The sequence below is a fragment of the Populus nigra genome, chromosome 14 (assembly GCF_951802175.1).
Source record: "Populus nigra chromosome 14, ddPopNigr1.1, whole genome shotgun sequence".
Taxonomy (NCBI): domain Eukaryota; kingdom Viridiplantae; phylum Streptophyta; class Magnoliopsida; order Malpighiales; family Salicaceae; genus Populus; species Populus nigra.
The window spans coordinates 1717573-1861108 of record NC_084865.1 but is presented as its reverse complement, the minus strand read 5'-3'; the positions used below and the strand labels follow the sequence as shown (position 1 = coordinate 1861108).

Below are 143536 nucleotides of genomic sequence, written 5' to 3'. Positions count from 1 at the left end.
GTTAAAATTATCGAAGTTGAATGCCATCTCAAGTTACGTATATTTACATATATTTCTAAACTGAAACAGTAGATACAAAGATTGGAGTTACAGTTTGGATTAAAAAACTTGATTTTGGATCTTTTCAAGAAGATAAAATTTTACTTTTCGATCGTTTTCCTGGTAACAGATTATAGTTCTTATGGCTTGATCAATTTGTTTGTTTTTGATGTTTGACTCTTAGGTGGAACTTGATTTGATATGGTGTTTGAATTTTTTTTTTACCTCGGGTTATTAATAATTATAACTGGTAATTGTTATTAATAATCTTGAATTAATCTGGTAATCTAGCGTCTAAGTTCTTAATTATATCTTGATGACCATGCCATTTCTCAATGTTACCCATCTAATTTTCAAAATATTCCATTTTTACTTATGTTTATTAAATATTTAACTATTTTAATTTGATTCTTGAGTTTTTTTTTTTAAAAAGTTATTTAGTGGTTTTTATGGGAAATTATAATATGTAGGGGGATTTAAGAGGAAAAGAAAGGAGAAAAAAAGTAAATAAAACAAAAATATGAAAAAGATCAACTTTTTGTTGGTTATTTAGTAGTAAAAGGCAAAATTGAAACATTTTAAAAACTCTAGCTAGAGATAGCATTGAGAGGTTTAAACTATGTTGAGGGAAATGGAACATTGATGAATTTATAGGGACCAAAATATAGTTTACCCTCTTTGTTTCTCCTTGAAGAGCCCAAGATTTTGTCTTGTGTCTTCTGTGCTTTATGCCATTTGATGAAGTGACAAGAGTTGAGACTCAGGTATCACATTCCTCATCTTGTCTTGCCACATCCAATTAGCTGTACATCTGGGGCTTGGAGGTGACTGGTCACTCAAACGTAGGTAAAGTGTTCCTCTTTGTTTCCCGATATTTGAGCCATGCATTCCCTTTGGCTTCATTAGAATTCTTTCAAGAACCTTGATTTGCAACCCTAAATTGACTGTAACTATTGGCGTTCTAAGTTGTAGCATGCAAGGAAATATATATCAAGTTGAAAAATGCTTTTCATTTTTTGAAAATTAAAATCCACTTGGTGAGATAAGTGTAGTATGAATTAGCAAAAAACTAACTAGTGTGCAATGGAATGGTTTGCAAACTTGAATATTATGATGATTTGAGTTGAAGCTCATTAACGAGCAACAATAAATTGCAATTAAGTAGAACATTGTTTGAGTTTTATGATTCCCATAATAGATACCATCTTTCAACCATGATTGCGTGTAGATAGAGTGCTTAGCTTAGAAAACTAAGAGTATATAAACATTAAGGCTTCCCACCTTCTCCATATCAAAATTGAAAATGTTCGTTCAGGAGATATTTAACTAGAATTAGACAATATTAGTTTCTTAGCTAACACTGTGTTACGGGTTGGATCAAAGTAATGTTATTAAATCCGATCTAAAAAGTTAATTTTAAAAATTCTCGATTCAACTTCTTATCTAGTATGAATTTCAAATTAAATGGTGTAAGAGTTGTTTTGATATGACTCAAAAGACTTGACAAGTCCAAAATAACTTGGATGATAGATAAAAAGAGTTGTTTGACATTAAAAAAATATCGAGATGATATATTTTTTTTCATATTGAAAAAATGACATATTAAATCGAACCAAATTTTAAAATTAACTCACCAAACTTGTAACCTGAATTATAAATTCCATTGAGTTTAATAACTTTGTTTTTTTAAACTATATTCCACTTAATGATATGATAACAAAAATATATGCTAGCAAAATTAACCACCAACTAAATATTAAGATGTTTGTTTGAGACAACAATAATCCCATAAAAAACAAATCAAAATAAGTTATGAATATCAATTCAAAATTAACTAAAAGTTGAAGGATAAAATTGATTAAAAAAAAGCCAAAAAGGACTCAATTGAAAGAAGAAAAATTAGAAGATAGAATTAAAAAGAAAAAAAGATATCAAGGACAAATAACAGCAATGTTGATTAAGAAAGGGCTAGGTATGCTAGCAAGTTATTTTCAAACCTCTTTAAACACAAGGATGGGAAAACAAAGTGACAGAGGATTTTGTCTGATGCAAAGACAAAATGTACATTTCTCTCTTTGCTTTTCCATGTGCTCATGCCCAGAGAGAAAATACATAGGTAAACATGAGGTCATTCTCAAAATACTGCCGATGCATGCCCTACTTGTCTTGGGCCCATAGGTAGCCTCTTGACAAAGAGGGAAAGCAATTCTCTTTGTCATTGCATGATCTTCATCTGGACCTTCTTAGAGGAAGAAAATTAAATTAACCAACCCCGTCACCATCTTGCCCCAGATTATGTAGCCGCTTATGCCACATTGTTTTGACATTTTATCGTCAAGTAATCCAGACCCATTTAATCCTGTAAACCATTTGGAACCCAAGCTGTGGAAAAAACTGAGTTGTGGCCCTTCCATGTGAGCACCAGCATATGATCTTCTTCTCTTTTCATGCCCCACCCACTAGCATGCTCTTCTAGCAAGGATCTAACTTCACCAATTGTGTCTTCACAGAATGGAACGCTTGAAAACCCTGCATTTTTCATCCTTTGTGCTAATTTAATCCCAGATTCTAATCTCTCTATCCTTTGAGCCCCTTCAAAACTGATAATATTTTCGATTTTATGACCAATATCAGACTCATATTCCATCCTTTGGCTACTATCTTTAAGTAAGAAAGTTTCCAAAGCATCGAATGGTATCCATAGAAAATTGAAGCAAGTAGGGATCCTGGAAGAGAGGCTTGGTGCACTTAAATCAGAATCTTCATCGACAACAACTACAATACAAGGATTGAAACCTTTTACTGTACAAAGGAAAGCGTCTCTTAAGGAAGAATTTTGAACACTATTTCCCTTTTCCTCATCAGACAAGTATCTTAACCAGTTTTGGCAATTTATCACCAAGGCCTCATCGTCTCTAAGGTCTAGCATTGTAGGAGTCAAGTGATTCAACAATGACTCGAAATGAAAGTCACGAGAAGATTCCTGGGACATAATTTCACTTGAAGCAAAAGAAGATGGGTCATGATCAAACACATTGAATTCAAAAGGAACATCCCTATATTTGGCGAAATTGCTCAAACGGAGACCAACTTCTTGACATGATACATTAAGAAAAGGAGGGACTGGTGGTCTACAAGAGGGAACTGTAATCCTAAGTGAAGGAGGACCTTCGGGCCTTATAGCTAAAGCATCTATAAGAGTAGGCCACTGCATACAATGAGTGATGCTAAAATCTAAGATATGAACTTTAGAGTAACCTTCAATTGCCTTCAAAATAGCACTGTTTGACGCACAAAATCCAAACCTGTGCCAAGGGATAAGATCAACGTACACGGCAAGCTCGGTGACAGGCATGTTCCTCCTCCGAATTGTGCTGCTACCATCAAAATTCATCGCGGTAGGACAAACCTTGGATGCCCTGGAGATAAGTGCCCTAAGAAACCAAGAAGTGAGCCTTTGGTTAGGGTCACCAACCAAAGAAGCAACATTGTTGAGCACCCACATCACTTGTTGAGCCAAAGTCCCATCATTGTGTTCTAAGGCACTAGCACAATGAAGTAGAAGCTTCTCTATACAGGCTCCATCAAGGCTACCAAGACACCCTTTAAGTGCACCGGAGAGAGAGCTTTGAGGGTTGTTGAAGAGACTAGGATTTTGTAGAGAAATGGAGGTATTACTGTTTCCTCTCAGTTCAGTTTTCATGGCTAACAAAAGGAGATCTAATAAAGAAGAAGTGTTAGGGTTTTTGTTGATTTTAATTAACGTGCATGGAAGGTGTGGTAGCTTCAAAAGAAAACTAAGAGGATGCTAGAGAGGAAAGCCCTTTGGATTTGTTCATTTTTTACACTTGTCTGATGAATATTGGTAGTTGGGATTGAAGAGCTAGGTTTTATCTATTTGTGGATCCAAAGTTCTTCAAGAAAGATGAGGTCTGTGTTTAGCAAATCCATCTATAGCTAACTTTAGTGCTATAAACATGTTGGGATTTGCAGAGAGACAGAGAGAGGGGGGAGTTAAGAGCTAGTTTATCTGCTACTTGAACCATATATATATAGCATGGAGCCGAAAAATCACACATAAATGAACCTTGAGTCATTAAAATGACAACAGATAGCCAGGGTTAAGTAGAATGCAGACAAACACAGCACTTTCACTTTCTTTAAGTTTTTACTAGCTTTTCCCTACTGAAATCAAAGACATGGCTGAAAATGAAAGGTGAAAGGTATCCATGAGGGCATAAGCACACATGCATAATTTTTACCATCAATTTATGTAGAGTACTGGTCTAAACCCTTGTTCCATTCATCATGCGCAGACAAACACTGCACTTTCACTTTCACTTTCTTTTAGTTTTTACTATCTTTTCCTTACTGAAATGAGGGCATAAACACACATGCATAATTTTTACCATCAATTTATGTAGAGTACTGGTCTAAACCCTTGTTCCATTCATCATAAAGGATATCTGCATGTGCTATATACATGTAGCTGAGATCAAGCTAAACTAGCTAACAAAGAAGAGATAAATTAATCATCTATGCCGGGTCAAGGACACCTAGGATTATCTATATTTTGCCTCATGTGGGTTACTTAACGTTTGTTAAACTCCCATTAAGAAGGATATATAATTATATACGGTCTAATTTGGATTGATATTGCAGCTTATATAAGCTATTTTGGCCTATTGCTAATTATCCTCCCCACTCATTTTCTCTAATCTAGTGATTGTTGTGATTTCTTACTACATAGGCAGAGCATAGGTTAAGAAAGTTGTCTTAGCCGGCCACTCTTTTGTCGAATTTAAGGCAATGGAATGCCAATTAAGACAAAATCCGATGACTAATTAATAGGTTTAATTAATGTTTTTTTGTTTTTTTGGCCATTGAGTTTAGTGATTGATGGCTACCTTTCATTTCCATTCTTTCAGGTATACAATGATGCATATGAGATAAACTTTGTTTCTTGTACCGTGTAATGCCACAACTAAAGACAAACTAGACCTCTTCCCACAAGAATGAATTTAGGGTGTTATAAAACGTGACTCCATAGTCCATGCCCATCACCATAAAACTTTCCCACGAGCTTTTCAGATATGAGATTCAGGTTGTGCCAAAAATTAACCCTCATCACTAGGGATTAGAGTATAGGAAGATGCGTGTGGAACGATACATATGGTGTTGGAAAAAGAGAAATTTTAACAAAAACTAAATGAGGATGCATTAAACTTTACCATGAACCTTTTTTTTTGGTTTATTTTTTTAAATTATTTTAATTTATTTTTTATAAAGTTTTTCGATCTCATGATTAGAGTTACATATTTTAAATAAATAATATTTTAAAAAATAATAATTACTGCACCATTAATTAAAGACGGGAAAATCCCACTGAGTGGCGTTTATAAATATGAATTGATGTATACACACCAAAAAAGAAAATTGCTTGGACTTCTCGTGCTTTATTTGGTCTATCATTTGGAACAAATTTCAAGAAATTAATTCTTGTCCGTATGACCCAGGCCAACAAAGTTGTACCAAAGACAGTTTATGATTTGACAAAGCTGAGAAATTATGGCGGTTTTTGGATGTCACAGAATATGATCAAATGATTTGATTATTCTGTTTGATGGATTCAATTTCTGGCCTCCTCCTCTCTCTCATCATGTCTTAGCTCTTACGTGAGCTTTCTTTCTGCACATCGTTTTGGAAAGCTCGAAGTTTTTTCTTGTAATCGAGTGCGTCTTTCGAATAAAGCAAGAAATAATTTCCTGCGTAACTTGGTGCAAATCAAACATGACAACAAGCTGTACTTCGTAATTGCTGTATGAACATTTCTAGCTTTCATGACATAACCTGACCAGTCATAACTTCTGCTGTAATTTTAAGGGGGATGAAGATAACTAGTTGATTAAAATGTTAATTTATTTTTGTATTGTTATATTAAAAATATAAAACTGAAAGAAATTTTAAAAACATGATTAGACTGGAGAGAGAGAGAGAGAGAGAGAGAAATATAGATAGATGCAATGATTCTGATTTGAAATTACATAACTTGTCTCGTTAACATTTCGAACGAATTATCTGTTTCAGCAAAGCTGTAGTGCTTTGCCACACATGAGGATACGTCTTTGTCACTTTTACAAGAAAATCCAGTAAGAATCCTTTGATTTCGATGGAGCTTTCCATCACTGGCAAAGGGTAGCTTTTGCTTTGTTTGTTCTACAGTCATGTCTCCGATTTTCCTTTGATAAAATTACTAATTAGTCTTGTCTCCGTGATTAACAGTGCATGAACAGATATTTTTTTAAGCATCAAAATCGATCAAAACAATAAAATGATGGAGCTCAATTTCAATAGCAACGCCATAAAGTTTGATGAGTAGGAGCTGTAGCAGCTAAATTTGTGGATTACGGTAATTGCTGTTTTGTTTTTTTATTTTTAAAAGTATATTAGTATTGAAAAAATATTAAATTGATGTTTTATTTTAGTTATTTTTTATAATTTTAATATATTGATGTAAAAAATAATGAAAAATAATTTTAATATTTTTTTAAATAAAAAAATAGTTTTTTAAAAAACTCTTATACCATGATATCAAACACTGTATAATAAAGCATACATGCCCATTATTAATTAACAATGATGGATAATCAAGTAGCCAAAATTACATAATTAGTATGATTAGCATTTAAGATTTTATTCAAGTAGTTTTAGTTACCTAAAGGTGGAACCAATTCGGATAACTAATATAAAACTTTTTTGAGACATGGGATCTTCATATTCATGAAATAATTTGGATAATACTAAAAAAAATCCGAGTACCCAAATCATATATCTTTTTATATAAATTTTCAAACGGCTTTTAGCTTTTCTTAGACCAAAATTTGGTTGGTCAAAACTTTTCTTGGGCGTAATTGGGACTGGTTAATTTTAATTTTGTTTAGTATTTTCCATAAATTTAATGGGATAATATAGGTAAAAAAAAATCAGGTTATCTAAATCATCCTAATTCCTTGATCAGGTAAAACAAATGCAGGTAAGGAAAAAAGAAATATGATAATTCAAGTAATTATAAAAATATCAATTTTTCACTTTCTCACTCTTGATTCAGAACATGTTTATTTTTACATTTCAAAAATATTTTTGAAAAAAATTAAATTATTTATTATTTTCTTTGCTTTAATTTTTTTTATTTTTTAAAATTGTTTTGATGTACTATTATTAAAAATAAATTTAAAAATATTAAAAATATTATTTCTATATATTTTAAAATGAAAAATATTTTAAAAAATTATTATTATAATAATACCAAATAGACTCTCGAACTCAGCCTATTTAAAATTTTAAATCATCCCAATCTCATGGTCACATGACTCCTTTTCAGTATAAGAGAGAGACTCGAATCTAAAATATCTGGAAGAAAGGAGGCCTCACATAAGTGCTAGTTGAAATTGAAATATAAACTCACTAACGTAAAATCACATGAACGTAGACAGATAGAGCTCCTAGCTAGTTTCTTGGCCAAGTTTAAATTTAAGATTATTAAATTATTAAAATAAAAAAAATTAATTATTTTTTAAAATATTTTCAAAATATAAAAAAAAACAGATTCTAAAACCCTATTTAATATTATAGTAGCAGTTGCTTTTTAAAATATTTTTAGTTTGAAAATACATTAAAATAATATATTTTTTATTTTTTAAAATTTATTTTTAATATCAACATATCAAAATAATATATATATATATATAATTTAAAATAAAAAAAATTAAAATTATTTCAAAAACATTTTTACACCCAAAAACAAACTAATTGTCACTAAAGGTTTTAAACTGGACAGCTCTTCAATTAATGCTTAACAGATCATTGCAATTAATAAACGATCGAGCATGTCCTCGCTATTTCCAGACATATGGGAACTCGGAAAGAACAAAACCAAAAACCTTGAACTCTATTTTGTTCTTTATCAAAGGTGTGGTCAAAGGAGGTTTTTTTTTTTTTTTCCAGAATGTGCTCCAAGGAATTATGCATGAATAACTAGTGCATTACTTGAAGGATTTGCCTAAAAAAAAAAAATTCAATCGGACAATGAAAGCACCTATTCCACTTGATAGAAGAGTACTTTTTTGGAATATTGTCATAAGCTGACTTGAATCGAAAATATAAAACTGGCAAGAACATAGTGATTTCCACCCAAACTTTAATTACTTCCAAGAATTTATCATTCCATATGCTTTGTCATTACATATAATTGGAAACCAATTGTACAGAAAGTGTATGTATATATATATATATATATATATATATATATATATATAGAGAGAGAGAGAGAGAGAGAGAGGCTTGCTATTTTCAGAATTTGAATTTCTTGAGTCAAATGCCGTACTTCTCATATTGGGATTTACAATGATATAACTTGTAATGGTTGTCTTAAGCGTAAGGGCTTCATGATCAAATTGATTTTTTTTTAATGGAGGTATTAACTTTTAGTGATTGACGACTTGATGCTCTTAATTATGCTTTGACAACTTCCAAATTAATTTACATGTCTTTAGCTAGTGACATGGACGACACCTTAATCATGCATGCACGCTTTAATTTGAGGTATTATTTATATATATAGTTCTGTCAAATGCTGTATAAAAGTTTAAATCATGCTGATATTTATTGATGTGGAAAATATTTGTATGTATATTCCTTTGTTCTGGTGGAACTAATACAATTATTTTTATAATGGTAGCACTAATTAATTACAAATTACACGATTTGATTTATTTAATTCGGATCTTAAATCCATTTTTGTGTTAACTCTTGTCCTTGAATTAATCATCTTTCGCACCAGTTTGCTGGTGCTGTTTGAAATGGAGGGATTATTGTGTACAGTAATAAAGAATTCTCTTATCGAGAAAATTTGATGAACTTCTTCAGGCTCAATATATTTATGACAGCATTGGAAAGCTAACTTAATGGAAAACAATTTTTATGTTTAATTATCACTTCGTCTAGGTCAGCTTTCATCAAAGAAACAATTAGATCATAAGCCCATAACCTAACTTAATCAACTCATAACTCTTCAAATAAATGAGTCCATTTATAAATTAAATCGAATAAGCTCAGATATCCATAATTTAATTGATTTAATTAAATTATGATGAGATCTGATTTAGTTAATTTTAAAAAAAATTATTTTTAATTTTTATTTAATATGCATTAATTTAAATGGTAAGTTAATTTATGAATTAAACCGGATAAACTTGGATAACTTGATTGATTTACCCACGATTTAATTGACCTAACTAAACCATAATAAAATCTGTTTTGGTCAACTTGAAAAAAATTATTTTTAATTTTTGTTTAGCATGCATTTGTTTTTTAAAAAAATTTATTTTTTTATACAAACAATGTAGTTTTATTTAAAAATAAATTCAAATCGACACCAATTTTTTAACATATTCAAGTTAGCCCGTGAGTTTACCCTACCAATTCACCATACAAGTTTTAGGTCAAATCAAATCTTGATACAGGTGTGATGACTATGAAAATAACCAAATCTGTCGAATATTCTACTAATCAATGGCTTCGCTAAATTGTCTGAATGTGCAAGTATGATCCCTCTCAAGCCCAACAAATATAAATGGAGTGAAAGCAACCAGACAACAGAGAGTTTTCGTCGACGTCCATTGTTTTGCCACACATTTCGAGATGGACTTGCTGTCATCTTCTAGTTTGTGAGAATGCATTCTCTGGATTCTTCGTGGGCCAATGCCATTGGTATTTTGCTCGCCTAGCTGGGAGAGCAAGTTTTCCCTCTGGCTTTGATTGTCGGAAAGAATTCTGTGGACAAGATATTGAAGCCACAAATTCCATATTTCGATTGTAGCGCAAAATTGACAAGTAAATAGATATTCCATCAGTACAGTTCTGGCAACTCAAATGCACAGATATTTGCCTCTGCAACAATCCTTGCACATTCTTCCTCAATGTTTGGACTGAATTTATGTCCCATAGTAATAAATGGACCCATGAAATACTAATTTGAGGACGGTAAGGAAATGCAAAAACATCTGTTAAAATTTTATTTTTAAAGAACATGGATAATAGGTATATTTGAGCTCAAAGATTCGACTCAAGCAGCTGTCTTTCTTTCGTTCGGTTTCCATTGATCCTAACCATAATGGTTTGAGAGCTCGTACAGGGATTTCAATTGAATCCAAGAGATCTTACGTTCTCGGTGTGGAAAGAGAAGGATTTTAACATAAAACATTGATTTGTTTAAAATAAATTATGAAATAATAAAAAATTAATCTAAAAAAGCTTTTAATTTGAATATTTTATAAATTCAAAAACCTTTCATAAAATACAAGATTTTCTTTTTTATATATATATATATATATATATATATATATATATATTGTTTTTTTTAAGGAAGAGCATTTAAGTTAAGTGGGTTTTGATCAATTTTTTATGTTTGTATTTTGACTGTAAAATAATTTTTAGACCTATAAAGTTTTGAAACAACAACATCCCTCTCGATCCGTTTATTTATTTATTTATTTTAAAGTATGGTTTTAAGGTAAAAAAAACTAGTAGGTTTTAATTTTTTTTACAGGGATATTAATAATTAAGATAAAAGAATTATAGTAAGAGTATTCTCAAGTTAGCTTTTCCATGTCAAAATTAAATCAAATTATATATAAATAAATTGTAGTACCAATAAATAAGTATGTTCTTACCTATCTTTCATGAAATTCAAATCATCCATCCATAATAATAATGTGGGAATGAAATTCATTGATCACAGGACACAATTGATTCCACCGAATTCAGGGCATATGAAGGCTCCACCACATGATGTAAAGCCAAGTGACAAAACCACCACAAGAAGAAGGCATGTACATCTCTTTCCCTTTCATCTCCGGCAGGCCATATATTTCCCTCTTCAATACGCCACATATATATACATATATCAGCTGGTACGTACCCCCATACATCAATATGGTCTCTATCAACATTTTAAAACCAAATAGCCAGCATGGAAGTGATATTCTGTCATGTATCATCATGATCTTTCCTCCACAAAAAAATTAAAAAAAATTAAAAGAAAGATTCTATTCAAGTCATGAATCACATGGTATGATTTGATGAATTTACATAATGGTTTTAGCATACTGCTTTGAAAGTTTTTTTAAGTTAGAAAATATATTAAAATAATATATATTTTTATTTTTTAAAATCTATTTTTAAGATCATCAAATCAAAATAATTTAAAAACACTAAAAATAACTAATTTAAAACTAAAATTTTTTAAATTTTAATAAAAAAACAGGTTTAATTTTAATTCCAAACCACTAATTAAGTAAATGAATAAACATTAGAGAAATTTTTTAATTAATTAAACGATAAAGAGCAGATAATAAAGGGTTTCTTATATATATATCTTACAATAAATAAAATAAGATTTTGTAATCTAGTGGTCACATTGTTTATTCATTAATTAATTTATTTATTTTTATAATTAGTTTACTCGTTAGATCATTTTCCCCAAACATTGAAGAAATAATTTTCACATGTAAGCTTCCTTTACATTTCAATAATAATATGCTATCAAAATCTTTTTATCGCTAGAAAAATTGGGCTCATGTCTTTTGGATTTAGATGCTTGTAAATATTATACAAGCTTATAATAAACAATTTGTTTTTTATGATCCTCAAATTGTAATTACCGGATATTTACAATATTGAAAAGTTTTAGGCACCGTTTGGGAACGTGGCTACGGCTGCGTTCCCAAAAAATTTGAAATTTTTTTTTTACTAAAATTTAATATGGTTTGTATGTTTTGGATCGTTTTGATGTGCTGATGTCAAAAATAATTTTTAAAAAATGAAAAAACATCGTTGGCATGCATTTTGGCACAAAAAGTTATTTGAAAAGCACCCGCAACTACACTGCCAAACACACTCTTAATATATTTTCTTAAAAGCAAATCCACATAGTATAAATTGATCCAATAACATGTATTCACACACACTAACAAATATAATAATTATAGCACGAGCCTTGTGGCCCAGTAATTTTGACAAGGTTTTTTTATCTTTGCATTCTGGATTCGAGTTTTAGCGTGCATGCTTGTCATTCCCGCGGTGTCTTACCTAGTTAGTGGGCTTGCAGGGTGTTTAGTGGATTCGAGGATTAGTCGTGGTGCGCGTCAGCTGGCTGGAACACCCTGGTTATCAAATATATATATATATATATATATATATATATATATATATATATATATATATATATATATATATATATATATTAACATGGGTTGTAAGAAAGAAAGAAAAAGAATGCGTAAAGCGTTGGTTGATGAAAGGAACAGCACCGATGAAATTTATTGCTCCTATAAAACGAAAGGGAAGGACAAGCACTGCTCTCCTACACATCCTGCCTATAAATTGTAGTAGTTGAGCACCATTATAGACGTCTCCAAGCTCATCTCTTGCAAGAAACCAACATACGATAGAAACCATGAAGTTCTTAGCACGCTTGGGTTCATGTTGCTTCTCAACCACGGCAATAGCAGCAGCTCCTGAGGTGGAGGGTGTGGATGTGGTGGAGCAGGCAGCAGCAGCAGCTACCACCGTGATTAATGGTGATGTTACACTGCTAGCGCCGGGGAGTGGAAGGAGAAGCAAATCAAGAGGACGTGGATCATGGCGTCCGGCCCTCTCAGCTATATCGGAAGACGGGAGGATCTCATTTAGACGGAGAAAACCAGCTGAGACTACTGAGAAGAAAACAGTCAAAGCACTGGCTAGCAAAGTGATGAAAAAACCAGAGGCTCAAAATCTTACTGCGCAGATGTCATTTTCCGGGTTCTCTCCGACACCGTTTATGTTTTGATCAAGTTTTTTATTAGTTTCGTGTTGCAGTTATCGTGGGAAAAGTTGCATCATCCATGGATAATTGTATATTATTGAAGAGGCAACATGGTTAGATGTTCTTGCACGCTGGAAATTTCTTTTTTTTAAAAAAAAAAACAAAACAAACTCTAGCGCAGCATAGCATTAAACCCGGTCTGATCCGATAAATAACCTGAATAACTCAGGTTTAGAGCTTGACCCAAACTAAACTAAGTTTTTTTCCTCCAGGCCTTTTCTCGAGTGAGTTTTCGTAAAAAAGAAAGAGTGCATAATCCAAACTCAGTATGGGCCTGTTTGTTTCTGCGTTTCAAAAGCACTTTTAATAAAATTTAAATTTTTTTTATTTTTTTAATTAACTTCAAATTAATATGTTTTTAGTGTTTTCAAATCATTTTGATGTGCTGATGTCAAAAATAATTTTTTAAAAATAAAAAAATATCATTAACATGCATTTTAGCACGAAAAGCTATTTGAAAAGTAACCACAACCACACTGCCAAACAAACCCTACGTGGTTAAGCAATCTCAGGATCAGATTCACCCATTTTTCCCTCTTGATATCCAGAAAATGTTTCAAGGTCTTGGATGTTTAGTTACATAAGGGAGAAATGGGAAAAGGAAGCAGTGAAATAAAAATAAATTAAAGAGAAAACTAAAAATTGGATGCAATTTAATCATATGCTAATATAGGCAGCATTAATATTGTCACTCAACAATTGATAATATTACAGGGGCGTTGTGCTCCTGGTATATAGTCTGTCAAGCTCACTTGAAAGCCCTTCAAATGAAAACGATGCCACGACCAGGCGACTGATTCAGTGCCCCAATTGTTTGGAACCAACCCAATAACCGAAATCTAATCTCTGTCATTCAGTAACCATTTATCCAATGTCGTGTGGTTGGCTCTGTGGTTGGTGCTGGGTGATGCTCACGGGTGTCTGTCAGTCGTGAAAAGGGCTGATCATTACCTGCAGGCGCGCCTCTTTGAGAAGAAGGTATATTCTGACTCTTTGGATCAGAGGCTGACTTTGAGAAAGCCTGAGCTAGCTCCAAGGCAGATGATACTTTACCAGGGCGGTTTCCTGCGGCGTCAGATGAAGTTGTTTTTGGTTCTTCATTAGGTTTGCGCCAGGTTTCAGGTTCAGGTCGCTGGTCTTTGGCATCCTTGCTGCTTTTCCATTTATCATTCCTCCAGTTCTTCCTTTCCATATCAGTTTTCTCATGGTCCATCTGTTGATCTTTCTTCTCAGAATCCCTCCCGTTTCTTCGGCTGGTAGCCCCACGGTTGTCATTTTTCTGACTCTGATGAGCGGTTGCAGCCACATGTTCTGATGTGATTTCATTCTTGGGAGAATTCACCCTTCATGCACAAGAATTCAACCATCATTAGCAATTACTTATCTTTAGATCTATTTTCAGTCACGCCTACATATGCAGATATTAATAGACATCACGAGTAAGAGATACTCGATTAAAATGCATGAGGAATGGTGCCATTACATGGAATGAAAGACATCGATAATAAAAACGAACTAGACATAAAATCAGTTCATGAAACTCAATTAATGACACCAGATAATCAATAATTGGAAGTAGAAATGCATCCAATATAAAAGAAAAGCAAGCTTGACCAAGCAAAATAGCAATGTCTCTGAAACTGTGGAGAGAATGACCACCTGTTGGGCGAAAGATTCATGTCAAGGTTATTAATTGCTATGTCATCTACACCTCGTTCCTTGAGAACCTGAGAGAAATATGCAAGGTTATTTCGTGAACTTAATACATATTACTGAACAACACCATCTAAAAGGGTAAAATACATGGGACCCATTTAGAGAACCAAGCTGTTAATGAAGATGAATAAAAATCTATAAGCTCATCTTAAAAAGATAAATGAAAATAATGGGAGGGGAGCATCAGTGCGAATATGAAAAACATAAAAATTGAAAAAGAATGGTATAAATGCATAAAAAAATTCATGAAAAACAAATATTCATAACTCTGGAATAATCATATGATAAATAACAGAATTCATACCAATTCCCGTGGACGAGCACCGCCAAACAATGAACTCCTGCATCAGTCAAAGAAGACGTCAGATGTATAATGATACTTGACAGATAACTACCCAACACCTACCCAGCAAAAGGGCAGAGTTGGTGTATATTGCAATATGCGAAAGAAACATGGCAGAAAGTGCCTGATACAAGACGCTGAAGTGCACTTAGCAACGTACAAACCCTAAAACAGTACGTACAGCTAACACAAAAGGCTGATTTGATGATGAAAGTCAAATTACTGATCAAACATAAGGCTGGCATCTCAGACCAGAACAGCTAGCACAGTTACAGAAATACAAGGCATCAGGCCTCTGTTTGAAGAAAGCATGGTTTAGTTATCTTTTCAATACAACTGAGGCAGCTATATAGATCCATGGGCGTCAAGAGGAAAAACACTTGAGGGCTGCCTGCAGCTTTTGGGAGACTGTAGTCAACTAACAAACGATCCACCAACCTGCCAATTCCAACCAATCTTCCAATCCCCTCACTTTAGTATGAAAATAACTTTTCCCGAAGTAAAAATAAAATAAAATGAAGCTACATAACCGATCCCTTTGTCTCTTAGAAAATAAAGCATGCATGTATTATCCCACCACACTAGGGGAGGCGTGATATATTTGGAGTGGTAAAACATAAACATAAATTACTGTTTCTGTCAGGATAAGGGTAAAAACAGTCCATATTAAGCACAATGCCAACCACAGCCATGCACCACTTCCTCCCTATGGCAGTGAGGACCAGGGCCACCGTGCTTCAAAAAGTTCCAAATACCCCTTTGGTTCAATACCCACAGACCCTCTCTCTACATTAATCAAACAACCTTTATCCCCTTTTCTTTGCCTTGCCCATTCTTGGAAAAAATCCTAGCTCTGCCACCGCTTCCTCAGGAACTTATAACTAGGTTAGCAATAAAAGTTGATCATTGAACAGAATCAACAGACTGAAAGCAGACACAACAATAACAAGCAAAGTTGACCACAGTTAAGGATGGCACTCCATTCAGGCAAGCTGGATAAGGGCGGCTAAGGCCATAACATGGGCTATTAGAGTTAGGGAGGATTATAAATTCAGACAATCCACTCATGTTTTAACAAAGTTTAAAAAAAAATAGAAAATTTATAAGTCTAGCAACTACTAAAAGTGAGTGAAGTTTTCGAGCCACATTTATCTTTTTGAAATTTGACTACGGATCAATAGCAAGTATCTCACCTTCTATAAGGATAACTTAATTTCACATAAAAAAGGAGGAATTAATCAGGCATCAACCAAAATTAGGCCACATCTTTAAAACAAATGTATTCACGAAGAGAAGGTAGACCAGCTGCTAAAACTCATATAGGTGATCTTTTGGACATCAACTTCTGAGCAACGAGAAGAATATATATCAGCCATGAAAAGAACAAAGATAAGCATAACAAGTTGAACAAATCGTTGTCAACAAGCTTCCAAGACATTTACTTATTAGACTAGCTATTTGACACAACAAGGGATGCATGAATACTGTGGAGACTGGAGCATGAAAATAATTTGTCACGGGAACAGACCAGGAAAAAAGAAAGAAAAATACATGTATTAATTAGTACTATATGCTCAAAAATCTCATTTCAGTCTAAATATATTCCAAGTTCTCATCTTGAACTAAGACAAGGACCAACGCCCAGGCGCTAATCCTCAGCTAGGTGCAGTTACTTAGCAAAAGTCAGAAGCTTGCTTAGAAATTAGTTTGTTTTGTGAAAATACATTTTCCTTCAAACCAAGCATCATGCTATTTTCAGTAATGACTTTGTACTCGACAAAAGAATAAGAAAATTCCAATGTAAAATATATCAAGAAATAAGAAACATGCATCTACATCTGATTAAAAAGAAAAAACAAATCCCACAAACCTTTCTCTTTCAAGGCTTCCATCAGATTGTTCAACAGGTTGTGAGCGAGGCTTCAAATTCAATTTGGGACGTTCAAGTGGTCTCTCAGCTGGCTGACTACCACTCTTGGTATCAGCCAACCCTGGCTTTGAAGGATTTCCATTTCCATACAATTCACGGGCAATTTCAATCTTCCCAGATACTACAGGTTGCTGGTACCCCTATATTAACAAATAAAAAAAATAGAGACACCATGATAATCAACAAACAATCAACTTGAAGAAAGCATTAAAACATCTCCTGAAAAACAATGTTATACCTGTCTGAAGTCATTTTCTGGTCTCTCTAATGCTTTAGTTCTTGCAAGAACATTCAGCTTAGGTCGTTCTGATACTTCTGGGGGCATTGCTGGTCGAGTTTGCGAGCTGACAATACCTCCACTATGAAACTCTTCTGAGTGCATTTGAGGTTGATCCCTCCTATGATTCGGCAATGTCCTCCCCCCAACCTGATTCCTATCTCCTGCGACCCTACCACTTTCAGCTTGACCTCCCCTTGAATTATCATAATCACCCCTCTCCCTACCCACATCCACACTATGACTTGCATTACTCTCCTGTGAATAAATCAAATGTGGTAAAAGTTCACCAGGACTCTTTGACTGCCACATTCCTGAAGATACCTTTTCAAGCGCACTTGCTTGAGCAAACTTTGACACCGGATTCGACCCCGGCGACACAGATGAAACCCTCGAGGCATTAACACCCATCACATCCCTCCTCATCCCCCAAGCATTCGGAGGATTATTATTCACACCCTGACCATTACCACCACTTGTTATCGCTGAATTACCCCCCCAACCACCCGAATTCTGCGAACTAACTACAACCGAACCTCCTCCCGGTCTCAACGGAGACAAACTCGCTCCCAAACTCATAGACTGTGGTACCGGACTTGTCACCGGTCTATCCGGCACCCTAACAGACGAACCAGAAACATACTCCGGCTTCAACTCTTGAGGAACCAAAGCCGAAGCACGAACATTTTCATCACTAATAGTACGACGAGGAGCAGATGAACCATCTAACGGCTTACGCTCATCCTCATCAAAGTTTCTACCTATAGGCGCCTGGTGAGATAAAAACGAAGCTTTCTCATCAAAACCACGAGCAGCTCCTGACGACTTCGGCCGCATCAAATTATTTCCCCAATTTGCGGACGCATTTCGGTCCGAACCAGGCTTCATCATACTGACAAACCAAACAAACAAACAAATCTAATTAGCTTAAGAATTTACGATCTAAAATTTGAAAATTAATTAAGTAAAATACAAATAATTTAGATCAAAATCACAAACAAGCAAGCAAAAAAGAAAGAAAAAAGAAAGAAATGAAGAGAGCGAGAGATTACACGCCAGGAGCTGAAGGTAGAGGGAGATCAGAAGGAATAGAGCCGCCATGAAAGTCCTTCAACGACATGGTCGACGCCGTTTTCTTCTTCGACATCTCTCACGATCGATCGATCAATCAAAGCTTTAATTAATTCCTCTGTCGATCCAAGTGATTCTTTTTTACAGAAAGAGGAGCGCGGAAGTGAAGAACGGCGTCGTAAGAGGTGAGAGGACAAAAGTTTTAGCGGTGCGATGAGATCCGTGGCTGGCTGTGGGAGATCTACTATTATCCTTTTTCAGTTTTTTGCACGCTTGTTAAGTGAATTAATCTCTCGCCATCATTAGCAAGATTTTGGATGTAATTTATTCAACTTTAGACGTTAATAGCCTATTTAAAACTTGATTATAAATTATTATTTTATATATATATATATATATATACACATGTAAAAATTAATTTGAAAATTGTAACCGTGAATAGTTAATACACAACACACACTCTCCCACATGCACGTAAAGTTGTATCAACTATTAGCTATGTTTTTTTAATTCCATTTCTTTTTTTTTTAACCGATGGGTTAATCATGTCCCTACAAAATCCACTAGGTCCACCATATTACATCAAATCAAGCTTGAAATCCTAGATATTTCTAATCAACCTACAAACCCAAGCCTCCTCTAACAAATATGCTTCTCTTTTAAAATTATTTTAATATATTTTAATTAAAAATTACTTTTAAGAATATCTCCCATGCACAAACATTATTTAAAATTACATTCCAAATAGTATTTTATAAAAAATTATTTTTTATTTTATTTTTTTAAGATTGCTGTGTTGGTATTAAAATTAATTTTTTAAATAAAAAAATTATTTTAATATATTTTTAAATAAAAAAATATTTTAAAAACAATAGTTATTATGCTCTCAAACACCTTTTTAGTGTTCATATTTTTTATTTTATTTTTTTAAGATTGCTGTGTTGATATTAAAATTAATTTTTTAAATAAAAAAATTATTTTAATAAATTTTTAAACAAAAAATATTTTAAAAACAATAGTTATTATGCTCTCAAACACCTTTTTAGTGTTCATTTAGGGTTGCGCCAGTTTTTTATGAAAATTTTAATTTTTTACTGTGAATTAATTTTTTAATATTTTTTTTATCATTTAGATATATTAAAAATAAAAAAATTATTTAATATATTTTAAAATAAAAAATATTTTAAAAAATAATTATTACATCACCCCAAACATCCTATTAAACACACGGGGGTGACGTCACTTATATGCAGAGAAGAAGAAACTCATTTTTTTTAATTCTTAAACCATGGAATAGGATTAGCCCGTGAAACTACAAAGACTATATAGGAGCAAGCAAATAGAACCCAGAGAAAAAGGTAAGCCATGCTTTCCTTCCTGTCTCGAAGTCCACAACTCACATGGATCATCATCATTCTTTTGGCAATTCTCCTCGGCTTTTCTTCCTTCGGCCCACAATTGAGAGTAGACCAAACTCAAAGCAAAACAGATCAGGTGAGGTGAAAGCGGACTCCAGGAAACACAGATTCCTCCTCCACCCAAAACTAACTCCTGTCAAAAATAAAAAGAAGTTAAAATTATGATTTAATTTTTTAAATAATTTTTACTTGAATATATATATATATTAAAAAATTCTTGTATCTTTTAACAGGGATGATTATTTTTTCTTCAGTTTTTATAAAAAAATAATAATCAAACCGGTTTTTTTTTTAAAAAACCGAAACTGATTCAAACCGACCAGTTTCGATTCGGTTATTTTAGAATAAAAATTAATTTTTTCTGTTTGTCTCGGTTTTTTTCCAGTTTAACTAAGTTTTTTACGGTTTAACTCGGTTTTTTTTTTGTTTTCCGATTTGACTTGGTTTTTTCAATTTGGCTAGGTTTTTTTTTCAGTTTTTTTGTATTTGGTTAAGTTCGGTTTTTTCAGTTTCAGACTTATAAAATCAAAACTGAACCGGTCAGTATTTAAAAATTTTAATCGGTTTAATTAGTTTTTTTACGATTTAATTTTTTTAATTATTTTTCTTTTAATTTTCTTGATTTAATTGATTATTTAGTTTTTTTACTCCCTCAAACCTTTCATATCAGTATAAGGTTTTGTCGTGGGCTAGAGTACATGATAGCCCAGCCGAATCCACTTTAAGCCTGAACCCTCTGTCAAATTCCAAAACTTCGGGTAAAGTTATTGTATTTTAATCACAACAACTTGGAAAATGGAAATCCCTCCCTTCCACCTCTCTTGAAAGATTTCTCTTACTCGTTGAGCGCCAAAACCTGTATTTTACCAAACTCTCCCTGCCCTGTCAAATTGACAAAAAAGCCCTCATTTTATTTCTTTTATTTTATTTTACATTCTCTTTTCTTATATATATAATTATTAAACGTGGATATAAAATTCAAATTACCTAGTTTAATTATTTTTTAAAATCAAAACTATATTATTTTATAAATCAAATTAAATATTAATTAGATTGCGAGTTGACTTATCATTTGATTAAGCTAATTCTATGTTGATTTTTTTACAAATTAGCCACATCTCGTATAAACTTACCAAATGAAAAATATTTTTTTTTATGAATTAATACTTAAAAAAACAATTTAGAAAAATCAGTGCTTCCTTGTTCATGTATAAATCACTTTAACTCAATTATCAATTGAATGTGAATGCATAGATCATGTTCATTTTGTCACAATCAAATCATGAATTAGTATATGCTTCATCCATTATAAGTGAAAAGAAAAAACTTTATACAAACTTCTATACTATTAAAGTTCCATACAAATATCATTCTTTTTACCTTATTTTTTTAATATAATTACACATTAATTAAGATTTGTTGAATTTAATTTATTTAAATCAAATCGAGAAAAATTAATCAATTAACCTAAAACCTATTTACAAAAGCTACAACTTTTATGATGCCGATATGATACTTACCTTCCCCAGCGATTCAAGCAATGAAAGGGAAAGTCAAAAGGAGAAAAAGAAGGCGAGGGAGTGAGTTGCAAAAGCCAGCTAACCCTAGATGGTACCGAGTTAGAGCCAGTCAAGGGCTCAAAAAGCCGAGTCAAAGACATCGGCACTACGACGGGTCATGTTTCGTTCGTATAACTACAGGATCCGCAAGGACATATTTGTCATTTCAAATTCAAGTCATCTCCTCCTTAATACCCAGCCTGATAAAAATAATAATAATAAAAAAAAAAAACACGAAGGCTTCGTTTCTCAGACCAAAAACACCAGCCAGCGAGCCAGAGAGAACGAAAAAAGATTTTATTTCTCTTCAAGGACTTCTTCTTCTTCTTTTTATTATTAATTTCTCTCTTTTGTTCTCCATTTTCGATCTGCAAAATCAACGACAATCTTCGATCTGTCCTTTTCCGTTCCTGAATTTTCTCCCGGTAAGTCTCTCTTTATTCTCTCCGTTAACTCTCCGTTATTTACAAACCCTAGGTTTTTGTAGAGGGTACTGATTGTAGTTGCTTTTTGTTCATTTGATTTAATTTAACCCTACATTGATGAACTAATGGTTTTGTGTTTGTGGATTTGTGGAAATTAGGGTTTGGAATTGAAGCGAAGGAGAAGAACAAAATTGGTTGAAGTATGAGCATCGATAGCCCTGGGAAAGGGGAGAATTAGGGTTTTCGAGCTTTGAAGATTTCAGGTTTTGAATTCCATGGGTGATGGAGGTGTCGCATGTATGCCTTTGCAGCACAGTAGTAATAATATCATCATGGAAGAAAGATTTCCTGTTCAAGAAAAGAATACAACAACAACAGTAACAGCAGCAGTTCCATCAACAACAACGACGAAAGTGGAAACTGTAAACAACAACAGTAACAGTGGTAGTGGTGGTGGTAGTAGTAATAATAATAATAATAATAATGTCAGTAGTGGTGACAAGAAGGATAACGGAAAAAGTAATAGCAGCAACAATGGGGTGACCGGGAAGGTGAAGAAGGTGAAGAGGATAGTTAAGGTGAAAAAGGTGGTGAGGAAAGTAGTGGTGGGGGAGAAGAAAGGAGTGGGATTGGTGAGAGAAGTTAAGAGTGCTTGTGGGAGTGGTAGTAAGGAAGTAGTGGTGTTGGAGAAGAAAGAATCAGGATTGAAGAAGGAAGAAAAGAGCAAGGAAGTGACAGCTGAGAAGAAAGAATCAGGATGGAAGAAGGAATTGGCAGCGGAGAAGAAAGAATCAGGTTTGAAGATTAGTAGTGGTAGCAAGACAGTTGAAAATGGTGATGGTTTGGGTTCTGGGGATACTAAGTTGCAGAGTGGTAGTAATAATATTAAAGAGGAAGTTGAAGAGGGGGAATTAGGGACATTGAAGTGGCCGCCTAAAGGGGAAATTGAGAATGGCGAATTTGTTCCTATACCAGAGAAGCCAAGGAGAAGTGAGATTGAGAGAGGAGAGATTGGTAGTGAGAAATGGAAGAAAGGGGATATAGAGAAAGGGGAGATTGTTTCTGGTAATAAATGGCAGAGAGGGGAAGTTGTTCGAGATGAAATGGAGAAAGGTGAGTTCATTCCGGACAGGTGGAATGGTAAAGATGAGTATGGCTACATTAGGTCTCGTGGCAGGTATGACATGAGTAGGGAGCGGACGCCACCTTCCGGGAAGTATTCTTGTGAGGATGTTAACCGAAGGAAAGAGTTGACTAGAAGTGGGGGTAGTCTGCACAGTAAAAGTTCTATGAGGTGGGAGAGTGGCCAGGAAAGGAGTACGAGGATCAGCTCAAAGATTGTTGATGAAGAAGGTTCGTATAAGAGTGAGTACAGCAATGGTAAGAACCCTGGAAGGGAGTATTCTTCTGGTAACAGATTGAAACGTCATGGTACCGATTCTGATAGCACCGAGCGCAAACATTATGGGGATTACTCTAGTTCTAAAAGCAGGAGACTCTCTGAGGATGGTTCCCGCTATGCTTACTCAGAGCACTATTCACGTCACTCTGTGGAGAGGTTCTATAAAAACTCCTCTTCTTCCTCCAGAGTATCTTTATCAGACAAGTACTCATCCAGGCATCATGAGTCCACTTTGCCCTCTAAGGTTGTTTATGACAGGCATGTTCATTCCGACTGGTCCCCACATGAGAGGCCCCGATACAATGATCACAGGGACCGAAGTCCAATCCGTCATGAGAAATCTCCCTATGGCCGAGAAAGGACACCATATGGACTGGAGAGATCTCCATATGGGCGAGAAAGATCACCATATGGACGTGAGAGGTCACCATATTGGCGAGACAGATCCCCATATGGACATGATAGATCCCCCTATGGACGTGAGAAATCCCCATACGGACGAGAGAGATCCCCATATGGACTTGAGAAATCACCTTATGACCGAAGCCGCCATTACGAGCATAGAAAAAGGAGTCCTTCTTATGTGGAAAGGTCCCCACAGGATCGTGCCCGGCACCATGACCGCAGCGATCGGACACCAAATTACTTGGAGCGATCCCCACATGATCGGGCTAAGCCCAATAATTATAGAGAAGCAAGTCGAAAGGGGGGAGCCACTGAGAAGCGGAACTCTCAGTATGGTAATAAACAGCAGGAGGATAAGATCAGCCAAAAGGATCCTGATGCAAGGGACACAGAACCCTCAGCTAAGGAATCTCAAGATAAAAGTAGCGTGCTTAATCTTGATGGTTTGGATGAAAAGAATGCCAGCAGTGAAACTCGCATAGAAGAGAAGTCCGAGAGCCCAAGGATAAATGTTAAAGAACCTCCTCAAGTTGATGGACCTCCTCCTGAAGAACTGCAATCTATGGAGGAAGATATGGATATATGTGATACGCCACCACATGTCCCTGCTGTGGCTGATACATCAACTGGTAAATGGTTTTACCTAGATCATTTTGGTGTGGAATGTGGCCCTTCAAAGTTATGCGAGCTTAAAGCGCTTGTTGATGAAGGAAGTCTTATGTCTGATCACTTTATCAAGCACTTGCATAGTGATAGGTGGTTAACAATCGAAAATGCACTTTCACCATTTGTGCCAGTGAATTTCCCATCTGTTGTGCCAGATGCTATAACTCAACTAGTAAGCCCTCCAGAGGCTCCTGGTAATTTATTGGCAGATACTGGAGATATCGGGCAATCTTGTTCTCAGATTGGCGAGGGAGTGTCAGGGAATTTTCTGAAACCACCAGTCTGCCCTGATCACAGTGAAACTGCTTCTGAGTCTTTAGAAGATCTACAGATTGATGAAAGAGTTGGAGCTCTATTGGAGGGTTTTTCTGTTGTTCCTGGCAGTGAGCTAGAGACTGTTGGAGGTATTTTTTAAATTTTCTTTCCTTTACTTTTCATTTTATAGCATTAAATAATTTTCTGGTTATTTAATGCTAATGTTTATTTTTTGTCTGTTTGGATATTTCTTACATTCTTTCTTCTTCTTTATCATCCTGCAGAAGCTCTGCAAATGACATTTGAACATGTGCAATGGGAGGGATGTATAAAAGCAGAAGGTATATAAATGAATGCCAATATCAATCCTGTAATTAATTTATTTTCTCGTTTTCTTGGGTCATCTCCACCTCAAGTGTCGCACATCTTCAGACAGTCTCTCCCCATTATTCACAAAACAAGTCAGTTGCCATAACAGATCTTCCAGAAATACTGACCAGTGTCTTCATGAATGAACAGGTTTTACCTGGCAGCGAGCTACCACTTCTGAACAACAGGATGAAAACAGTGATGAATTACTAAGACATTCTGATGTGAAAACAAACGTAGCTGTAGAAGCATGGCCAGCTACTCTTGCTGACAAGGATGATGGCTTTGCCTCTTCTGTTGATTCCACTGACTGGTTTTCTGGCCGATGGTCTTGCAAGGGTGGAGACTGGAAGAGGAATGAGGACTCTGTCCAGGACAGATTTACTCGAAGGAAACTTGTTCTCAATGATGGATTCCCAGTGTGCCACATGCCAAAGTCTGGGTGTGAGGACCCACGGTGGCATATAAAAGATGATTTGTATAATCCTTCTCAAAGCAGGAAGCTTGACCTCCCTCCTTGGGCTTTCTCCAGCTCAGATGATAGAAACGATACTGGTGGTGTCAGTAGATCAACCCTCAATAAACCTCCAATAACAAGGGGAGTGAAAGGAACCGTGCTACCAGTGGTCAGGATAAATGCATGTGTGGTTCAGGACCACGTTGTTTCTGAGACCCGCACTAAAGTTCGAGGGAAAGACAGATATCATTCAAGATCTGCTCGAGCTCATTCTGCAACTAATGATGTGAAGAGTTCATCAGTGGAGTGCGATTCACAATCCAGAGTTGTCAATGATCAAGACTCACATGGATGTTGGAAGTCGACTGCATCACTTAACACTCCCAAAGACCGACTTTGTACAGCAGATGACTTACAATTGAATTTGGGTGACTGGTATTACTTAGATGGTTCTGGCCATGAACGAGGTCCATTATCATTTTCAGAGCTTCAGAACTTGGCGGATAAAGGTACCATCCAAAAGTATAGCAGCGTTTTCAGGAAATTTGATAGAGTGTGGGTTCCGGTTGCATCAGCCACAGAGACTTCTGAAGCCGCTGTCAGAATTCAACAGTCAAATGTTGAGCTGTCTGTTGGTTCTTCAGGAACTCTTTTGAAGTCCCAGACTGCTGCTAATATTGAGAGTAACAAAGATTCTAGTTCATTTCACAGCCTTCATCCACAGTTCATCGGTTTTACCCGGGGGAAGCTACATGAATTGGTAATGAAATCGTACAAGAACCGGGAGTTTGCTGTAGCCATAAATGAGGCCTTGGATCCATGGATCGTTGCAAAACAGCCTCAGAAAGAGCTCGATAAACATATGTACCTCAAATCAGGTATGGATGAGTTGATCTTCCAGGTTTCCTTTTGTATCTACAACTGAGTAATATTAATTGCATGATCAAGTATTAGATGATCTTCTTGCTGCTCTCACTTTGCACACGTGCCCTGCTGAGAGATGAAGCATTAACAGTTCTCCTCCTGCTTCCTTCAAATTTCTCTTCTTTTGAATGCATCATTATTCCATGTCCCATGCCTTTGTTCGTCACAAATGATTGATCTTTGCTGCGTTGCTGGAAATATTTAGATGGTATTTATTTATGTGTTCTCCTTAAGGTTCTCCGCAGATGGTACTGTCTGAAACTTTTGGTTTGGGCCATAATTTTCTGTGCTGTGTTTTCTTGTGGTTGATCAACGTCCCTATTTTCCCACTGAAATCCTTGTATTTGATTGTTTGTCGTTATAGGTGTGAAACTAGCACACACTTTTCCTCCATTACCTTGTTTTTTCTTTACATATGCTTTAGGTTTGTTTTCTTGTGTCCACTATTGTCATCTCTTTCAAATTCTGCCTCTCGTTCTCCAGGCTTTGGCAATTTTTGCTTCCTTCCTTTTCATTTGTTTCTTTCTGTATGTTTTTCTTCAACTTTTGCTCTTTTCTGTGCATTTTTCTGGATCATATGTTGTCGATATATTAAAAGGTCGATCAAACACATATTGCTAAAAGCTATTGTTATGGTTGCGCTAAATGAATCTTGTCTGTTACATCTGTAGCAATCATATATCTTTGTTCATTGCGTTGACCTGTGCTCTATTTAGCTCCAGTTTCTGAACATATGTTTGCATATGTTTTCTATAACTTCCATGTTGTACTCAATCTGAGGCTCTTTTTCTGGGGCTGGTGAGTTGCAGAAATAGATGTACGTGTTGGAAAAAGAGCCTGGATGCAGCCTGACCAAATTGTTAAGGATAATGAAATGGAGGAAGACACATTGCACAAGGTTGAAACCACTTTTGAGCAACTATGTGGTGATACCAATTTCCACAGAGAAGAGAGCATGTGTTCAGAGATTGAGGCAGGAAGCTGGGGTTTATTGGATGGTCATATGCTGGCACGAATCTTTCATTTTCTGAGATCTGACTTGAAATCCCTAGTCTTTGCTTCCTTGACTTGTAAACACTGGAGAGCTGCTGTTAGTTTTTACAAGGGCATATCAATACAGGTTGATCTTTCATCTGTGGGTCTCAACTGTACTGACTTGATGGTGAGGAGTATCATGGTAAGTTTTATATATGTTTGGCATTACAGGCTATAGTCAAGTCTTTACCTTTCTGGGGGTAATATGATTTACATGTTTGCAGAATGGTTATAACAAAGAAAAGATTAATGCAATGGTGCTGACGGGTTGTACAAATGTCACTTCTGGCATGCTTGAAGAAATTCTCCGCTCTCTCCCATGTTTATCTTCTATAGATATTAGAGGCTGCACCCAGTTCATGGAGTTGGCCCATCAATTTCCACGTGTTAGTTGGCTCAAGAGCCGCACAAGGATCCCTGAGGAGTCAAATTCTAAACTAAGGAGTCTTAAACAAATCAGTGGGAGAGATGATTTTGGGGAGCTGAAGGAGTATTTTGATAGTGTGAATAAGAGAGACTCAGCAAATCAATTATTTCGTCGAAGTTTGTACAAACGCTCAAAAGTGTTTGATGCTAGAAAGTCATCATCCATTCTATCCAGGGATGCTCGTATGAGGCGATGGGCAGTCAAGAAATCTGAAAATAGCTATACAAGGATGGAGGGGTTTCTTGCTGCAGGTTTAAAGGACATAATGAAGGAGAATATCTTTGATTTTTTTGTGCCTAAGGTACCTATACTTGTTTTGTACTGATATGAGTTGTGCTGGCTTGAGTTCTTATTCCTTTTTTTGTATATTAATCAGGTGGCAGAAATTGAGGATAGGATGAAGAATGGCTATTATGTTGGGCATGGATTGAGGTCGGTCAAGGAGGATATTAGTCGAATGTGCAGGGATGCTATTAAGTAAGTTTATCTATAATTGCTATTTTATACCCGTTTGTATATCTAGGCATGTCTGTATCTGCATTTGTTTGGTGCTGTGGTCTTGAAACATTGTATAACCCAAGATTGCTTAAACAGCAAAACCATTTTTCCTTCCTTTTAATGAATCAAAAGCTTCAAGATTGCTTATATATGTACATCTATAATTGCAGAGTAAAGAATCGGGGTGCTGGAGACATGAATCACATCATTACATTGTTTTTTCAACTAGCCTCTCGTTTGGAAGAGAGTTCTAAGTTTTCTTATGAAAGAGATGAGCTCATGAAGTCATGGAAAGATGATTTATCTGCAGCGTTGGATTCTGCTCCAATGAAACATAAGAAGAAAGCTACTGGAAAGAAGTACATGAATAGGAGCAACGGCACTATCCCTGCAAATGGTAGTTTTGATTATGGAGAATATGCATCTGATCAGGAAATTAAGAAGCGAATATCCAAACTCAACAGAAAATCCATGGATTCAGGAAGTGAAACTTCTGATGACCGGTCTTCTGAAGATGGCAGGAGTGGTAGTGATAGTACTGCCTCAGATACAGAAAGTGACTTGGATTTCCGATCAGAAGGCCGAACTGGGGAGTCAAGAGGAGATCGATACTGTATGACAGATGAGGATGAACGTGAATGGGGTGCTCGCATGACAAAAGTGAGTCTGGTTCCTCCTGTTACTAGGAAGTATGAAGTCATAGACCAGTATCTTATTGTAGCAGATGAGGAGGATGTCCAGCGAAAGATGTCTGTATCTTTGCCAGATGACTATGCTGAGAAGCTTGATGCACAGAAAAATGGCACTGAGGAATTAGATATGGAACTTCCTGAAGTCAAGGATTACAAACCTAGGAAACAGCTTGGAGATGAAGTTATAGAACAAGAAGTCTATGGAATTGATCCCTATACCCACAATCTTTTACTTGATTCCATGCCTGAAGAAGTGGACTGGCCTTTGATGCAAAAACATATGTTTATTGAAGATGTGCTACTCTGTACCCTGAATAAGCAAGTCAGGCACTTTACTGGCGCTGGGAACACTCCGATGACATATGCTATACAGCCTGTTGTTGAAGAAATTGAACAAGCTGCTATGGAGGATTGTGATATACGAAAAATGAAAATCTGTCGGGGTATCTTGAGAGCCATAGATAGTCGACCTGATGACAAATATGTTGCTTACCGGAAGGTATAGCACTTGAACTTGATAGTATCGTTGCCCCCAAAACACACACATGCACCAAAAAAAAACACAAGAAAATTCGTTTTCTATATTTTTCTCCCTTTATGGTTATTTTACACCCCTTCTTTTCATCATCAGGGGCTTGGTGTTGTATGCAACAAAGAAGGTGGTTTTGGAGATGATGACTTTGTTGTGGAGTTTTTGGGAGAGGTATGAATTCTGACTAGTTGAAAAAACTGCATTTAAGGAGCACCTGTCATTATTTGATTGCATAGTAAAATAATGTTTTACAGAACTTTTAGAAGCTGTCATGTGTGGTATCCTTTGGGATGATAGGATATGTAACCACTGATGTGTTGCCAGGACCATCTTCTTTGTACTGGCAGATGCAGTGTGCAACATAGTTCTGTATGATATCTTTGCGTTAGATATTATTGGTCAGAGGTTTCTTTGGTTTTAACATCTCAAATACATCAGTAGAGAAAAGTAAAAAATAAGGCTGTCTTATGGTGCATCTCCTAGTGCTGTTGATAACTTGGCATTCATGTAATTACTTCTAATTATCCATTGCTAACATTGGAAAGTGCATGTGTCTAAAAGTAATAACTATGCATTGGTTTGCTTTCATAATATTTCTGCATTTGATGCTTGGGTGCTGTTCTTTAGAATAAATCTTTGGTGTTACATGGTGGTAAAGCTTTAACCTTTTTATTTTTCTTCACTTTAAACTTAATTTTTGTAGGTATATCCTGCATGGAAATGGTTTGAGAAGCAAGATGGGATTCGATTATTACAGAAAGACAGTAAAGAACCAGCTCCAGAATTTTACAACATTTATCTTGAGAGGCCAAAGGTGTTGTGTTACTTGAACTTCTGTAAATGGGTTTGTCATATCTTGTCTCCTCTTGCTTTATTGAATTTCCTGATATTTTGTTGCTATTCTGCAGGGTGATGCTGATGGTTATGATTTGGTTGTCGTTGATGCCATGCATAAGGCGAACTACGCAAGTCGAATCTGTCACTCATGCAAACCTAATTGTGAAGCAAAGTGAGTATTGCTCCCCTTTTATTCGCTGTTTTTGATTAATGTGCAGATGTATAAAGCATTATTCTGGTAAGCTTTGCTAGTTATAGAATATCAAGTAAATGGTGGTTCAGTGACATTATTTTACATCCATGCATTTCTTTTTGCTCTCTTGTTGTAAGATATGAATATTACAATCTTAGGAAGGTAGATAATCGAATTAGATGTTTAAAGCTAGAAACATCCCATGAATGACAATCCGTGAAAGGCAAAGCTCCAGATCTTAGAATTAGTTTCTGGGTGGATGGTGTTATATGCATGCATGCTGGATGTGTTTTTCTTTGATTTTTTTTTGTTTTCCATGATGACTTTTGTGGGAATCAAAATGTTTGGAATCTGGAATTGATTATTTCTTTGTTGAGTGAGATAATGCTGCACCATCTGTTTATTTGTTGTTCAATGAAGTATTGTTCTATTGAAGATTAATCTGATTTTGAAGCAGCAGTTATTGAGAAAAAAATGTCATCGTGAGACACTTGTTGTAAAAAGAAAAATGCTGTTCAATATTAACAAAATTTCAGTCATTCAGATTATTATCAATGTGAATGCAGAGTTACTGCTGTAGATGGTCAGTACCAGATTGGAATCTACACTGTCCGTGAAATCCAACATGGCGAGGAGATAACATTTGATTACAATTCTGTGACAGAGGTGCATATCGTTTACCTGTTGGCCTTTTCACAATGTAGAATATAAATTCCACTTTTTTTTCATGTCCAATGGTTGGTGACTTTTCATTTTGCAGAGTAAAGAAGAATATGAAGCGTCTGTTTGTTTGTGTGGTAGCCAAGTTTGCAGGGGCAGCTACTTAAATTTGACAGGTGAAGGGGCTTTCCAAAAGGTACAGACTAGGATTGAATTCTCTTTTCAGAAAAATATTGAAATATCTTATTACTGTACTTAAAGTTTTTGTGGTTTTTTTTATTTGATGTCAACTGAACATTGCTGCTCATCAGGTGTTGAAGGAGTGGCATGGATTACTGGATCGACATTATTTGATGCTCGGAGCTTGTGAATTAAATTCTGTGTCTGAAGAAGATTATCTGGACTTGGGTAGGGCTGGTTTAGGCAGTTGCTTACTTGGTGGGTTGCCAGATTGGGTGGTTGCATATTCTGCTCGTCTGGTCAGATTTATAAATCTGGAAAGAACAAAGCTTCCTGAGGAAATTCTGAGGCATAATTTGAAAGAGAAAAGGAAATATTTTGCAGATACATGTCTTGAGGTCGAGAGAAGTGATGCTGAGGTTCAGGTAAATGCATAGTGTATGTGTGCACGTGAAATGCTCTTATGAAGTCTGCTGTTTGAGTGACTGCTTGTAGTTACTTTGTGGTACTCTTTTTTTGAGCAGGCTGAAGGTGTCTACAACCAGAGGCTTCAAAATTTGGCTGTTACTCTTGACAAGGTCAGTACTGCCTTGGTAATTATTTGAACTATTCAGCTTTTGATACAAAATTTCGACCTCTGATATTTAGGTCCTAGGACCATTGATTTTATGTCTCAGTCTGAAATGTACTGATGTAGAACCACCAGCAAGATCATCCCTTCGTAATTGCCTTTGTTTTACCTATCTAACCTTGTTCCTAACTCATAGAACATGGTTATAGAGTCCAGGCTTTGTGATACTAAATTTCCTCTGATATTTAGGCCATAGGGCTAACAATTACAGGTCTGAGTATGAAATCTAACCTGTAGAAATGATTTAAGAACTGCCATAATTTTCTATCCATTTATTCCATGTTCCCAACTCATTGAACATGATTATAGTTTGGCTGACGAGGCTCTAGGTTTGAGGTCTGAGTATGTTGATTTTAGATGTCTTCCATCAATAGGAAGTCGTGAATTCTTAAATCTTCTAAGTTCTATATGCAGGTGAGGTATGTAATGAGGTGCATATTTGGTGACCCAAAGCAAGCTCCACCTCCGCTGGAGAAGCTTACTCCTGAAGAAACTGTTTCCTTCCTCTGGAAAGGAGACGGATCACTTGTTGATGAACTTCTGCAGTGCATGTCTCCTTATATGGATGAAGACATGCTAAATGACCTCAAGTCCAAGGTTTGTGCGCATGATCCATCAGATTGTGATGACATTCAGAAAGCTCTTCAGAAGTCTTTATTGTGGTGAGCAGCAGCTTATATTGCTTCTTTTTTTTCCTTAATGTGTTTTCTTGGGAAAAAAAGGGAAAATTCTATTGAATTTTTTATTTTTAAGGTTGAGGGATGAGGTGCGCAGTCTTCCATGTACATACAAGTGCCGGCATGATGCTGCAGCTGACTTAATCCATGTTTATGCTTATACAAAGAGCTTCTTTAGAGTTAGGGTAAGTCTTCGCTGAACCAGTCTCCTCTAACTGGTTATGTCTATTTTCTTTGCCTTGGAACTACTTTTGCTGGCACCATTGCATGCTCTTTATTTTATCTTCAAGTAACATGGTAAATTTCTTGCAGGATTATGATGCATTTACTTCTCCACCAGTTCACATTAGTCCACTTGACTTAGGCCCCAAATGTGCTGATAAGTTAGGGGGTCTTCCCCACAAGTATCAAAAAACCTATGGGGGGAGCTATTGCATGGGGCAGTTGATATTTTGGCATGTCCAGACTAACACCGAGCCTGATTTTACCCTTGCTAAAGCGAGTAAGGGCTGCTTGTCATTACCTGAAATTGGTTCCTTTTACGCTAAGGTTCAGAAGCCATCACAGCAGCGCATTTATGGTCCAAAGACCGTGAAAATGATGTTGGAAAGAATGGTAAGTTTCATTGCGCGCCATCATTTACTGCATGTTGTTTGATATCTTTGTACCACAAGATGTTAGCTTTGCCCGCATCCCTGCTTTAAGTGAAGCTGCCCAGATTTATCCTCAACTCCGGAGATGATAGGCACGTGTCTTCATGCTTAGGCTTGAGAAGTTTTTCAGGCTGAATCTGAGATACCTATGGTTAAAAAATGACATCTGTAAACCAAAGTTGTCAACCCTGATCACATCAACCTAGAATCAGTTTAGCCGAACTATTTTCGAACCAGATTTGTTAGTGAGTGGTTTCTTATCTGTTGATGTTGTATTTTCAGGAGAAGTACCCGCAGAAACCGTGGCCCAAGGACCAAATATGGTCATTCAAGAACTCTCCAAAAGTTTTTGGCAGCCCAATGCTAGATGCTGTATTGAACAATGCCCCACTAGACAGAGAAATGGTACATTGGTTGAAGCACAGGCCTACAGTATACCAAGCGGTGTGGGATCGATGAAGTTGCTCTCCCCGGACAGGGTAAGCCGCAGGGGGTGGGGGATTATCATTAATCAGGCAACAAAAGCTTGTGAAGTGTTCTGGAATGGTTTCTTCATTTTAGTTCACAGCTGCCCCTTTTAGTGTGGGAGTTGGTCATCATTCCATAGCATCTCTCTCCCTCTGCTGCTTTCTCCCCATTCTTGTTAAGTGTACAGTTTTTTATTTTGTTTTTGTTTTTCATTTTTGCTTACTGTAATTTTGTAATTCATTGTTTGGTAGCAAAGAAAAATGAAAAGGAAAATTTCCCATCAATTTCCTCTCCCTCCCTCCCTCCCTCCCTCCCTCCCTCTCTCTGCCCTCCATTCTGTGAAGAGAACAAAATAGCGTAAACAGGTAAAAAGCTCAGGAGTCCTGCCATGCCTGCTAATTTCTAGCAGCGCTCTATCTTCCCTGACAGGCTGACACCTATATAACACTCTCACGCCCAAGCATCATACTCGCTTGCTCCTTCTGCTGTCTGCACACCCCTCTCATCACTCATTCTCCACCGTCTGATCACCCCCTCACCTAAAAACAAAAGCCCCCTTTCCTGACATATAACTCTACGAACAACCCCATCAGCGCTCTATCTTCCATATATCCCGTTTTTTCCATTAATCTCGAGTGGCAGTAGTAATCCAGACCGTACTACCATGTTTTCTCTTGCGGGTTTCCACTGCGCCGATGACTTTCAACTCCGTCGACATGTTAACCCCGTCCCTTCTCAGTCACGACAACAAGAATGCCTTGACTTGTCTGCCTCCTCCTCTGGCATTAAACTTCACCAACTACTTGAACGAAGATGGCAATTACTATCAACACCCCTCCAGCCTTGAAACATGTTGGTTTTGGCAACTGCTGTCGCTCACCTCAACTCAGTGCACCCCATGCGTCAACTAGTTGCTTCTCTCCTGTCCCGCAACCAGTCGAGTCAACTCATTCGTATGAATTTCTCTCCTCGGTCCTGAACGAGTTGCTAAGGCTTAAGAATTGAGGAGAGAGTTAGAAGAAGAAAAGAAATTGAGGGAGAAGTAAAAAGGACTTGAAGGAAAGGAAATATTCATTCTATAACAACTCCAGAAAATATTTTTTAAAAATAAATTTATTTTAAAATAATTTTTTATAATTTTAAATTATTTTAATATGCTGAATTTTAAAATATATATTATTTTAATACATTTAATATTTATATATATATATATATATATATATATATATATATATATATATATGTATGTCAATCCTATTCAAGGAACGAACACCTCAATGGGAATCAGGCGAAGATTGAAAAATATTATTTTAATATAAAAACTTTACTTAAAAGCAATTACAACTATATTTTTTAAAGATATTGTTCTTTTGCACAATCACTTTTCTCTAGTTTAAATGCATAATAACTACCCTTGGTCCATTGTTCTTTTCTGCTCAAGGGAAAGCATGGATGAAATCTTAGGGAGTAAAAATAAAATACATTCAATGTTTCCATCTCTCTTTAAAAGCTTAGGTTATTTGATCTTCATGTCAATCTATTTTATTATCTTTCTTAAGATTTTTCCATTTTATTTTATTTTAAATTTTTTGATTTTGCCCCTGTCAGAGTTTGGATTACATCTCACAATATTAATAAAGTCACCGATTTAAGTAAATATTAAAATTAAAATTTAATCCAAGTTTTGAATTATAAATTTAATCCTTTAACACGAGCTAAATTTACAACAAATATTGATATTTTTACTTCACAATTCATATAGGTAATGGCAAGCCCTTCTTATCTAATGATAACAAATTATCTTTTGCCACCTGTCATATCGTGGAGGATTCTTCAAAGTTCCCGCTTGTCTAAAGTCAAAGACGCTGGGATAGACACGCGTCACGACAAGAGTTTTCCAGCTGTCAATGATTTTTTACTTCTTTTAGACGCTGTTTGGTAATACGGTGGCGGGTGAGGTTCACCCGCAACCATATATATTAGTGTTTGGTAACAGAAAAAAAAGTGAGTTTCCTTAGTAGGACCCACCAATTTTTGCTGCCGTGCCACAGGTTAAGCAACATTTTGCTGCTTCTCGTGCTGATTTTCCAATGAATAGTGGAGTCATGCTCCACTGCCGCACTGTTCACTAAAGTGAACAGTTTTTTTAAAAAAAAAATTAGTGCAATTTTTTTTTAAAAAAAATTAGTTTAAGGTGAATTAAATTTACTCGTACTATAATCTCAATTTTATTTCTGATAATATTTTACCTAATTTTATTGCACGCTCAAAAAATCATGAAAATTGTAGTTCTTGTCGAATGAATTTTATACGTAATGAAATTGTAAATTTTTTTTTTAAATTAAGTTTTACTCGAAAAACTAGTATTTAATATTATTTAATAACACTACATAAATTAGAAGGATATCGCATGATGACGTAGCATTTGTGGAATTTGATCGCAATTCCAATTATGTTCTTACCGGGTCCGACCCGGTTTAAAAAAATTCAGTTTTTATTTTTATTTTAATTGTGTTTTATTTAAAAAATTAGAAGGATATTGCTTGATGACGGAACAAAAAATTCAGTTTTTGTTGTTGCGTGCTTAAGAAACCATGAAAAATATAGTCATTGTTGGATAGATTTCGTATGTGATGACATTGCATATAGTTCAATGGAATAATAATTAAATTTTGATATCAATATTATTTATTTCATGATGTAATAATAGTAGTTAAATCTACAATATTTAAATTAAAAATATTTTTTAATTATTTTATAACCTCAATTTGAAAAGCATTTTTTTAACCAAACACATTAAACAATTATTTGTCCAACCTCAATTTCAACCACAATTTTAACCAAACATAAATTTTTCCAAACCAGCCTCAATTAAAAGTACTTTTTATAAAACAACTTTTTTAAAACCACAACAACAACCGCAATATCAAACATGTGAGACTCGGAGACATTAACCACTTATGATAATCCATACTAACACACAGATTACATTTTTATAAATATTTCTTCAATCAATTTTAAAATAAAAATGTAACATAGAAAAAAAAAAACTTACTCATAATGTTTTTCTATCACTTAATTTTTTTATTTCTAATTTAATCTTTTCATATTAATATTAAATTTATTTTGAATTGTATTTGAAGTTTTGTTTATTTAATAAAATAAAATTTATTTTATTAATTTAAACTAATTAAAACTTTCAGATTCAATTTCTAACCATATACACTTAATTACTAGCCGTGCACCATTAGTAAAAGAAAGATAAAAAAAAAAAAAGAGTTTCATTTGCTGAAACAATAACATAGTCGGAATAGAAAAGACTCTTTCTTTTTTGGATTATGGTGGGAGGGTGAATTCTAGTTGACCTAGATTAATATAAGACTTAAAAATAACTATTATAATAACTTAAAAATCTAACTCGGGTTTCATCTTGGGTAACATCAGGGTTATAGGTTGGAAGTTCAACCTAGATTGACCTAATTTTATTTTAAAAGAACCAAAGTAATTTTGCTTGGACTAGAAATTTTTTTAGAAAAAAGTCAACATGATTTTTACATGGATTTTTTACTAGGTTAAGTCGGGTCAATCTTTTCTCTCTTTTGTTTTTTTTAAACCTCAAAAAGATCAAGGCCTTAAGTTAATTGATTACTAGATCAAATCGAGTTTCATAACTATGACGAAATAGATGGTAACAAGGGTAAAATGAATTTTTTTAAAAAAATTTAAAATATTTTTTTATATATATTTACTAAATAAAAAAACATTAAAAATCAATTACTATAACATTCACAACACCTTCAAAATACAATATTTCTTAAATAAGTTATATAAAATTAATAAATAAATATAGCAACAAATCTTAGCCTTGATGCAATACACTAATTTTTACACTAAGCTTGCTTCAAGAATCTGTCAGAACAACAACTATCCATGCTAATCGTAAGACATAAGAGCAATAAAATTAATAAATATTTTAAATGCTCTTTGTATATTCAAACAATAGTTATAAGAAAAAAATCATTTTTTTTTTAAAAAAGATCCAAGGTCATTTATTAAGAATTTATTCTTCAAGAAAAGGTTACCAATAAACATCATGATTGGAAGGTATATTATTAGCTGCCTACAAATTAACCGTTAAGTTCACTCGTTTAGTGGCAATCCAATACAAGAAAGAAAGTCTATGAGTTGCATATCAAGGAAATAAACAATACAACAACAATGAATAACCCATTTGCTCACATAATTTATTATGCAAGCATCGAATTAGCAAGGCAGTATTTGAAAATTGTTACTTAAAAGTTTAAAAATTATTTTTTATTAAAAATTATTTTTTATGTTTTTAGATCGTTTTGATGTATTGATGTTAAAAATAATTTTTTTAAATATTATTTTGATGTATTTTAAAATAAAAAATAGTTTGAACCGTAACTGCTATTACATTCTTAAATAACCCTAAAATAAAACCTATTCAAATAGAAGAAAGAGATGATTATTGTTGCAGTAGAAACATAATAACCGTATAAGACATGGAGAGACTTAAAACTTTATTTGGACACCAATCCTTAAAAAAAACAAGACTAGAGAGAATGAGAAGGGCTGCGACAATGAAATGATTTTGTATAGAAATAGAAAAGAAAAATAATTAATTAATAAATAAGTTATATAAGATTAATAAATAAGCTATAACATTAGAGTTGAGCCAAATTTGAAACTGACTATATAATTCATCTACATGTAAGTTTCAGTTATTGAATTTTAGATAAAAATTTGTAATATTTACTCTTGTTGTTACATTAACCTAATGCTTGCTTTGTTCTTTATCTGACTTTTTTTATATATACTTATAAAAAAAAAAAAATTCTAGGTCCTACATGACTTTGTTAATATGATAGCTTAAGTTTTCAAGTGTGGCATCAAGTATCTTTCTCAGTAACCAGCCTTTGGGTTCTTCTTCACACAAAAGCGGTGTGGTGCGTTCTTGCTATCATTCCATATATATGAGCTCCTTATGCTTGTCCTTTTTGAGGTCTTGTACTAGCTACATGTCATTTAATATCAGGAAACTTTCTTGTTGATGTTGTGTTTCATTAATAGGATTTCTGTTTTAATTATTTTTGTATCTTCATTTTTTTTGTTTTTATTTTTTTATTATGTATGTATGTTTAAAAGTGTAGTAATTATTGTTTTTCAAAATATTTTTTATTTTAAAATATATTAAAATTATATTTTTTTTATTTTTAAAAATTATTTTTAACATCAGTACATCAAAATAACATGATAATATTAAAAATATATTAATTTTTTTAAAAAAAATTTTAATTTTTTTCAAAAAAAAAACTTCTAAAATATAATTTCAACTGTAATTATGTTCGGAGACGGGCGGAAAAAGTAGCAGATTTGGGTAGCAGAAAGAGGTTAGGATTCACGGTTGGCTCCTCCTTGGTGACCAGTTAATTTCCCAAATTATTAGCTATATATGTAGTCTGCTTTCACTTGATTGTACTCTTGTCTTTGGCTCCAGTTCCGAAACCTCTTTTTCTGACAATAGGGTACATTCTAGTACTACAGATCCCAACAACCATCCTCCTTGTGCCCTTTCTGATATTTTGATCACCAAATGGACCAGCCAGGGAGCTGTGGATGTTCTATTAATTTCAGGCCCCCCCTCGGACAGCATGCATGATTTGGAAACGTTATTCATCATGGTTTAGGTGGCTTTTAATTAATTCTGCTAATTAAACGCAAGTCTGACGGGCTTTAATTTAATTCAGTTCAGCTACAAATGTTATACGGCATCTAATTTATTTATTTTTTTAATTTTTCCTACCCCTAATATCCATTGTTCTCACTTTGCCTAGACCAGTAACCCACCCGTAGGATTCAGGATTCCAAACCCCAGCTAGACCAGTAACCAACCCCACAACCATTGAGTGCCATTCATGCACCAACGTACAGGCTAACAACGATACCGTTCCTTTTTCAGGACCTGTTTGGCTAGCCTTGTAATGCAACAAATTGATTTTATCCATGCATGTACCATTCGTGGCCCGCAGCTTGTGTGCACATCCAAGACCACTCGTGCCCCCCAGCTTGTGAGTTTTGCGTGCAGGTCGCCATCAAATTAATGCTTCCAAAAATCTCGATTGACTAAAATTTTATTTATTTGACCTCAACAGGATTCTCGTTGTATTGCAGAAAAAAAAGTCGAATTCATCTTAATAAGATTCCAATTAAAGGTATTAAGGTTGAAAGTTTTGTGTCGAGCAATTGATATTGATAATACGATTAAGTCACGATAGTCTACTCTATAAATATAAAAGTCCCAATAATTATATATTGTACCGTTATATTTGAAGAAATTATAAAAAGACTCGTATTTATAAGATGAATACATGTTGCATTATTATATAAATATTGAACAGATTACAAAAAAAAAAAAACTATTATATTTATAATAGAAGTTGCATGTTGAGAGTAAGCGAAAACAAATCAATTATATCTGTTATTTATAGATTAAGTCAATTAATTATTGAATCTCTTCAATCAATCTTAAGATTTATCTTATATGGCGTTATTTATTGATTGATTTTTATAACATGGAGGTAGTATATGAAATGTGCTAACATTCGTTTTAATAAACTTTAAACTAATGGACCGACATGTCATAAAATTCAGATTGACAAATACAACTATATATATATATATATAATCTGGGTTAAAATTCAGATTGACAAATACAACTATATATCTTTTTTTTTTTTTGATAATCATCGAGAAATACAACTATATATCTAATCTGGGTTACTTGGAAAATATTGATATGTGCGTCTATATATAGTGGTTGTGCTCTTCATCTTTCAATAAGATTAACGTTAATCTATAGAATAATTCTTAAGGTTATACGAAGACAAAAGTGCGAAATAGTTGATCGAGTGAAGCAAGTGGTTAATGGGTCGGTAGATATACGTACTTACAAAGAACTTTGAAATTCTGGGAACGAAGGAACAAAGTTGAATCATGCAATAGCGATACTTGACAGGTAATTCAACCTAACTTTACCTCCTCATCTCAGACCTTTCATTAATTACGTGGTGGAATGGAATCATATCATCATAACATACTTTTCCAAGTAATTAATTATTGACTATGTTGTTGTCGTTAAAGTGGGCTCTTAGCTAGCTAGCATGACATATTAATTTCTGCACGTTCTTTTGTTGTGAAAGTTAACTACAATAACCTTTTAAGATATTATAAAATAATAAATACCATCTAGAAATTTAAAAATTTAACAAAAACTCTCTCTAGCTTTACGAAAATATTACAAAAACTTCTACCTTTTTTTTTTAATCTAAAATGCTCTTATTGTGAACGATATATAGACATCTGTTTACAAATCCCATAATCAGCACAATACTACACTCAAAACAGGAGTTTTGATAAATCTTCATTTTTATAATTTTATAATTAATATCTTAAGTGGGTTATTATAATTTACCTTTAGCTTCAGTGGTCTAACTGCACGAGATTAATCAATTTGTTGCATTACAAGCCTAGCCAACAGGTCCTGAAAAAGGAACGGTGTCGTTGTTAGATAGCCTATTCTTTTTTTTTTTTTACAGTGGATTGGGTTCCAAAATATGATTTTTGATTGGATGCCAATATGGGTTATAATTATGCCAAAATGGGCGTAATTATATTAAAAAAAAAACATTGCTTGAATCTTGCATATGGACGTAATAATAGGAAAAAAAAAAGAACAAAAATGGATAACAACATCGGTTAATAATCCCTACCCCCTTTTCATCTTCTTGTTCTTTGTTTTCTAGTGGCCTTTGCATATATACATCATTTGCCTTGACTTCCAACAAATAACTTATGCTTTACACTGTAAGATGGAACCAGGGATTGTCCACATAGATCTCTTCGCCTTCCCTTCCAGCTTCCAGACAAAACGCTTCTGTTATATGTCGCTATGTGGGCTCTCAAACATCAGAAGCTTCTATGTTGAAGTCAAAGTGGGCTCTTAAACATCTGAAGCATCTATATTTGAAGATAAGCTATATAAAATCAATAAATAAATATAATATGAAAGGAAAAAAAAAACAAAGGAGATCAGATTTTATTATCGGAAATGAAATTTGTAGAATCTCACCCTTCAACCTCTCTATACTATAATGATGTTTTAATTATTTAACTTTTTAATAGATGTTTTACTAAGTCATTAAGTTTCAATATATATGGTTGGTTACTGTTTTACAAACTTCTGACCAGGGAGGGGCTATTTTGGGCAAACGGCGCCTGCAATACCAGCCACCCAGCTCTATATAACCAAGGCAGAGAGGATAGACATCTTCGCATCCAGTATTCTCCTCCCATCTTCTTGACACACTTAGCCTACCATGGAGATTGAGCTTGTGAATAAAAAACTGACCACGACAGACATAAAGTGTTGTCTGTCTTATCCAACCGGTAATCTCTGGGCTTTTCAAATGGTGCAAGGACAAAACGCTGTCCGTTTTACTGCAAGAGATCCGACTGGAAGAGTGTGGGAACTTCTGCTTTGTACAAGAAACCATGGTCGTTACATGAAACCCGTCATCAGAGGAGACTGGTTGGACTACGCCCGTGAGAAGGGCCTTACAGTCAATGATTCTATCATCTTAATAATGGTAGCAGATGCAGAAAATGGAGTCAGCTATAACATTAGAGTTGAGCCGAATACGGAACTGGCTATATAGCCCTTTCAGTTCATCTACATGTAAGTTTCAGCTACTGAATTTTGGATAAAAATCAGTAATATTTACTCTTGTTATTACAGTACCTAGGGCTTGCTTTGTTCTTTAACTGGATCTTTTTTTTTTAAAAAAAAAAAAACAATTTCTGGGTCCTGACATGATTTTGTTCAATATGATGGTTTAGGTTTTTAAGCGTGGCATCAAGTATCTTCCTCAGTAACCAGCCTTTAGATTCTTCTTGGCACGAAAGCAGTGTGCTGCGTTCTTGCTATTATTCCATATACATGGACTCCTTATGCTTGTCCTTTTAAGGTCTTGTGCTCTTAAACTACATGTCAGTTCATCCAGCTTCCTTTGTTCATGTGTCTCTAGGTTTTCTATCTACTGGTTTACATGCTCCCTGTTTACTATTTTACAATCTTCCATAGTTATTCCATGTCACTAAGTTTTTTTATCCTTGTATATATAGTTTTTAAACCCGACTCTCGATGGTTAATCCGGTATAATAATCAGGTCTCATGTTTGTTTTAAATAAGAAAATAATCGGGTCACGGCTACTTATGCTTGCCCTTTTGAGGTGTTGTGCTGTCACGTGTGATTTGTCAACGAGGAGGCCATATGTATCATACAATACCAGAAACTTTGCTTGTTGATTCTGTGTTTTGTTGATAAGTTTGCTGTTTTAGTTTTGTATCTTGATTCCGTTATCTTGGTGGATCATATTTAGCATTCTTGGTTTTTTATTTTGAGGTTTGCTGGGACTGTTTTGTCACCTTTGACTAACAATAAAGTGTGTGAGAACAAGAAGAAACAATGAGCAGAAGAAGAGAGAAAAAACGTGAGGAGAGAAAGATGGAGAGGGGCTGCCAAGGGTAGCAGCCCAAGATGTTTAACGCGCCTCAATTTTTTTCCCTGGAGATTGATCATACTGCTCAGAAAACCAAAGATATATATATATATATATATATATATATATAATCTAAGCAACTTGTGTTATACGTACAATGTTCTGGTGCCTCTTGATTCTAGGTCTTTCACCTTTTCTTTTCTTTTTTGTTCAAACCTTACTATCTATTTCCGCCATAGATTTTCTCTAGTTGTTGTTCCCTTCATCTTCCGATAAGATTAACGTTAATCTATAGAATAATTTTATGGTTATATGAAGAAAGAAATAATCGGAGTTCAAAATATATAGCTGATCGAGTGAAGCGCGTGGTTACATGGGTAGATGTGTACAGTGAACTTTGAAATTCTGTAACCAAGAAAAAAAGTTGAAATTCGTTTTTTTTTTTTTTTTTGTTGAAAGTTGAAATTCGTTTATTAGCTTGAGCTGACTAAGCCATCGTGCAGTGGCTATACTTGATAGGTAGCTCAATCTAACTTGAAGTCAATTCTCATCATGACATTAATCTCATTCTCGCTTGCTCCTTTTGCTGTCTGCACACCCCTCTCATCACTCATTCTCCACCGTCTGATCACCCCCTCACCTAAAAACAAAACCCCCCTTTCCTGACATATAACTGTACGAACAACCCCATCGGCCATCTATCTTCCATATATGCTGTTATTTCCATTAATCTCGAGTGGCAGGAGTAATCCAGACCGTACTCCCATGTTTTCTCTTAAGGGTTTCCACTGCGCCGATGACTTTCAACTCCGTCGACATGTTAACCCCGTCCCTTCTCAGTCACTACAACAGCAATCCCTTGACTTCTCTGCCTCCTCCGGCATCAAACTTCACCAACTACTTGAACGAAGATGGCAATTACTATTAACACCCCTCCAGCCTTGAAACATGTTGGTTTTGGCAACTGCTGTAGCTCACCTCAACTCAGTGCACCCCACGAGTCAACTAAACCTTAAGGTTGCTTCTCTCCTGTTCCGCAACCAGTCGAGTCAACTCATCCGTATGAATTTCTTTCCTCGGTCCTGGACCAGTTGTTAAGGCTTGAGATTGAAGAGAGAATTAGAAGAAGAAAAGAAATTGAGGGAGAAGTAAAAAGAACTTAAAGGAAAGGAAATATTCATTCCATAACAACTCGAGCACAACAAATATAGAATGAGTTTGTTTACGAGTTCAAAAAATATTTTTTTAAAATAAATTTGTTAAAAATAATATTATTAATTTTAATACATTTTTAAATAAAAATTAAATTTTAATTTACATATATATATATATATATATATATATATATATATATATGAGTAAAATGTATAATAACTATCTTTGGCTGGTTTTCTAGAAATTAATTTTTAAATTTTTTTGTGTGTGTTTGTTATTAGAAAAGTTAGTCAATGAAAAATATTTTTTAATCAAAGAAAAATTTGGCTTAATTTCCAGAAAAAGTATTTTCTTTTTATTTTGGACGGAAAACACTTTTCTAAAAGTTGTGAAAAATTTAAAAATATCATATTATTTGCTGATTATATCAAATTTGATTCTCAAACTTTTGATTGATATATATTTTGTTTGAATTTTTTTTTCAATTTCATCCCTTAAAATTTAATTTAATTTGATTTTTATATTAATTTTGGTCCTTATTTTTATGATTTTTATTTTCTTTTCTCTTGTCATTTTTTTATTTGAAATTTTTTATCTATCAAATTTAGTCCTTATTTTTTTTATTGTTACTTATTTTATTTGAAATAATTTATGAAATTGTAATTATTATTATTATTTTAATTTCATCATCTTTTAATTTTTTTTATTTGTTAGATTTGATTTTTTGATTATTATTTATTTTATTTTAGATAATTTATGAAATTAGATTTTTTTTAATTTTATTCTCATTTAATTTATTATTCACTTTTCAAAAAAACTACTTTAAAAAAAAATTATTTTCCAGCAAACAAACATGATATTAAAAAGTAAAATATATTCCATGTTTCCATCTCTTTAGATGATTTTATTATCTTTCTTAAAATATTTCCATTTCATTTTATTTTAAATTTTTTGATTTTATCCCTATCAAAGTTTGGAGTACATCTCACAGGTGACAGTACTAACAAAGTCACCCTCACAGTCTTAACAAAGTCACTGGTTAAGTAAATATTAAAATTAAAATTTAATCCAAGTTTTGAATTATAAATTTAAATTTAACAGGTTAATCTATTAACGCGAGCTTCCATGGTATCGAGATTGAATTTCAAAGAAAAAAAAAGGGTCTGAATTTTAGTGCGTGTGGTAGGCCAATAGCGTAAGATTTTGCTTTGACATAGAGAACTCGTAGCGATTTGCAACAAATATTGATATTTTTACTTTGTATAGAAATCTAGCATGCAGCAAGACAAAGACTGAGCGTGCCTTGCGCTGCGGGTCTCTTGGTAGTTAAGCCCGGTGAAGATGCAAAGACCTCATCTAATGATAACAAATTATCTTTGCCACGTCAAACGCTTGTCCAAAGAAACGCGCCACGACAAGTGTTTTCCAGCTGTCAAGGATTTTTGCCTTCTTTTGTCAAGAGGGACACTCGGAGGTATTATGATGTCCTACTGACTTACATTTTTATAAATATTTCTTCAATCAATTTTAAAATAAAAATGTAACAAAGAAAAAAAAACAAAGTTACTCGTAATGTTTTTTTTATTACTTAATTTTTTTATTTTCAATTTAATTTTTTTATATTCAATTGATTTTGAATTGTATTTGAAATTTTATGTATTTAATAAAATAAAATAAAATTTTATTAATTCAAACTAATTAAAATTTAAATTCAATTCCTAGCCGTATACACTTCCTAGCCATGCACCATCAGTAAAAAAATAGATTAAAAAAAAAGAAGAAAAGTTTCATTTGCTGAAACAGGAACGTGGCCGGAATAAAAAAAGAGACTCCTTTTGTGTCCATGTATAGTGTAAGAATTCTTTTTTCAAGTCTGTCACCTTGGTCAACATTAGAATTACGGGTTAGAGGTTCAACCTAGATTGATTTTATTTTATTTTAAAAAAATCAAAGTAATTTTGCTTTGACCAGAAAAATTTTTGGAAAAAAAATCAATAGGATTTTTACTCGGATTTTTTTGTTAGGTCAAGTCGGATCAATCTTTTATCTCTTGTGTTTTCTTAAAACTTGACAGGTCAAGACCTTAGGTTAATTTATTAGGTCAATCCGGATTTTATAACTAGGATGAAATAGATAATAATAAATATCAAGGGTAAACTAGATTTTATTATGTTTTTAAATGTTTTGTAATGCTAATATAAAAAATATAAAAAATATTATTTTGATATATTTAGTAAATAAAAAACATATTAAAAACATATATTTACTAATTAGTAGTATACTGTATTACTTATAATTAGTTACCTAATTGTGTGGGCAGGATCATATTGGCTGCTGGGTTATCCATGCTAGCGATTGGCACTTTGTCGAACAACAAGTCAAGATCCTCTTGTGGTTTCACACACCATCATTTCTTTTCTTATGGAGGCATTTTGTGCTTTGCCCATGGACTGTTTTGTGTTGCGTATTACGTCTCTGCCACTGCTGCTTTTCGTGAAGAAAAGCATGGAGGTCATGCTTAGGTCTTTTCCTTTTCATGGCACAAGGATTTTGTTAAATTTGTAAGCTGTAAAATTCTAACCTTGATGTGACAAGCAATATTATCCTTCAGAGCAGTTGTGTCATGAGCTGAACTAATTATCTTGCTAATCCTTTTGTTATAATTATTGATCAAATTTAGAATATAATTGAGTACATCATATAACCTCGATGTGACAATCTGTGTTGCTGTCTATGAAAGATGGGACCAAGTTATCTTCCTCAAAAAAAATTATTGATAAAAGAAAAATTCTGGGTTGTTTTACAGCTTGTGTGCACATCCAATAAGCCATTCGTGTCCCCCAGCTTGTGATCAAAGGTGGGTATTTCTTCCAACGGCATATGTGGGTAATCGGCAGAGTAATTAGTCACCTAACACCTATAAAAACAATTCCTTTAGTTTAGAAAATGTTTTATATAAATGATGAGAGATACACAGGTCATCCTCAATATTCTTGAAAATATTTTATATAAATGATGAGAGTCGAGAGATACACAGTCATCCTCAATATTCTTGAAAATATCTCCATGGTTCACAGGTCTGGAATTCTTCTTCCTTTTTTCTTTGAAAAAGATAGGCATATAACACTCTTCCGATTCCCAAAAAAAGACGCCGATCAAACCATTCCCCTAAATACCTTCTTTCCCGTGACAAGTAATATTCTCATCCAAAGAATTCCATTCGTGGTTGCTTTAGAGGCGCATTCAAGGGAATCGGGACAGGCACAGGCAAGTATATATTTGCTATTGAAGAAGGAGAGTGAGAAGGGCCACTCTCTGCCTTCCAAGATGAATAAATTGTAGTCAAACAAGTCAGCCGTGCTGGAAGGTCTTTTGGCTGATGTAAATATTAAAATTAAAATTTAATCCAAGTTTTGAATTATAAAATTGAATTTAACAGGTTAATCTATTAACACGAGCTTCCATGGTATCGAGATTGAATTTCAAAGAAAAAAAAGTCTGAATTTTAGTGCGTGTGGTAGGCAAATAGCGTAAGATTTTGCTTTGACATAGAGAACTCGTAGCGATTTGCAACAAATACTGATATTTTTACTTTGTTTAGAAATCTAGCATGCAGCAAGACAAAGACTGAGCTGCGGGTTTCTTGGTGGTTAAGCCGGGTGAAGATGCAATTCATACAGGTAGTGGCAAGACCTTATCTAAAGCAACAAATATTGATACGCGCCACGGCAAGAGTTTTCCAGCTGTCAAGGATTTATGCCTTCTTTCGTCAAAAGTGAGGCTCGGAGGTTATTAACCACTTTTGATGTCCTGCTGACTTACATTTTTATAAATATTTCTTCAATCAATTTTAAAATAAAAATGTAACAAAGAAAAAAAAACAAAGTCACTCCTCCAACCTTCCTAACAGATTTAGCCTGCCATGGAGTTTGAGCTTATGAATAAACAACTGACCACCACAGACATAGAGTCTTGTCTGGCTTATACAACGGCTAATCTCTGGGCTTTTCAAATGGTGCAAGGACAAAACGCTATCAGTTTTAACGCAAGAGATCCTACTGGAAAAGTGTGGGAATTCAAGCTTTGTACAAGAAACCATGGTTGTTACAAGAAACCCGTCATAAGAGGAGACTGGTTGGACTACGTCCGGACTTACAGTCAATGATTCTATCATCTTAACAATGGTAGAAGATGCAGAAAATGGAGTCAGCTATAACATTAGAGTTGAGCCGAATACGGAACTGGCTATATAGCCCTTTCAGTTCATCTACATGTAAGTTTCAGCTATTGAATTTCGGATAAAAATCAGTAATATTTACTTTTGTTGTTACAGTACCTAATGCTTGCTTTGTTCTTTAACTAGCTTTTTTTTTTAAAAAAAAAAATAATTTTTAGATCCTGACATGACTTTGTTTAATATAATAGCTTAGGTTTTTAAGCGTGACATCAAGTTATCTTCCTCAACAATCAGCCTTTGAATTTGCAGTCTTTTTACCTTCAATATATATATCAGGAAACTTGCTTGTAGATGTTGTGTTTCGTTAATAAGATTGCTCTTTCCCTTTTATATATTCATTCATTCTTTGTATTTTTTTGCAACTTACACTTTTAGTCATGTTTGGAATTCATGGTTGCGGCCTCCTTGCATGGTGGGTTAATTTTCCACATTAGCAATACTTGACTTTAATTACCTCCTCATATCATAACTTATGACGTTGACATCTGCAGGTTCTTAATGAGACATCTGTTTACAAAGCACAATACTACACTCAAAAAAAGGATTTTTGATTCATTTTTATAATTTTATATTTAATATCTTAAGTGGGTTGTTATAATTTACCTCCAGTTGCAGTGGTCTAACCGCCCGAGATTAATCAATTTGTTGTATTTCTAAAAGCCTGTTGGATTGAAAATGATCACAGATTAATCAATTTGTTGTATCTCTCAATTTTTCATTTGACTATTTGAATCTCTCTTTCCATCCCTTTTGGCTTTGCAGTCTCTTTCCAAGAAAAACTGTGACTTGAAGGTATTGGCAGTATATATTTAATTATGGCTCTAAAAAATAAAATTTCACATTCCAACACACTCATTCCATTTTATTTTATTTCTATAAATACTCCCAATTTATTATTTTCTTGCAGGTATTATTTTTTATCTCTACAGATTTAAAAACACTGGTTATATGAAGAAACTAGCTGATAGAGTGAAGCGAGTGGTTACGTTGGTAGATGTGTACAATGAACTTTAAAATTCAGCAACCAAGAAAAAAAGTTGTAATTTGTCTCTTGTTAGTGAGTGGGGTAGTTATGATTATTTTTTAAAATATTTTTTATTTAGAAATATATTAAAATAATATATTTTTTTATTTTTAAAAAGTTATATTTGATATTAGAATATCAAAATTATTTGGAAATATAAAAAAAAATATTAATTTAACATAAAAAAAATTTAATTTTTTTAAAAAGATTCTTAAAATATAAAAACAAAAAGCAACGTGTGAAATTGCTATACTTGATAGGTACTTTACCTCCTCACTCTAGACCTTGAAGTCGCTTCTCATCGTGACATTCAAGCTAATTCTATCTCTATTTACTATTAATTATTGCCTATGTTGTAGTCAAAGGGGGTTCTTAAACATCAGAAGCACGACATCTGCACGTGCTTCAGTTGTGAAGATAAATTACAATAACCTTCTAAGATATTATGCAATAATAAATACGTTTGATTTCTTACAATAACCTTCTAAGATATTATGCAATAATAAGTTTTCAAATCTAACAAAAACTTTCTCTTCGTTCACGAAAATAATACAAAGACTTCCTTTCTTTGGGTTTCGTTTGATTTCTTATGTATTGTTTTGCTACATCTGAGATGAGTTTGATTGATATATAGAGAAACAGAACAGTTTAATGTGCTTTAGATGTTGACATTGAATCATGCTAGCTGTTGTGTTTGCTGCCTTAATTTGTTCTTCTTGTATTAGAGAGTCTAAACCAGGAGATGTTTTTGATGATGATGTCTTGTTATGCCAATATGTTGTTTTGTGAGATGAATCTGGTATTTTCTCACTCTTCAACTTCACTAAACTAGATAGATTGTTATTTTAATTATTCAGCTTTTTAGTAGATGTTTTGCAGATTTATAAAGTTTCAAGATGAATGGCCTATTGTTTCATTTTCAGCGGATTCGTTTTATACTTCTTCACCATTATAATCATTGAACTTTTCTTTTAAGTCTTTTATACAAGATTATAACTACATGATTTTTATTAATTTTCGTATTTTTTTTTTGTTCAAGAGACTGATTTAAGACTTTAAATCATTAATGGTGCGATGATATTCAACCTTTATGATTATGATCTCAGGCCACGAACCCATGGCCTTTACAATTTGTGTCGGCATCCCATCCTTTACGATTTCAAAATCCCAAACACAGAATTTCTCATGCTTAGGATGCAACTTGTTGCTCATAAGCAGGCCACGAATCCATCTTTTACAATTTCTGTTGGCATAAATTAATGGGTTCTTTATTCAAGTTAATAATTGTCAAAGAACCATTTTAATTCAATAGCTTAAGTTGTTAGGTGAGACCCCAAGATATGATTTATATTATTCTCTAACACACCCCCTCAAGTGAAAGCCCTTTGGGTTTGAAACTTGCACAGACCCACATTACCTTGTGCTTAATTTTTATCAAATAAATGGGGATGGTGAGATTCAAACTCGTGACTGCTTGGTCATCAAGACTCTGATACCATGTCAAAGAACCATCTCAACCCAATAGCTTAAGCTGTTAGATGAGATCCCAAGATATGATTTATATTATTCTCTAACAATAACATATGTCATCCTTATGCAAGAAGTCCATGGAAAATTAGTGTTTGTTTGGATTACAACCTGTTTTTTAAATTATTTTTTACTCGAAAAAATATCAAATTAATATTTTTAAGTATTTTTGGATGGTTTTGATGTATTGATATCAAAAATAAAAAAAAAAAAAAATTCTTTTTTTTTTTGGAACTAATATCTTCTAATCTGAGCTGCATTTTAGGTCGTAATGATAATTTTAGTTTTGTTCAACTTAGATTTATGTTATGTGAAGGACATTGAATGAATGAAAATATAGATACGATTATATGAATATATAACAGTTTAATAAAGGAGTAGGGTTTTTCAAGTTACTTGATTCTATTTGTTTGATTTCTTATATATTGTTGTGTTTTGTTTGATTTCTTATATATTGTTTTGCTATATCTGACATGAGATTGACCGATAGAGAATTAAACATATATAATAGTTTAACGTGTGCTTTAGATGTTGAAATTGAATCATTTTGTTGTATATGATGCTTTGATTAATTTGTTCGTCTTGTATCAGATCAGTCTAAACCAGGAGATGCCTATGATGATGTCTTGTGATGCCAATATATTTATTGTTTTGTGAGTGTTTTAGTGTTTAGGTCGTCTCTTTTAGCTTAAGAAAAAGTTGACTTATTTAGACGATGAGCTCGCTATGATCATAAAATGGAGATGGGAAATGTTCATGGTTAATTATTTTTTATCGCTCAAATAGTATGCTTCTTATAATTAATTTGATAATTTCTAAGGAGTTCTTAAACTGTTGATCCAATAAACTTATTATTTAATATTTCATCTGGATTGGATTGGATTTCAAATTAAACTAATTTTAATTTTAATCTTGTTTTTTAATTAGATCAAAATAAATAATTTTTTAGAAAAAATAAAATTTTATTATTTTAATTTATATATAAAAAAACTGATTCTTGTTAACCATATAACCCAATGACTTGTGTTGTTTACTGGGTCGGATTCCAAACAGCGTAGACAACTTCTTCTTCTTCTTTTTTAAGTTTTCAGCAAAAGTTTGCTACAGGTAGTAATTTCTGTTGTATATTAATGGATTTCATTCTTTTCAGCAATGATCAGCAAGACTCTAATCAAATATATATAAATGCCAGATATGAGATACCGATTGTAAAGGATGGGCTAGTGGCCCCCGCATATGAGCAATAAGCTTGCATCTTCTGAGGTGCCAAATTCTGACGTGGCCTTCCTTCCAACTTGCTTCAAATAGAAGGAAAGGCCGATTCAGGCCATTATCATACAATCCCATAAAGCTTTCAGGTTTTTTATATTGCTTTCAGTCCAACCCATCATGAACTTAAGTCCGTCCCACTTGATTTGTTTAGTAGAATGCATATCATGGCGCGCCATTGATTTTGAATCATGTAATTTCTTGAGCCAAAAGGTTCCTGTATACTACTTGTTTAAGGGATTGAGGTATGAAAATGGGGTCCCTTTTGTTCGCTAGCTAGTCACAAAAGTCTCAGATAATCACAGACACAAGGTTTGACAATGGGGTACAGACTACAATAAAACTTCCTTTCTCCTTTCTCTTTTATCTTTTTATATATTTTTTAATTTAATTTAATTTTAATTAAGGATGACAAGATGCTTAATTTAGAGAACAAAACTAAACTCAGTGAAGCATTTTACAAATTGGAGGCCACTAGTCGGCGTTTCAACATCGATGATATTGATTCGGGAGACAGTATGAGATATGAAGATGCGATGGAAGAGCAACAAAAGCACCGAAGACAACACGAGGAATGAATTATTTTGCGATGGTAAGGTGAAGCCAAGACTGAAGCCTCCACCGTGTAACCAATACGCTACCGATTGCAAGTTTGATAATCATAGCTCAACTCCGACATCCCCTGAGTCCCAAATGGCGAAAATTAAAATTTCACTTCCACGACGGAATGTGTGGAACGATGATATTGATCCATTCATGGTAGCTTTAAAGATCGTCAAGGGGGAAGGGAAGGAAAAATGGCAGAAAATCAACCATACACGGGCTCGGTCCGTGTCTCCTATACGAGCCAGAAGTGAGTTGATGGACTGCATGCATAATCAGTGCAAGCAATTGGATCCTATCAGGCCGAATCTGAATAATCATGCATCTGGAGCTCAACGGGTTGCCTACTCGATCGCATATGGATCCCAAATGTAACAAATGCTAGTCCAAAAGGCTAGCTGAGTCGAAAGGAGTTCTGTTTGCAAGAAAAGCTAGATTGATGAAAATAGACCCAGAGTGGCCAAGAAAGCCTAACAAGACAACTCTTCTAGAGCCCATGGTAAAGGCAGGAGAGAATGCCTCAGAAAAGGGAGAACCTTGAGAGAGAAAAAGCAAGAGACAGAAGATGAAAAACTTCATATATATATATATAAAACTGATTCGATGATATTCATTATAATATGTGGAATAAGAAATTATAGTAAAAGTAAAAATTAGAAACAACCATAACACATCTTAACAGCAAAAACTTTAGTTTACCAATTAAAATAATCGCATAAATTAAGAGATTTATATGGTAAGTCCTCTGACTATTCATTTGAAATAAAAGAGAGGCAGAAGAGACGACGACGTTTTAATGACGGGTCAAGACAGGAAACGCTGTCGTCAGTACACAACAGCTCCTCCTACTTTGAAACGGGAGAATTCCAAATCCTTGTAGAAAACGGGGGGGGAGAGAGAGAGACAGAGAGACAGAGAGAGGAAGAGACAAAAATAAACAAGGCAAGGGCAGCGTAGAGCACACCTTTCGCTTTCCAGTGTTTGCTGAGAAAAAAAGGGCAATCCACACAAAAAAAAAACAAAACACAATAGAAATTAATTTCAAAATAAAATAATAATATATTAGATTGAATTTGGAGATAATTCATCAAAGTTTACCTGTAAAATCTGCAATTTATATTATAAAAATGTGATAATTCAATTATAAATAATTATAAATAATTTAATAAAAACTATAAATTGAAAAGAAAAGGCTCTATTTTATAATAATAGAGTACTTTATCAGCACTTGTGCATCTATCCTACCGATCGAATCCCAGGAATCTGAAATTAAAAAAAAAGACTACCTTCAAGTGGAAGTACACAAATGTACTGAAAACGCCCTCCACTTAGTTAATTAATTAGAAAATAAAGATAGGGATTATATAATCAAGGTAGAGAGAGGAGGGAGATCTCCGCATCCTGTATTCTCCTCCAATCTTCCTAAGACATTTAGCCTACCATGGAGATTGAGCTTGTGAATAAAAAACTAACCACCACAGGCATAAAGTCTTGTCTGTCTTATCCAACCGGTAATCTCTGGGCTTTTCAAATGGTGCAAGGAGAAAACGCTATCCGTTTTACTGCAAGAGATCCGACTGGAAGAGTGTGGGAATTTATGCTTTGTACAAGAAATCATGGTCGTTACATGAAACCCGTCATCAGAGGAGAGTACTGGTTGGACTACGTCCGTGAGAAGGGCCTTACAGTCAATGATTCTATCATCTTTAACAATGGTAGCAGATGCAGAAAATGGAGTCAGCTATAACATTAGAGTTGAGCCGAATACGCGCGGGACTGGCTATATAGCCCTTTCATTTCATCAGAGGAAAATGTTTGGAGTACGTACGTGAGAAGCGCCTTATGATGTCTTAATTAGGTTTTTAAGCGAGGAAAGCTTCCTCAATAATCAGCCTTTGGGTTCTTCTTGTCACGAAAGCGCGGTGTGCTGCCTTTTTACTACTATTCAATATGGGCTCCTTATGCTTATTCCTTTTGAGGTCTTTTGCTCTTACACTACATGTCATTTACATGGAATATTGAGAGTTCATCCAGCTTCCTTTGTTTCATGTGTCTCTAGGCTTTCTGTCTACTGGTTTACATGCTCCCTATTTACTATTTTACAATCTTCCATGGTTATTTGATGTCTGTAAGTCTTTTTATCCTCATATATATATATATATATATATATATATATATATATATATCAGGAACTTGCTTGTTGATGTTGTGTTTCGTTAATAAGATTGCTGTTTTATTTTTGTATCTTCATTCATTCTTTGTTTTCTTTGCTACTTGCACTGTGGCTTGAAGGTATTGGCAGTATATATTTATGGCTCTAAAAAATAAAATTTCGCATTCTAACACACTCATTCCATTTTATTTTATTTCTATCAATATTCCCAATTTATTATTTTCTTGCAGGTATTACTTTTATCTTTACAGATTTATACTCACTTTTATGACTTTATAATAAATGGTTCGTTTACAACTTTTACTGTAAATTTTTGTAACTTCTTTTCTTATTTGATTTATATATTGTTATATAATTTCTTGATAATCAAAATTGATTTCAAATCTAGTTTCAGGTACCACCAAGCATATAAATCAACTTGCACGAGGTTATTCCAGCTTAACTAAGATTCTTGATTTGAGGCTTGAGAATATTGCAGTTATGTTGAATATTTGATAGAGAAAACTTTGTTATTATTGTGGTCTTACCCGGCTCGAATCTTGATTAATTACAATTCTGTGTGGTTATCAGATATCGAATAATTAAAAAAAAAATTCTAGTTTCAGGTGGCAAGGGCTGCTAATTGGCAGTCCGTTGTGCAGCTTCCAGGATTATTTTTTTCAGATTTAAGCAGGACTATTTTTTAATCAAAACTAAAGCTTAATAATTTTATGGTTATATGTGACCCCATCCTCATTTGTTCATATGGGCTCGCTACTTATGCTTGCCCTTATGAGGTATTGTGCTGTCACGTGTGATTTGTCAACGAGGAGGCCATTTGTATCATACAATAGCAGAAACTTTGCTTGTTGATTCTGTGTTTTGTTGATAAGTTTGCTGTTTTAGTTTTGTATTTTGATTCCGTTATATATCTTGGTGGATCATATTTAGCATTCTTGGTTTTGTATTTTGGGGTTTGCTGGGATAGCTACTTACAACAAAGTGTGTGAGAACAAGAAGAAACAATGAGCAGAAGAAGAGAGAAAAAACGTGAGGAGAGAAAGATGGAGAGGGGCTGCCAAGGGTAGCAGCCCAAGATGTTTAACACGCCTCAATTTTTTTCCCTGGAGCAATTGATTATACTGTTCAGAAATATATATATATATATATATATATATATATATATATATATATATATATATGGCTACTTGCACTGTTAGTCATATTGGGAGGGAGGCAAGTAAAGTAGCAGATTTGGCTAGTTAAAGAGGTTAGAATTCATGGCTGCCTCCTTCTTGCATGGGGAATAAATTTCCCACGTTAACTATGTAGTCTGCTTTCACTTGATTGTCCTGTATTTGGCTCCAGTTCCAAAAGGTATATTCTATCACTACAGATCCCAACGACCATCTTCTTTGTGCCCTTTGCGTTATTTTGATCACTAAATGATTGAGCCAGGGAGCTGTGGATGTTCTATTTCATGCCTCCCCTCGGACAGCGTGCATTATTTGGAAACGTTATTGATCATGGTTTAGGTGGCTTTTAATTAATTCTGCAAATCAAATGCAAGTCTAACGTGCTTTTAATTCAGTTCAGCTACAAATGTTATACGGCATCTAATATTATTTTTTTTAATTTTTTCTACTCCTAATATCCATTGTTCTCACTTTGTCTAGCTAGACCAGTAACCCACCCGTAGGATTCAGGATTTCCAAACCCTAACAAGTCATCATTTGCCTGAGCTTTGCTTGCAGGATGCCATCAAATGCTTCCTAAAATCTCAACTGACTACAATTTTATTTATTTCATGTCAGCAAAACTGTCGTTTTATTGCATAAGAAAAAAATCATGTTGTACCCATTAAGACATGATTCAAATCATCGGTAATATTAAGGTTGAAAATTTTGCATTGAGCAAATAATGATAATATATACGATTAAAGTCAGAGTAACTATATATTGTACTGTTGTATTTGAAGAAATTATAAAAAGACTCATATTTATAAGATGAATACATATTGCAATATTACATATTTGAACAGATTACAAAAAAAAAAAACACTATTATATTTATAATAGAAGATGCATGTTGAGAGTAAGCGAAAACAAATCAATTATATCTATTATAGATATTTAACTCAATTAATTATTGAATCTCTTCAATAAATCTTAAGATTTATCTTATATGATATTATTTATTGATTGAGTTTTATAACATGGAAGTAGTAATAAGAAATGTTAATACATACGTTTTAATAAACTTTGAACTAATGGACCGACATGTCATAAAATTCAGGTTGACAAAGATAATTATTTATCTAATTTGGGTTACGTTGGAAAATATTGATATGTTTGTCTATAGTTGTTGTGTCCTTCATCTTTCAATAAGATTAACGTTAATCTATAGAATAATTTTTAAGTTTATACGAAGACAAAAGTAATTGGAGTGCGAAATAGTTGATCGAGTGAAGCCAGTGGTTAATGGGTCGGTAGATATACGTACTTACAAAGAACTTTGAAATTCTGTAACCAAGAAAACAAGTCGATCGGTTATCTTGGAATTCTGACTGAGTCATATCATGCAATATAAGTTCTTTGTACGTATTAACCATTAACCACTGGCTTCACTCGATCAACTGTTCCGCACTCCAATTATTTTTTATGATTTGGAGTTTTGGCACACAAGCTGGGGGCCACGGATGTGCACTTCCTTAATTCAACCCAAAAAAGTCTGAACTTTTGATTGATAAATTATTGTACTTTTCTGTTTTAATTTCTCTTTCATATTATATTTATTTATTAATTTTATATAGCTTATCTGACAAATGTTGTGCTTTTCTGCAGTACGGCCTTCGGAAAATCCCAAGCGTATTATACTTACAGTACCTTTTCAAAATACTGTCCACGAACATGCTTTACATGTATTATTAAATCAAGTAACCGACGCCAAACCAATTGAGACTCGTTTGTATGTTTGATGAAAAATAATTTTTTTAAAAAATAAATTTTAAGAAAGTATTTTTTGATATTTGGTAGTGTAATATAAAATAAGTTAGAAAATACTTTCCAGTGTTTGGTTATGTTATGGAAAATGAGTTGAAAAATAACTTATTAATTTTTTATTTTTTTCAAGTTTATTAAAATAATGAGAAACAAATCTTATAAGTTAAAAAGTTAAATGGGAACGAAATTGAAAAAAATATAATTTCATAAATTATCTCAGATAAAATAAATAATAATCAAAATAATAGAGATCAAATAAAAAATAAAAAAATAAAAGATGAAGAAATTAAAATAATAATAATTAACATTTCATAAATTATTTCAAATAAAATAAATAACAATCAAAAGAATGAGGACCAAATTTGAATTATCAAAAATTTCAATAAAAAAATGATAAGGAAAAAGCAAATAACAATTATAATAATAAGAACCAAAGTTAATATAAAAATTAAATTTTAAGAGATGAAATTAAAAAATAAATATTCAAAATAAAATATATATAGCAATCAAAAGTTTGAGGATCAAATTTGATATAATCAGCAAATAATGACATTTCTAAATTTTTCACAACTTCCGGAAAGTGTTTTCCGCCCAAATTTTCCCGGAAAACACTTTCCTAAAAACCAAGCTAAATTTTCCTTTGACTGGAAAGTATTTTCCGTTGACCAACTTTTCTAATGGCAAACAAACACATGAAAGTTTGGAAAGTGGTTTTCCGGAAACCACTTTTCAGAAAACAAACACAGTAAAAAAGGAAAACACTTTTCTAAAAACCAAGTAAAATTTTTTTTGACTGGAAAGTATTTTTTGCTAACCGGAAAGTATTTTTTTACTAAAAAATATTTTTTATTCATCATCTTTTCTAATAACAAAAAAAATACAAAAAAATTTAAAAAATAATTTTTCAAAAATTACTTTCTAAAAAACAATAATGTCCTCAGTGACATTGACGCACCAACCAACGTATTGGCTATAACAACGATACCGTCCCTTTTTCACGCCCAGTTGGCTAGTCTTGTAATGCAACAAATTGATTGTGATCATGCCAGGTCGCCTTCAAATTAATGCTTTCAAAATTCTCGATTGAAAGGTGGGACCCGGGATCGTCAACAGTAAGATGAGACCGGGAATAATCTCTACGACTCTATACCCATACCGGCCTTCTTGGGACTCTTGGGGCAAACGAGCCGGGGCAAACGAGCGCTTTGGGCAAACGAGCGCTTGGGGCAAACGAGCTGGGGCAAACGGGCTGCGCCAAAGCCCTCTATATAACCAGGCAGAGAGGAGGGAGATCTTCGCATCCAATATTCTCCTCCCATCTTCCTGACACATTTAGCCTACCATGGAGATTGAGCTTGTGAATAAAAAACTGACCACCACAGACATAGAGTCTCGTCTGTCTTATCCAACCGGTAATCTCTGGCCTTTTCAAATGGTGCAAGGAGAAAACGCTATCAGTCTTGCTGCAAGAGATCCCACTGGAAGAGTGTGGGAATTTAAGCTTTATACAAGAACTCATGGTCGTTACAAGAAACCCGTCATCGGAGGAGGCTGGTTGAAGTACGTCCGTGAGAAGGGCCTTAGAGTCAATGATTCTATCATCTTAACAATGGTAGCAGATGCAGAAAATGGAGTCAGCCATAACATTAGAGTTGAGCCGAATACGGAACTGGCTATATAGCGCTTTCAGTTCATCTACATGTAAGTTTCAGCTATTGAATTTCGGATAAAAATCTGTAATATTTACTCATGTTGTTACAGGTACATACTTGCTTTGTTCTTTGGCTTTTTTCTTTTAAAAAAAAAAAAACAATCTGGGTCCTGACATGACTTTGTTCAATATGATGGCTTAGGTTTTTAAACGTGGCATCAAGTTATCTTCCTCAGTAATCAGCCTTTGAGTTTTTCTTGGCACGGAAGCGGTGTGCTGCGTTATTACTATTATTCCATATATAGGGGCTCCTTATGCTTGTCCTTTTGAGGTCTTGTGTGTTCTTATACTACATGTCATTGACATGGAATATTAGGAGTTCATCCAGCTTCCTTTGTTCATGTGTCTCTAGGCTCTCTGTCTACTGGTTTACATGTTCCCTGTTTACTATTTTACAATCTTCCATGGTTAATTGATATATATATATATATATATATATATATATATATATATATATCAGGAAACTTATATGTTGATGTTGTGTTTCGTTAATAAAATTGCTGTTTTATTTTTGTATCTTCATTCATTCTTTGTGTTTTTTTGCTACTTGCACTCTTAGTCATGTTTGGAGGGAGGCGGATAAAGTAGCAGAATTGGGTAGTGAAAGAGGTTAGAATTCATGGTTGCCTCCTCCTTGCATGGTGATCAATTAATTTCCCACATTAGCTATATATGTAGTCTGCTTTCACTTGATTGTCCTGTCTTTGGCTCCAGTTCCGAAACCTGTTTTTTTGTTTTTGACAATAAGGTATATATATATTCTAGCACTACAGATCCCAACGACCATCCTCTCTGTGCCCTTTTTGATATTTTGATCACGAAATGATTTGGAAACGTGCATGTTCTATTTCAGGCCTCCCCTCGGACAGCGTGCATTATTTGGAAACGTTATTGATCATGTTTTAGCTAGGTGGCTTTTAATTATTTCAGCTAAAAATGATAGACGGAATCTAATTTTTCATTTTAATTTTCCCTTCCCCCTACTTAATGTCCTCACTTTGCCTAACTAGATCAGCAACCCACCCGCAAGATTCAGGATCCTAAACCCTAACTATTTTTCAATCTAAAACGCTCTTAATTATTATTTAAACATTAAGAATTTAAAAAAGTTAGAGAAATAATATAAAAAATGGGACATGATATTCTTAGTACGTACATGAAAAATAGTAATTTCACTACTCAATTTTTTAAAATTTCCTTTTTAATATTCTTTCTCTGTTTTTAAAAATTTCCTTAATTTAATTTTTTTTTCTTTTTTTGAAATCAAAGGCATTCTGGATATAATAGGGAGTTTTGACAAATCTTCAAACTTTTGAATGATTTTTATAATTTTATAATTAATATCTTAAATGGTTTATTATAATTTACCCTTAGTTTCAGCCTTCAAGGGTTAGCTGCACGAGAGAAATCAATTGTCGTATTACTAGGCCTGCCATGAAAAAATATGACCTCGATTTTTTTGCACCAAAACAGAATCATAAACGTACGGGCATGCATTAAAAAAAAAGATTATATGCGGGCTAGTAAGAACTAGCTAGCAAATATAGTATTAGAAATTATTTTTTTTATAAAAAAAACAGCAAAATGTAGCTTAATGACTTGGCCTTGCTGTAATACACACACGTCCAGGCTTTTTTAGGTATCAGATATTTTCTATTTGTTGGGTATTGTTTGATTTCTTATATATTGTTTTGCTACATCTGACATGAGTTCGACTGATAAAGAAACAGAACAGTTTAATGTGTGCTTAGATGTTGATAGTGAACCATGTTGTTGTGTTTGCTGCCTTAATTTGTTCGTCTTGTATCAAAGTCTAAACCAGGAGATGTTTTTGATGATGATGTCTTGTAATGCCAATATGTGAGTGTTTTAGTGCTAGCTAGGTCTCTTTTAGCTTAAGAAAAAGTGAATGTGTATATATAGACTATGTGCTTGCTATCATAAAATGGAGATGGGTAATGTTCATGTGGTTGTTATCACTTATCAAGCATGGCTGCTTTACTATTTTTATGGCTCATATAATTAATTTGATAATTTTTGTTTAGTTATTAAACCGTGTACCGTTAATGTGTTTACCTAGCAAACTTACAAATTGCGTTGACAACTATAGTTTTTTTTTTTTAAAAAAAAGTTTTCAGGGAAAGTTTGCTCGAGTAGTAATTTCTGTTGTATATTGATTGATTTCATTCTTTTAAGCAATGATCAGCAAGACTAATCATATATATATATATATATATGCCAGATATGAGATACCGATTGTAAAGGATGGGCTAGTGGCCTGCAAATGAGCAATAAGCTTGCATCTTCTCATGAGGTGCCGAAGTCTGATGTGGCCTTCCTTCCAACTTGGTTCCAATAAAAGGAAAGGCCGATTCAGGCCATTATCATATAATCCAATAAAGCTTTCAGGTTTTTTATATTGCTTTCAGTCCAACCCATCATGAACTTAGGTCCATCCCACTTGATTTGTTTAGTAGAAAGCATATCATGGCGCCATTGATTTTGAATCATGTAATTTCTTGAGCCAAAAGGTTCCTGTATAGTACTTGTTTAAGGGATTGAGGTATGAAAATGGGGTCCCTTTTGTTTGCTAGCTAGTCACAAAAGTCACAGATAATCACAGACACAAGGTTTGACAATGGGGTACAGACTACAGATGCACCGTTTTGAGCTTTTCCTTGTAGTCTTTTCATGCATTATTTCTCTGATACTTGGGGGTCCCCTACAGCTGTTGCAGCTTGAAATATGTACCCATTTTTTCCCGGAATTTTGCTTCCTCCCTCTCTTTTACACTAGCGAATGGCATCCCCTTCAAAAAGTGAAGAATGAGGATGATACCATGTAGCAAATGTCAAGTCTCTCTCTCTCTCTCTCTCTCTCTCTCTCTCTCTCTCTCTCTCTACAGAGTAGTTTCACTCCACTCCTGCAATGTCGATAAACCATGGAGAGTGGGATTTCTAACCTAATATTAAAAGAAAAAAAAAGGAAAAAAATTAAATGCCATGCAAATACTAATTTGTTTTTTTTTCTAGATTCTAACTTAAATTTTCTTATATTAAGAAAAACAATAATTCTTTGTAATACATTCTCTTTAAATTGGAGCACAAAATCATAATTTTGGAAGCTTACTCATTTGTCCTCGAATCTGAGCCTCAAGCATATGCAAGCTTACTTTCAAACTACTTTAATCCCACTCATTTAAATCCTTAAGTATGGAGATAATGGGGGCAATTATCTATCATTTTGGATAAAATAAATAGGTAGCAAAAGGTTAGCAGGTGTTGCCTGCTTGCCTGTACAAATAGAGAAATACTTATTAAAGTCAAAAGGCACAAATATTGCTGGGCCATTACATGGCTCATTGCTAGATGCCAAGGCACGCTCCTCTATGAGCTGGTTCATACCCGTCTTTCCTTGCTCCCCTATCAAAGGAATCCGAAGAGAAAGAAAAGGAAGTGAGAGTATACACGAAAGAAAGTTTCCACTGTTTGGACAAAAGAAGCTTTCGCTAACTTATCCCGGCTAGTCATATTTTCTCCTCACTTTACCACTCTTTATATACTCTCTTTTAGACTTTGTTCATATCCTCTTTCTCATCTTCTAAATCTTAGCACCGAGAAGCTAGTAGAGAGAGTGCTCTGTTTTCCTTCTTCCTTGACACCCAGCTTTATCAAGTGCTCCTTTTCTGAAACAAATGGTTAAAATAGGAGGTATACTTGTTTGTATGTTGGTTGTTGCTATGGATGTAGCAGCTGGTATTCTTGGCATCCAAGCAGAAATCGCACAAAACAAGGCAAGTTAACCCCTCCTTCCTTCCAATCTTTTTTTTTCTTTTACGAAAAGCATTTTCTTTGATATATTAGTTATCTTGATCTTATACTTCAAAAATATGAATATATCTTGTTGTAGTCAATAATGTGTGCATGTGGGTGTGTGTTAATACAGGTTAAGCACCTAAGACTTTGGATATTTGAGTGCAGAGAACCAAGCGAGGATGCCTTCAAGCTAGGGTTAGCTGCAGCGGGGATTCTAGTTCTAGCTCATGTTATTGCTAACTTCCTAGGTGGGTGCATGTGCATTTGTTCTCAAGAAGAGCTTCAAAGAGCCTCCCCTCATAGACAACTGTCTGTGGCATGCTTCCTTTTTTCGTGGTAAGTGAAGTTGTATAAACATTTTCTTGATTCCCAACTCAACTGAGTTAACAAGCAAATTATTTTTTTATTATGTAGCTTGAACCGATCAGTTTCTCAGAGATTAACTATAATTAGTAGTATAGTGTACTACTTATTGATTAACGATGTTTCTGCATACACCTAATTGTGTGGGCAGGATCATATTGGCTGCTGGGTTATCCATGCTAGCGATTGGCACTTTGTCGAACAACAAGTCAAGATCCTCTTGTGGTTTCACACACCATCATTTCTTTTCTTATGGAGGCATTTTGTGCTTTGCCCATGGACTGTTTTGTGTTGCGTATTACGTCTCTGCCACTGCTGCTTTTAGTGAAGAAAAGCATGGAGGTCATGCTTAGGTCTTTTCCTTTTCATGGCACAAGGATTTTGTTAAATTTGTAAGCTGTAAAATTCTAACCTCGATGTGACAAGCAATATTATCCTTCAGAGCAATTGGGTCATGAGCTGAACTAATTATCCTGCTAATCCTTTTATTATAATTATTGAAAAAAGTTTTGCCACTTGAAAAATACGGTGTATTGTTCTTGTTCACATAAAAATAAGATTAATAAATAATTATTATGACATATAATTCAATAGAATTCCCATCACAAGAACAACAATATATTGATCAAGAAAACAAGGTGCAATATATCATTGCCTTTTCTTCATGATTTTTTTTTTATTTTAAAAAAAGCTAGGTACTATATACCTAAGACTTGAAAGACTCTTTCTCCTTTGGAATCCTTTTTGTCCAAAAACATTACTCTTTAAATAATCGTCCTTTTCCTTTTAAATTCCATGAACAAAAGATGAAGCTCAAAAAGGCAAGCAAATCCGAATCTATAAATCGAAATTTAGAGTTTTTTGAACTAGCCCTTCCTTGCTTTGCTCGTTTGACACCTTGACTGGCTAACTAAGAGACAAGTCCCCTTTCTGGCAGGAAAAGTAAGTAGCTGGGGACTATAGTGATACATTCTTAAAACAGAATAAAATTAAAATTTGTATGTTTGTCGTTTATTAATATTTTTTTAAGATTAATGTGGCTAGTGTAATTTTTACTAATTTTATAAATTTTAAAGTTAATAACCATATAAATCTACAATTATCCTAGAATTTATAAACTCAAACTGATAATTTCTTAAAAATAAATCCAGACATTACCTGCCAGAGCTGATGATTTAGTTTTAGAATTTAAACAAAGGCTGAGCTGATATAAAATATGTGGGTTTGTATATGGTGAAGGTACGTAAAGGTAACTGGGCCAGGATATTCAACCTCTTCATGTTTGTATCTGTATTTGGGCTGGTCTTCAGCCTTTCTGCTTCTCTTCTTAAAATGGATCTTGTATTTGGTGGGCCTTTTCAATTTCTTTTTGTCTGTTTAGAATTTCATTAACCAAACAATCCCCATGCATCAAGAGTCAAGACATAAAGACACAGAACTAGCATTAGCTTCTCGATACCTTTGTAAGGTTGTATGAGCAACCTAAACTATCCCTGCACTATCAATACATTTCTGCTGGAAGCGAAGGGCATTGCGGGCATACCACAGGGTCAAAGCAATCATAGGCGCCCTCGACTCAGCCCTACTATCTTCATGATGCAAAATGGAACACCAGAGCCAATCTTTGATATCATGGACAGAATCTTTCGCAAGGAACTTCTCCATTCCAGCCCCATTCCATACCTCCCTAGCTATCCCGCAATCCCTTGAATCTTGAAACGCCAATTCTACCTCAGCTCCACACTTTTCACATCTTTGATCCGAAAGAACATTTTGTAATATATAATCCGGCATTTTAACGTAACATACGATTTTTTACCATAAAAATATGGAGAGGGCTCAATTTATTTCTTGAAATTTATTATACTTTCAAGATCATACATTAAAAAAAGGTGGTCATCAACGAAGACGATGGCGCCATAGATTGTAACTAAGGTTCTTTGACCGGGATAGGTTCGACAATCAATGACGTTAAACGATCTCTAGTGACCCCAGTAGAAGTACCAATGCCATCTCCAAATTGGAAGATGCATTGAGCAGTTCGAGCCATGTTCAAGGACAAGTTTACAAGAGGTTTTGGAAGAGACCATTTCGAATTCTCCTTGTTTAGTTCCTTCCATGCTTGGTTAATCAAACCTTTAATGTGCTCTTTTGATTCTTTTTCAGATGCACCCTTTTCAATCATGTAGCACTGAATGGATTTTGTCACATCACCTCTCTCACTCTCAGCCTACAAGCAGGAAAAAAGGAAACAGAGGGAAATAAAAATATTAGTATTTGTGATCAAGAATAAAATATTTTAATAAGCATCCTATTTGTACAGAGACCATTAAACAATATAAAGATTTTATAAAACTCCCACCATGTTTAATATCTTGAATTTTCTAGAAAACATTATTGAGATCTCTATTTGTACCCAAAATTAATACTCTTATTTACTATTTTAAGAGGAATTTTTAAATTAAAAACTAAAAAAAAAACTAGAGAAATAATGTAAAAATTATAATTGATTATTTTTTTTAGTATACGAAGAATATTAATTAATTCCCTTATTTAGTTTTGATCAATTTAATCTCGGTTATTTTTAGATCTTTTTAATTTAACTATTTTTATATAAATAATAATGAAGAATACTTTGGGTAAAAAATGAGGTTTGTGTCAAGTTTTCAAACTTTTAAATGATTTTGTTGATTATTATAATTTTTTCTATTTTCAAAAAAATAAAAGTGAAAAATCAGTTAAATAAAGTGGTTTTTCAAAAGCATAGTATTGGCTTTTCTAATTTTACTTTTTCAAATTAAACAGAATATTTTTTTTCTTTGTTAATGTGCTTGACCAAAAACAAAACCCGCAAATATACCAAAAACCCTAGCAAATTAATAAGCTATTGTACATACCGTATATGTGCCCAAATCATCACTAAGTCGAGTAATCAAGGATGACCAATAGATTAATTGATCACTGCCATGCTTGAAGCAATCCATCAGTGAACTTTGTGCTACGGGGCTCCCCAGCAACATACAAGCGTGGGCAAGGGCTGCAGGACTGCCAATCGATGTCCTTGCATTTTCCAAGTACTCACTCAAAGTTGGTGAATACTTGTTGCTAAACCACCGAGCTTCGACCAAATATGATCCGCAGAGATTTGCCCACTGAACGAATTATACAAAAGTTGTGTTAGTTGGGTTAATAGAATTTAGGGCATTGCACATGAGAATATATGATCTTAGTTATATGGAAGCTAGCAGCACTTCACCTCTTCCACAAGGTAGGGTAAAACAAACAAGCCATGATCTCTTATTGCATCGTATGCCATTTCATTAACAAAGTTAAACAAGGCCAAATAGCATATCTTCATGTAATCAGGAAGGTCGTCAATGGCCATGGAATCCCATCTAATTCATATAGAGAGAACAAAATAGAAAAATATTGTGATGAGTGGGGAAAAATATTTGACAAAAAGAGAAGTATGAGAAGCTCATAGTGGATTGCACAGCCATTTATATATGGCTAGACGTACCGATTTACTAGTTTGGTAAAGAGCTCAAGCTCCTCCGGTAATCCATATACATCATATATGTCATCAATTGCTGTTAAAATGCATACAAATTTGGTGAGGCCTATCCTGCATTTCGAGAACTGAGGCTCAAACACCATTCCCATTGCCCATAAATAATTTTCCATCAATCGATCTCGCGAAAAACTCAGCTTCTTCTTGAAGCCTAGGGCACCCCACCACCTATTTATAAAGTTTCAAGATTTTTCATGGTTGTTTGTTGAAGTGCACATAGAAAAATCTATCAAACTATATCAAATTAAATTAACAATTATTATATCACAAATCATCTCAACTTAAAAATTTAAATTTTAAATAAATATTAAAAATATAATTTATAATATATACTAACTCACATTCTCAAGTGAAAATTTGTTAATCTTAAAATTTACACGGATTCATAATACTTTGTGTTTTTAATTAATTTAATTAGAATAAAAAAGAGGTAATGAGATTTGAATTCTATTTGATCATCAAAATTCTGATATTGTATCAAAGAATAATCTCGACTCAAAAATTTAAATTTTTAGATAAAAACCTAAAATATAATTTATATTATAAATAGATCATGACCAAAAATATTTTACCTTGCCAGATCTTTGAGCTCCCTTTGGTGTTGTGATTGCACAAGGTTATAGTCCAACTTAGCTAGCTCAAGCAAATCTAAGTTCCTCGTATTATCACTTGAATAAATATCAATGAAATCCCGAGCCTCAATCCTTGGCATCTTCCAATGCAGAGGAACTTCTAATGATTGTTTCACTTGCATAGCTAGAACTTCATCCTTTATTGTCTCTAACATTAATGACTTGAGATGTTTACTACTGAAATTTTTGGCTTCTTCTAAAACATGATCTTCTCCAGGCACTGCAAGGTATGAAGCTTCATACAAACTCAAAAGTCCTGCAACGTCCGTCCTTATGCTGTCCTTGAATTTCCCATCTCTATTACTTCTGAATTTTCCAAACACATCTATAAATTTTCACCATCCCACAGAATAAAAAAAAAGAGGAAAAAAATCCCTTAACTTCGGATCCAAAATACCACAAATTACTTATCAATTCCATGTACTTAAGAAAAAAAGAACAGCACTAATATTTTTCCATAAATAAGAAATAAATTATTAGAACAAAAATAGTATTCTTACCATTGCTTCATATTATTTCCTTTTAAACGCTTGAGGCTTAATTAGACAAATTTCAATAGCTAATTACGGGAAGGGGTAAAAAAGACGTTTAAACGAAAAGGGAACAACAAAATACTTAATCAACCCTTTTATTTATTTATTTCATCTTTCTATTCAAGAAAAATTATTAAGGAGGCATGTACTTGCAATTATCATCCAATTTACTATAAGACGTCTGAGGAAATTCAAAGGGGGAAGAGCCCATCCAGGGAAGTATTGGTGGATTTAGTGAGGAGGGCTAAGGATAAGACTCCTTCAAAAGCAAATGATCCAGAAGCCGTATATAATTTTAAAAACCCAAACCCCCCATAATGTTACCCCAGTAACACTTGCTGCTGGGAATTTAAGAAAATTATTATCTAAAAAATATATGTTGAATTTAAGAGAGGGGATAAATAAGTCTAGAAAAGGGTTCGAGGCCCAAGACCAAAAAACGTAACTAATCTCAAAAGGTACAGGAGGCTTGTCAAAGGTTTTATAAGCATTTGGAGCATGGCTCGTCTTAAGAGATGCCTTACCTGATAAGAATTGCGAGGCTTTACAAGGAGTTGGAACGCTCACTCTTTTTTAGATGTGATATTTTAACCATATATATTAATTCCATCTACACAAATTTATAATATATTTTTATATGATTAGTTCATGAGGATTGGTCCGAGGCTTTATAAGAAGTGGGGACATTCGCTGTCTTGTTCGATGCCACGTTATAGCTATATATGTTAATTCCATTTACACACAATTATAATATAATATGTTTTCATATAATTAGTTGATGAAAGAACATGTTTTTCGATAACAAATGACTCAATCATTATAAAAATAAATAAAAAAATAAATTGGACATCGAGGTTTTGATAAACATTGAAATTGCTATTTTAAGTTCGAATAAGCGGGGCACAACAACTAGTAATTAGAATAACTAAAATTAATTGCATCTAGACTTGTGAGAATGATATCACCTGTGCTCACTGAAAAGGCATGCTGCCTTAGAAGCCGAAAGTGCAATGAAGTTGTATGAAGATCCCCATTAACGTCTAGTTCAGTAAGCTTTATAGCTTCTTCAATCTCTCTTTCGAAATGATAAGCAACTCCCAGCCGTTGAATTGAATCAATCAGCTTTAATTTGGCACGAGGCTCATTGGTGGACACGAGTGCTCTTTTAGCTTCTTGCTTCAGCTCCTCCAATCGATTGGCGTGAAGCTCATACTGAAAACCCCACAAGCCAGAAGTTAGTGGGGAAATGTGAAAGCGAAATAAGTACTTGTTAAAGAGTTAATATTACTCACTGAATAGGGAGTGCTTAAGGACTCAATGAGTTGGAGTTCCCAGATGCTAGGATGATAATTAGCTGATCTTCGTTCCTCATTATTCATGCTCAATATCTTAAATATGGAAGCATTCTTGAGAGAGGGTAGTCTTGATTGGAATCGCTTGTTTCTTGCTGAAATATGGCTCCGTGAAAGTAAGGTCGTCTTAGGAAAGTGTGAGGGGAGTACTAGACTCGAGGGAGAAAGGGCAAACACTGCAGATTCCATTCGAGAAGCCGATATTATCTCAAGAGTCAAGATCAAGAATAAAGAAGTAAAAAAAGAAATACAAACAAAAGTGGTCCTACAACATGCATACATTTAGCATAGTCTTTTAGGACAGTTAACAGTGATATCAAAATCATTCACTGTAACATTTAATAGTTTTGTTGATGTAATATTCTGTTAGTATTTATTCTAATATATCATAGGGGAGTATTTTACCAACGGATTTACATATAAAAACCGGTCATCGAAAAAACCCTCGGTGATAATTTTTGGTTTGTCAGAAAGTCAGTCGGTATTAAAATAACTAATGGTTTTACATATGGACAATGCATGCCAAAAAAAATTACCCACTAGAATATATCGATGAAATTATTTCATTGATGATTTGCAGTGACATGCAGTAATTCTTTTCAAACTCTCTCGAATATATTGACGAAATAATTTTGTCGGTGATATAATAGTTGAAGTGGTATTTGTAGTAATTTTTTTCAACTTTCTGGAATATACCAACAAAATAAGTTTGTTGGTAACTCTGTTCGTAATAATTAAAAAATCTATTTAAAAAAAACTATTGAACAAAAATTGAAAATAATTAAAATAATTATTTTTTTATAAAATTCAAGTATGTAAAAATAAATTATCTTAATATAAAATCTAAATATTTATTACAAATTTATTTGTTCAAATACACTAAAACTAGAACAAGGACGACGTTGGAGGAGGAGTAGAAGGTTGGTCGTCCTCGGGACCATAGGGTCATTAAGGGAGTGCACACGTGGGACCATAGAGTCAATAAAGGGGTGCACATGTACCACTCATTTGTGATTAAATATTCATGACTATTCAGCAAAGTTCTTCATAATTCGCAGAGAGTCGTTCATATTTTTCATTGAGATGAGTTGTACATTCTTGCACTCCTTGATTTAGCAAGGCTGCGAACTCTAGAGACTGAGTACTCGGTAGCGATTGCGAGCTCCCAACGGTTGAAACACTATGGGTCGTTCGCAAGTTCTTAGTTGTAGTGTTGGAGAGTACATGCACCCGATTTCTATCGGGTCCACCAGATGATCTTACCTCCAATCACAAATCTAGATTGAAATCCGGGTGGGTCGAAGGGTCATCCACGTATCTTTCCTTCAGCCGACTGTTATATGTCTCCTGAAAATAAAAAAGAAATAATCAAATTTAAGAAAATAATAACTTAAGAAATAAAATGGTTGAAAACAAACATACTATAAAGTATTAAGTTTGGTTGTCAACGAACTATTGCATCCCTTTTTGATTGAAAAAATTAAAGGACTAGCAACTAAAAATAACATATATGGTTTAATGAGCAAACCTGTAAATCGAGTAACCCAGGTCAACACATGAAGCCCGCAAATCAAGTAATGGACTTCATTGGGATTTATAACTTGTTTTTTTTGTAAACTATTATTTAATTAATTATGATAACAAAAATAGACAATTACAAATCCGAGCGTCAATCCAATACTGAGATTTTTTTTAAGACTGTGATAACCTCACAGAAAGCAAGACGAAACAAATTATGAAACTTAATTTCAAATTAGTTCAATATCAAATGATAAAATTTTAAAAAGTAATTTTTTTTAAAAAAAGTTAAACTATCCAAACCTGCGAACAAGCTCATGAACTTGCTAAAATTTAATAATATAGTTTTTTTTTCTAAAACTACTTCTTTTTTACTATATATAAAAAAATTATAGACGATCACGTAATTGAGTTCAATTAAATAAAAAAAAGGTACCATGCTAAACTTATAAACCAGAACAACCATGATTACTTCGCTAACTTGTAAATCATGTCATTGATTCCATAAAGTTTAATAACTTAATTTTTTAAAAATTATTTTTTATTTAACTAATTTTTTTAGAAAAAAAAATCATATCAGAGTACCCAGATAATTTTTTTCTGATATCCTATACTATAATATTTTTACAAGCGGTAACTATATAAAAGATAAATTAAATTAGATATAATGCCAAAGATTTTGTTGTAAAGTTTTACTCTGAAAACTTGATGCAGAATAATCGGTAAACTGTCTTTTTCATAATTTATGAGGTTTGAAATCAATGAAACATAAAATAATCGGTTAAAGTATGCTTGAGAATATAATTGTAGTTATATTTTAAAGTTTTTTTAAAATATATTAAATTAATATTTTTTTATTTTTTAAAAATTATTTTTAACATTAACATATTAAAATCTATAAATATTTAAAAATATTAATTTTAAGTAAATAAAAAAATAAAAAATATTAAAAAATATTTTTAAAAAGCAAAAATAAGAGTAAGTAGAAAGAAAAGAAGACGGGACCGTGGGTAGGCATGAATCATAAAAGATCCTGTGCGCCTTTCGAAGATTGTCCACAAACGACACAAGATGATGTGAAACGTAAGTCTAGACTCGTGCTCCCTAATCAGCTCATCTCTTTACCACTTGTCAAATAATCCCAGCTACTCTATGAAGTTGCGTCTGCATTTTGTTGAAAACGCAGGCACCACATATTTGGTGATGAAAAACACATTGTTTACTGTTCATGGGGCCCATTGAAATCTACGCATGTAAGTTGTAACGATGGAGGAGGCCCAAAAGTTGTTTGATGAAATGCCCGAGAAGAACGTGGCTTCTTGGTCTATCTATCATGATTTATTGGTACGGAAAGGTCTCCGTTTTATTGATGCAGTATGAAGTTTATATCTTTTGGTGATTAAGACTCCATTGGGGTGGCACCAGAGAGATTAACAATTGCGAGTTTCAAACTTTTGCTTTGTCAACAGGTTTAGAAAATCTTGGTTTTTCAGTAACTATATTTTCATGTACAAACAAATAAAAAAAAACTATTAATGTGACCCCGTGGTCTAAATTTTTATAGTATAAAAAATATTAAAAAAAAGATAAATATTTTAAAAAATAAAAAAAATATAATATTTAGATAATTGGCTCGAATGAGTTTAATAAACTCGGTTAATTTAATAATATTATTAGAAAATAAGATATCTACAACAAATAAAATGAAAAAAACAATGATTCAATGCAAAAGATGAACACTTCTTGATATTATAGAAATATATTTTCACAATATTCTCAAAATATCTCAATGATCTTATTTGTTAACAAAGTAAAAATTAAATGAGTATAGGATAATTGTATAGAAAGAAAAATAAAAAGAAAAAAAATCAATTATGTTATCTTTTTAAACAGTGACCTGGATCGAAAGTACTATATTTGAAAAAATCATGAGGATTAAAATCATAAAAAATAAAAAAAAAATATAATGAAAATAATTTGTTAAAATTGCAATAAAAAATAAATCAAAAGGCAACAATAAATTTTAAATTTGAGAGTTAAATTGAAAAGAATGAAGATAAAAAAAATTACACTATAAACTTGGATTGAAGGGTGAAACTAAGAACAATAAAACTTTCATAAAAGACTCAAAGAAAAAAAATAAAACAAAATCATAAGAATAAACATCAAAACATGATAAAAAAAAAAATGAATATATATAATTATTCAACGTGTTTTTTTACACTAGAAAAACTCTTAAATGTAAATTGAAAAACTTATGCACGCATTTAATTAAACAAATCAATAGTCATTCTGTAAAGCAATGAAAAAAAAATCATCAACAATGAAAAAAATAAAATTGAGAACACCAAGCGAAAAATGAAGATCAAGATATCTAACATCGCAATATGGATAATTTACCTAATTATATTTAATAAATTCCTCTATAAAAATAAATTTGTAATAGAAAAACACATAAAATTTGTAATAGAAACTGACACACATATAAAATTTATTGAATAATAATTAAAAAAAAACAATGCAAAGCTACACATATGAAAAATCTTATAAAAAAACAAATTTAATCTATATAAAATTAGAAAAATCACGTATGAATGATACCTACCTCTTTAAAAATTAAACACACTCAATATCATTTAAAAATAATTACAATATAATTAAAACATAAACCCAAAATTTATTTGAAAAGATACACACAAATAATGCATTATTTAAAAAAATAAAAAAAAATAAAAAAGAATTAGGCTGCGCACTGCTAGGCCTAACCCAATAAAGCAATAGCCCATGCACAAGCTTTATTAAAAAAAAAAAAAGCTTAATGGGATAGACGACACATCATCCGTCCCAAGTATATCAAAAAATAATGATGTGTAGTCCGCACAACCCAGAATTCAGCCATTGTGGTTGCCTGAAAAATAGGATCTTTTTTTTTTTTCTCCAAAAAACTTATTTTCATCCAATTTTTATCCAAAACACCTAGAAAAAACCCCTAGAGACCTTGTTAAGCCAATCCATGGTCACCAAAAACCCAATAAACCGCCACAAAACTCAAAATCCACCCAAAACAAAAACTCTTCTCAAGTTCAAATATGTTTTTTTAGGTTTTTTTTAAGGTAAAACAAAACTAAACGTAACCCCTCTTATTATATGGAATTTTTTTACACAAAAATTAACTATTTTGATGGCCGTAATTTTACCCGGCAGTTACTTTCTCTCTCTAAACTGGAATCTAGCGACTCTCTCTCCTCCCAAAAAAATTGACTAAAAAAGAGGAAAATGAAGTTAGATACCAAAATGTGTTTTCTTAAAATTCAAGGGACTCATCATCAAATATCTAAAAATAAATGTGTTAACAAAAGTTTTAACCCGCCTGTTGTGTTACCTAAGATTTTCACTTCATTCCCCAATTTTTCAATTCAATCCTTCCTCCTAAAAAAATTCAATTGAAGACTAATTTGGGCTCAAAAAATCAAATCACGCAAAATAAAACTTCAATGACTAAAGTAAAAATTACCAAAAATATGCACCGCTCAATGTACTGTGAGAGAGTGCATGATAATTCTAAAAACTGATGCCTTTTAGTATCAAAAAATAATTCATAGCGGTTTTAAAAATGTTTTCATCCTGAAAAGTAAATGTGAAGCAGATTTTGTTGGTGAAACTGTATCTTCCCTTGGTTTACAGTTTATTGCATTTTGATGTGTGTTGATCCTTGCATTGTTTTCAGAAACTTGGGGATGTTCCTCGTGCTCGAGCTCTTTTCGACAGCATGCCCTCAAGAGATTTGTTTTCGTTCAATTTTATCATTAACATGTATACCAAGGTTGGAGAATTAGTGTGTGCTCGTCAATTATTCAATAAGATGCAGGAAAGAAATGTGATTTCCTGGGGCATCATGATAGATGGGTATATATGCCCATCATGGGAACGCCAAAGAAGTCTTGAATTTGTTCAGGCAGATGCTTTGCGAGGGTATAATACCTGACAAGGTATCTGTGGTTGGAGCAACATTAGCTCTTGCGCAAAGGGAGATGGATACATGTGTACATGAAGAAACAAAAAATCACAATGGACGTGGTTGTTCAACAGCTTTAGTCGATATGTACATGAAATGTGTGGAACCTAAATGAGGCTCTCAGTATGTTCAACTGCATGTCAGAAAGAAGCATTGTTTCTTGGAATGTGCTGATTGTTGGTCTTAGTATTCATGGGTTTGGAGAAGAAGCATTGAAGTATTTTGCTCTAATGGAACTGGAAGGAATGCAAATGGATGATTTAATTTTTCTTGGTGCTCTTACAGCATGCTGTCATGCAGGCATGGTATCTGAAAGCCTTCGTATCTTGAATAAGATGACAAGTTCCTACAGAATTGAACCTAAACATGAACACTACAGTTGTTTGGTGGATCTCCTTAGCCAGGCAGGGCAACAAGATAAAGCTTTAGAAACTTTAGATGCTATGCCCATCAAAGCCAGTTCAACACTCTGGGGATCACTTCTTCTGGCATGTCAAATCCATCAAAATGTGTCTCTTGCTGAAACCGCAGTAGAGAGATTTGTGGAACTGAAGGCTGATGACTCAGGAGTCTATGTTCTTTTGTCAAACATATATGCAGATGCAGGAATGGGGGAGGATGCACTGAAAGCACGAAGACTGATGAAGGATGTCATAACCCAATTTTTGACCATTTTATTTTAATTATTATTATTATTTTATTTACTGAAAAAAATAAAAAAAAATGATGATGAAAAAATAATAATAATGATGATGGAAAAACAAGTAAAATGAAATAAATGAAGAATGAATTAAAATTTGGGTTAAGAGCAAAATGATTGAAAGTTTTGGAGTTTAATTAAACTTTAAAATTAATCTAATTAAGCTTGAAATTAATTTAATTAATCCAATTAAGGGTTTAATTGGAGGATTGATAAATTTTTAGACTTAATTAAGCTTGAAATTAATTTAATTCATCCAATCAAGGGTTTAATTGGAGAATTGATAAGTTTTGAGACTTAATTAAGCTTGGAATTAATTTAATTAATCCAATCAGGGGCTTAATTAGAGAATTGATAAGTTTTAGACTTAATTAGACTTTGGATTTAATTAAATTAATTAAATCAGGGACTTAATTGAAGAAATATTAAAGTTTGGGTCAAAATTACAAAATTAAAATCCAAGGATCACATTGAAAATGGTGTGCAAATGCAGGGGGACAATTACAGTTTGAGCTAGGGGCTTAATTACAAAACGTTTAAAACTTCAAGGGCCAAAACGCAAATAATCGTTAAACTTCAAAACGGCGCCGTCTGTGGATACGTTGTTCATCTTCTGCAACGGACGCCCGCCGCTGCCATCGCTGCCATTACACCTACAATCAATGGTTGGAAGAAACGGATTGTTCTCTGGCTATAAAAGCCAGAGAACGAAAGGTCATAAAGGAAGGGGGGTGAAAAAGGAAGAACCCGAAGACGAAAAAAAGAGAGTAGAGAGAGGGACAGAACCGAGGAGGGGGAGAGACAGGAAGAGCAGAGGAGGAACAAAAAGAAGAAAAAGAAGAGAGATGGAAAAAAAGAACAGGAGGAGGGGAGTACAAAAAAAAAACAGGGGAAACACAGGGCATAAAAACAGAACAAAAGGGATTATTCAGAAAGAAAAGAAAGGGACAGAACCTGAGGGAAACTATATAGAAGGGAGCAAATTTTTTGCCCCTGTTTCATCTCAAAGAAACAGAGGCGTTCGTGCCCCACGGTCGTGAGGCACGAACACGTGAAGAAAGGCCATTCTCTGGCTTTATCAAGCCAGAGAGGGCCACAGAGAAAGGGAAAAAGGAAGAACAAGGGGACTGGTCTGAGAAAACAAAAGGAAGGAATAAACGGGGGGAAGACAGAGACGAACAACAACAAGAAAAACGCAGGAGAAGACCCCCCCATCTCCTGGGTTCAAGCCTCCGTCACCATCGACATCGTCTTCACCTTCACCCCGCAGCTGCACCAGCCCTAGCAGCCCTTCCATACGGTGAACATATAGCAGTCCACCATAACAGAAGGGACACGAAGGAGAAAACCGGAGCAAGGAGAACCAGTGAAAATAAGAAGAAACAGGGGAGACTGTCCGGCCAACAAGTAACCCTCTTTCCCCCCATCGTGCCCCTGAGGCCAGCGTTCACCAGCGCCTCCTCAGACGTGAGAGGTTTCTTCTCCGCCCGAGCTGAATCGCCAATCGTGGGCATCGTCTCCCTCAGCCTTGCCAGGTAAGTTCTTCAGCTTTCTTTCCTTTGTAAATTAATTACCATGTTACTGTTGCATGCATGCGTGAGTGATTCACGCATGCATGCAACAGTGGCCAGCCGGGTCACTGGTCCAAACCAGTGACCCAACCTTTTTTTTTTGAGACCATGCTACATAAATAACAAATAAAAAATATGTGTGTGCATAAATAAAAAATAATATAAATTTATTGGTTTATTCATTGACGCCAGAGTCAGGAATAAAAATACTAGTTTAAATTTATGTTATTTTTATTCATTGTATTTATTTTATTTAGCTAGAAAAATAAAAAAATATGTTCATGCGTAAAAATAAATTTATTTTTATTTCTTTATTCACTGATGCCAGAGCCAGAAATAAAAACACTGATTTAATTTTTTTATTATTTTATTTATTTAACTACATAAGAAAATAAAAAAAATATGTTAATGCATAATAAAATGAATTTAGTTTATTTGTTTATTCACTAGCGTTAGAGTCATGAATAAAAAAAATATTGATCTAAATTTATTTTATAGCTACGTAATAGTTACCAACGCCAGAGTTGGAATTATCCGTAGTTGAATATTCACTGGCGCCAGAGTCAGGAATATTGCGAATAAACCATCAGAGTATACACCGATAAAAATTTAGCAGTTTAAGACAAAAACAACAATGCAGTTTGCCTTAGGCAGAACGTTTAAGGGATGATAATACCTTCCCTTTTACGTAACCAGTCCCGAACCATAGAATCTCTGTTGACCAGTTAGGGTTCCTAGTGACCATAATACTAGGTGGCGACTCCTCAAACAAGACATTTTCCCCTAAAAGAACCAGATGCCAGAAATCTGTTCTTTTTCCATAATTCAAGAGAATTATTTGTGGGTCGCCGCGATGTCGGGTGCGACAGGATGGCGACTCCGCTGGGGACTTAGGATTAAGCTTTGTATTTTGTCTTATTATTGCTATTTTTCTTGTTGTTGTGTTTATTTTTCCTGTATTTACTGCTTTAGCATGCATCCATGTTTATATTGTCATGCATCACGTTGAAAGCACACACCTTAAATCTAGGATAAGTGGGGGAGTAACGGTACCCGAATGGCTTTAGCTTGGGTAAGACTCGTGAAACCATCCAACTCTCGCTTGATTGTTTACTTGGAAGTGGTTGATATGCCGAACTGATATTACTCAGGGCCTCTATTTTCACACTACTTGTAAGCCTCATATCAACCTTTCATGGACGATCACTGAGCATGCGAGAGACCCTTTGAAACTAGATAATGACCAACCCTTTGATGCACTCAACAATTAGGATCTTCCTATTAGGTTGTCATCCCGTGAAGGGCGGGTCCGCATTTCATACACATTTTTTTAATTAATTGTTTAAGCATTTTTGCATGAATTGCATGATTTACATTTAGCAGGTTGAAATATAGGTTCCCCATTGAAACCCGCCTATAACACTCGTTCAAGAAAAAGACAAATGGAAAACGAAGAAAGAGCCCAGTTGGAAGCCCAACATCAAAAAGAGGTGGATAATCTTAAAGAAGAAGTCGCAAGGCTTACTAGTCTACTTGAGCAGGCCTTGAGATATAAATCCGGAAAAGCAACACTTATAGCTCAGCCTGAAGATATGCATGTAACTCATTTCGATCCACAGAATCTAGGGGCAAATAGGGTGTCATCTGAATTTCAACAAGCTATACATTTCCAGCCAGCATACCCCAGGAGAATGTCGTTTACCATCGATTCTAGCGAGAAAGAATCTTAAAAGGGCAAGATGGTGAAAGAAAAGGACTTGAAAAAATGGACTGCCTTAGAAGAAAGGATAAGGGCAGTTGAGGGAGACCATTTGTGTGACCTGGTGAAAGCTGTCAATATGTGTTTGGTACCTAACATAGTCATTCCTAAGAAGTTTAGGGTGCCAGAATTCATTAAATATACGAGGACTCAATGCCCTATAACTCATCTCAAAGCATACTGCAACAAAATGGTTGAGGTGGTGGATGATGAGAAATTGTTGATTCATTTCTTCCAAGACAATTTGAGTGACGCTGCCCTCACTTGGTATATGCGGTTGGACAATACCAAGGTTAAAAAATGGAAGGACTTAGTTGATGCCTTCATGAGGCAATATAAGTTCAATATAGACGTGGGCCCTGATCGTTTAAGCTTGCAAGCTATGGAGAAGAACAACAAGGAGTCCATAAGAGAATACGTCCGGAGATGGAGTGAGGTAGCTGCACAAGTTAATCCTCCCATGTTGGAAAAAGAGATGATCAGTTTATTTTCCAACACCTTTAAATCTCCATACTTTGAATTCTTGGTTAGAAGCTCTGCACAATATTTTACTGACCTGGTTATTATAGCTGAGAGGATTGAACAAGCCATTGTGTTAGGTAAAATTGCTGATCCGACTGAAAAGAACGGTTTCACCGAAAAAGGAAAGGACAATGAAGGGGGTTGCCAAGACACTTACCATTCCTATAGTTAATTTCTTCACACCGACTCCCAGATATCAACTGTTTTGGAGATAAAGCTATGGTGATAGTAGGTCAAGAATGGTCTGCATATGACTGCAACTAAGTGTTGAAAAAATGCCTTTGTCGAGGAGAATGAATGATTGAAAGATTCCAGAAATTCCAATCAATGATCACTAAATGTTTAGCCCCTTTTATGTGTTATCATGCCAGTATTCATGTTGGCATAAGTTCTTTGTTGTTTCTTTTCCAAAGCTTCAATGAAATAATGAGTTTCTCATTCAATCATGTTTACGACCAATCATTATTAAGAGAGTTTTGTTATAAGAACTCGCGAATACACATTTGAAGCTTGCATGATCTCATAGATGCAATTCATCTCTTGTACCAAAATTCATTTCCCTATTGGAGTTTTGAAAAAAATTGATCTGGTATTTTGATTTCAAAAATAATTTGATGTTAGTTCAAAAATGATATTTTTCACATTCTAATTGTAGAATGACAAGTGAATCAAGCAACTCCAACATTGAGGTGATTAACTTATAAACCAAAAAAATATTATGAAAAAGAAAAAAAGAAATAAACACCCTTACCCACTCTTGAATCATGTGTTTTTAAATGTATGAATAACGGTATGTAGTGAACTCGTTGCTCATGACCCATGAAATGCATCTTTGCAAAGACCAAACCAACACATTGGATGAGGTCAAAGTTTATTGATCTTAACTGCTTGCGCTTGAAATGAGGAAAGGCCATCTTTGTTATTCCTTTCACATTCTGAAATAAGTACATCCCTTGAGATCCCTTTTTGAGCTTGAATAATTTTTCTTTCATGAAAAAAATCCCGACTAGGATCACACCCCACACCGGGGGGGGCAAGTGAAATTTCAATGATCAAGAAAGATGATAAAGCCGTGAGAAAGCTAAAAGGCAAAAGAGCCCAAGAAACTCAAATGTTAGGGGGCATGCCCAAATCACAAGAACAAGTGATAACCAAGATAAAGTGAGTATGCTCTAGCAAAGCAATGAAAAAGAAAAAAAAAAGAAAAAAAGGGCAAATCAAAGAAGAGCAGCAAAAGAAAATGTGAATGACGTCAAGAGTCAAATGGTTGATAGTGATCCTCAGTCTTTGAAACCCTGAAACACTCTTTGAGCCTTATGAATCCTTTTCTTTCATGGCCAAAAACCACAACCTACATTACGTGTCTGTAAAAGTCCTTTCTAATCAAGCAAGCAAGCAACCTAGAACAATAAACAATGCTCTCAAAATGCAAAGAATACTTTTCATGACATCAAGAATAAACTACTTATTATTATTCATGCTGATAAAGATGAATGTTCAAAAAGAGACAAGTTTTTCTCATACAAAACCTCGAGCTTTTTCTCGAGCCCGTCACTTTGAAAAAAAATGTCATCTCATGATGTATTTTCATCGAAGACCTCATTGTCAAACACAAGAGCAAATAATCTCTTTTTCAAGAAAGAAAATAACCAAGGAGTTGCAAGATTTCAAAATCAAATTGTTTTAGACTCGCAACGAAATAATTTTTGTTTTCAAAATGCAAGATCAAGATTTCAAGATTTATTCTGGATCCATATTCCTTCACCAAAATAAACAAAGGAGAGAAATGAGAGAATGGCTTCTTAAAACCATTATTTGTCTAAGTCGTTGACAAAGCACACTTAGGGGCAATGAACAATGCAAGGGGGCAACATTGTGTTTAGAAGAAAAATTCTAGAAAAAGAGATGGTAATTTCCTTCAACCAGACAAGGGGGTATTTTGGTTTACAAAAGACAGTTTGATCCTTTCAGCAAGTGACACTGAATGTTTCTAGCAGTGAAACAAGGAGTAATGAGTGGTCCTCTCAAGTTATTTGACGAGTCAGAAAATCTTTAGCAAGCAAGTGGGTCATGATGGGCACCACAGAGGCTAAGTTGTGTAAACAAATATGGAAATAGACTTGCATGGGCCAACTCGAGTGGGCTAGAAGCCAAGCGACAAATATGACCCAAATCAGAGGTAGCAAGTCCTCATCAGTCAAGCAACAAGAAGACAAAAAAGAAATGGGGGGCCTATATTTCAAATCAGGTAAAGATGCATGCATATCATCTAAACTTTGAGAAATTGGACAATGAGTTTTGCAAATCTCATTAGAGAAAATTCCAACGGAATCCATCAAGTGGAAGGCCAACTTGAAATGGCCAGGATTGAAATTGCTTTTGAAAAATTCACTTTTGAGAATTTTTCAACCTGGGCAGGCCGCCCACGAGAATCAGGCCCTCTGAAAAATCTCTATGTTTTTCCACCTCCTTAAAATGCGCCTTCGAGCCTTTGATCATCATTTTTTTAGGGTGCTTTCAAGCCCTCGATTTCCTCTTCGAGTGCCTTTGAGCACTCGCTTTCTCCCTTCGAGCGCGCCTTTGAGCCCTCACTTTCCTCTTCGAGCGCGCCTTTGAGCCCTCGCTTCTCTTCGAGCGCACCTTTGAGCCCTCGCTTCCCTTCGAGCGCGCCTTTGAGCCCTCGCTTTCTCCCTTCGAGCGCGCCTTTGAGCCCTCGCTTCCCTTCCAGCGCGCCTTTGAGCCCTCGCTTTCTCCCTTCGAGCTCGCCTTTGAGCCCTCGCTTCTCTCTTCGAGTGCCTTTGAGCACTCGCTTTCTTCTTGCATTCTTTTGAGTGCGCCTTCGAGCCTCTCATTTTCCTTTTTTATATACTTTGGTAGGTTACCCATCACAATGAGACCACTAAAAAAAAAACAAAAAACAAAAGAAAAACAAAAGAAAAAAACAAAAAATATATAAAAACAAATGGGTCGTCTTCCAAATGATTTGTTTCTTGATTTCTACATCTCTCTGTAAAGGTCGTGTGTCAATCTAATGCTTTCAAAGTTTTCAAGAATAAAATAAAAAAAGCAAAAGTTCTGTCTGTATCTACTTTTCTTTATAAATTTACTACACAAAGCAAAAGGAAAATGAAATTTTCCAATTATCTATGCATAGTAAATATTATAAAGATGGGGCAACTATCATAACCCAATTTTTAACCATTTTATTTTAATTATTATTATTATTTTATTTACTGAAAAAAATAAAAAAAAAATGATGATGAAAAAATAATAATAATGATGATGGAAAAACAAGTAAAATGAAATAAATGAAGAATGAATTAAAATTTGGGTTAAGAGCAAAATGATTGAAAGTTTTGGAGTTTAATTAAACTTTAAAATTAATCTAATTAAGCTTGAAATTAATTTAATTAATCCAATTAAGGGTTTAATTGGAGGATTGATAAATTTTTAGACTTAATTAAACTTGAAATTAATTTAATTCATCCAATCAAGGGTTTAATTGGAGAATTGATAAGTTTTGAGACTTAATTAAGCTTGGAATTAATTTAATTAATCCAATCAGGGGCTTAATTGGAGAATTGATAAGTTTTAGACTTAATTAGACTTTGGATTTAATTAAATTAATTAAATCAGGGACTTAATTGAAGAAATATTAAAGTTTGGGTCAAAATTACAAAATTAAAATCCAAGGATCACATTGAAAATGGTGCGTAAATGCAGGGGGCCAATTACAGTTTGAACTAGGGGCTTAATTACAAAACGTTTAAAACTTCAAGGGCCAAAACGTAAATAATCGTTAAACTTCAAAACGGCGCCGTCTGTGGATACGCTGTTCTTCTTCTGCAACGGACGCCCGCCGCTGCCATCGCTGCCATTACACCTGCAATCAATGGTTGGAAGAAATGGATTGTTCTCTGGCTATAAAAGCCAGAGAACGAAAGGTCATAAAGGAAGGGGGGGTGAAAAAGGAAGAACCCGAAGACGAAAAAAAGAGAGTAGAGAGAGGGACAGAACCGAGGAGGGGGAGAGACAGGAAGAGCAGAGGAGGAACAAAAAGAAGAAAAAGAAGAGAGACGGAAAAAAAGAACAGGAGGAGGGGAGTACAAAAAAAAAACAGGGGAAACACAGGGCATAAAAACAGAACAAAAGGGATTATTCAGAAAGAAAAGAAAGGGACAGAACCTGAGGGAAACTATACAAAAGGGAGCAAATTTTTTGCCCCTGTTTCATCTCAAAGAAACAGAGGCGTTCGTGCCCCACGGTCGTGAGGCACGAACGTGTGAAGAAAGGCTATTCTCTGGCTTTATCAAGCCAGAGAGGGCCACAGAGAAAGGGAAAAAGGAAGAACAAGGGGACTGGTCTGAGAAAACAAAAGGAAGGAATAAACGGGGGGAAGACAGAGACGAACAACAACAAGAAAAACGCAGGAGAAGACCCCCCATCTCCTGGGTTCAAGCCTCCGTCACCATCGACATCGTCTTCACCTTCACCCCGCAACTGCACCAGCCCCAGCAGCCCTTCCATACGGTGAACATATAGCAGTCCACCATAACAGAAGGGACACGAAGGAGAAAACCGGAGCAAGGAGAACCAGTGAAAATAAGAAGAAACAGGGGAGACTGTCCGGCCAACAAGTAACCCTCTTTCCCCCCATCGTGCCCCTGAGGCCAACGTTCACCAGCGCCTCCTCAGACGTGAGAGGTTTCTTCTCCGCCCGAGCTGAATCGCCAATCGTGGGCATCGTCTCCCTCAGCCTTGCCAGGTAAGTTCTTCAGCTTTCTTTCCTTTGTAAATTAATTACCATGTTACTGTTGCATGCATGCGTGAGTGATTCACGCATGCATGCAACAGTGGCCAGCCGGGTCACTGGTCCAAACCAGTGACCCAACCTTTTTTTTTGAGACCATGCTACATAAATAACAAATAAAAAATATGTGTGTGCATAAATAAAAATAATATAAATTTATTGGTTTATTCATTGACGCCAGAGTCAGGAATAAAAATACTAGTTTAAATTTATGTTATTTTTATTCATTGTATTTTATTTTATTTAGCTAGAAAAATAAAAAAATATGTTCATGCGTAAAAATAAATTTATTTTTATTTCTTTATTCACTGATGCCAGAGCCAGAAATAAAAACACTGATTTAATTTTTTTATTATTTTATTTATTTAACTACATAAGAAAATAAAAAAAATATGTTAATGCATAATAAAATGAATTTAGTTTATTTGTTTATTCACTAGCGTTAGAGTCATGAATAAAAAAAATATTGATCTAAATTTATTTTATAGCTACGTAATAGTTACCAACGCCAGAGTTGGAATTATCCGTAGTTGAATATTCACTGGCGCCAGAGTCAGGAATATTACGAATAAACCATCAGAGTATACACCGATAAAAATTTAGCAGTTTAAGACAAAAACAACAATGCAGTTTGCCTTAGGCAGAACGTTTAAGGGGTGATAATACCTTCCCTTTTACGTAACCAGTCCCGAACCATAGAATCTCTGTTGACCAGTTAGGGTTCCTAGTGACCATAATACTAGGCTTTCTTTGAGAACTCTAGTAAAGGAATATTTGTTATCCCCCAAACAACAGATTAATGAACCAACCAAAGTAAAATTATATTCTTAGATTAGCTAACTCATGAGAAGGAACACATGTTTTTTTACCACCAAAGTAGTCCCTTAAATGCTATCCTTATTGTTTATGGCATGTGATTCAGTAGAAGGTAGCAAAATTTGTAAAGGTGTCATATGTTGATCATGCTTCTAGAAATTAACAAAAAAATTAAAAGAGAATCGGTTTTATTGTACTCTTTCTAATAAAATATTATTCATGAATAGTGTATTTTTTAATTTCATCCTGTAATATTAGATTTATTAATGATTGATTTTCTTGATTTGTTTTTAATTTATTTTTTATGAAATTATCTCAATCTCATTATCAATCTCATTATCCGAATTGTGGATTTGACTAGTTAACTCGGTTGATTCAAATTCTTTCTACTTTTTTTAATATACTATTTTATCTCAATTTTATCCTTCAAGATTGAGTTAATTAAGAATTAGATCTCATGATTTATTTGGCTTGCTTTCTATAAGGTTATCCTTAACTCATGACTTGACTTATGGGTTTAATAGGTTAATCTGGGTTGACTTGAGTTTTTTATGTCTTTTTTAATCAATTGTTCAATTTCAATTATATGTTTCAATATTAGGTTTATTGGAGATTAGATCTAAATAAGGAGTTTGATTTTTAAAAAAATTGATTTTCTTTTCAGTTTCATCATTCAACATTGAGTTTATTGAAAATTAAGCTTTATAGTATGTTTTGATTTCTTTCTATAGGGTTATCATGATCTTATGACCCGATATAAAGATTGACAGGTTAATCCCAGTTGACCTGAATTGATTCAATATATATATTATCATCTCAATATTTGTAAAGAAAATATGTCATTTTGATTATTTATTTTAGATTAAACTATGTTTTATATCATCTAGGTTATTTTTGAACTTGTGAAGTTGATCAAGTCATATCAAATCAATACTCGTACAATTTATAAAAAAAAATGCTAAAAAATATTGATTTCATCATATTTTTATTATTTATTTAACGCTAATTTATAATTATAATATTATTATATATATTTATTTTATAAATATATGACAGCACGCGAGCATGCCACAATACCTAAGCCATAATATATACTTTAAAACACTGCAATTAATGCGAGTGTGTTTTGTGAGATAGAAAGATTAGTCACATGCGATTAATTGGCAAGTGATAATATCAACGCCATATCTGCACATTCCATATATAACTCATTGTCCAGTTACTAGAAACTTATTTTTAGGAATTATTCTCGGTTAGCAATTGTTTAGGCTTTATTATTGAATCGGGTCTCATTTCCTTATATTATATACCAGTTGTAAAGCATGAACAATATACAGAACAGAACAGAATTCTCTGAATTTTACAGATGAAGACATGGGCTGATTAGGGAGTACGTGTCTATTTCATGTCCACATCATCTTTTGTCGTTTGTGGACAAATCTTCAAAAGACGAGCAGGATCTTTGAAGATCAATAATTGTGCAGTTTCTGGTGAGAATGAACGTGAAAATCCTGTTTGTCAGACTTGATTCAGGATTTTGCTTGAAAATTTGTCTTGTTATTGATACATTGGGTTAATTTATAGGTAATTGGGTACACGCAAGCCTATCATTTATATCTAAAATAATATGGTTTCAAAATCTTTTAGAAAAACCTTGATTTTCATCCTGTCAAGTTTGATACTGGTTTAGCTAGGTCAAGTATACTGGAAATTAATGAGATGAATGTCAAAATAAATTTGAATTAAAACCCAATCTAAATCAAGTTACGAGATGTGAGTTTATCGCATCAATCCACTAGGTTAACTGAGTTGATCATGTAGATGTCAAAACATGTTTTAATTAAAACTCAGGCTATAGATCATAAGTTTACCAGATTAGCTGACCGAGGACGAGATTTAATAATTATGATGTGATATGCATGGATACTATGAAGATGCTTATAGATATCAAATAAATTGTAAGAGAGTGTCGTAAACCAAATCATAACTTTGATGCGCACAGTTTCTCCAATGAGATGAATGCTTACAACTTGCAAGTTGCCACCAGATAAGAAACGAAATGCAGAGTAGGTGAGAAACCATAGATTCTTAAAAGAGCCATTGCAAGTTCTTGTCTTACACGTTACCATCTCTCTAGAGCACCAAAGAGCAAGGAATAACACTCTATATATGTCTGCGAATTTAGTTGAACAGACACAGGATTTGAACAAACACAGGGTATAGGAAGAGCTAGCAACGTTGCTCACAGAATGCAAACGTTGCTAGCTTGTTTGATTAATCGAAATTAGCTGATTATAATTGGGTTAATCAAGTGTTTCTAATTAAAAAAAAAATCTTCTAAATATATGAATCTCTTGAGAAATTAATTGAGAATGTTGTGCAGGTGGACTGCTAGTCCAATGGGATATGGAAAGGATAGCTGGTCCTTTAATTAAATTTTAATTTTAGAAACTTTGAATCATTGGGATGTAATTAAAAAAAAAATCAAGATATATTTCAATGAATAGTTCTCTAGGGATACAGAAAAATCTCATCCCCTTTCTTTCTTAAGAAAATTAATTTAATTTTAATTAACGATGACAAGAAGTTCGACTGAGAGAACAAAACACGTTAAATTAGCCAATAAAGATAATGCTCAGTAGCAGTTCACCAAGATAACGGGCTCAGTATACAAAAATAAAACAACAATTTTATCAACAAGCAAGTTTCGTTATATTAAAGGACATGTAGTATAATAACACAAGACCTCAAAATTGCTCAGGAGAATGTGTGAATTCACACATATCATGTTGAAAGGTTGAAATGTGAATTTATCACATACTCAAATTTTGACTTCAAAATTTAGCCAGGCAGGGCAACTAGATAAAGCTTTAGAAACTTCAGATGCTATGCCCATCAAAGCCAGTTCAACACTCCGGGGATCACTTCTTCTGGCATGTCAAATCCATCAAAATGTGTCTCTTGCTGAAACCGCTGTAGAGAGATTTGTGGAACTGGAGGGTGGAGGCTGATGACTCAGGGGTCTATGTTCTTTTGTCAAACACATATGCAGATGCAGGAATGTGGGAGGATGCACTGAAAGCACACAGATTGATGGAGGACAGAGAATTGAAGAAGGAAGCTGGAAGTAGTATAATCGAGGTAGACTGCGATATTCATGAATTTGTAAATGGAGAAAAATCTCTTGTTCAAGTCAAAGAACTACATTTTGTCATTCAGAGCTTATCAAAGATGCATATGTTTGCTACATGTACATAGGATGCTTGAACGTGAAAATCCTGAGAATAAAATTCTTAGCATGGACACCGGGAAACAGACTATTTTGGGAGCTCAAGCGAAAATCCATGATTGCGACCAAACTTCTACAATTCTCTTAACAGATTGGCTTGGGTCTATTTTGCTGGAAGCAGAGGGATAGAAATACGAGTTCTCAAATGCTAAGCAGAGAGATCAGTCTTAGCAATTGATATTGTTGTGATGTGACATGAACTTTAATCCTAACTAAGGATGTATAATCAAATCCTCATGAATTTAGGATTGGTTTGGTCTAGCAATGAAAACCTCATAAGACATATATTCTATATATATATATGTGCCTAGATCTGTTTTTCTGTGGGTATACTTGAGATTTAGGTTTGGAAGTTCTGTAGTAAATATTCTTCTTTTTGCTTGTGGACATAGGCATAGCTGAATTCTCTGTGTGTGTGTGATCCTTGGCAAATGTCTATTTTGTCGCTGAAAGCCATGAGACTGTACTCTGCTTAACCTTCACCAATGGCAAATCTTTCTGTACGAGTTCCATCCCAGAAACTGAGCAAGGTACTGTTAAAGAAAGAAACCAAAACACATTTTCGAAGTCCCAAAATTTGTTCTCCAAAAACAGCCCCAAGAATCCCAGGACTTGGGAAACATCCGAAACCAACCTATTCAGTTGTGAATTGAGATCAATTTCTTTTCTTTTTCAATGGATGATCTCAGCTTTTTCCACTCTTTTTCCTCTCCAACCACCCTCACCCACACCCTTGTTATCTTCATTGGTGCTCATGCCTCTATATTGTGACTACAAATATGAATTCCTCAAGCCTTGGCCCCATGGAAAATCCTGCAGCATAAACAGACTAGGCCTAAGGCCCAAATTTACTTCCCCTGAACCTGTTCAGATAAAATTACTAATGACATAGCATAGTTCTAGCTATAATAATGCATACATGTTGCCGCTGGGTAAGTCTAAAAAAAAAATGAAAGGGACCCGCGCAAGCCCATGCTTATTGTTCTAATTGCATGTTTGGTTTTGTATACAGTATCATAACCTAATTTTTGACTATTTTATTTTAATAATTATTATTATTTTATTTATTGAAAAGAATAAAAAATTATAATGATAAAAAAACAAGTAAAATAAAATAAATGAAGAATGAATTAAAATTTAGGTTAAAGGCACCATGATTGGAAGTTTTAGAGTTTAATTAAACTTTGGAATTAATCTAATTAATTCAATCAAGGGTTTAATTGGATAATTGATAAGTTTTGAGACTTAATTGAGCTTGGAATTAATTTAATTAATCCAATTAAAGGTTTAATTGGAGAATTGATAAGTTTTGAGACTTAATTAAGCTTGGAATTAATTTAATTAATCCAATTAAGAGTTTAATTGGAGAATTGATAAGTTTTGAGACTTAATTGGACTTGGATTTAATTAAATTAATGAAATCAGGGACTTAATTAACAAATTATCAAAGTATAGGGCTGATTCTTGTCACATTTGAAAGAAATTAAAACACAAGGACCAATGTGTAAATGGCGCTAAGATGCAGGGGTTCAATTACAATTTACCCAAGGACTGGACTGCAAATATTCAAAATGTGAAGGATCAAAACACAAAAAAGGGTGCCGTTTCTCAACACTGTTCATCTCAAGGTTGTCAATTCCGTTTCGGTAGGTGTTTTGTTTTTTCAATTGGAACGGAATGTTTCAGTTTCGGAGTGTTTCGGCGTGCCGTTTCGAGGTTGTACTGTTCATATATATATATATATATATATATATATATATTCAACAAACATAATTCAAATTCAAGATAAATTAATTATAAATTATGCAATACAAACACAATGCCAAACAAATATAATTTCAAAATTTAAAATATTTCTAAATAGTCAAGATTAAATAGATCTTTAACTTAAAGTAATTCAACTTAAACAAAATATCAAAATATTATGAAAGTAAAATGTTTTAACACAAATATTTTAAATATAAAGTTAGGTCAATGTTATCAAGGTTAATGAAATCTAAAGCATCCCTTGTTTTGCTCAAATTCCTACAAAGTATAAACATGAAAAAAAAACACGAATATAAACCATATATATTAGTGATAAATCTAATTTTAAAAAATTAATATCATTGTTAATGAAGTAATAATAATTTTCAATGTTATTATTAATATCATTGTTATAGAAAATAGTAATAAAAAGGAGCTTTTTATAATTGGGTGGTTTAATTAATTAAATTGAATAAGGTTCAATTTGATTCAATGACTTTTCAAGAGCGGAACGGAACAAGTGGAATGGAACCGGAACGTTTCGGGCGGAATTTAGCCGAAAAATCCGGAACGGACCGAGATTTAAAATGAGATGAAATTTGTTCCGTTTTGTTCCGTTTTTTGAATTGGTATGGAATGTTTCGGCCATTTCGGGCGGAACGGAACGGAATTGACAACCTTGTTCTTCGGCGCCTCAGCTGCCCACCACCACCATTACTCCTGCAATAACAGTCGATTTATTACCTGGTAACGGTGGAATTCTGTGGCTATAAAGCCATAGAAAACAAAGAACGCGAGGGGGGAGGAAGACAGAAAAAGGCCAGGGGAGAAAGGAGCAGAACCGACGAGAGATAGAGAGAAGCAAACGAAACAAAGAGGAAAGCAAAACAAACCAGGGAAAAACCCCGGGCGGAGAGAGACGGAGAAAAAAAAACAGAGGAGAGAACTGGAACAAAAAAAAAAGGGGAGGAGGAACAGGGCAGAGTGAACAAAAGGAAGGAAACAGAGAGCTAAACCTAGCTTTGGTTTAGTCCCAGAATTCAGGCATAACATACAAATAAAAAACAGAGAAAAGACGGAGAAAAACAGGGGATAGACAGAGTATTGAGAGAGTGACCAGGGAACAGAAAAAAAATGAACAAAGGAAGAACAAGAGGACGACACAGGAGCATACAAAGGAACCGAAGCAGAGCTTTGGCCGGTCATCCATCACGCCTCCGTCTCCTAAATCAGAGAGCAAGCCAGGCGAACAAACACGGAGAAGAGCCAGAGAACAAGAAAGAAAAGACTAGAGGAAGGGAAAGCAAGAAAGAGGCTGGTCGATCAGCAACCGTGCGCCTTCGCTTCCAGCAGACCAGGTAACTTCTACTCTTCCCGTTTTGCAAAATCATTTGACACTTTTGCCGTGAAATTTAATTAGCACTTCACTGTGCACGCACGCGTGGTGCATGCCTTTGCCCAGCCTGGTCACTGGCTTGGGCCAGTGACCGGGCCGGGCTGGCTGGGTCCAGCCCAGCCCATGTGGGCTGAGCCGGGCCCAGCCCAAAAAATCAAAAATAAAAAATAGAAAAATAAAAAACATAAAAATAAAAAAATAGAAAAAATATGTATGGATGAATAAAAATAATGTAAATTTATTGGTTTATTCACTGACGTCAGAGTTAGGAATAAAAATACCAGTTTAAATTTATATTATTTTAATTCGTTGTATTTTATTTTATTTAGCTAGAAAAATAAAAAAAAATATTTGCATGCGTAAAAATAAATTTATTTTTATTTATTTATTTACTAGGCTCTAGAGTAAGGAATAAAAAATATTGATCTAATTTTTTTTGTAGCTATGAATTTTTACCAACACCAGAGTTGGAATTATTCGAGCTCGAATATTCACTGGCGCCAGAGTCAGGAATATTATAAACAAATCATCATAGTATAAGCGAATAAATGTTTAGCAATTTAAGACAAAACCAGCAATGCATTATACCTCAGGTAGAACGTTTAAGGGGTAATAATATCTTTTTTTTTACGTAACCAATCCCGAGCCATAGAATCTCTATTGACCAGTTAGGGTTCCTAGTGACCATAATACTAGGTGGCGACTCCTTGAACAAGACACCTTTTTCCCTAAAAGAACAAGATGCCAGAAATCTATTTTTTTTCCACAATTCAGAATTATTTTGTGGGCCGTCGCGATGTCGAGTGCGACATACAGCATGTTTTTTATTTAAAAATAATTTTTTTAATTTTTAATATTATTACATCAAAATCATAAAAATACAGAAATTAAAAAAATTAATTTAATATTTTTTTAAGTCAAATCATTGCACCTCGACCAGTTTATGTTAAAAATAAATTTTAAAAAATAAAAAATATATTATTTTAAAATATTTCTAAAAAAAGAAACTATAAAAAATATCCACTTATTCAGCAGCACCCTCCCCGCTGGATTCTCTGAAACTCAAAGGCACCGGGAGAAAGCAAAAACTATTACTCTCACAAAGTCACAAAGAATTGCAGTCTCACCTGTTTCTTTCTTCCCAAACACAGTTTCAAAGATACATATACAGAGCAGCCATAAATCAGGGTTAAAATGCAAGTGGGATTACAATCCAGTTGAACTGTTATCTGGGGTCTAGAATATCATGGTTCTTGCCTAAAAGTTTCATCTTTTGCCAAAGGCATACCAGTTCCTTTCCTTGATTTTTTTTTTATGAGAATGATGACTGAACACGTTCTCAGAAAAATAATAGATTGCAAGGAATTCAACACAAGCTGAAAGACAATAGGTATATTGATATCACCAAATATAGAGCAAAAACTGATTAGATTTAAATCAACACAAGCTGAAAGACAATAGATATATTGATATCCACCAGAAAATAGAGCAAAACCTGATTCGATTTTAAAAACCATAGTTCCGTGCAACTGAACCAGAAAAACATGATGCCTGCTAAGGACCAATCTGTATCTCCAGCTAACCCGTCACATATAGCCCAAAGAAACAAAAAACAAAAAACTTTTCAAAATCCCCAACCAAAACTTGGTACCACCCAAAATTTGTTCTCCTTTCTTTACAAAAATCACCCTAAGAGTCCTGAGAGTTCATAGCATCCAAACTCAACTTGATTTGTTTTGCAATCAAGTCCTTCTGCCTCACCATAAACTCCAACTTTGCTTTCATCAAACTCCTCCATTCTCTTTCCAACTCCACCAACTTTTCCTCTCCAACCATCCCCAGCACCAACATTGTTCTCTCCTTCAAATACTCAGGCAAAATTTCACCGTCCAATCCTAAGCGTAAATACGGATACTTATCCCAAAAATCCTCACTCCCCGCCTCTTCTCTATCCAGCTCCTCCTTTGCCACTGCATTTCGCTTCTTCACACTCAACTCCATCCCTCCTCCATTAATTTCATCATTCACCAACCTCCTTTGCTTCTTCACAATCACATTCACCTCTTCTCCTTCTCCACTCATCTCCTCATCAGCGGCCCGCTTCTCCCTTTTTACACCCTTTCCCTTCCCTTCTCCATTAACTTCCTCACTCAAACCCCTCTTCCCCTTCTTCACATTCCCCGCCTCTCCCTCATCAGCCTCCCCACCCAAACCCTGCCTTTTCTTCTTCAAAACCCCTTCCTTTCCTTCTACTTTCACTTCCTCGTTCGAACCCCTCTTCCCCTTCTTCACACTCAGCTTCCCTTTCTCCCCATTCGCTTCCTCGTTCCCCTTTTTCGCCAAGGCCAAAGTAATCCCTCCTCCTCCAACACCTCCTCCTTCTCCTTCTCCTTCTCCTTCTCCTTCTCCTTCTCCACCACCACTGCTAACATTTTTTCCACTCTTTTTATTAAAGTTACCCTTTTTTCCCATCTCAATACCACCAGCACCCCATATTTTCTTTGCAAGCTCCACACACTCCAAATCATGTGGTTTACTAAAAATCTCATCTATCTCTTTCTCATTCTTCTCCACATCAGTAAAATACTTCTTCTTCAACCTCCTGATTTTATCCAAAAACTGATTATTAGTAGCATCAACATGGAGCGATTTCTTCACAAATCCATGGAAATCACCATTATCCGCAAAAGGGTTTTTTCCTTTCTCAATCTGGTACTCAATCATGCCATTTAACATGACAACCTCATCTTCATCACTCCATAAACGTTGAGGCCCCCCACCCCCCGCTCCAGCTCCCCTCTTAGCTTTCTTGTCCTCTCCATCATTCTCCTTCTTGGGCTGCTCGAGTTTTGGGCCGGGTTTGCGCTTTGGAGAAATGGGCTTGATTGTAAAGCCAGAAAGAGAAGGTGACGGTGGCTGAGTTGACTCGGTGTCTTCCGAGTCAGTTTCTGAGTCGGACTCCGAGTCGGGTTTCGAAGGTTTGGAGGGCGGTAGATTGGGTTTCTCTTTCTCCTCTTCGTCGTCGTCGTCGTCGTCGTCGTCTTCTTCGTCTTCACTGCCATTTTCGTTATCGTTTTGTTTCTCACCAGTGCCGTTTTGCTGGGCTTGGACGGTGCCTTTTGGAGTTTCTTCTTCGCCATCGGTTTCTTCTTCCTCGGAAGACGAAACGGCAGGCGGGGCGACTTCAAAGGGGCGTCTTCGAGCCATGAGGGTTTTTATTTTAAGTAATATTGACAGTGACTGCCGTGGGAGAGAGGTTGTGTCTAATATATATAGACTATGAGTAGGGTTGGTTTTTAGGGTTTTGGGGGGATTTAGGTTATCATTTCTTAAAATTATTTCTCTTATTTTTGTTCTTTTTGTTACAAAAAAAATTAAATTGTATTTTATTTTAATGATTATAGAATTAAATGTTCGAGAATAATATGTGTTGTTCAACTTAAAAATGTTTTTGATATTTAAATGATTGAATGATAATTAAATTAAATGATCACTTTTCATTTGAAAAAAAAATATAAAATAAAGATTTAATCTCAAATTTTTCATTGAAAATGATAGTGAAACATGGTTCTTAGACTTAGTGAATAACTTACCAAAAAAAACCTTCTTTATTAAAATAAAATGGGTTTTTATTTTAATGTTGTTGGTTTTAGATTTAGTTTTAGCAAATAATTCAATTTATTAAACTTTAAAACATGTTAATATATTATATGATTTAACTTAAAATCAAGCTCGGGTTAAATTCAAGCTCAAAAAATTTTAGATCAACTTATTAGATCAATATCAGAATATAAAAATGTGTTTATTTTTATGTTCTTAAATTTTTTGGATCAACTTGTTAGGGGATCAATATATTTTTTTTAAAAAAAATTAAATTAATTTTTATAATTTTTAATTATTTTAATAAGTTATTATCAAAAATAAATTTTAAAAATCAAATAAAAAAATACTTTTATTTTCTACTTAAATTTCAAACACTAGCCTGTAATTATGCTGTGAAAGTGAAGGATGGGCTTCCAAAAGACGGACCGGCCGAATTATTGTGGACATCCGAAAGCCGAAGTCAACTACATTTATTTCTTGCCTGGTTTAAAGCAATTCTACTCCACGCCTAGTTCGATTTCCTTGACTGATTAAAAGCATTTTAACGCTATTTATTGCCAAATAACCTGTAATCGACTTTTGGTATGCTATTGCCTTTGTCTGTTCTGTTTCTAACGGTATGCCAAATAACCTTCTCCAAGTTCTCCAAGTTCTGCGTGAAAAGGTGAACTTCATATCTGTCGATTGCATAAGAAGATAGGCTTCGAAGATTCTGCAACTTTTTCAGTTTCTTTGAATTTCAATGGAAGAAGTGGATAATGTGGTGAAGAATCTTACCCCATTGGAAGATTGTCTCCACGTCTGTTCAGTGGCATAACTCTGTGTGCTATAAGAGAAAAATTCCCGATTAATCAAGAAGTTCAGCATGGTGGGAGACACAATCATGAAAAACTATGGATTGAATGCATTGAATTCACAGAAACAAGTAATACTGCATCAGCTGTACAAAAGAAATGTTGTGCCTTCCGAGACAAATTCGGAATCAATCCTCTTTCTATCTCTATGATCAAAAACTTTCTTCAGGTTATAACAGTCTTTCAGAAAACATTTGAAGAGGAAAATCAAGGTCGTGTGCTGCTGCAGACTAGACAGAGGTAGGGAAGATTTCTGCGAACTATGCATAATCCAGTCTGTCGTGCCTTCGAAGATTCCAAGCCACCTGAATAAGTTCTAGAGACAATAGAAGCTTATAAGGCTAAGGAGATGGGCTCTCATCATCTGAACTGGAATCATCAGTTCGCCTTCCGACAATTGCTGGAAACAGTTTCTGAATTGCATTTTCATGTTTCTGACTGTTTGTTGCTGTCACTTCCCGAACCTCTTTTCTGGTTGTCGTAATTGGCCTCTTTGATCTGTCATCTCTTACCTCTTTACATGTCTTATCTATCATTATCAAGAAATCTCGTACAATTGTAAACAAACGCAAACCTTCATCCATTCCTGCATTCCCATGAAAATAGTCTGCTGTGCTCTTCACCAGAGCCGTTATCCTCTTTTCTTGTTCTGACATGCTTGACATTTCAGACTCTGCACGCTCCAAAAAGCTAGCCAATGCATGATAGAACTCGCCGTCTTCTCCCAAACTCTTCAAGTCAGAGTCTAGGAAAGCCTTAGTTTTTGTTAATGATTGGTTAAGTTTCGACACTGTAGATGTTAGAACATTAGCGTCTATGATCGCTGCCTTTCTTACATCTTCAAGTTCAGTGCTTAAACCTGATACCACTAGAAGACCAAGGTTTCGGTAGTGCTCTGCTGATGCTGGGTTAGCATTGTCAATATATTCATCTGACTTCACACTGGAGAAGCTCAGGCTGGGTCTTGCTGTGCGGACAGCACGAATGCCTTCAGAACGAATGATCTCCTGAACCACAAAGTGCAAGAGTGTAGTTTTTCCATCTATTCCCTTGACATCAGAAAGTTTCAAGAGCGTGTCAAGTTTGAATGCCTGTGCTCCACCGCGGTATGTACCATCATTCATTCGGTTACCAGTTTTAAGAACTGCCTCTAGGAGTTTCAGAAATAGCCTGCTGTTTCTGAGTTTGTTGCAAGCCACCTGTAATTTGTATAGGAATAATCTTAATTAGACTTACACAGGATCCCAGAAAAAAAACTAATATACTCTCGGATTAATTAGGACAACAGAAGAACAAGTGAACCTTGTCTCAACCGACCATGCATGTCTTTACAAACAGATGGATAATCTATCAGAACTCTATGAAACATGTTATGTGCATTATGAAAATCTGTACATCTGATGTCTCACCTCAAGAGTTGCAAAGGACTCTTTAAGGCCTGAAACTTCTTCCCGTAGAGCACTCATGAATATTAACGCCTCTATTCGTCTGAAAGCAAACGGTATTTCTACCAAGACTTTGAGGAAACGCTCTGCAGGACCTAGCTGAGAGATGTCACCAGCATATAACCTAAGCTTCAACTCCTCTTCTGATGTCGGTGCCATCTTCAGCAATGTCTGAAGGAGCTCCACTGGTAGCTCATTACCTGATCAATTGGTAAACAATTAAGCTTAAGGTTCCTTGTAATGAAACACAAGTGTATTAACAGCTGATCATTTAAACCCTCATTATTTTCCTGTTATCTTAATTATTATCTTTACATTTTTTATTTGAATTAGCCAAATAAATCTAATCATATTTTGCTTAATGAAATACCAATGCTGGGTGGTTTTCAAAGTTATATATATAACTCCTTTACAAGTGAGAAAAATAGTAAGCATAAAGAAGAAATTTTCTGATGAAACTCATTGTTAGAGACCATAAGGAAATGGAGATCACCTTCTTGCAAAGCATTAAGGACTTCTTCGGTAGTCACATTCAGTGCTCGTAGCAGAATGGATAGATTTTGTGCTTTCCTTGGATTGATGATCTGAATATACTGGATTGAAGGTTCAGATGGATCTCTCTTGCGATCATTTTTATTGTTATCCACAGAATTATAACCAAATAATGACTCTATCATCTCCTCACTGAACCTGTAAGGTCGGAATTTTTAATGGATGATTCAACGAAAGAAAATAGTTTGCAGAGCTAAAATTGAGTTCAAGTGAGATTTGTAGCTTACTGGAATGAACCGGAACTGATCTCATCCCAAACCATTGAGTGATCAGGGTTGGCCACAACCTTATCCCAAAAGAATGGCTTTAACTTGGCTTTTGGAGCTTCTTCACTATCAAGATCATCTCCCTCGCTGGGATTCTCACGATGTGGTCCAAGGGGGGAAGGCTTCAACTTGCCTTTAGAAGGAGGAACTGGTGGAGCGCGACCAAGTTTTGGAGGCACCGGGGGACGAGGAGCAGCAACCGGAGGTGGTGGTGGTGGCGGCGGTCTAGGAGGTGGAGGAGCAGGAGTTCTTCCAGGAGGAGGTTTTAGAGGAGGAAGTGCTTCTCCTGCATGAGCTTCTACTGATGGTGCGTCTGCCAGAGAGGAATCATGATTTCCATATTTCGTTGACAAATCGCTTTGGAACGTAGTGTTTCCACTATTAGAACTGTGCTCTTTGGAACTGGAATTTCCTAAGCTAAAAGAACTTTGAGAAGTAGCTGAAAAGAGAAGATAAAGTTAACTCATAATTAGTACATTCTTCAGAAAATAACTATTACAATGAATCAATGACTAGACGGGGTCCTGAAAGTGCATTACTATTAGACAGATTGAAGTGCAGAAGAGGCCTCTCATCTCTTTTTCCACCTCCAGGACCAATTTTGTTGCTCCTCCCCCTACAACAGCACCAGCAAATGAAGAGCGTCGCAACAAAACAAAATGTTCCTGCTGCAGTTGCAGCAACAGCAACAATAAGATTCTGATCAACGCCCTTATGCACTGGTGGTGGAGGAACTTGTTTATGAAATTGTGAACTGGGTGGAGAATGTTTTCCTGGTGATGGAGGAGGAGGTGAGTCATTTATATCTTGTAGGCGATACAATTTCTTTTCAAAGAACGAAAGGGTCAGTCTCCTTGGAGATGAAGAGCTGACAGCTGCTAGATTGAATGGTGCTGAACCATAACCTGGGGATGCTGCTGCAGGCGCTGATGGAGTAAGGCTTGGTTTTGTCTGTTGATGAGTATTGCTAGCTAGATATCCTCTGTGACTATTACACAAATCTAAAAGAAACTTAACACACTTGATGAAAGAATGTCTGGAACTATATCCATGGTAAGAAAAGTGAAGATTTTTCTCTCTTAAACAATAATCCAGAAGTTCTTGTTTCATTTTCGGTGATAGAACACTTGAGGATTTATCAATGTTTTCTTTTGTGAGCAATCTTGATTTCAACTCAAAATTAGCTTCCTGCAGCATATCTAAATCGAAATCTTCGAAAGAGCCATTCCTATCTACCAATTCCTTCCAGCAATGAATCCATGCTTGTTCTTCCTGAAAATATAATATTTCATCAAAAACCAGAGAGAAGAACTCAATCCTATGTCAAAACAATAAAACCAAATATTCTATGTTCAATCCACAGTTTCACCTCTTCCTAATCAAACTTTTTCTCCTGCTACCACAAGCACATTTGCAACAATCTGCTTCTGAACCATGGAACCAAAACATAAATTTGAAAGCCATACCACCTAAAATCAACATGCTACAGAAGAGTCTGAATTTTGAAGCCATATAATTTTCCGTCTACCATCATTAATCATTGAACGGCTCAGAAAAGGAAGAAAAACAAGCATTTTTCAGACACAAAAAAGAAACAAAAAAAAGGCCAACATACCATTTTTTCCTTTAGCTCAGGATCACAATTGCCAAAAAGCATATCTGCTCTCCTTTTGCCCTCTATACTCCCCATTGCCAATGTACAAAGAAGAATGACATAAACAATTGCATAACCTGCTCTCAGTCTTCTCAATTCCATTTCCTCTCAAATCAACACTCCATTCACATATTACCCTTTTCATTACATCGGATACTAATGCAACCCAAAGGCAGAAAACATGAGATGTTGTTCTTCTATATATAGCATATATGCCACCCTGCGGAAAGCAGATTGCTGTATCCTTTTTATCTCCCAAAAAATCTTTCCTGCATCAACTTCGAAAATATCCCTGTAACTATATGGTGTTTATCAATCTTAATTTCTCAAATCAGATTAGAGCAGCAGCAGCAGCAACGTTTGTGTCAAAACTTGATGTCGAAGGTAGGCAAATGTTGTGTTAAAAGCAACTGAAGAGCCACAATAACATGAAGGTAACAAAAATGGATGTGGAAGATGGAATTAATGGTTTTGGATCCTAAGAAATTGTAAAAAGAAAGGAAAAAAAAAACATGAAAGATTATAGAATAGGTTTTTGTTGATTATTTTCTTAAGGATTTAGTTCATTCGAATGTTACATGTTTTTCGGGGAAGGGAAGGAAGAGTTGACGCTTAAAGGGACGTGAGGAGAACAATGTGGGACACCTTTTTTTGGGGTTTTTTTTTTTAGTAGATTGACGATTATCCATAATTTATTATTTAGTTTTAAGGAGACCACTATGTTTTTTAAGAATAAGATTTGGGATTATTCTTTATTGGCAAAATTCTATAATTTCATCCCTTTTATAGCAGAGATTTTAGTTTTAGTTTTTAATTTGATTCTGAATCTCATATTCTAAGCTCATTTGATTTGGTAATTCCACGATTCAAGGAGGAAAGGATTTGCATTTTGGGATCCCCTCTTTGAAGCAGAGGATTTGCCTCATTTGTGTAATTAGCAGGCACAACGAGTAATCAAATCTTTTAAGATACAAAATAGTATAGAATTCGTGTCAAGATACAAAATAGTATAGAATTCGTGTCACAATTTCGAGTCAAATAAATTTTAAAATTATTAAAAATTTATATTATTTTTAATTTGAGAATTTATGGAATTAATCGAGGTACGCGCAATCTAACCCAAACAACCAGTTTAATAAATAAAAAATATCATATAATTATAGTTTTATGACAAAATAAAGATAGTTGGAATTGAGGGAAAGTTACTTGTATTTTTAATTTTAAAAATATAAAAAATTATTTTCAAAACAGTATCTCTTTTCAGTCCTTATGATTAACACACAGAAAAATAAGTTGTCTCAAGAGCACCCTTTACCCAAAAAAAACAATTGCTTATTTCCTCGTTTAAAAAGCAGCAAACAAACACAAATAGTCGAAAAGTTGTTTATTTCTTCATTAAGAACAAAAGATTTTCATTAGCTGCATGAACTCGGTAAGTTATATTGTTATTCTTAAAAAAAAATTAAAAGAGATTGTGTTTTTGATTTATTTTGTTACGAGATTATCTTGATTTTATAATTCAAATTATGGGTTTGGTAAATTAATTTAGATTGACTCAGTTTATTTTTTTCTGTTTTTTTTAATTGATTTTTTTTCAATTTTATTTTTTAATATTGAGTTGATTGAGAATTGATCTTCATAATTTATTTCGATTTGTTTTTTAAAGAATTATCTTGGTCTTATAACTCAGGTCATAGATTTGAAAGGTTAACTCAGGTTGACTCGAGCTTCTTTTTTTTAATTAATTTTTTCTCAATTTATTCTTTTAATATTGAGTTGATTGATAATCAAACTTTGTCATAATCCAATTTTTGACCCTTTTATTTTAATTATTATTATTATTTTATTTACTGAAAAGGATATGAAAAAATGATGATGAAAAAATAATAATGATGAAAAGCAAGTAAAATGAAATAAATGAAGAATGAATTAGAATGTCAAAAATATCATTTTTGAAAGAACATCAAATTATTTTTTGAAATCAAAATATCAGATCAATTTTTCAAAACTCCAATAGGGAAATGGATTTTGGTACAAGTGATGAATTGCGTCTATGAGATCACGCGAGGAAATCTATTCTTTTTCCATAATTCGAGAATTATTTTTTAGGGCCGTCACAATGTCGGGTGCGACAAATTTCATAGTTTATTTTGATTTGTTTTATATAAGGTTATTATAGTCTCATGACCTAATTCATGAATTTGATAGGCTAACTCATGTTGACCTAGTCGATTCAATATACTGTTGTCTTAATTATTTTTTTAAAAATATCATCTTAAATTATTTTTTTAATCAAATTCTTTTTTTTCCTAGTTGTTCAATGGTTTTTGAATTTATCAAGTAGATTTAATTAAATCAAGTCAAACTCCCATTTACTAAAAAAACAAAATTAAGAATGCTTAGAACATTTTTTAACGTTAAAAATAATTGATCTGACTGGGGGCGGCCTGAAAAAATATTCAAGATATTTTTTAGATTTAGATTGTGCTATCAATGGAAAATAATTAAGTATTAGGCATAATATGATTTGGGTTTTGGAAAGTTTAGTAAATCATGGGAATTAATAGCAAAAACAGAGGAATTGTGATAAATAAAGAATAGAAACAATAGCAATAGATAGATTCAACTACAACACAGATTCTCCCGGAAAAAAGGAAAAGAGAAAACAAAATGGTCAATTGCCCCCTTAAAGTTTGAAGCAAATCCAATTTCCCCCCTCATGTTTCAATTATGTAAATACTTTCTTTAAGTTTGATACAATTGAATCATCAGGAGGTGAGACCAAATTTACCCTAAACCTTAAGGGGTAAATTGAAATTAACTAGAAAAAGGAGAAGGAAAAGAACACAGATGACATGCGCTTGCTATGGAAGTATCCTGATGTGCAGACCTATTCTCTGCTACTCCAACAAATTATAAAATCTTGCAGCAAAATGTGACTTAAAGCATGATGATAGAGGTCAATCTCAGGAGCTAGGGTTGTTTGAAAGATATAGGGTTTTAGGAAGGGCAAAACCTCTGCAATGTTCTCTATATAATTCCCTTAACCAAAGTCTATAACTGATAACAATAAAATTAACAATTGTGTTAACCTGGAAGAACTTGCCAAACCTTGTCACCTATCTTTCTTAGTAGGTCTTAAATAAAAGAATCTATCCTGATTGTGACATAGAGATAGATGCCAATGTTAAGGAGTTAACAAAGTAATGCTAAATTTACCAGTAATTCTTCCCACTAATGAATCTCTTTAATCTTATGGTTGAGATTTTTGGGAAGAATCTTTGAGTAAGATTGCCATAAATCTTGACAACATGTTCCATGTAACCTGCTGAGGGCTGACATCTTCTATGAAAATGACAAACTTATCACAAAGCTGAGACTCATGCATAAAGAAACAATAAATCCATGTAAATTGCAACATCCAACATCCAACATTATTCAAGTTCCAAACTTCAAACAAGAGTAGAATCCGAAGTTCATAAGGAAAAAAACACGCATGCAACAGCTTCTGCTAAAACCCATATCATGGTAAACTACAGAAGCTGGTGATCTTATTAATATAAGCCATAATAAAAACTTGGACGAAGGACCCTGACATTATAACTCTCCTCACTTGGTGTTTAATCTCAGGCATTGCCCTGCCCACGACCTTGAAGGTTCCAGTGCTTTTGAGTTCTGAGGTACTCGAGGCTTAGGTGTGGACCAACAGGCAAGTGTGCCTCTTTGGGTTGATGGTCATCCTGCGGTGGATTCCTACATGAAACAAAATTGCAAGAAATTAATTTACAAATGATAATCTGTGCGTACTATTTTCTTTTAACTCGTTCTTGATATGGTTTACAAAAGAGGAGTTAACATGCATGACCCAATGCTCAAATGTGCTTGTCAGAGGCCCAAAGCTACCAGATTTTGATTAAGTTAAGAAATTACGACCACACAAATTACCAGTTTCCATTGGCATCCACAAGCTCTTCAGCGGTCAAATTAGCATCCCTGGTAGCAGCAGGAGGCACCTATGAACAAAAATACAGAATGAAACAGCATAGATTAGATAAACATCAAAAAGTAATGCAAGATGAACAATGCAGAAGCTTTTGAGAGCATTTTCCAGTTTGTGTTCCCCATTTCTACTGCCCCTGCCGTTCTCCCTCTCAAATTACCTGAAAACACCCAGGCTTCTGAAGGTCTATAGGTTCATGAAAAATCTCCATCTAAGAAGGGTAAGGAAATTGTTAGTTTTAATAAAGTTGAAATGGGATTACATAATTGACAGGGGAAACGTGTACCCACTTGTAGCTTTTCTATATTTTGAATTGCATCATTAAGAAATTGTCGGTGCGCATTGGCATCGTGAACTGAGTTGATATTCACCACATCTGGATTGTAAGACCTGTTTTTTTTATAATAAAGAAGAATACAGCAATGTTTATTATCAATGAAAAAAAGATTTATATTATTGAGTTATCATTTACATGTTCATATATAAAAATAAAAAAAATGGGATGAATAGAAGATTTAAATTACAGTCTTGGTTAACTATGCAAAAACAATTAAAAAAAAAAGATACTGGCCTCATCTTTTCTTGTCTCTCTTGTAGTTTCTGGCTGATTTCATGGAGTTGCTCCTGAAGCGCCTATTAAGCCATAAATAAACAGTTCAAAAAATAAAATAATTTCATCATGTTTCAAGTAGAGTTTGTAAGAAAGCACTCTAGAAAAATGTGTTTCAAAAAGTTACCTCTATCCTGAGTTTGTTTTCCATGCACAAGGTAGTGGAACATCCATATGACAAAAGAAAGAATTCTAATCAGAGAAAGTTCTCACAAAATTAACTCTTAGGTTTCTGTGTATATGGTCTATGAGAGTGTATGTGTGTTGGGAGAGAGAAAGAGAGAGAATCAAACTTTGCAATCTTTTCCAGCATTTCTCTTTCATATTTCAAGCGCTTGAGATTTTGGTACAAATACTGAAAGAACAAATAATGGCAAATCAAGATCTCAAACACATCTTCAAAAAAAAAAAAAAAAAGGGATCCTAAACACAAGCACAATTTATACATATACACGGACAGAGGCACGCATATAAGAAAGTATACTGAGAAGTGAGAAAGAGAGAGAGATCTTACCCCCTCCTGTTCAACTGGTCTGCACATCAAAATAAATAATGTGAATAAAACAAATGATTAATAAAAAGACATTGAAAATTTTCCAGTAAAAATCTAACAAAGATATCCACATTATCCAAAAACAACAAGGCATGTGTGACTCTAAAAGCCTGTTTGGTATTATGATAATAGTTTCTTTTCAAAATGCTTTCCATTTGAAAATACATCAAAATAATATTTTTTTCATTTTTAAAAATTCATTTTTGGTATCAATATATCAAAACGATATGAAAACAACAAAAAAATATTAATTTAAAGCGAGGAAAAGAATAAAATAAAAATTCAATTTTTTTTAAAGAGCTTTTGAAACGTAAAAAACAAATAGGTTATAAATCAAAGAATCAAGATGAAGAGAATAATAGACACACCCTGCTTCTAGTACATTGGACTGGTCAAAATAGCGAAGAAAGACGTCTTCAATCCTACAGAATCATTTAAAGACTGTCAAAATTATATACATAGGAAAATCACAGTAGAATAAACAGAAAACATGAATCTATATTGTTCTGAACTAAATAGTTCTATATCAACCTTCCATTGCTAGCAAAGGTAGTCAATCTACCATTAGGAGAAAACATCAAAAGACCAACATCTGTATCACATAGCACAGACAATTCAGTGGCTTTCTTGATAATCCCATCTCTACGTTTTGAGTATGTTACTTTACGACGGGAGGGATTATCAATTTTCTTCATCGAAAGCTTGTTCCGACCCATGGATGGGATAATTAGAGAAGAAACTGAAGAGGGATAATTTATCCCAAACTACTATGAGATATATAAAAGGAGAAGGTGGAATGAACTAAATCTCTCTGGGATTACAAAAGGAGGATATGAGTAATGGAAATGTGACAAATGTTCAAATTACCGTCTTTATCGCAAGCATTTTTCTTCGGGTGTAAGAAAATGCAGATATGCACGAATTAATTACACCAACCCCAAAATTAATGCAGCTGTTCTAAATTTAGAATCTACACAACAGAACAAGCTTCGATAGATTGGGTGCAGAGACTAGGTAGAAGTAGGGCCACTTGAAAGGATATTTTTTTGTGTATAACACAATTTAAAGTAAAAAATAAAAGACTAACTAGAGCGCTCGAAACAATGTGCATTTCATAAAAGAACCGGCCGATATAATTACTAAAATTTTAGAAAAAATAAAAACTCAGTGGAGAAATCATATACAGAAATGCTCAGAAGTGCTAGCCAATGTCCAACCAAGTATCTAAATTTGGAATAACTTGCAATGCATAGAAGCAAATTATAAAATTCCTGAAAGATGCATTACTCTCAAGAATATCTTGGTGAAAATACTTGAGCATATTTCATTTACAACATATAGATTGTATGCACTTGAAATCCCACAGTTATCAAGACCTGGTAAACGAGTTCAATAAACTAATTAGACCACTTGATTCTTAAAATTCCTCAAGATATTCTCACATCATAAAAGGAAAATGGGTATATATATGCATAAACTGTTAAGGTCTAACGAATCTCTTTTTCTTTCTTTTTTCCTTTTTCTAGACCGTCAACTTTGAGTACTATATCGAACTAATGAAACCTGAGGTATATGCTAGGAGGATATGCAAATTCAGCTCCTGTATCTCCTCTGTATTCTTCAATCAATATTTCTTTGAATTATAAAATGAAAGAGCTTTAAAGTTTCACTACATGCATAGACGAGAGAACTTTTACGTCGATTAATTTCTTCATATTATAAGCTTTTGAAGCAAAAAGAAGAATAATACCGGAAAGTGGAAACATAAAACGAGGACTCAAACACAGGCTAAGAAAATTGTAAGCCAGCCCTCGCAATCCAAATCAAATACCACTTAATAAAACACCTCTAGAAAAACACTATGAACACTTACAAATGATGTTTAAAGTCAGACATTCTATAACCTGAACCCTGAATTTTGATCCCCTTATAAAAAGTAGCTTATTGCCAAAGAACTTGAGGAAACTTCTATAGTTTCATTAGTGCACAAGTCGAATTGATTGGCAATTTGCTCCACAAACAATTAACATTCATCATAATAGCAAAGTCCACTGATCATATCATATAAAATTTCACTGACCCAAAAAACCCCCACCTTTCTACCTTCTATCAAAAATACATTTTAGCTACTAACCATTAATGTCAAGAACCGGTTAAAAAAACATCACATTGCCTGTTAGTTATTAACTTAGTGATCAAAGCAAAGCAAAGCAAGAAAAGAAAGTGATTTTTAATGTGACAATTTATCAAAAACACATTTGAGAACCATTAACCATAACAGAAGATTATGTAAAAGTAATTAATTTCAGGCAACAAGATATCTTTGACAAAAAAATAGAAAGAAAGCCAAGAGAGCAACTTTTCTTTACCTGTAAAAAGTGGAGAAGCTTAACCCATTGTGGAAACCAAGGGAGACCCAGATTCAAAAACGCTTAATATATCATCAGAAACAACTAGCGTCGCCATTTTTTAAGCTTCGAGTCCTAAAAAGCTCAGGCTCCGATGTCCCAAAGAACGGAATGGAAACCACCCTCCCGCTTCAACCATTAGGAGAAAAGAGTGGCCTTTTTAAGTGAAACATTCAATCTTGCTCTTGTATTTTGATTTATATTGCAGCTTCCTCCCTGAAAAAAGTAGGAAACAATTAAGCAATCAAGGTGTCCTTCCTGCCACTTACATTTGATACGGCTAGCCATTTAACCCGATCTAATGCATAGTCGCTTTAATCCATTCGAAGAAAATGATTTATACCCCACTATCAAGGGATATAGATGGCATAGTCTCAAGAACTAACTTCGGCAAGGCTTGAATTGCGGGTTTGAGGACCGATTCAAGTTGATTCACAATAAATTTAAGAGAAAATAAATAAAAAATAAATATTATTTTAATAAAAAAATTATTTTAAAAAAAACTAATAGATTGATTATTAAATTTTTACATATCAACCAAGTCTTTTTCTTTTATATTTTCTTTTCAGCTCAAACTAGTTTAAACCTCATATCAGTTAAGTTTCGAATTAATCTGCTATCCAATCTAATTTTAAAACAATGATAGGTAGAGATAGAGAAATTACGCTTCAATATTATTTATTTTTAATCTGAATAATTTTTTTCTATCTTTTTGTTTACTTTTTTTATTAAATTCTTCCATTGGATCTTTCATCGAAGCAATAAATTTTTTAGAAAGAATAAATCCCCATGATGCACAAATAAATTTCTTTCTCACACACTCATCACAGCCTAGTTCTATAGACAAAATTTGAATATTGCATCAATCTTTCTCAACTAGGATTGTAATGGCAAAATTTGAATAAATTAATTTTCATTTACCAAATTTGCATTAAGCAAGATTTGGAGGTCGTCATACTAGTAGATACTGAATGCTGATTGCCATTTAAATTGTAATATGTTCTGTTTAATTAAGATGAAAGAATGTCCTTTCAGCAATGGGGATGTAGCTCAGATGGTAGAGCGCTCGCTTAGCATGCGAGAGGTACGGGGATCGATACCCCGCATCTCCAAGCTTTCCTTTTTCTTCTTCGCTTTTTACACTCACTCCTCTCTAGCTACAGTAACCTCTCGTTTCTTCAAGCATTTAAATTCTTTTCATCCATGAATGGCATATATATATATATATATATATATATATATGGGATAAGAAATCAATTTAAGTTGAGATGCATATATTTGTACTATACAGATGTGTAAAATATTTATATATTTTTTAATATAGTATAATATAAACATATCTTAATATTGATATATGTATAATATTTATAATTTCATAGTTTAATGTGTATTTATTTTTATATTTTTCAATACAACAATATTTCTTATATGTTTTTTGACATAAAAATTCAATTGCAAATTGAAAAGTTTATATATGTATTTATTTAAATCAAGAACTATCTATGCAACCTAAAACAATATTAAGTTTGATTTCTAACCTGCAATGTTAATTAGTCAAATTTATGATCCAAATCATGGATTCAATTAGATTCAACAAGTTTTTTATATATAATTTTTTTATCTAAAATAAACACCTCTAAAATTAAAAACCAATCAAATATTAGAGCACTTGTTTGAGATCACGATAAATAAATAAAATATCAAACCAAAATAAATTACGTTGCCCAATCAATAATCAATAAAATATTAAACTTTCATCCAAAAAAACATAAAACAAGAAAAATCAATAAATATCCAAACATGATGGATCAAATTAAAAAAAAACCAAATAAAAAACAATATAAAATTAAAAAGAAGGGGAAAAGGCCTAAGTGTGCTGACCTAGAGTAACTCACGTGTTTGGCCCTCTTTAATTATTATTTTTATTTTTTTATGAGGCAAATGACTTGTTGTCATCCCTTAATTTTTTTTAAAAAAAAAATAGCAGGCAACGCTTTATTTGCCCTACTCGAAATCTAATGACTTTTAGTTACTAAAAACAGGAAAAAACACCATTAGCAACTAAATTTTGATATAAATAAAATACACACACTCTAAACATCTTGGACACCATATCAATTGTCTCAAGCAATTTAAAAATTGGCTAGAAAGCTCATAGTCAACCCCTAGCTAAAATCTATCATTTCAAGCAAGGTCAAGGGAAAAATAATGCCCAGGTTAAGCTTTCATTGTTAAAAAAAACTCATTGTCACCAAAATCATTATTTTTCATGGTTGGAATTAATGTCAACTTAAACATTTTCTCTACAACCAGGATTCAACCACTTTCTCTCTTATCTCTCATACCAAGAACCAAAAAAATAAAAAAAATAAAGTTTTAAACTAAAATTGAATTGCATAAATTTCAAGGGTTTGAGATTTTATAATTTGAAATGTTTTAGGACCAAAGTAAATGTTTTGCTCCAAGTTTAAAACAACTACGCCTTTTTGTAGTTCTTTTCATTTTGATCCTCTTTGTTTAAATCTTGCCCTTCATCAATAAATGTGTTTTAATTGGCCATTAACTTCGCTCTATAAAGGTGTGATTGAAAAAAAAAATTATCACAGCAATTCTGATTTGTCTCTATATAACAGTGGCATAAGGAAAAATATTTTTTCTATATTTTTTAGTGTTTTGTGCATGCGTATATATATATTATTTTATTTTAATTTATTTTGAATAATAAATACATGTTTGATATTTTAAGGTTTTACTCGATAAAAAATAAATGAGATAGGATGTATTGTCATCCCCTAGTGGAAATGTTGTGCAATATGCTAGTTTAATTTTATCTAGAAGTAATTTTCTTACTTTAAAAAATCGGATGAACTTTTTGTATCTTGATATGTTTTCTATATATTAAGGAGATAAATAAGGGGGGGATTTTCCATATAAATAAGAACTGTAGATTCGACTTACAATCATCTTAGGAAAAAAAATTCATTGCAAATTTTCTCGCATAATGTTTGGTGCAAATAATATAAGAATTCAATATAAGATGTGTTTTTTAGTTTTAAAAGTGTTTTAAAAAAAATTTAAATTTTTTTTTACTTTAAATTAATATTTTTTTGGTTTTTTAAAATTATTTTAATGTGTTTATATCAAAAATAATTTTTAAAAAATAAAAAAAATATTATTTTAATATATTTTTAAATAAAAAACACTTTAAAAAATAACCATAACTATATTTTCAAACAAATTTTAAAAAATATAAGATCCTGAATAGTATTTGGTCTGTTAAAGAATCTCAAATTCGAAGATATATATATATATATATATATATATATATATATATATTAGAAATCACATATTTCTAAATAGTTAATTCTTCCGTTTCGAAGAAAAACTTATTGTTCCTTCAAAAAAAAAAAAAGAAGTCAAGAACACGTGTGATTTTTTTCTCTTTTCTAGAATAATCTATGCTATTTTCTTTTTTTCTATAATAAGTTAGATTTTGAACGTTAATTATATGAGTTGTAAATCATAATATTATAGTTATTAAATCTAATCTAAACATGCAAGTAAATCCAAGATATAGCTCCTAATCTAGATTAAATTAAAAATAATAATTTAATTCACCAATTATAATTATTAAACACGGTTTCAATAAAATTTTAAAAAATAATAATGAAAAGAGTTGAGCCCGCAAACCTACAGTACTATGCTGTATTTTATTTTTATTATTGAAAAATCTGGAATAAAAACAAGGATGAAAAAACAGAGTGGCAAGTATGTAAATAAAAGGAACATGGAGGGAAATAAAATAAGGTGTTGATGGCCCTGCAAAAGAAGTGCTGACATGGCAGACTTCCTTTTCAGGCTCGATTCCCAATATATCCTCTCTTGCCTTCACTTCAACGGCATAATTAACCTCTTGATTAACTTCTCCTTAATTACTTATTAACTTTTTCTTAAAACAGAATTAGGTGTTAACCACCTTAACTTTTTTAATATCTCACCTACCACTAGTCTCCCTCGTCACTAATGTTATAAACAAAAGCTATTTCTAGCCTAGTTAGGTAGTGTTTGTCATGTTCTGATTTGTTTTAAAAAAAATTTAGTTTTAAATTAATATTTTTTTATATTTTTAAATCTTTTTAATGTATTAATATTAAAAATAAAAAAATATTAATTTAATATATTTTTAAATAAAAAACTTTAAGAAATAATTTTTACAACAATTCAAACACAACTACTTTATTAAACTCGAATCAATAAATGAGCTTAAAAGAAATTTAGATTATTAAATTACTGAGACAATTTATGGATTAATTAATTAAAAAAATTATTCAGTCAATATTTTAATCTTTATGGAAAGTGCTATTGGAACAATCTATCTGGCTACTGGCGTGGTCTCTCTTTAAGAAAAAAAATAAATAACAAATCCGACTCTCTCTCTCTCTTTTTTTATGTTACTATTTAATAAATTCATTATGTCCTCTTGATTTATTTCCTTTATGATTTTATTTTTCTGAGAAGAGATGCGTTGAATCAAGGCTGCAATCAATGGTATTATCTCCCATCCATCATCTCCTTTTCAAGACAAATGAAATACATGAACAAGCACTTGAGGTCGTGGCCAGCTATGGAAGTAATTTGTTTCTTTTTTCTGCATTAAAGTTCAAGTTTTATTGTATATGTTTGTCGTCTCTGTGATGCCTTACATATTCATTAGACTCGAAGATTAGTTATAATGCATGTAAACTAACTTGAACATCCTGGATTACAGAAAAAAATACATGAACAAGAATTATAAAAGTTTATTATCTCTTTACAACGTCCCTTGATCTAATTTGATCATTTAAGCAAAATAATTCAAATTGTTAAATCTTTTTATATTTCAAAACTAATTAATTTAAAATCCCAATTTCACACCACATGTTCAACGCCGTTTGGAAATGCGGTACAAACTGCGTTCCTTAAAAATTCAATTTTTTTTTGTTAAAAAATATTTTTTTTGTGTATTTTGGATCGTTTTGATGCGTTGATTTCAAATTTTTTTTAAAAAAAATAAAAAAACATCATTTTAATGTATTTCAGTACGAAAAATACTTTGAAAAGCAACCGCAACTACTTTCCCAAACAAATATAAAAGAAAAGAAATAAATCTTTGAAATATTATTTTAATATATTTTCAAATAAAAAGTATTTTGAAAAGTATATAAATTTAAATGGATAAAATATTAATATAAAATCTTTTCCACAATGAACCAAAAAATAAAATTTCTAGCACGCAACTTAATCTTAAAAATTGAACTTAAAACAACTCAAACATTATCCATTATAGACAAAAATAAATTCATGATCAAACGCAAGAGATTTTATTTAAAAAACGTAAAAACCGACGATTAATTGTCAAAGTTTTTAAAATCAAACAAAATAATTTTAAGAAAACATTGAAACCAAAAACAAGAAACTGTATATATAATACCGAACAACATCATAATGATTTTAAGTTGAAAAAGGACGCTTTGAAAATTTGCGTAGCCTAATAATTATAAAGTGAATCTTGGATGAACAACGGCAAAATTTCTAATGAACTTTGCAAAGTTGCTAATTCTTTCCAAAATATAAAAAATATATTTTTTATTAAAAAAATATGTCAACTAAATTTCTTCTTGAGATTTTCTAATTCTAAGATTTTGAAAATCTTTTGAGTTTTTATACTATAATAAAGGTTTTTCACATATTTTTCACATATTATTAATAAATAAATGTTCAAATCTATCATTTTTAAAAAAGAATATTCTAATAGAGTTATTGAAGGATTATATATATAAAAAAGTGTTAGTTATCCATTAATTTATAATTTTTTTTCATAGTTTAGATCAGAGTGATTATTTTTTGTTCGGTTCAGTTTTTATAAAAAAATAACTAAACTAATTTTTTTAAATTGAAACTGGTTCAAACTGACTGGTTTCGGTTCGGTTCGGTTTTTTAGAACAAAAACTGGTTTAGATTGGTTTGGCTCAGTTTTTCCAATTTGGCTCGGTTTTGGCTAGTTTTTTTTTCGGTTTGGGTTCGGTTTTTTTAGTTTTAGGTTTATAAAACCGAAATCGAATCAATCGGTTTTTTTAAAATTTTAATCAGTTTAATCAATTTTTTTCACAATTTAGTTTTTTTGATTTTTTTTATTTTCTCGGTTTAATCAGTTTTTCTGTTTTATTACTCACCTCTAATTTAGATCTGAATTTTAAATTTTTTAGTTTCTAAATAAATTTCTTTTTTTCGAACACCTTTACTATGACACATAAGCTACTTTCATTCTTTATATATACATTGGTTTCAAATCCACATTTTCATTTTCAGTTTAAATAAATTTATTATCTTTTTTTTAAAGGATTAATTCTTTTCTGGACCCATTGTAACACCCCTAAAACGGCAAAGTTGTATCTTGTTTGTTTTTGAGGTGTTGGAATTATTAATTTTAAAAAATATTAATTTTTTTATTTAAAATTAATGTTTTTAGTGTTTTTAAATTATTTTGATATTAAAAATAAATTATAAAAAATAAAAAATAAAATATTTTAAAATATTTATTTTTTAAAAATACCGTGAAAACAACAGTTATGCGGATCGGCACCACTGCGGCTGTAAATAAAACATTTTCTTTAATTGCCCTTCACGTGCCTCGAACTTGGACCCTTCCCCTTCCCCATCTCAAATGCTCCACACTCGCTTCTCTCTCTCCCACTATCCCTCTCCTTCTTCCCTCAAGCCACCATCACCATGAAAAAAAGACGAAAAAGAATCAAGCCCCATCCCCACTCCCCTCTCCTTCTGTAACTACTCAGTTTTTGCCTCCAACTTCCATTCTTCTTCTTCTTCTTCTTTTGTACTACAAAATCCAACAACAAAATGTGTTATGTAGGGAAAGCAACAAAGATCTTCATTTTCATTGTGACTGTACTTGTAATTCTTGGTCTTGTCTTGGTATTTGGCCTCCTACGCCACCACCTTCATAAATCACAAAACTGCACTGATGATTCCTGTCAATCTCCTCAGTTACCCTTCCCTACTCCTCCTCTTACTGTGCCTACTGGGCTGACCCCACCTAGTCCAATGGGCTTCTCCCCGCCCAGCCCACCAGATTCTGGGTCCACCCCACCACCAAGCCCACCGGACACTGGCACAACTCCTCTTCTGCTCCCACCGCCACCACCTCCTCTTCCGATCCCACCGCCACCTCTTCCTCCTCCTGCTGCTCCAGTTACAAACGGGGCTCCACCACCGACTAATAATCCGCCGAGCAGTACTGTGTTGATCACTCCAGGTCCTCTGCATGCTTAGCTGTTCTTTACTATCATGGCCTTTTCTTTTCCTTGTATTTTGTATTTAATTTTTAGTGTCATTTTTTTTAGGATAATTTTTTTTTTGGGATTGTACAGGGATGGTTGTTCGGGTTGTGGATTGTAACGAAGGATTGTGATTATTATAATTTCTTGAGCATTAGTGAATTCACAGAGCTGTCCCTGAATTCTTAGAAAAAAAACAATAATCATGTTCTGGCTTTTTTCCCCTTGAGAATGTTGTTTTTCTTTTAATATCTAGCAGTATACTAACAATTTAGTTAAATATTGTAAATTTATTTGATAATTATTATCGCGTTGTGGTAAATCGAGTCAAAATGGAGCCTTAAAAGTCGTGAAAGGTTTAGAATCCGAGGCAAGCTGTCTTCACTAGTCAAAGAGGAGAGAAAAAGGCACTGCCATGGCAGGTGGTGTCTCCTATGGTTTCTTGACGATCACTTGCTCAGGTTACTATTGGATGTCCGGTGATGTCAAGGAATCTGCAATGGAAAAGGTTGCCATTAAAAAGTCATTGATGGTTACGCTCTGCACTCTGCAGATATTCTTCGTCTCCTTTTTTTAATGTTCTTTCATGGGTTCTTCCTGGCACAGGTTTCGCCTCCCATGTGAGACAAGACATGTGTTTCATTGACATGGTGATGTGTTGGCGTCACTTGTAGGCTTGTAGCTCACAAGCTCTTAGGTCATGGAGGTTTCAGTATCCTCGTAGTTGTAACAGTGTTGTGGTGATGTCTTCAAAAGCGATTTCAAAGAGGATTAATATTTTTTTATTGGTTTTGATGGGTTGCTATTAAAAATAAAAAAATATAATTTTTTTTATTAATATATTTTTAAGTAAATATTTTTTTTAAAAAATACATTGCATCAAAATACTAAATGTATCAATATATTTAATATTAAGATAGTTTGAAAAAAAAAAAACTTTAAATTTATATAACTTTTTTTAAACCAAATTTTTATTATAATCTAAGGTGAAAAACAAGTTTAAGCAATGAAAACCAAACAGCTTTTGAAATTATAATCATACTAAAATCATATTCAACCATACTACATCACAGTATCAAATGAAGCCTAAGCTATCATGAATTAGTTGTTGGCTTAACTTAATAAGTTGACTGAAAAACCATTTTAAGTTAAAATAAAAAATGTATTATTATGGTAAAACACGGTTCATCAACAAAAGTTTTATTTACTTGGTTGACCTAGCTCAAACCAGATAAAATCAACTTTAAAAAAGTTTTTTTTTAAAAAATAAAATAAATATTTTAATAAGAATATTTATTTAGAGGTCTATGGATTAACCTAGTAAAAAAATATTTAAAAATATAGTAATAATTATTTTTTAAAATGATTTTTGTTTGAAAATACATTAAAAATAATAATTTTTTTATTTTTTAAAAATAATTTTTGACGTCGGCATATCAAAATAATTTAATAATATAAAAAAATTAATTTTAAGTATTTGTTTTTAAAAAAACTTTAGGTAAACGCCTGTAATTCCAAATGGCTCCAAAATCAATTGGACAACCCCCTTTTCACATAAGATTGACAACTTTGTTCAAGATTTGAAGAAATTAGATAAATGTGAAATAATACATGGTTAAAAAACAAATTCAATTAGCAATGCCATTATGGTGCAAGCTTTATCGAGGAGCAGACGGCTTCGCATGTCTCCCAACGGAGACAATCACAGCACATAGACGTACATGAGGGCCATTTCCTTGGGTGGTGTGCTTGATTTTTTGGAGGACTTGTGAAAAGGAGAGTAATTTCCAGAAATGATGGCCATTTCATGTGGCCCCGTTTTTTTTCCTGTTCATAACAGTCTGTCCTTACACTGGCTTTAGAACTAGACCAATTGCTTGAGGCAATGATTATAATGCAAACAAAGTGCTGGAATCTTTAGCATAGTTTGTTATTGGATTTCATTCTAAAATTTTAAACTAACCTGTGTGCCTGAAATGAATTGTACCAGAAATCTCATGGTCCCTGACAGAACAAGAGAGTAATTTGGCTCTTATGGAGTTATGGTTTAAGCCTTGCTAAGGAATTAGTGATCTTGAATTGCCCTTGTTTATTGCAATAAATGCAATTATCAGTCTTGTGTCAAGGGATATACTAATCAAATATTTGTTTATGTTGAGAACTGAATCATTCAATTCATTTGGCTCCAAAGCCTGTCAGGAGAAATTGCTGAAAAGGTAGCTGAAAGAGAGGCTTGCTTGTTGATCTTGATCTTCTCTCATTAAGTATTCTGTCCCTTAGATTTCACTTTTCACATTGGATTTGGGGATAAATTCAAGGTTTTGAATGAGAAGCAGGGGCTAAAGGCAGACAAAGAGAGGTTAGAGTGTCAAGACTCAAGTCAGAGCTATCTCTTCATCACCAAGATTTCTGCCTCGTACCTTGCAATTCCAGTTGCATTTGCTTCCTAAGCACAAGCTTCTGGTAACAAGATCATGCCTTCCATCAGCTACCTTGGTGTTGCAATGTGGCTCATGACACTTGTTTCAGCTGACACAGCAGAATCTCAGATGTCTCGCCTCCCAGTTGCTTAATTTGGAAAACATTCATGATGGTATGTATACTTTATGAGGATGGTTGATTCATTTTTTGTATCATTTCCAAGCATGCATATACTTGTATTTAAGTTATGAATAATCGAGCTTAGTTAGTCTTGCAATGTACTAATTGGGGGGGGGGGGGGGGGAACTGATAGGTTAGTGCAGATAGACTACAATGTGACAAGCAAGAACCAATATTTTGATCCTGTTGAATCAAGGTAACCAAAGCCAAATTCTTTCCTTCATCTTCTCTGTATGAGTAAAGGTTCCTAAAGGTCACCTGTAATCAAAGTTATCTTGAATTGTCTTAGAATTTAATGTTCAGGTCTGCCTCAACTCTTTGTTTCTTTGGTTAAACCTTCCCTCAGCATGAACTAAGCGCGGATGCTTGCATACTTGACAGAAATGGTATCAAGGTACACTTTCTGCATTTAGAAGATCAATTGTTTTATATAGAAGATCACGGGGAAAGTTTGAGTGCTTTATAGAAATGTAATCGAGCTAACTATGGGTCTGGGTTAGGTAGAATTTCAGATGGTAGCAGAAGAGCAGTTAATCAGGTCAGTTACCTTTTCTGATAGTTGCACAGAAATCAGATTTCTGGACACTAGGATATTATTTGCTTGTTGCATTGATTCATTTGCAGATTGATGATGATCTCAGTCCCATTTGTAGATATTAATGCAAAACAACAATAATTAACTGTTTTTCAAGAATGTTTCATTCGAATTCAGAAAACATCAGATACATTGAAAGAAATACAAGTTAAATATGCTCATGCTCAAGCTTAAAGTATTAACTCAGAAAAGGGAGTGTCTGGAGAATCTTCTTTCAATGCTTAGATAGCTAGAAGTATCATCATGATAACTAGGCTGATTCCCATTGTGAGACTGCTTTGCAAACTTTCTTTGCTAGCTGATGACGCGAGAGGTGTTTTCATAAAACCATCTATAGAAGGGGCAGTTGCAGGAGATGGTGTAGGACTGGTCAATGGCGAGGTACGCGGGGCTGAAGGAGACATTGTTGGAGTCATTTCTGGTGATTGTGATGGTGAGAGATTAAAAATTTCTGGAGGTGGAGAGGAAGCGGGAGGAATGTCGGTGGAAGCAGGTGGTAGAGTCGAAGTAGTTGGAGGTGATGGAAGGCTTGGTGAAGCTGGTGGCGGGGTTAAGGGAGAGGCCAGTGGTGGGGTAGAAGTTGCAAGAGTGTCTATTTCAAGCTTCATACCTCCGGCACAATGTCCTGGTGTTGCACAGGTGAAGTATCTCTTGCCAGGAGAAGAAAGAGGGATGACTGTTGTGCCACCACTGTATGACTTTAGTGGGCTAGTTATCTGGCAGGAGTCATAGTCTGCCTTTGAAACTTCATTCACATCATGCACGAGTCCATACTGGAAGACTGAAATAGATAACGAGTTAGTCCCGATACATTTTCAAACAATGCAGAGATTGGGCTGTTCAAAACTCATGTCTTTTTAACGCAAAAATACCAGCAGGATAAATTAGAAACTCACTGAGGTTATCTCCAACTAAGAATTTATTTGATGCTGCCCAAGCTTGCAGGTTTGTGGTTGCATCCCATCCACCATTTGGACCACCGACAGTATAATTAGCAGCCATGGACAATCTTAGCATCATGGCCATAAGGGCCAAGCTGGTGAATGTTCTCACCATCGCAATAATAATGTGGCTATGAAACAGGAAATTGCAGAAGATACAGATACAATGTAGAATGTTTATCACAGAAAAAAGTCTTAGTGTTTGGCTTCAATAGGGATTCCTTTTATAGAGACACAAGGGACAAAAGAGGATACTTGTTAGCATGAAGATAATACTATATATCAATTAATGGTTTCCAAGTTGGATTTGGTTCAACTGTTATGGCAATGTAATGACAGGTTGTTCAGTATCTTATGATATTGTTTCTCACCCTGCAAGAGGTGGATTGTTGTGCTCACCATGATCTGCTAGAAGTTTAGGTGCAGCTTACCTCTCATTTGACTTGGTGTACTTTAATCATATCAAAACATGCTAATTGCTTGAACCAACTGGGAAATCAACTGCTTGTTACATGCATCATGTGTTATAAATCAGAGGGAATTTGAGATAATTCTGCAGACAAACTAAAACTTCTGTTACCGATCTTAGAACGTTCAAGCGCGCGCCTGCAGGTAAAGGAAAGCCTCGCAAGCCAAAACCTAGCTTGTTGAATAAGTCGAACATGTTTCAACCATATGGAAGTTGAGGGAAATTGGCTAATGTAATTCTTACGAAATAACCACGCTTGTCAAATTATTTATGACTCTTTCACATATTTAGACATGGATGGAAGCAGGAGACAGATTCCAAGTGAGGCCAAGAAGTCAAATAATCCATGGAGTGGTTAGTGGCGTCCATGTGAAAGAAGGGATGGCTTTCCTTTGAGGTGCACCTAATCCAAGCATGATCCTACAAGACAAGGAAATACATGAATAGTAGTGGTGCTCTGGGAATATTTTAAAGCTTCCATGAGTTACGGGAAGGGGAAGGCTGGATTGTCTATGGCAGTAGCCTGCTTATTATGCCGTGAAGACAACTAGACATGATCAGCTTGCTGGTCAACTAAGGTAGTGATGGCAACTATTTATGTGTTTTCTTCCATGGCATCACCCCGCGTATTGAATTGTCCATGGAATTGGACCAGCCAATCTTCAATCAAGTTCCTTTTTTTTTAAAAAAAATTGATCATGGAATTAATTATACAAAAAAGACTAGGGGCCGGAAATGTTGTATTTGATTATTTTAAAGTTTTGTTGAGATTGGTGTCCTGACTCGAATCCCGAGTTTATAACCGACAATATAAAAATAGTGTTAAAAAAAACACACCTAACTTAAACTATGTTTCAAATCAAAATAGATATATCAAAAGAATAAATTATTTAAAAATATACAATATTTTATAATCTTTTAAAATATTATATTATTCAAAACTAATAAAACTAAATAATAACTCAAAACTTATCATTAATAATTAAAACAAAATAATAATTTATAATACTCGTTACATTATTCAAATCAAAACTTAATTACAAAAGAGTAACAATAAAACATTTAAGATTTAAGATATTGAATCAAAACTATATAAAACAACCTCATAAAATAAATAAGGCATAATGATCAAAGCAAGCAAGGTAAATTGATTTAAATTGTGTTTTTTGTTCTTGATTTTTTTAAAAAAATTATAAATATGTTTAGTTAGAATTATTTTTTTTAAAATAATTATTTTTTACAAAATTGAGTTAAAGTCTTGATTTAATTAAAAGTAGAGAGTTTTAATTTATGTTATGAATTATTTTTTTTTAAAAAATAATCTGAGTTATTTTCACTAAACATGCTTCTAACTTGAAATTGTTTCAGTTTATACTGTCATAAATTATTTGTGAAAAATAATTTTTAGGCAACGATTTAAATTAAAAAATCATCCCCAACGAAATTCTAAGAGGAGGCAAATCTTTAGGAATAAATTGTATGTTGTTTTAGCGATTAAATACTTCATTTGTGAGTTATATATATATATATATATATATATATATATATATATATATATATATATATATATATAGTTGACGTGATCATATCATGCCCATGGATTTCCTGAACATGACTGTTTCTCCCACATTTGTTAAATAGTTTTTCATGAGAGCACAATTTGTTCGGATATTCTATTCAAAATAAACAATGCTTTCCTGTGGTTCTTCGCTTGCAATCAAAGCTAAACAACGTAATCTGAATGAAAGGACACTTAAAACGAGATTTGGTTACAAACCCCATGAATTTAATAACATTAGATATCTTCCTGGTCGTATTATTACAGGATCAAGAGCAATTCATTTATATATCCATTCTGTGAGCGGAAGACTTCCACCCTGTTTATTTTTATGTTTTTATATATTTTTTTAAATTAATTTTTTTTTGATATTTTTAGATTATTTTAATATGTCGATGTCAAAAATAATTTTTTTAAAATAAAAAATATTATCTTGATGTATTTTCAAGTGAAAAATATTTTAAAAAACAACCGCTATTATATTCTTAAATATCCTAAATGACTTATTATTACATTATTTTAGTATATTTGTAATTATGGTTAAAATTCTTGGGGAGTAGTGGGTTCATCACATAGACTCTGAATTTATTGATTTGTTAATGGTGCTCTTTAGTGAAATATAAATTTTAGACTCGTGCTTGAAATCTTTTTTTTTTTGGTATAATATTGAGTGTTTAACTTATAAAAAATGATATGGTTTTTAACAAGGTGCATCTATATTAAAATTCTAAATTCTAGCTCCCCTCCGCGACATGTATAAATATCGGTTTGGCTAAAATATAGTTAATCTAATTTTAGCTGCATTGATAATAATCTTATTCATAATATAGCTAGATTGTATTCGAATGTGAATAAACACACATTATTTTATTTGGTTGCTCTTTTCTATTATATATATTTTTTTTTTATCTCTTATTAATGCAATCATCCTGTAAATAATCATTCCACTTTTCAGGGGATCTTCTAAACGACTATTTTCTTATTATTATACAGAAGAAGAAGATATCTTTGTGGTATTGATTTTTGATAAACACATTCTTATAGTTTTTATAGGAAACTCTTTGCATTGTCTTGCTTGCTGATTAAATGAATATCTAGAAACATTTTGCAAGGCCAGCTCCAGCTCTGGGAGGTTAATTATATAAAAATTAATCTTGATTTTTAATTACTTGTCTTGGTCAAATTACTTGTTTTATCCAATTACAAGCTCTAAACGAAATTAATTTATTGTTTCTTGGAAGCTTGGAGGGCTAAAAATCTGTTTAATATTCAAGAAACAATTATGTTAAGATCGAAGCGTTAAACATAAAGTCAGTGAATATATATATATACACTAGGAGCACCTATTTGTGCTTAATTTACTCACCTTTGCGTGCTGCATACAAAAAATTATAATAAAATAAAAACAATCCTTCTGATTTCTTAATTAATTACCTTCCTGAGATTGTTTCTTTCTTGATTAACTATACAAGTTCCGCAATCCTCCCACAATATCCTTGAACAATTCTTGTCAGCTTGAGCAGCTGGCAAATTCAAAATTAGACAAGTTCATGCAATATCCTCCCATCCTTTAATTAATCCTTAATTAACATGGAGATTACCACTATAAATACATGCTATCATATCCTCCCAACCTCATCAAACCCAACTATTCCAGCTCTCTGATATATAGATTAAGTAGTTCAAACAATGTCTTCCTCCAGATTCACCTCCTCTCTCTACCTTCTAACTCTCTCTCTACTTCTCCAAAATGTTCTTGGAGTTGACCCTCTATACAGTAGCTGTTCAGGCAACGAGAAATCAACTGCTAATTATGGCTCTTACAAAACAAGCTTGGACGTTCTAATGAGTTCTTTCTACCAACTTGCACCAGCTAAGGAAGGCTTTGCCCTTGGTTCTTTAGGTCAGAAAAACCTAGACCGACCATATGGGCTCGTTCTTTGCAGAGGAGATGTCTCATCCTCAGACTGCAGTGCCTGTGTTGCTGATGCAACCAGGGAGATCCGCAAGCGCTGCCCATACGGTAAAAGGGGATTCATAGCTTACGATAACTGTCTACTGAAGTATTCAAACAAGGACTTCTTTGGCCAGATTGACAGCCAAAACAAGATCTACTTGTATAACGTGCGAAATGTGAGCAATCCAGTGGTATTTAATCAGAAGACAAAGGACTTGTTGAGCCAACTGGCAAACAAGGCTTATATCGCAAGGAAAATGTATGCCGCTGGAGAGTTGGGCCTTGGGGGATCGAAGAAACTTTACGGAATGGCTCAATGCACAAGGGATCTCTCTAGTGTTGATTGTAAGAAGTGTCTTAATGGTGCTATAAGTGAGCTTCAAGGTTTTGCTGGTGGAAAAGAAGGGGGTAGGGTTACCGGTGGGAGTTGTACGGTTAGATATGAGATTTATCCATTTGTCAAAGCTTAAGCTCTTGTGCTGTTCTAAGGGTTTAATGATCAATATGAAAGAAACACTAGAAATAAGTGTTCTACCTAGCTAAGAACACATGAAATTTAATCTTGAATAATTCAAGTGTTTGTTTGATTTTAAGTCTTAATAAAGTTCTCTTGTATTGTTTGATTAATTCACTTCATACCTTTGAGATATCCTCACGGGTTTGAACATTTTTTTTTTAAGATTTTAAAATCACAGTTGCTAATTTAATTTATTATTAAATCTAACTTAAGGGTTAACTTTCAAATCTCTCATCTCTATTTATTATTTATTTTAAATTTAAAATTAAATCATGTCTCCACATATTCTTGTTGATTGAAAATATTCAAAGAGAAAAATAATAAGTTTAGTTCATCTTAATTAATCCATAAAACTTGTTAACAGAATTATAAACTCCACTAAATATAATTAGTTTTTTAATTTTGCTTTATAACTAAAAATACAAAATTAAATTATCATCAATCCAATAGGACATAATTAATAAAACCTTAATATTTACTTATGTAATTGAAAAAAAAATAAAGATAAAAAAATAAAAAAAACCTAAATAACAAATAATAATAAAAAAGTCACCAGCCTATTACAATAAAACCCAGGCACATGGGCCAAAATAAGATAAAAAAAGAAAAAACCAATAGGACCCAATACAAAAAGATGTAGACATGGGGGCTTAAATAGCCCAGACCAGTTAGGTCAGTTTCAAGCCAGGGCCATTTTTCTTGCTTTTTGTGTCGTACACTCCTATTTCTTAATATTTCGATGGAATCGCCGATAGAATAGTTAATTTTATTGGTGTTTTTTTAAAAAATATTAGGTCCATTTTATTAAAAAGATTGGAATTTCTGATAAAAACAGTAATGAAATCTTCCATCAGAATATTTTGTTGATGTTTTTATCGGAAATGATTGCTCACATTTCGACAACATAGACAATAGAAAATTTCTGATGAAATATTCTATGAACAATTAAGGAGCATTTCCAATGAAATATGTAATAGAATATATTTTGTTGATAAATAAAGTTATATTGATGGAAAATACATGGCAAAATCTAAATTATTTGAGTGAATGTTTCATAGATGATCTCCTCAGGAAAAAAAAGTTGTTAATAACATGTTTTCATCGGAGATTCTATCAATATAATAATTACTGACATAATTTTTTTTGTTTTACCATAGAATATTCCATCATTTGTTTTCTAATTTTCTAGAGATAAATCACAAAATCCTAAAATCCTAGATATTAAGTTATAATTGACTCTAGCAAAAGCCTCTATACGGGGTCATTATTTAATCCATAAACTATACTACTTGTGCAAAAGCCAACTGGGCCTTAATCTCACAAGAGAAGAGAGCAATTCTCTCCTAGCCAGTGTTAGCTATGAAGCCAACTAAGTCTATCAAATATTCCTAGGCTCGAGTCCGTTAGTGAGTCAGTAGGGATCAATTTTTTTTTTAATGATGTTGTTTTGAATATTTAAAAAAGAAAAACAGTTAGATGTCATTTAAAAAAAATAAAATTAACCGAGTCTCACCTTAATCACACGTTAACTCACTGTATCAACCAGTTTTTACTATGCTTAATTTTGGAAAGAAACCTAGCCTAGTTCAGGTATCCAGTTAGCGACTCAACCCTCAAAGCGAGGATTCAGAGCACTGCACTAACACTTGCACTTCAACCCTTGGAGACTTGCACATTTATTTGGCACTTTGCACTTCATGGCTGATCCAGTGCATAACACTGATTTATTACCTTTCTATGAACATTTTACCAATTCTCGGCAACGTAGCAAAGCTCTCGTATTTAATTCGGAAAGGTATAATTTAGTTAAGTTATAGGTTTTTTATTTTTTTAGAGTTTATCAGTTTGACTCTTATAAATCTCAGGACCATTGAAAACTTACATGGTCATTAACTTTAAAATTCATAAAATTAATTAAAATACGCGTAAACTAGTTTGAATATACATGTTAATTAAAAAAATAAAGCTTGTATCTAACACTTTATACGTTGATTATTCTCCATGTCATCCTTGTACTATTCTTATTTCTTAATCAAATTATCAATCCAAATAACATTGTACATCAAAAAACAATAGTAATTGATGACGTTAATTTTGATGAAAATTAACAACATCATTGATTTAAGTTAAATTATAAAAATAAATAAATAAATAAATGCATAAAAACTTTTGAAATCAAGATCAACATCCTTAAATTCAAAGTGAAGAGTTAATGTAGTCTTATTCCTTAATCTTTAGGCCTAACAGCATATCTCAAGTCATTGTGCTACCTTCATACTAATTTTTATTTTATTAACGTGAATATCTAAATTAATTTATATACATTTTGATTAATTTTACAAGATATAAAATTAATAATTATATAAATATTCAGTGATTTTGAAATTTATAAAACTTGAATTAATAATTTTTAAAATATAAATTTAAAACCTTACTTATTAAACTATAACTCTCATAATTATCTTCATAATATTTGATTGCGCCGGAGTCTATCCGATCGGTCCAAGCAGGATGGTTGGACACTTGAATTGTGCTTATATGAGACTAGGCAATTTTAAAATAATTAAGTACGAACTATTAAGCGATGATCCACATAATTAGTGATAATTCACGCATGCAAAAGCAATAAGATTGGACCTGCTCCGTCAGAAACTGCGGCCAGCATAGTTATTGACCAGCCATGATAAGTTGGCAGCTGCCGCCATTAACATGTGGCAAGTGGGTTTTAGCTAGAATTTACAATACAAGGAGCTGCAAAAGTAACCAGCTGATTTCCACTACCCAAGTCTTTAAGTCAGTCTTCTAGACGAAGGTTGATATTCATGCATCCAATCACTCTGTGATCTTTTTAAGTGATGCAGATTCTGAATATTCTCAAGTATAGCTGGCATACCTAATTATCGTATCAATTTACCAAACTAACAGGCGTTTATCATTTTTATTTAAAACAATATATTTTTAGTAAATTCATTTGTTTTGATGCATGTGATCGTGTTAACCAAGTTACATATTAATTAATCTATTAGGTTACTCAAGATCAATATTTAAATTAATTTAAAATAAAATGTAGCCTGGATCAGAGTTTGAATTACTGATTTGCAGAATTATCTTATCATACCATGTCTAAAAACTTGTATCTCTTGTTAGAGAGTTTAGCTTAAAAAGAAATAAATGCATTTGTTTGGTCAAAGATGGGGCTTGGTAAATGGTGTAAATGTGAGGGCAGTGTTTAGAGAGGTTGATCTCCCAATATTAATATTGTTGAGAAATTTTTTTTTTTATTAACATGGTTGTTTGAACCAACTTGTGTATATTTTGGCTAATTTTATAGGTCTTAAAATTGAGAATCATGTAAGTCTCTAGTAACTCTAAAGTTTATGAAACTTTAATTAGTGACTTCTAGAAAGCAAATTAAAACCTGTCTAGTTCAATTATATCTTTTATTATTAAAAAATTTCTGTTTTTTAATAATTAGTGCAGTGGTAGGAATTTCTTGCAAATACGGTGGGACTTTTATAAAATAAATCGATAAAATGGATGCTAATTACAAAGGACTCACTCACCTACAACAATCAATCAATGATATTATTGGACTTTACTGCATCATTCAATTTTATAATTTTAGTATTTGTTGTGAACATTTATGTAATTATAATAACATTATTTTCAAGAATTTGGACGTACTATTATCCAAATCATTCCTTGTTGTATAAATATTGAGATGTGCAATATCTATTAGATATATTCATAAACAAACTACATCGAGATGTTCAAATTTTTTTAAAATAAAATAAAATCCAAACAAGTCATATGAGTTCTTTTTTTTTACAAAACAAATTAGATTGAAATTTTGATAGCTCTAGTTGAGATTTGTCTAGGAAACAATTCAATTAAAAAGTTTAAGTGAGGTTCCAAGATATTAATTATATTATTCTTTAACATACCCTCTCAAGTGAAAGCTCTTTGTGCATGAAACTTGCACAGACCTACACTACTTTGTGCTTAATTTTTATAAATATATAGGGATGATGAGATTTAAACTCGTGACTGCCTGATCATCAAGATTCTGATACTAAGTCAAAGAACTATTTCAACTAAAAACTTAAGTTATTATGTGAAGTCTTAAGATATAATTTATATAATTTTCTAACAAGATTGAGATCACGTGCTAGATTTAGATTTATAAGTTGTTTAATAAGAAAAAAATCTAGACAAGCCAAATAAGTTTTTTTTTATGAAAACAAATATAAGTTCTTATTTTATCACCATCATAATCTTTATATTTACTGACGGAATTTTTCATCTGTATTTGTGCTATCATTCCGTTGGTAATTAATTTACCAATGAAATCATCAACGGAAATGCTCATTTGATGAATCTTTCATCGGTAATTTTTTGTTCGTCGGTAATACAAAAATATTATTACTGATGGATTTACTAACGAAAAAGACGTGCAAAAGAAATTACCCACTTTATTCAGTCGATATTTTCCTCGGAAAAATACCGTATGTAATTCCGTCGGTAATTATTTAAAAACATTAAAAAAAATACATTTTACAAAATTACAAAATAATTAAATTAATATAAATCAACACTTTATAATATAGACTCAAAATGCTTGGAAAAAAGAAGAAGAAAATCAACTTAAACAAATTTACAACAAATAAATAACATGAAAAAATAAATTCAACTAAAAAAATTCATATGAAAAAAAATAAAGTTGTGATTGCTAAAAATTTAAAAATCCTATAAATAAATCAACTAAAAATTGATCTCATATGAAAAAAATCCCCCAACAATATTCATACAATTATTAAGAATAAAAACAATTAAAAATAAAATAAAAAAACAAATATAGTGAAAAAAAACATGAAAAAAGAAGAAAAAAGAAAAATCTTACCTTAATGTAGTTGCAAGTGAAGCTAAGAAGAGAAATTTTTTTTGTAAAGCATATTAATTAAAAAAAACTAAGAAGAAAAAAGAAGAACGAAGAAGAAAACATACCTGAGCATGAAGGAGAAGAGAAAGAGTTGAGGAGAGGAGAAGAGAAAGAAATAGATATTGATGTTTTTTACATATAAGAAAGAAGAAGAAAAAAAAAAAAGAAGAAATGAGCCCCATTTGTTGTGAAATTAGGGATTCTAGGCTTTTTATTGGGGCATTTTACTAACGGTTTTACCGGTGGATAATTAAATATTAATATTTTTAATCATTCCGTTGATGATTCCGTCTATAATATTTAATTTAAATTTTTAATTTAATCAAAAATTTTCCAAAACCGCCTAATATCACCGATGATTTTTCAATCCGTTAGTGCTTCCGTCTGTAATATTTAATTTAAAATTTTAATCTAATTGAAATTTTTCAGAAAACCACTAAATAACACTGACAACTTTTTAATCTGTCGGTAATTTTATATGTAAAGAACAATAATTAACAGTACAATTGGAAAGTGAATAGTTTCAGAGCTCTCTGGAAAATACCAATAGAATTTTCTGTTAGTGATTCTTTTTGTATTTGACATGATAAAGAATGTTCACGTTTATCAATAATTGTACTGACGAATTTTACCACTTTATTCTGTTGGTATAAATGACACATTTTTTTTTTTTTGCTTTGTTTTCATTATTATTTTTTTCACTGTAATTTCTTAGTATATGCCGAGAGAATATATCCGTTGGTAAAATCCATTAAAAATTTACTGATAAAAATATTCCTTCAATATTTCTGTTTATATTTATCAATTTTTTTATAGTGAAAATTGATGCAATATATAGCAAAGATAAAAATCAAGTTTAACAAACTTTAAAGTTCCAGCTTTAACACTATAGAGAAATTATAAAAGAATATTTGATATTTTATAAAATTTTAAATAATAGTATGAATTGAAGAAAAAAACTCTAACTATTTATATAAATGTCCTAAAACCAACCTAATCAAAGAGTCTAAATCTAAGTAGAAAAAAATGATTAAAATCCAAAATTAATTAAAACAAATTAACTACAATAGAAAAAAAAACCCAACTTTTGAATCTAATTTTGGGAGGTTCAATGGTCTGATGACTTGCAAAGTTGTTTCCTAAATCAAAACAGCATGTAGATTCTCCACAATAAAATTTAAATCCAATTCAATAATCGAATCTTATGTTATTGTTGTTTTCGTCAAGCTTTATAATCTGAAATCTAATACATCCAAGCTTCTTCATGAGCTTTATTATATATATAAATCTATTTATTTGGTCCATAAATATATCGAAAAGCAGCAGCACGTGACAAGTCAAAAATATTTTAAATTTTAACTCAAAAATAAATATTGCAGAGTTCCCTTGGAAATATAAAATATTTCACAGTAAGAATAAGCCGCTATTTTCTGTTACTTCTCCACTCTTCTCTCCGAGTTGATCATCATCAAATGAATCTCTTCCTTCTTTTTTATTTTCATTTTTTTATATATTTTACAAGTAGTTAGCTCATTACTTGAACTGTTCGCATCAGATCATCTCAGTGTTTAGATAACGAGAAACCATCTTGTTTCCTTGAAAAGTTGCACCATTTTAGAATTGGGCTTGAACCGAATACCTTCTTCCTTATATCCTATTCCAGCTCTTAACCACTTGTGTTAGCCAGTTTATCAGATGAAACTGATCTAGCTTTACAATCATCAACTGTTCAAATCACCTAAGCTCACAGTTGAAACCTCTTTCCTTCAGCATAGCATATTCAAACAGAAAGTTCTATCCCTAATAAAACAAATGAATCAACCCCTTAACCTCACCCAAGTCAATGCTTCTTTTGCTTTATATATCCCAGTATTATCCCAAGTTTAATCCCATCAATCAGTTCTAGCAACCATGTCTTTCTCCAACTTCGCCTCCTTTCTATGTCTATTAGCCTTTTCTCTCCTTGTCCACACTGGTTTTGGAGCTGACCCACTTTTCCATTTCTGTTCAACTCCTGAGAACTTCACTGCCAATGGCCCATATGAATCCAACCTAAACAAGCTTACTAGTTTCCTCTACTATCAAGCCCCTCGTACAGGTTTTGGTATGGGTTCAAAAGGCCAGAAACCGGTCCAAGCATATGGGCTCGCTCTCTGTAGAGGTGACGCCTCAACCTCAGATTGCAAGACCTGTGTTGTTGAGGCAGGCAGTGAGATTCGAAAGCGCTGTCCATACAATAAAGCGGCCATCATTTGGTATGATAACTGTCTTTTGAAGTACTCAAACAAAGGATTCTTTGGCCAAATTGATAATGGAAACAAGTTCTATATGTGGAACGTGAATGCTGTAAGCGAGCCAGTTCCATTCAATGAAAAGACCAAAGAGCTTTTGACCCAGCTTGCCAATAAAGCTCAAGCAACCCCCAAGTTGTACGCAACAGGAGGGATGGAGCTAGGAGAATCAACCAAGCTATATGGCTTGGTCCAGTGCACTCGGGATCTTTCTAGGGCTGTTTGTAAGAAATGCCTCGATGGTATAATCGGTGAACTTCCAAGCTGCTGTGACGGGAAAGAAGGTGGCAGAGTTGTCAGTGGGAGTTGCAATTTCAGATATGAAATATACCCTTTTGTCAATGCTTAACTACTTGGAGAATGTTGATGGACACAATAAGGGAATGAAACCCTTATTTTATGTGTTCGCACTTTCATGTATTATTGAATAAAAAGTTTTATTATTAAATAAAAAGTTTTCTGTGTGGTTTTAAGATCCCATGAGTTTCTCCCATTAGTTAATGTTACGATTGACACATGAGGAATCCATTCTTTTGACTAGCATGATCACAGGATATACAGCTACGATCGAGAAGCTATCAACTGATGTTCATCAAATTAAAGAGGATTTGGGCTAATTTTTTAAAGCAGTTTCTAATGAAAGTTATTGTAAAAAAACTATTCCAATAAAAAAATTTAAGTTTCTAGATGAGATTTCAAGATATAATTTATATTATTTTTCAATATATTTTTTTAAATAAAAGCTTTTTAATCTTGAAATTTACACAGGTTCACGTTATTTTATATTGAATTTTTATTAAATAAATAAAAATAATAAAATTTAAACTCATAACCATTTGATTATCAAAACTTTAATATCATGTTAAAAAATCATTTCAATCTAGAATTTTAAGTTGTTAGGTGAGATTTTAAAATATAATTTATATTATTTTTTAATAGCATCGATAATTTCTTGTTTTTTTTTAAAAAAATTTAAGACAAAAAAATATAGCATAATTAGACAATTTAAAAATACAGATTGTAAGGAGTATGAAGTTCAAAAATTCTTTTATAAAATAAGAGCAACAACATCTCGTTTTCAAACCTCAACTCTATCTATTTGACATTAATTAGTCTTAGAAGAATCTTAATATATGCTCGCTCAAAATCTCACGTGCTTTTTACAATTCCAGTACGACGCGCGCAATGTATAATGAATAAAAAATAGAGTTTTTTGAAATTTAAAATTAGAGCTAAACTGCATGGAGAACTTTGATTTAATAAATCTTGAATATCAATGATTCTTAATAACTCTAAGAAATAATATACAAAATTATTTAAATAGAAAGTTAAACTGACCTAATGACGATCTAATTAATGAAAACTCAAATAAAATAAAATATTCAAAACCTAGCTATGAAAGGAATCTAAAAATAATACAGAAATTTCGTAAACAACAACTTTTGAATTATTTTAACATAAAATATTGAACATAAGATCTCAATCTCAAACAGCACACCTAATTAATTCGATGATATACACTACCATAAAATCGATAAATACAAACAGAAATATTTAGAGAATATTTTTGTAGATAAATTTTCGATGGATTTTTCTGATGGAAATTTTCTCTCAGTATATACCGAGGAAATTACAGTAAAAAAAATAATTAAAAAAATAAAAATAATAATGTGTCCTTTTTACCAACGGAATTTAGTCCGTTGGTAAAATCAGTCGGTAAAATCATTGGTAAACTGTAAACACTATTCATTATGTTAATTAAGCAAATAACCGACGGAAAATTTTGTTGGTATTTTCCAGATAGCTCTTGAACTGTTCACTTTTCAATTGCACTGTTAATTCTTGTTCTTTATAGACAAAATCATCAAGGGATTGAAAAGTCGTTAGTGTTATTTGACGGTTTTTTTTTAAATTTCAATTAAATTAAATATTACAGACAGAATCACTAACGGATTGAAAAGTCGTTAGTGATATTAAGCGGTTTCAGAAAATTTTTGATTAAATTGAAAATTGAAAATAATTATTATAGATGGAATCACCGATGTAATGATTAAAAATATCAATATTTAATTATTTGTCGATAAAACCGTTAGTAAAACGCCCCAATAAAAAGCCTAGAATCTCTAGTTTTACAACAGATCGGGCTCATTTCTTCTTCGTTTTCTTCGCATATGTAAAAAACATCAATGTCCATTTCTTTTTTTTTTTGTCTCCTCAACTCCTTCTCCTCTCCTTCATGCTCAGGTATGTCTTCTTCTTCTTTCTTCTTTTTTCTTCTCATTTTTTTAATTAATAAACTTTATGAATTTTTTTTCTCGTTTTGGTTTCACTTGCAACTACATTAAGTTAAGATTTTTTTTCTTTTTTCTTTTTTTTTTCACTATATTTGTTTTTTATTTTATTTTTAATTGTTTTTGTTCTTAATAATTGTATAAATGTTGTTGTGGGATTTTTTTTTTATATGAGATCAATTTTTAGTTGATTTATTTATAGGATTTTTAAATTTTTAGCAATCGCAACTTCATTTTTTTCATATGAATTTTTTTAGTTGAATTTATTTTTTTGTGTTATTTTTTTTGTTGTAAATTTGTTTAAGTTGATTTTTTTCTTCTTTTTTCCAAGCATTTTGAGTACTATAGAGTGTTGATTTATATTAATTTAATTATTTTATAATTTTGTAAAATGGTTTTTTAAAATATTTTTAAATAATTACCAATGAAATTACATTCGGTATTTTTTCTAGGGAAATATCGATGAAATGAAAAGGGTAATTGTTTTTTGCGTGTGTATTCCGTCATTAAATTCATCGGTAATAATATTTTTTTATTATCAACGAACTTATCGACAAACAAGAAATTACTGACGGTTGATTCATTAGTTTAATTAGGGATAGAACTTTCTATTTGAATATGCTATGCTGAATTAGGAAAGAGGTTTCAACTGTGAGCTTAGGTGATTTGAACAGTTGATTAATGTAAAGCTAGATCAGTTTCATTTGATAAAGCTAGCTAACGCAAGTGATCATTAAGAGCTAGAATAGGATGCAAGGAAGAAGGTATTCGGTTCAAGCCCAATTCAAAAATGGTGCAACTTTTCAAGGAAACAAGATGGATTCTCGTGATCTAAACACTGAGATTATCTGATGCGAACAGTTCAAGTAATGAGCCGACTTCTTATAAAATATAAAAGAATGAAAATAAAAAAGAAGGAAGAGATTCATTTGATGATGATCAACAAGGTGGTCTTTGTGCTGCTGCAGACATGTTTGTGGACCAAATAGATAGGTTCACCTCTGGAATAAAGTCCACGAAGAAGCATGGACGTGTCAGATTTCAGATTATATAGCCCGATGAAAACAACAATAACATTAGATTTAATTATTGGATTTAATTTAATTTTTTCCTAGAGAATTTACATGCAATTTTCATTTAGAAAACGACCTTGCAAGTCATCACACCATTGAATCTCCCAAAATTAGATTCAAATGTTGTTGTTTTATCTATTTTTGTTAATTTTGGATAAAATATAAAAGAATGAAAACAAAAAAGAAGGAAGAGATTCATTTGATGATGATCAACTCTGAGAGAAGAGCGGAGAAGTAACAGAAAGTAACTGCTTATTATAAAAATATATGCACAGGTTGATTGAGCATCCTCGCTGTGAAATATTTTATATTTTCAAGGGAACTCAGCAATATTTACAGAGTGTTAGAGGTATTTCTATTGATAATCAACTCAATCTTTTGTTAATCTTGATTTTTTAAGAGAAAAGGAGCTCAGATTTCAGCTTCGTATTAGTTTTAGTTTAAAAAAATATCAAAAACTCAAAAAGTTATTTAAAAACTCAAAAAAATAAAAAATAAAAAATAAAAAAATTGTTACGATGTTTTGCCAATTTTCATTTTTCTAAAGCTATAATGTTTTTTTTGTTTATTTACCTTGGAAATCTTTCTTTTACTTCATTTGAAAAAAAAATCCCTTCTTACAAGGTCAAATCCTCTTAGAAGTGATAAGAATCTGCATCGTTAATTACTTTTCTTGGAAAAATTGGTTGTATGAAATTGCAAACTTTAAAAGAATTTTATTAAGAGAGTGTTTAGAAGTATAATAACAGTTGATTTTTAAAATGTTTGTTTAGTCAGATATAAATTAAAATATTAATTTATAATTTTTTAAAATTATTTTTGATATCAATACACCGAACAATCTAAAAATATAAAATAATTAAATAATTTATTTTAAATAATTTTACCCATCTCGTCTTGATCATCTAGAACGCAATACCAACCAAACAAGGGTTATCTATCCTCCTACTTCTCCAAAATATTCTTGGTGTTGACCCTCTATGAAATGTTTTCATCATCGAAATGATAATTGTTGACATAAGTTTTTTTTAACATTGGTAGAATGATGCATCATTTTTTTCTCTAATTTTCTAGTGGCAACTCACAAAATCCTAAGAAACCTAGATATTAAATTATAATTTACTCTAGCAAAAGTGAAACACAAAAAGGTTATTATATATCCGAGGCAGCAGGCCTATATATAGGGTTATTATTTCATCCATAAACTATACTATTTATACAGAAGGCCACTGGGCCTTAATCTACATAAGAGAAGAGGGTAATTCTCTCTTAAATCAATTAAATCCATGAAATACTCCAAGGCTCGAGTTACATATTGAACTGTTAACCCACATGTCAGCGAGGTAATAAGTATTAACTGTTTTTATTTTTACAATGACATTGCTTTGAATATTTTTTTTTAAATTAAAAGATGTTATTTTAAAAAATAAAAAATAAAAAAATTAATCTAGTCTCGCCTAACTCATTGGATCACCCAATTTTTATTTGGTTAATTTTATACAAAAACTTAACCTGATTTAGATATCTACTTAACGAGTCAACTCTCAAAGCTATTATTAAAAGCACTACACTACTTAAGTTAAGGATTAATGCGGTATTATTTCTTAATCTTTAGGCTTAATTAACAGCATTAATCAAGTCATTGTTAATTAAGTGCAGGTGTCTATCCGATCATATCTTCACGATATTTGATTGTGCAGGTGTCTATCCGATCGATCCAAGCAGGAAGGTTGAGCACTTGAGATTGTGCTTATATGAGAGAGTGGGCAATTTTAAAATAATTAAGTGCCAACAATTAAGGCAATTTTAAAATAATTAAGTGCCAACAATTAAGCAATGATCCACATGATTAGTGATAATTCATGCATGCAAGAGCAATAAGATTGGACCTGCTCTGTCAGAAATAAGTGAGGCCAGCTTGTTTGTTGACCAAGCCATGATAAGTTGGCAGATGCCCCCATTATCGTGATCTTGTGGTAAGTGGGTTTTAGCTAGATTTTACAATACAAGGAGCTGCAAAAGGAACAGTTGATATTTCCACTACCCAAGTCTTTAAGTCAGTTTTCTAGATGAAGGTTGACAATCATGCATCTAATGAGCATCACTTAAAAAATAATATAAATTATATTTTGTAATTTTATTTAATAATTTAAATTATTGGATTGAGATAATTTTTTAACATGGTTTTAAAGTTTTGATAATCAAACGGTCACGAGTTCGAATCTCTCTATCCCTATTTATTTGATAAAAAAATCAAGCACAAAGTAATATAGGTATGTGCAATTAAGTTTCAAACCCAAAAACTTTCACTTGAGGGGTATGTTAGAGAATAATATAAATCATATCTTGTGACCTCACCTAACAACTTAAGTTATTAGGTTGAGATGATTCTTTGACAATGCATAGTATCAAATTTGACATTTAGAATATTCTCAGGAATAGCTGGCATACCTAATTTGAGATCAATCTTGAAGAATAATGTGCATTACTAGATTATTGAATAATTTGACATTTAGAATATTCTCAGGAATAGCTGGCATACCTAATTTGAGATCAATCTTGAAGAATAATGTGCATTACTAGATTATTGAATCAATTTGCGGGACACAAAGCTAACATGTATTTATAATTTTTTATTAATTTAAAACAACATTATTTTTATAGTAAATTCATTTGTTTTAACACGATCAGGTTTAATTAGATTAATCAAGTTTTATAGTTATCTATTAAATTACTCAGATTTAATCAATTAATATTTAAATTAGTTTAAAGTAAAATCTAGCCTGTATCATAGTTTGAATTGCTAATTTACCGAATCAACTTGTCATACCAGGACTATTTTAATTATAACTATGATCTCATTATACGAATGAGATTTTGGCTCAAAGCTGTTAGAGTTAATTTAAAAAGAAATATATGCAAACCCAAGTAATTTGTTTGGTCAAAGATGGGGATTGGTAAATGTGAGGGCAGTGTTTGGAGAGGTAAATCTCCTAGGATTGTTAAGAAATTTCTACTTTTTTATAATTAGTGTAGTGGTAGAAGTGTGGTTGCGATTATTTTTCAAAGTGCTATTTATTCAAAAATATATTAAAATAATATTTTTTTATTTTTTAAAAATATTTTTGACATTAATATATCTAAATGATCTAAAAACACTAAAAAATATTAATTTAAAACAAATAAAATATAATTTTTTTTAAAATATTTTTAAAATATGAAAACAAATAGAACATAAAATCAACTGATACAAACATGAGGCACAATAAGACTTTTATAAAATGAACCACTATATTGGATTATAGTTAGAAAGGGCTCACTAACCTACAAAAATAGACCGATATATTTTCGAGAATTTGAACATTCTATTATCTAAATCATTCCTTGTGTATAAATATTGAGATGTGCAATATCTATTAGATATATTCATAAACAAACTACATCGACATGTGTATCTTCCAAAAAAAATTAAAAAAAATCCAAACAAGCCACATGAGTTTTGTTTTACATAAACAAATTAGATAGAAATTTTAATAGTGATATTTGTTAAAGAAATAATTCAATTAAAAAATTTAAATTATTAGATAAGATTACAAGATATTATTTACATTATTCTTTAACATATCTCTTAAAAGCCTTTTGAATATAAAATTTATATAAACTTATACTATCTTATACTTAATTTTTATCAAATAAATAAGAATGATAAGATTTAAACTCGTGATCGTTTGATCATCAAGATTCTGATACTAAGTCAAAGAACCAGTTCAATCAAAAGCTTAAACTATTAAGTGAGGTTCTAAGATATGATTTATATTATTCTCTAACGGGATTAAGATCACACGCTCGACTTAGATTTAGATTTATAAGTTGTTATTTAATAAAAAAAATATAGAAAAAGCCAAATAAGTGTTTTCTTTTTTATGAAAACAAATATAAGTTCTTATCATATCATTGAATTACGTGCGTTGTTTGAGATTGAGATCTTATGCCCAATATTTTAGGTTAAAATAATTCAAAAGTTGTTGTTTGCAAAATCTCTTTATTATTTTTAGATTCCTTTCATAGGTAGGTTTCAAAATTTTTATTTTATTTGAGTTTTCATTAATTAGATCGTCATTAGGTCAGTTTAACTTCCTATTTAAATAATTTTGTATATTATTTCTTAGAGTAATTAAGAATCATTGATATTCAATATTTATTAAATCAAAGTTCTCCATGCAGTTTAGCTCTAATTTTAAATTTCAAAAAACTCTATTTTTTATTCATTATACATTGCGTCGTACTGGAATTGTAAAAAGCACGTGAGATTTTGAGCGAGCATATATTAAGATTCTTCTAAGACTAATTAATGTTAAATAGATAGAGTTGAGGTTTGAAAACGAGATGTTGTTGCTCTTATTTTATAAAAGAATTTTTGAACTTCATACTCCTTACAATCTGTATTTTTAAATTGTCTAATTATGCCATATTTTTGGTCTCAAAATTGACAAAAAAAACCTGTTAATAGCTATTAAAAAATAATATAAATCATATATTGGAATCTCACTTAAAAATTTAAAGTTTTTAGATTGGGATGATTTTTTAACACGGTATCAGAGCTTTGATGACTAAGTGGTTATGAGTTTGAATTTTATTATTTTTATTTATTTAATAAAAATTAAATATAAGGTAATATAAAATTGTACAAGTTTAAAGTCCAAATAATTTTTATTTGAAAATGTATATTGAAAAATAATATAAATAATATTTTAAAATTTCATATAATAACTTAATATTTTTAATTGAAATGTTTCTTAGACAATACCTTCATTAGAAACTACAAAAAATCGGCCCAATTCCACTTTAATTTGATAAACATCAGTTCATACCATCTCGTAGCTGTATATCCTGTGGTCAAGCTAGTCAAAAGAATGGATTCCTCATGTGTCAATCGTAACATTAACTAATGTGAGAAACTCATGGGATCTTAAAATTAACCACACAGAAAACTTTTTATTCAATATTAATACATGAAAGTGCGAACACATAAAATAAGGGTTTCATTCCCTTATAATGTCCGTCAACATTCTCCAAGTAGTTAGGCATTGACAAAAGGGTATATTTCATATCTGAAATTGCAACTCCCACCGATAACTCTGCCACCTTCTTTGCCGTCACAGCAGTTTGGAAGTTCACCGATTATACCATCGAGGCATTTCTTACAGACAGCACTAGAAAGATCCCGAGTGCACTGGACCAAGCCATATATCTTGGTTGATTCTCCTAGCTCCATCCCTCCTGTTGCGTACAACTTGGGGGTTGCTTGAGCTTTATTGGCAAGCTGGGTCAAAAGCTCTTTGGTCTTTCCGTTGAATGTAACTGGTTCTCTTACAACTTTCACGTTCCACAGATAGAACTTGTTTCTATAATCAATCTGGCCAAAGAATCCATTGTTTGAGTACTTCAGAAGACAGTTATCATACCAAATGATGGCCGCTTTATTGTATGGACAGCGCTTTCGAATCTCACTGCCTGCCTCAACAACACAGGTCTTGCAATCTGAGGTTGAAGCGTCACCTCTACAAAGAGCAAGCCCATATGCTTGGTCCGGCTTGTGGCCTTTTGAACCCAGACCAAATCCTTTACGAGGGGCTTGATAGTAGAGGTAACTAGTAAGCTTGTTTAGGTTGGATTCATAAGGGCCATTGGCTCAGGAGTTGAACAGAAATGGTAAAGTGGGTCAGCTCCAATTAAACCAGTGTGGACAAGGAGAGAGAAGGCTAATAGACATAGAAAGGAGGCGAAGTTGGAGAATGACATGGTTGCTAGAACTGATTGATGGGCTTAAACTTAGGATGATACTGGGATATATAAAGCAAAAGCAGCATTGACTTAGGAGAGGTTAAGGGGTTGATTCATTTGTTTTATCAGGGATAGAACTTTCTATTTGAATTTGCTATATATATTGAAGGCAAGAAGTCTCGACTGTGAGCTTAGGTGATTTCAACAGTTGATGAATGTAAAGCTAGATTAGTATCATTTGATATAAAGCTAGCCAACACAAGTGGTTAAGAGCTAGAATTGGATATGAGGGAGGTATTCGGTTCAAGCCTAATTCTAAAATGGTGCAACTTTTCAAGGAAACCGGATGGATTCTCGTGATCTAAACACCGAGATGATCTGATGCGAACAGTTTAGGTAATGAGTCGACTGCTTGAAAAATATAAAACATTAAAATAAAAAAGAAGGAAGAGATTCATTTGATGATGATCAACTCTGAGAGAAGAGGGAAGAAGTAACAGAAAGTAACTGCTTATTATAAAAATATATGCACAGATTGATTGACCATCCTTACTGTGAAATATTCTATATTTCGAAGGGAACTCTGTCACATTTATTTTAGAGTTAAAATTTAAAATATTTTTCCATGCAGTTTTCATATAGGAAATGATTTTACAAGTTATCATATCATTGAATCTTCCAAAATTAGTTTTAAAAATTATTGTTTTGTAAGTTTAAAGCTTGAGAATCATAATTTTTATTTTCGCTAATTTTTGTTAATAAAATTAATTAGACATAAATATTTCCTCACTAAAAACCCAATAATAAAACTCTAATTTGGCCATCTCAAGTTGAAATAATCTTTTTCCTACCACCCAGACCAACCATGTCTTGAGAGCAATTCGGGAAGAAGATATATATATATTTTAAAAAGGTAAAAATGTAGGCTCATTTCATGATAAGTGAGTTTACTCTCTCAATTATTATTTCGATGTATAATTTAAAACAAGGTCACCAAAAAAAAAAAAAAACCATAAATACACAACTTCATATATGGGTGGTCTACCAGTAATTCAACCTAGCTATAATTAAAAAAAAAAGTCTTAATCCATATAAGTTGTTCCAAGAACACCTTACCTGTTTTTTATTTTTTTTAATAAAAGTGAAGGTCATTCAAGGTGTTTGACCACGATCCTAAGTGATTTGAAACACCACCTAGCAAGTGCTTCTTTTATTTATTTATTTATTATTTTTTTTTATAAATGTATTAATATCATAAATACTAACGTTACTCACTACCAGAAAATTGATAAATAATAATGTAAATACCGAGGAATTATTTTCATTGGTAAATTGCCACGGGATTTTACCGACAGAAATATTTCATCGTTATTTTCCGAGGGAATTAAAGTGGGAAAAAAATAATTAAAACAAAGAAAAAAAACAATGAAGTGCCATTTTTATTCCGTCGGTAAAATTCGTTGGTAAACTGTGAACACTATTCATCATGTCAATTACAAAGGGAATCACCAACGGAAAATTTCGTCGGTATTTTCCAGAGAGCTCTGGAACTGTTCACTTCCTAATTGCACTATTAATTACTATTTTTTACAAACAAAATCATAGACAGACTGAAAAGTCATCAGTAATATTTGACGATTTCTGAAAATTTTTGATTAAATTAAAAATTTAAATTAAATATTACAGATGAAATTACAGACGGAATGATTAAAAATATTAATATTTAATTATCTGTCGGTAAAACACCCTAATAAAAAGCCTAGAATTTCTAATTTCAAAACAGATGGGGCTCCTTTCTTCTTCTTCTTCTTCTTCTCCATATGTAAAAAACATCAATATCCATTTTTTTCTCTTCTCTTCTCTCCTCTCCTCAACTCCTCTTGTCCTCCATGCTCAGGTATGTATTCTTCTCCTCTCTTCTTTTTTCTTCTCGGTTTTTTTAATTAATATACTTTATGAATTTTCTCTCTCTTCTTAGCTTCACTTGCAACCACATTAAGGTAAGATTTTTATTTTTTCTAGTTTTTTCTAGTTTTTTTAACTATTTTTTTTATTTTTAATTGTTTTTGTTCTTAATAATTGTATGTATGTTGTTGTGGGATTTTTTTTTCATATGATTTTCTTCTTTTTTTTTCCAAGTGTTTTGAGTATTATAGAGTGTTGATTTATATTAATTTAATTTTTTTTATAGTTTTGTAAAATGGATTTTTTTTAAAATTTTTTTTAAATACTTACCGATGAAATTACATACAGTATTTTTCCGAGGAAAATACCGACGGAATGAAGCGGATAATTTTTTTTTACGCGCCTTTTCCGTCAGTAAATTCATCGGTAATAATATTTTTTTTATTACCAACGGACAAAAAATACCGATAAAAGATTTACCGATGGAGCATTTTCATCGGTGATTTCGTTGGTAAATGAATTACTAACAAAATGATAGTACAAATACCGACAGAAAATTTCATCGGTAAATCTAAAAATTGTGGTAATGACTCACCTTGTTTATCATATAGAAATTTCACTTTTAAATCATGGCTTTTAGCATATTTTTCAAAAGAAAGCACTTAAAAGGCTTGCCATTAGAAATCTTACTCGCAAATACCTCTTAATTAAGAAGGGAAATTTTGCCAAGCTCACTTAGGAAAAATAGAGTAAAATTCAGAATTGTATTTTAGCTTCAGAAGATAACTATTCTCTGGACTTCAAATCATTAGTTCAAGTTAGTGTATTTGGTAATGTGGTGCATTGTATTTTTGTAAAAGTGCTTTTCAATATAAATATATTAAAATAATATTTTTTTGTTTAATTTTTTTATTTTGAATATCAACGTTTTAAAATCATTAAAAAGTATATAAAAATATTAATTTGAAGACATACAAGGAATTAACAATAAATCATCAGAAT

General features: G+C 33.1%; 14 protein-coding genes, 1 long non-coding RNA gene, 1 other non-coding gene and 1 pseudogene across 17 annotated transcripts; 8 read left to right on the top strand and 9 right to left on the bottom strand.

Annotated features, from left to right (window-relative positions):
• Positions 1 to 1970: 1970 nt before the first annotated feature.
• On the bottom strand, positions 1971 to 4036 carry LOC133672404 (scarecrow-like protein 32). The gene has a single exon (XM_062092810.1). It carries the CDS (start codon positions 3740 to 3742, stop codon positions 2393 to 2395), a length of 1350 nt encoding a protein of 449 aa, XP_061948794.1. The 5' UTR covers positions 3743 to 4036; the 3' UTR covers positions 1971 to 2392.
• A 9551-nt stretch (positions 4037 to 13587) lies between these two features.
• On the bottom strand, positions 13588 to 18616 carry LOC133672400 (uncharacterized). Its single transcript, XM_062092804.1, has 6 exons — positions 18283 to 18616; positions 17192 to 18122; positions 16894 to 17093; positions 14985 to 15021; positions 14624 to 14691; positions 13588 to 14307 (listed from the first exon to the last, which is right to left on the bottom strand). The coding sequence occupies exons 1-6, from the start codon at positions 18375 to 18377 to the stop codon at positions 13818 to 13820; spliced, it is 1821 nt and encodes a 606-aa protein (XP_061948788.1). The 5' UTR covers positions 18378 to 18616; the 3' UTR covers positions 13588 to 13817.
• Positions 18617 to 21498: 2882 nt separating this feature from the next.
• LOC133672399 (histone-lysine N-methyltransferase ATXR3-like) lies at positions 21499 to 33948 on the top strand. The gene is made up of 19 exons (XM_062092803.1): positions 21499 to 21703; positions 21862 to 24580; positions 24716 to 24772; positions 24951 to 26135; positions 26991 to 27358; positions 27441 to 27944; positions 28020 to 28120; positions 28312 to 29332; positions 29465 to 29536; positions 30069 to 30179; positions 30274 to 30374; positions 30962 to 31061; positions 31156 to 31251; positions 31367 to 31660; positions 31760 to 31813; positions 32281 to 32528; positions 32620 to 32728; positions 32856 to 33158; positions 33479 to 33948. The coding sequence occupies exons 2-19, from the start codon at positions 21979 to 21981 to the stop codon at positions 33653 to 33655; spliced, it is 7503 nt and encodes a 2500-aa protein (XP_061948787.1). The 5' UTR covers positions 21499 to 21703; positions 21862 to 21978; the 3' UTR covers positions 33656 to 33948.
• Positions 33949 to 63422: 29474 nt separating this feature from the next.
• On the top strand, positions 63423 to 64559 carry LOC133672405 (protein VASCULATURE COMPLEXITY AND CONNECTIVITY-like). The gene is made up of 3 exons (XM_062092811.1): positions 63423 to 63719; positions 63872 to 64077; positions 64256 to 64559. The coding sequence occupies exons 1-3, from the start codon at positions 63621 to 63623 to the stop codon at positions 64455 to 64457; spliced, it is 507 nt and encodes a 168-aa protein (XP_061948795.1). The 5' UTR covers positions 63423 to 63620; the 3' UTR covers positions 64458 to 64559.
• Positions 64560 to 65529: 970 nt separating this feature from the next.
• On the bottom strand, positions 65530 to 70377 carry LOC133672402 (probable terpene synthase 9). 2 transcript variants are annotated; one of them, XM_062092806.1, is made up of 7 exons: positions 70133 to 70377; positions 69806 to 70052; positions 68248 to 68632; positions 67625 to 67843; positions 67361 to 67499; positions 67002 to 67256; positions 65530 to 66334 (listed from the first exon to the last, which is right to left on the bottom strand). In XM_062092806.1, exons 1-7 carry the CDS (start codon positions 70217 to 70219, stop codon positions 66035 to 66037), a joined length of 1632 nt encoding a protein of 543 aa, XP_061948790.1. In that variant the 5' UTR covers positions 70220 to 70377; the 3' UTR covers positions 65530 to 66034. The 2 variants fall into 2 exon arrangements, with proteins under 2 accessions (XP_061948790.1, XP_061948791.1); XM_062092807.1 differs by having other exon boundaries at positions 67625 to 67729.
• A 2599-nt stretch (positions 70378 to 72976) lies between these two features.
• LOC133673275 (pentatricopeptide repeat-containing protein At4g02750-like) lies at positions 72977 to 77964 on the top strand. The gene is made up of 4 exons (XM_062094020.1): positions 72977 to 73084; positions 75438 to 75682; positions 75913 to 76375; positions 77443 to 77964. The coding sequence occupies exons 1-4, from the start codon at positions 72977 to 72979 to the stop codon at positions 77962 to 77964; spliced, it is 1338 nt and encodes a 445-aa protein (XP_061950004.1).
• Positions 77965 to 93748: 15784 nt separating this feature from the next.
• On the bottom strand, positions 93749 to 95597 carry LOC133672692 (uncharacterized). Its single transcript, XM_062093181.1, has one exon. It carries the CDS (start codon positions 95539 to 95541, stop codon positions 94024 to 94026), a length of 1518 nt encoding a protein of 505 aa, XP_061949165.1. The 5' UTR covers positions 95542 to 95597; the 3' UTR covers positions 93749 to 94023.
• A 1187-nt stretch (positions 95598 to 96784) lies between these two features.
• Positions 96785 to 101386, bottom strand: LOC133672307 (formin-like protein 3). Its single transcript, XM_062092691.1, has 6 exons — positions 100670 to 101386; positions 99594 to 100326; positions 99016 to 99493; positions 98730 to 98926; positions 98201 to 98436; positions 96785 to 97990 (listed from the first exon to the last, which is right to left on the bottom strand). Exons 1-6 carry the CDS (start codon positions 100808 to 100810, stop codon positions 97133 to 97135), a joined length of 2643 nt encoding a protein of 880 aa, XP_061948675.1. The 5' UTR covers positions 100811 to 101386; the 3' UTR covers positions 96785 to 97132.
• A 2709-nt stretch (positions 101387 to 104095) lies between these two features.
• LOC133672945 (uncharacterized) lies at positions 104096 to 108713 on the bottom strand. Its single transcript, XM_062093518.1, has 9 exons — positions 108241 to 108713; positions 106240 to 106293; positions 105833 to 105851; positions 105446 to 105673; positions 105280 to 105341; positions 104999 to 105098; positions 104869 to 104919; positions 104654 to 104721; positions 104096 to 104461 (listed from the first exon to the last, which is right to left on the bottom strand). The coding sequence occupies exons 4-9, from the start codon at positions 105467 to 105469 to the stop codon at positions 104335 to 104337; spliced, it is 432 nt and encodes a 143-aa protein (XP_061949502.1). The 5' UTR covers positions 105470 to 105673; positions 105833 to 105851; positions 106240 to 106293; positions 108241 to 108713; the 3' UTR covers positions 104096 to 104334.
• Positions 105536 to 106587, bottom strand: LOC133673274 (agamous-like MADS-box protein AGL66). The gene is made up of 4 exons (XM_062094019.1): positions 106403 to 106587; positions 106240 to 106293; positions 105833 to 105851; positions 105536 to 105673 (listed from the first exon to the last, which is right to left on the bottom strand). Exons 1-4 carry the CDS (start codon positions 106585 to 106587, stop codon positions 105536 to 105538), a joined length of 396 nt encoding a protein of 131 aa, XP_061950003.1.
• A 605-nt stretch (positions 108714 to 109318) lies between the features above and the next one.
• Positions 109319 to 109391, top strand: TRNAA-AGC (transfer RNA alanine (anticodon AGC)). Its single transcript has one exon. It is a non-coding gene; the product is annotated as a tRNA-Ala (tRNA).
• A 5785-nt stretch (positions 109392 to 115176) lies between these two features.
• Positions 115177 to 115608, top strand: LOC133673273 (chitin-binding lectin 1-like). Its single transcript, XM_062094018.1, has one exon. The coding sequence runs from the start codon at positions 115177 to 115179 to the stop codon at positions 115606 to 115608; it is 432 nt and encodes a 143-aa protein (XP_061950002.1).
• Positions 115609 to 117482: 1874 nt separating this feature from the next.
• On the top strand, positions 117483 to 120239 carry LOC133672895 (uncharacterized). The gene is made up of 3 exons (XR_009834918.1): positions 117483 to 118206; positions 118348 to 118752; positions 119108 to 120239. It is a non-coding gene; the product is annotated as an uncharacterized LOC133672895 (long non-coding RNA).
• LOC133672894 (uclacyanin 1-like) lies at positions 118891 to 119966 on the bottom strand. Its single transcript, XM_062093451.1, has 2 exons — positions 119706 to 119966; positions 118891 to 119590 (listed from the first exon to the last, which is right to left on the bottom strand). The coding sequence occupies exons 1-2, from the start codon at positions 119863 to 119865 to the stop codon at positions 119031 to 119033; spliced, it is 720 nt and encodes a 239-aa protein (XP_061949435.1). The 5' UTR covers positions 119866 to 119966; the 3' UTR covers positions 118891 to 119030.
• A 3156-nt stretch (positions 120240 to 123395) lies between the features above and the next one.
• LOC133673496 (cysteine-rich repeat secretory protein 38-like) lies at positions 123396 to 124361 on the top strand. The gene has a single exon (XM_062094346.1). It carries the CDS (start codon positions 123467 to 123469, stop codon positions 124202 to 124204), a length of 738 nt encoding a protein of 245 aa, XP_061950330.1. The 5' UTR covers positions 123396 to 123466; the 3' UTR covers positions 124205 to 124361.
• A 6652-nt stretch (positions 124362 to 131013) lies between these two features.
• On the top strand, positions 131014 to 131959 carry LOC133672354 (cysteine-rich repeat secretory protein 38-like). The gene has a single exon (XM_062092741.1). The coding sequence runs from the start codon at positions 131102 to 131104 to the stop codon at positions 131828 to 131830; it is 729 nt and encodes a 242-aa protein (XP_061948725.1). The 5' UTR covers positions 131014 to 131101; the 3' UTR covers positions 131831 to 131959.
• Positions 131960 to 139794: 7835 nt separating this feature from the next.
• Positions 139795 to 141802, bottom strand: LOC133672390 (cysteine-rich repeat secretory protein 38-like; annotated as a pseudogene).
• Between the last annotated feature and the right edge of the window lie 1734 nt (positions 141803 to 143536).

Bases quoted from the DNA above. Each gene is read 5' to 3' on its own strand.
- LOC133672945 (XM_062093518.1), bottom strand. From the start codon at position 105,469: ATGGAAAACAAACTCAGGATAGAG. The intron at 104,722-104,868 runs GTAATTTGAGAG...TTTTGTTCATAG, and splicing joins AGAAGCCTGGGTGTTTTCAG to GTGCCTCCTGCTGCTACCAG. The intron at 104,462-104,653 runs GTAATTTGTGTG...TGTTTCATGTAG, and splicing joins GTGGATGCCAATGGAAACTG to GAATCCACCGCAGGATGACC.
- LOC133673274 (XM_062094019.1), bottom strand. From the start codon at position 106,587: ATGGGTCGGAACAAGCTTTCGATGAAGAAAATTGATAATCCCTCCCGT. The intron at 106,294-106,402 runs GTTGATATAGAA...ATGATTCTGTAG, and splicing joins ACCTTTGCTAGCAATGGAAG to GATTGAAGACGTCTTTCTTC.
- LOC133672404 (XM_062092810.1), bottom strand. From the start codon at position 3,742: ATGAAAACTGAACTGAGAGGAAACAGTAATACCTCCATTTCTCTACAA.
- LOC133673275 (XM_062094020.1), top strand. From the start codon at position 72,977: ATGGAGGAGGCCCAAAAGTTGTTTGATGAAATGCCCGAGAAGAACGTG. The intron at 75,683-75,912 runs GTATAATACCTG...TGTTGGTCTTAG, and splicing joins CAGGCAGATGCTTTGCGAGG to TATTCATGGGTTTGGAGAAG. The intron at 76,376-77,442 runs GTCATAACCCAA...AAAGAAACAGAG, and splicing joins CACGAAGACTGATGAAGGAT to GCGTTCGTGCCCCACGGTCG.
- LOC133672405 (XM_062092811.1), top strand. From the start codon at position 63,621: ATGGTTAAAATAGGAGGTATACTTGTTTGTATGTTGGTTGTTGCTATG. The intron at 63,720-63,871 runs GCAAGTTAACCC...GTGTTAATACAG, and splicing joins CAGAAATCGCACAAAACAAG to GTTAAGCACCTAAGACTTTG. The intron at 64,078-64,255 runs GTAAGTGAAGTT...TTGTGTGGGCAG, and splicing joins GCATGCTTCCTTTTTTCGTG to GATCATATTGGCTGCTGGGT.
- LOC133672402 (XM_062092806.1), bottom strand. From the start codon at position 70,219: ATGAATAATGAGGAACGAAGATCAGCTAATTATCATCCTAGCATCTGG. The intron at 68,633-69,805 runs GTGATATCATTC...GAAAATTTATAG, and splicing joins TGCCTTTTCAGTGAGCACAG to ATGTGTTTGGAAAATTCAGA. The intron at 67,257-67,360 runs GTGAAGTGCTGC...TAATTCGTTCAG, and splicing joins TACCCTACCTTGTGGAAGAG to TGGGCAAATCTCTGCGGATC.
- LOC133673496 (XM_062094346.1), top strand. From the start codon at position 123,467: ATGTCTTCCTCCAGATTCACCTCCTCTCTCTACCTTCTAACTCTCTCT.
- LOC133672354 (XM_062092741.1), top strand. From the start codon at position 131,102: ATGTCTTTCTCCAACTTCGCCTCCTTTCTATGTCTATTAGCCTTTTCT.
- LOC133672307 (XM_062092691.1), bottom strand. From the start codon at position 100,810: ATGGAATTGAGAAGACTGAGAGCAGGTTATGCAATTGTTTATGTCATT. The intron at 98,927-99,015 runs GTAAGCTACAAA...CCGACCTTACAG, and splicing joins ATCAGTTCCGGTTCATTCCA to GTTCAGTGAGGAGATGATAG. The intron at 98,437-98,729 runs GTGATCTCCATT...CCAATTGATCAG, and splicing joins CCTTAATGCTTTGCAAGAAG to GTAATGAGCTACCAGTGGAG.
- LOC133673273 (XM_062094018.1), top strand. From the start codon at position 115,177: ATGTGTTATGTAGGGAAAGCAACAAAGATCTTCATTTTCATTGTGACT.
- LOC133672894 (XM_062093451.1), bottom strand. From the start codon at position 119,865: ATGGTGAGAACATTCACCAGCTTGGCCCTTATGGCCATGATGCTAAGA. The intron at 119,591-119,705 runs GTGAGTTTCTAA...TATCTATTTCAG, and splicing joins CTTAGTTGGAGATAACCTCA to TCTTCCAGTATGGACTCGTG.
- LOC133672399 (XM_062092803.1), top strand. From the start codon at position 21,979: ATGGGTGATGGAGGTGTCGCATGTATGCCTTTGCAGCACAGTAGTAAT. The intron at 31,661-31,759 runs GTAAATGCATAG...TTTTTTGAGCAG, and splicing joins GAAGTGATGCTGAGGTTCAG to GCTGAAGGTGTCTACAACCA. The intron at 33,159-33,478 runs GTAAGTTTCATT...TTGTATTTTCAG, and splicing joins AAATGATGTTGGAAAGAATG to GAGAAGTACCCGCAGAAACC.
- LOC133672400 (XM_062092804.1), bottom strand. From the start codon at position 18,377: ATGTCGAAGAAGAAAACGGCGTCGACCATGTCGTTGAAGGACTTTCAT. The intron at 18,123-18,282 runs GTAATCTCTCGC...TTGGTTTGTCAG, and splicing joins CTACCTTCAGCTCCTGGCGT to TATGATGAAGCCTGGTTCGG. The intron at 17,094-17,191 runs GTATAACATTGT...TTGTTAATATAG, and splicing joins CAGAAAATGACTTCAGACAG to GGGTACCAGCAACCTGTAGT.
- LOC133672692 (XM_062093181.1), bottom strand. From the start codon at position 95,541: ATGGCTCGAAGACGCCCCTTTGAAGTCGCCCCGCCTGCCGTTTCGTCT.